At 40.5% G+C, this 119,360-nt stretch overlaps 5 protein-coding genes across 6 annotated transcripts in view; 4 read left to right on the top strand and 1 right to left on the bottom strand.

The window, feature by feature from the left end:
- The first annotated feature begins 2,269 nt into the window (after positions 1-2,269).
- LOC142159946 (uncharacterized) lies at positions 2,270-15,787 on the top strand. Its single transcript, XM_075214847.1, has 6 exons — positions 2,270-2,400; positions 8,127-8,283; positions 8,483-8,874; positions 10,349-10,443; positions 13,388-13,508; positions 14,182-15,787. Exons 3-6 carry the CDS (start codon positions 8,790-8,792, stop codon positions 15,069-15,071), a joined length of 1,191 nt encoding a protein of 396 aa, XP_075070948.1. The 5' UTR covers positions 2,270-2,400; positions 8,127-8,283; positions 8,483-8,789; the 3' UTR covers positions 15,072-15,787.
- Positions 15,788-25,988: 10,201 nt separating this feature from the next.
- LOC142160610 (uncharacterized) lies at positions 25,989-74,408 on the top strand. Its single transcript, XM_075215474.1, has 12 exons — positions 25,989-26,076; positions 29,746-29,864; positions 33,781-33,855; positions 33,987-34,071; positions 38,266-38,363; positions 39,341-39,449; positions 49,926-51,286; positions 61,691-61,732; positions 62,657-62,747; positions 66,457-66,554; positions 71,448-71,553; positions 73,003-74,408. The coding sequence occupies exons 3-12, from the start codon at positions 33,820-33,822 to the stop codon at positions 74,061-74,063; spliced, it is 3,087 nt and encodes a 1,028-aa protein (XP_075071575.1). The 5' UTR covers positions 25,989-26,076; positions 29,746-29,864; positions 33,781-33,819; the 3' UTR covers positions 74,064-74,408.
- Positions 74,409-77,599: 3,191 nt separating this feature from the next.
- Positions 77,600-78,994, bottom strand: LOC142159966 (uncharacterized). The gene has a single exon (XM_075214877.1). It carries the CDS (start codon positions 78,712-78,714, stop codon positions 77,947-77,949), a length of 768 nt encoding a protein of 255 aa, XP_075070978.1. The 5' UTR covers positions 78,715-78,994; the 3' UTR covers positions 77,600-77,946.
- A 20,961-nt stretch (positions 78,995-99,955) lies between these two features.
- Positions 99,956-101,738, top strand: LOC142159961 (uncharacterized). The gene has a single exon (XM_075214871.1). The coding sequence runs from the start codon at positions 100,087-100,089 to the stop codon at positions 101,020-101,022; it is 936 nt and encodes a 311-aa protein (XP_075070972.1). The 5' UTR covers positions 99,956-100,086; the 3' UTR covers positions 101,023-101,738.
- Positions 101,739-110,128: 8,390 nt separating this feature from the next.
- Positions 110,129-119,360, top strand: part of LOC142159817 (uncharacterized) — a 17,632-nt gene continuing 8,400 nt past the window's right edge. Inside the window, exons 1-7 of one of the 2 annotated variants that reach the window (XM_075214589.1) lie at positions 110,129-110,163; positions 110,864-110,981; positions 114,404-114,539; positions 115,326-115,469; positions 115,549-115,672; positions 116,238-116,323; positions 116,426-116,534. In XM_075214589.1, coding sequence (XP_075070690.1) covers positions 114,459-114,539; positions 115,326-115,469; positions 115,549-115,672; positions 116,238-116,323; positions 116,426-116,534 — 544 coding nt within the window. In that variant the 5' untranslated portion in view covers positions 110,129-110,163; positions 110,864-110,981; positions 114,404-114,458. Of the gene's footprint in view, positions 110,164-110,863; positions 110,982-114,403; positions 114,540-115,325; positions 115,470-115,548; positions 115,673-116,237; positions 116,333-116,425; positions 116,535-119,360 lie in introns of both variants that reach the window. The other variant, XM_075214588.1, reaches the window with a different exon arrangement.

The raw sequence follows: 119,360 nt of genomic DNA, 5'->3' as shown, positions 1-119,360 counted from the left end.
AAAATGTACATGATATGGCAAATGACCATTCAGATGTCTCCATTTAGCCAAACGTCCCAGTATATGGTCAATAACCCCACAAATGATTTTTTTCATGGGACTGCTGCTTTAACATTAATGGAGATAGATAGACTCCTGTACCCTCCTTCCCAACACCATGAACACCAGTAAGCCTAGGGTGCTTTCTAACATCAACAAGCTCCACCACCCTCATGATTCCTAGAAAGTGGGAGAACACCTGTCAAAGACCTTCATATTCCTTATTACAGTTCATGGTACCATAAAGTGGCTATAAGGGGTCACTGAATACATTTTGCCAACAAACACAGGTAATCTCAAATCCTAGACAAATGAAAAAGGCAAGCAGGCACTGACTTCAGGTTTCTTTACCCAAGCCTCTTAGAGCTATTTTATTTTATAGCCATTGAAAGTGCATACTTTTTAAGAGTAGCACCGACCATTTGTCCAGGAAATATTATCAGTGCATGACCAGTATTTTCACCTTGCAATCTTAAATTGCTTTTGGGTGCCAAAATAAGAAAAAAACAATTCTCTTCCTGAAGGCATCACATAGTACCAAAACTAAAATGTACTGCATATAAAACAAAGGGTTATAACCTAAATACATTAACACATACATGAATAAAAACCACCCCCTTCCAATATTGCTGAGCAATAGGTTCATGTTATACCCATTATATTGTTATTTCCCATCATATTTTATGTCAGTTATACTATATCCATTCTGGCTTGCATGCTACTCATTGGCATATCGTGACAAATGAAGTGGCAAATTAATAAACCATTATTAATATAATACTTATTTTAAACTTCTTTTGTTTCTGTTATTGACACTACAATTTGCTACATTTTGCTCAATATCCTTGAATAGATTTACACAAGTGAATTAATAACCAGTGTCAACAACAAAGAATTAGGCAAATTATTCTCTTTATATAACCATATAATTAACTTTAATTCTTCATTTGTAACATCCATGTGATTTTACAGCTTTATGTTGTTTATTTTCTTCATTGGACAATTAATGACCATTTACTCATCTGCCAATGGACCTTTGTTGTTTTGGTTTCTGCAAAATACAATCAATATATAAAATGACAAACATATCTTTATTATTGCATGCTTATTTAAGTCTCTCCTCTTGTTGTGGGCCTTTCATGTGTGCCATTTAGTGCAATGTATGTGTTACAATTTGCAAAAAAAACTGTAATATAAATTTTCAATACTTTTGCTTAATAAAACAGTATTTATTTTACATTGGTTATTTATCCAAGTGTGTCTTAGTACCCACGAAACAGTACCCCAGATTTTTCTGGAAGAAATATATGGGGGTAAATGTATCATACTGCGGGTTGTACAAGTCGCCGGAAATCGTCGAGATGACAGCTTAAATTTAAAGCGGCGCTGCCTTGTAAAGGAAAGTTTCCCTTTACAAGGCAGCACCGCTTTAAATTTAAGCTGTCATCTCGCCGATTTCCGGCGACTTGTACAACCCGCACAATGATACATTTACCCCATGGTGTTTCCTATAGGGAGTTCTCATTATGCAAATGGAAACAATTATATATTGGGGATATGATATTCATAGTTGCCAACCATCCCTCATTTCTTCTCCTTAAAATGTCTTTATTTTTTACTGTTGACCAAATTAACCAATTCCTCTTATTCTGTATAGAAGATGCAAATCTCACCATCTCTATTATCAATTTCTTATTATATTATATATTTCTTCATTATATTCCTAATATTTACTAATATCTTTTAAATGCAAAAGCATGGTATAATAACCATATTTAGTAGATAATGATGATTAGAGTGCACCAATAGATAATACCCAGTGTGATGTACTAGATGCTCAATACCTTTAAATGCTGTGAAGTACGCTATAATCTTGTTTCAGCAAAAAATAGATTGAATTTAGTGTGATATTGGCTAATGAGTGGATTAATCATTTGAGTTGAGGGAAGGAAATAATTAATTTTATTGGGATTTAAATATCATATGAATAAAAAGGAGCCCAATCATTAAAACCACTATCCCTCTCTATAAAAATTGCAGATTTACATTTACTAGAGGCCAAACCATCCATTAGTTTCTGTCTCTATTACAAGAGAAAGCAAAGCCGCCTCTAACAGTCATGGTCTTTGACAAAATGGCCGCCGCAATTCAATCTTAGTTATATGAAATTGGAGACACATTTTAAACTACTCTGGAACAGATAAAGTGCGGTTGTATTGATTTACCTTTAACTCGCTGTACTACATTTCCCAGGACCCTCTGGTCGGGCAATTATAGATGACGTCATCATCGAGGCGACTTTGGGACTACAAAGAGAGAAAAGAAGCTTTGGACGTGAATCCTATAGCTTGAGAGAGGAGGGTGAGGAGTCCCCAGTGGTTTATTATAATTACTACATTTACAGTGTCATTATATATGAATTCTCCCAACCATGTTATATGTTATAATATAATGCTCGCTGTAATTATATGTTGCTGAGATGTGATCTCCACCCACATATTACTGAATACTCATATTAACTACAATAGGCTCATCCAGTTGAGTTATCAGGCCATATGATGTGCATAGGAAAATGCATACTCCGTGATTGAAACATGTTATCAAATATCTTTAGTTCTAACTAGATCTTCTATATATGGCAACTTGCAACATGGAACCAGGTCCATGGTTCCTGTGGGGAAGAGACTGATCTGTTAGTCCAATTAATTACTGTATATAGGTGCTTTTATAATGAAATGGTGCAAAAGGACTGTGTCGTAACCCACAGTGACCAAGCTCACCGGCTTTTAGAAGCCAGTGTAGTCATGTAGTCTGACTATGGGAATCTGGCAAGTAGTTAGTTATTGTAGGTTACAGTACATCATTTTTCTTCTGCGTTATTAAGTAAGCCCCAAAATGTTTAAACTGAATAATGCGGAAGTGCTGCCCTTCTTCATTGTTAAAGAGAAATCTAGTGACACCACCGTACATATTACCATCATCATCAGCTATTTATATAGCGCCACTAATTCCACAGCACTGTACAGAGAACTCGCTCACATCAGTCCCTGCCCCATTGGAGCTTACAGTCTAAATTCCCTAACATACACAGACGAAGGTCAATTTAATAGCAACAAAATAACCTACTTGTACATTTTTGTTGGAGTGTGGGAGGAACCCAAAGCACCTGGAGAAAACCCACACAAACGCGGGGTGAACATACAAACTCCACACAGATAAGGCAGAATTGATAACCACTAAGCCACTGTGCTGCCCATATTATCATTCACGGTTTACAGCAGCATTGTACAGTAAGAAAATAAACCATATATTGATAACAATATTGAAAATTACTTTAGGTAAAAGGTTAGACAGCCCTTCTCATTAGAGCGAATATTTAAATATTAAGCAAGGACTAATAAAATTCTCATGATAGGATTTTGATAGAGCTACTCAGTTGGCTTGCAGAACTCACTATTTAGTACAGTTCCGTTGCTTGCTTTTTTTTTCTCATAATTCCAGAGTTCTCCTGTCAGTCTAATTGAAGGTTGATAATCCTCTCACAATAGCTTACGCCAGTGGAATCCAAACCTTTTCAGTTCAAGGCACCCCTAAACCAAGATAATTACCAAGTAGTCCCCCGTCTTGCTTACCACTGGCCCTGGACGAGGCACCCCAGTGAGATCTCCAAGGCATGCCAGGGAACCTAGGAGCACAGTTTGGGAACTACTGGCTTAGGCTGTGGTCTGTTGAGAAGGGATATTTGTGACATCATTGGAGGGCTTAACATACTTTGTCACCAATGGCGACTAGAATATACACCTTGGTGACCAGTTTACAGGTGGCGTGCACATGTTTCTGTACTCCTGTATCTCTTCTATCATTGCATTCCTTGGCAAGGTCTCTCACTAAAGGGATAGAGGCACCGGCAAGACACTCGCTGGCAGAATTAATTGTCTTGTTGTTTTGTCTGTGGCTCTGAACTCTTGGAGAAATTTGTCAAGCTCTGTGGTATAATGTCATGGTGGACGTGACCAAGTTCAGAAAGGTCCGAATATAGGACAGAAAGCAGAAAAGAGGTAGCAGATACAACTCCTTGATTAGCAGATGACTTGTAGCCTGTGTAGAAGTATAACACACAACTATATCCATTCCTTTGATTACCCACAATAGTGCACATTCCGCAGAGATCTATTTAACTATGAATAATTATACAACCTGTTTCCACAGAAAGGAATTATCAATTTAGAAGCTTCTGTGAGTTTTCAGTGCTAATAAGGAAAAATGATGAGTACATGTATTAGTATTTTAGAAGTGTCTTTATTAAAGTAAGTCAATTTAAACAAAATTTAGATCCACACTCAGCGCTGGAATACTAATTGCAGCAGATAACGGCTCCTAATACAGCTGCACACAAGCTGTAGGTTAGTTAAATAGATACTGATATTAAGGGAGTCGTTGCAGCGCTACTGGGTTTTCTATAAATCCAAAATACAGAGAGAGAGAGATTTTAAACTGTTATCCTACAGACAATAATCTATTCCATTCATATAAAGAACAATAAGGAATCAAAGATAATGCAGGAGACTTGACTGAGCATTTAAGCAATCACTGACTTTCAAACGGTAGTCGTATTCTTCACACTCTAATTGAAACTTTTCAAGTTGCAGACTATAAGAAATGAACTTGCAGTCAAGTAGTAAACGATGTTCACGTAGCAGTTACTTGTATCAGGTGATATACTGCAGTTTTTCCTGCTGCCCAGGCATAGACTCTTGAGTCCCTACCCTTCTTCGGGGAGGGTTTGTATGGTACTGAGTTGGACAAAATCATCTTAGTGGCTACAGGGGGAAAAGTTTTCTCTCTTCCCCCGAGGCCCTCGTTTTCACTCATTTTACCATCTGGGCAAGGCAAGGGGCCAGGCTTCCCACCCGGGTTCCCCTTTCCTGCATTTCTTGAGTAGGTGGTTCAATTCCATCTACTCAAATCTCTTCTTGGTACAGAAGCCAGACGGGTCCTTCAGGTCCATCTCTAACTTGAGCGTCCAAATCAAGATGGACAAATTCAAGATGGAATCTGTCGTCAACAGCATGGAATGTAAGGAATTTATGGACATCATGGATGCCTACCTACATGTTCCAATCTGAAAGGGGATCCGTGCCTCCTACGGTTTGCTGTACATTTCCAACACTTCCAATTTAGAGCCCTGTCCTTACGGCGATCTAGGGGGTTGACTATCGTCCCCTATTTTTATGACCTCATGATCAAAGTGGCTTCTTCGACTTTGCTTCAGGTCCATGTGCAGGAGACTCACTGTTGAATATTTAATCTCAAGAAATCTAACCTGATTCCTACACAGCAGATAGTCTTCTTGGGATGTTGTTTGACACTCGTCTTTAGAGAGTTCTACTGCCAGAGGACAAGATTCTCTCCTTGCAGGGACTGGTAAAGTTCCTCCTGACCGGTAGACGAGGGTCGGTACATTCCTATATAACACCCTCATTAGGCAAAATGGTCTCCATCTTTGAGGCGGTTCAGTTAGCAAGGTTCCACTGCAGTGAAATTAAATAATTTCGAATGATTCTCACTTGCAACTGAGAAGTCAATGCATTAGGCTGTCTATCTGGGTGTGCCAGTCCCTTCTTTTGTGGTTGAAGACCAATCACCTCAACAGGGGTCACCCATTTACTATATGAGATTGGACTCTGGTAAACATGGATGCCAGCCTCAGGGTCTGGAGCTTCTATTAAATGTACTTGAAGTCAGGACAATTTTCAGCACCCTGGTAAGAGCTTAGCCCATCCTACGAGGAAGGGCGGTGAAAGTCCAGTCCAACAACGCCATGCCAGTGGCCTATCTGAATAGCCAGGGCAGCACCACCAGTGCCTAGGCCATGAAGGAGACCATGAATCATGCATTGGGTGGAAAGACATGTTCCGGCCATCGCGACAGTATTCATTCCAGAGGTAGATAACTGGGAAGCCGATCTTCTCATTCAGTACGTCCTTCATCTGGGAGAGTGGTGTCGACATCCAGACGTCTTCCAGCTTTTGGTGGATAGCTGAGGTCCACCAGACGTCGAGATGATGGCGTCCTGGTTGAACCACAAGGTGGAGACCTATTGCAGCATGACAGGCGACCCTCAGGTATTTTTAACTGTGGCCATGTTGGTTCACTTTGTCTTCCCCTCATTTGCCTATTCCATCCAATAACCCTGCTACCCAGGCTCCTCAAGAAGGTAAAGAGGAAGGGTGCATGAGTGACCTGGTGGCTCCAGACTGGCCAAGGACACTCGGGTACTCTCACCGTCTCGCCATAACAGAGGCTTTTTCCATGGAGACTCCCTTGAAGACCAGACCTTCTAAGCCAAGGTTCGCGACTGGCTTTAATGGCGTGGATGTTGATGCTATGATCCTTATAGCCAAGGGATTTTTGGATGGTGTGGTGCAGAACATAATGAGGACTTACAAATCAATATTGGCCAGGAACTATAATAGGGTTTGGAAGACCTACATTCCCTGGTGCAAGTACAAAGGGTATCTTGCGTTTTCCTTCATGTTCCTTCATGTTACTAGGTTTCCCTGTATGAGGGGTGGATGGGGGCTTGAGACTTAGCTCCTTGATGGTTCAGGTTTTGGCCTTTCAATGGAAGCTAGCTCTTCTTCCAGAGGTGCAGACCTCCCTGCAGGAAGTGCTGCATGTGCTCCCTTAATCCTGGTGCTCAATGTCTTATAACATCCTCACTTTAAACTGTTGGATTCAGTTCTTGATGTGGTAGATTGTTTTTCTCCTGACTGTCTCTACAGCTACGTGGGTTTCTATGTTGGAGGCTTTGTCCTCTAAGTCTCCCTTCCTCTTTTTCCATGAGGACAGAACTGTTCATAGCACTAAGCCTTCTTTTCAACCCAAGGTTGTTTCAAGGTTCCACCTGAACCAGTAGATAGTGGTCCGGGCTTTGAAAAGTTATGTGAACAGAACCAAGGAGGTGCGCAGGACAAAGAACCAGAAGGTCCTCTACAACGCCCAGGAGATGGGCTAGCCGGCCACCAAGCAAACTATTGCCAGGTTAATTGCTTCAGTTATACTCCAAGCTTACAAAGGGGCAAGTAAACCAGTTCCTGAGAATGTGAGGACTCATTCTAGTTGGTCTCTAGGTGCCTTATGGGTTGCGCAGCATCGTGCTTCAGCTAAGCAGCTGTGCAGGGTGACCACCTGGTCTTCAGTGCACACGTTTACAGGATTCTATCTGTTTTACACTTCTGCACCCATAGATGCTAGTTTTAGACGCAAGGTGCTGCGCACTGCATCACAGCATACCCTCCTATAGGGACAGCTTTGGAGTGCCGACAGTGTCCCCCTGAAATGAAGGAGAAATTAAGATTTTTGTTCTGAGTCCATGGGAGACGCCCTCCCTTTACGCTCTTGTTCTATTTTTTCCCTGTTATGTTTCTTATTGTAGTTAGGCAATGGTTGTGTTACCTCCTTTCCCTCTTATTCTTTACTCCTTTGGGGCTTTGTAAGTAAAAACAACTGAGTTACTAACAGCCAATGGGGGTATAGCGGCGGAGGAGCGTGAGCTTGTGCCTCGTTAATTTAAGTTGAATCTGGAAAAAAAAAAATTCTTTACTCAAATATAGCAGATAAACAATTAGCACATTGCTTTAGGATGCATATTGAAATTACACAGAAAATCAACTGAAGTTCTTTTTTTGCTGATGTGTTCAAAACTTCTGGGTGATGGCGGTAATATGTCAATATTCAAGACTACAATATCCCCCCCCCCCCAGGTCTATATTTTGTTTTCATCAAAAAAATAAAGTGCCCAAGCTCCATTTCACCACACTCTAAATACCCCAGTTTCTCCAGTGGATTCAGTATAAAAATCTCTATATTTCCTACAGTGATTTTTTTTTTTAAATAACTTAAACTTGTTAAATGCCAAAAACATTTGAAATAGATAACATTTTAAAATATATAACATATCAGTGGACATCACTAAGAGGTTCTATGATAATGCTCTTTTCATTTATTCCTATTCGAAGTTTCCATTTTCTCTCTACAGCATTGTTGTAAATAATGTAATGTATACATCTTTTCTATTCTATTAGGTCCAAGGAACAGGATAGTAAGTGTCTCTAACAGAGCTCATGTGAAAGTGTCCTGTTTAGATTATCTGACTCAATGAAGATGGACAAGAACAAGAGTCACATGACGGAGAGGATATTAAATCTCACTCTGGAGATCCTCTACCTGCTGACTGGAGAGGTGAGGGATTCTGGGAGTGTTACAGTGACATCACTGTATCTCTATTAATAAAATTGGGACGTGACTAGAGAGGTGAGGGACTATGGAAATGTCAGAAATACATAATTTTTTTTTCCATAATGGCTTTGGATTTCAGATTGAGATATGAAGATTTGACTGTGTACAGCAATATGTACTTATGTGTCTTATCAACACACAGGATTACACAGCACTGAAGAAATCTAGTGACAGTTTGGCATCCAGCAGTCGTCCCCGTGTATCAGGAGGATGGAGCAGGACCCAGAGTCCCATCATGGAACCTTCACCTCACTCACTGATACATGAAAGAAACAATGACCAGAGGATTCTAGAACTCACCAACAAGATCATTCAGCTGCTGACTGGAGAGGTGACTGCTGGGAATGGGACATTATACAGTAACACCAGGGGATGTGTCTGGGTGATGACTGTATCATTGTCTGTGTCAGGTTCCTATAAGGTGTCAGGATGTCACTGTCTATTTCTCCATGGAGGAGTGGGAGTATTTAGAAGGACACAAGGACCTGTACAAGGACGTCATGATGGAGAATCACTGGACCCTCACATCAATGGGTAAGAGAACTAACTAGATATACACTCACTTGCCACTTTAATAGGTACACCTGCTTGTTAATGCAAATATCTAATCAGACCAAACACAAGAATGGGGAAGAAATGTTATCTAAGTAACTTTGACCATGGAATTATTGTTGGTGCCAGACAGGGTGGTTTGAGTGTCTCAGAAACTAGTGATCTCCTGGGATTTTCACGTAGAAAATCCCAGGAGATCCCTGCCCTCTGTCTCCTGTCGCTTCTCTCCGCTCCCCTCAGTGACTCTCAACCTGTCATCCGTGCCCACCCTCTTGGGCCATAGTTACCTGCTTGTACTCACTTTTCCCCTCCCTCCCTCTCTTTCATGCTGTGCCTGAGCCCCCAGAGTTATAGTGCTTACTGTTACTTGTACTGTGCTGTTTCACCTTGTACTGTGCCATTGTTTGTCCTTGTACGGGGCTACGGATACTTTGTGGCGCCCTATAAATAAAAATTAATAATAATAATAATAATAGAACAGTCTCTAGTTTACAGAGAATAGGACACAAACCAAAAAACATCCAGTGAGCATCAGTTCTGTGGGCAAAAATGCCTTGTTAATGAGAGAGGTCAGAGAAGAGTGACCAGACTGGTAAGCGACAGTAACTCAAATAAACATGCGTTACAACAGTGGTATGCTGAAGAGCATCTCTAAAGGTACAGCAGGTCGAACCTTGAAGTGGATGGGCTACAGCAGCAGAAGACTACACCCGGTTCCACTCCTGTCATCTAGAACAGGAAACAGAGGCTACAGTGGGCAAGAGATAACAAAAACTGTACAATTGAACATTGTAGAAATCTTGATTTCTGCTACAACATGAAAATGGTAGGGTTATAATTTGGCATAAACAACATGAATCCATGGTTCCATCCTCCCTTGAGTCAACAGTGCAGGCTGGTGTTGCTGTAATGGTGGGGGGAATAGTTCCTTTGCACATATTAGGCCCCTTAATACTAATTGAGCATTGTTTTAATGCCCCAGCCTACCTGAGTATTGTTGCTGACCATGTGCTTCCCTTTATGGCCACAGACTACCCATCTTCTAATGGCATCTTGCAGCAGGTAACACGCCATGTCACAAAGCACACGTCATCTGAAGCTGATTCCATATACATGAGTTCATTGTAATATCCAATATCCTCCACAGTTATCAGATCTCAATCCAATAGAGTCCCTTTGGGATGTGGATGAATGATTTACAGTATGACTGTGCAGCTGACAGATCTGCAGTAACTGGGTGATGCTGTCATGTCAACATGGACCAGGATTTCTAAGGGATGTTTCCAGAACCTTGTTGAATCCATACCATGAAGAATTCAGGCTGTTCTAGATGCAAATATGGGTCCTACCCAATACTAGAAAGGTGTACCTAATAAAGTGCCCACTGAGTGTACACGTCTTCTGATAAATCTTATATAAACAAAGTATTCAGTCACTGTGTGTGTTTTTCCTACAGATAGATCTAGTAACAGAAATACACCAGAGAGATCTCCCAGTCCTCTTTATTCACAAGGTTTCAAGAAAGAAGATAATACTTTACATGATTCTCCGGTAAGAAATGAATGGCTTTTTAGGGTAGAAAGGGTTCTTTATGGTAAGAGCAACAGGGTTGTATTTGTATGTTCATCAGAGGGCTTCAAAATCAGTCAATGGTGGGGCTAGATGAGTAGATAGTTATTCAGTTTACTGTCTGAAGAGGGAAAATGAATGGTAAATTAATTTTTTGATAAATAATCGTTATTGTTAAATTTACGAAATTTGCATATAATTTTTCAGCACTAACAGCTCACCAGAGCTTTGAGAGCTACTTTAGAATTACCAATCATATTGTAGCTCTTTTACTGTGCCAACTGGTAAGAAGTGCCCGAAGACAACCTCATACTCCAGTCCATGTGCACTGGTAACCCTATTGGGTACGAGATCAGGTGGGCATGTATGCTGGTATAAAGTTAATATACTTTATTGTAAATGTAAAACACACTGACAGACTATAGCACTTAAAAGACAATATGCCAGTGGGTTGATAGTACAGTACCGTAAATATGCCAACCCATAACGGGAGAGCTACAGTTGTGGCCAAAAATATTGGCACCCTTGCAAAAATATTTGGTCTCTGCAATGCTTTCTCTGTTACTATTGCAGAAACTTTGTTTTTGTTTCTGGATTTAATACGGCATACACTTTTAAATCAGAAAATTAAAAAAAATGGAGCTGCCCCCGCTAACGCCAGGTGTAACAGCTGAATGTGAATGCCGCATTGATTTAGAGAAGGGGGTGGCTCATTGGTTCAGAAGTACAGGATACGCCTGGGGGGACGTGGCATGCCCTCATTTAATGAGAACATGCCTCCTTGTAACATGGCCGGGTCCCCTTCCTGGCATGCTAACGCGAGCGCGATTTCAAAGACCACAAAGTTGGAAGGTATATTTTAGTTAAATAGCTCCTGTCATATTATCACACATTTTACAATTATTAATAATGTAACATTAATATCCCGAGCTGGAGGTGTTTTTTCTGAACATGGAATCATGTTGGGGTGCTTCTTGTACTGTAATTATGCTTAAGGATCAAATAGGGTTTGAGATTGGCATAGGTTAAAATATGAGCAGACTAGATGGATCAATTGTCATGGTCTCTGTCATCCTTGTGCAGTTGTTTGCTAAGAGATGGAGGTCCATTTCAGTCTAAGGGCTAGATTTACTAAACTGAGGGTTTGAAAAAGTGGAGATGTTGCCTATAGCAACCAATCAGATTCTAGCTGTCATTTTGTAGAATGTACTAAATAAATAAAAGCTAGAATCCGATTGGTTGCTGTGGGCAACACCTCTACTTTTTCGAACACACAGTTTAGTAAATATATCCCTAAGTCTGATTGTGGGTGTCAGACTTTCAGGCTTGCTCTGCTGAAGTGTAGATTGGTAGAATTGTATAAGGGCAGAAGAATTGAGATGATCTAAGACAAAATTTTAGGAGTCTGTAATGGAATGGCAGGACTTACACTTCTCTTTTTAACAGAGCTACAGTAAAATTTCAGATTATTACTGAACAAAAAATGTATTACTTCTGTTACGAGCCGCGGCGGTACTCACAGCCGCCGTGGCTCGCTTCCTGTGTGCCCAGGCGTCCCGGCCGTCACCATGACGACCAGGACGTCACTTCCTCCTAAACCCTCTTTACAAAGCAGCGCCGCGTCCCGGAAACAAGGGGACAGCCGGGCGCGTACGCACAGGTCTGTAATAGCCTGATGGCTATTAGCTGTTCAATGTTCAATTTACAGGCATTAGCCTGCAGTTGTTTTCCTCATAGCCCTGATTGGTCTGTTGGTATGGTAGGCAATTAGTCTGCAGCTATGTATCTCCCAGGGGCAAACTCTGATTGGCTGTTGTCTGTATTTAAGGCAATGAGGTCTGCTGCCTCATTGCCGGTTATAGCTTCTGTTTGCCAGTCTGCTGACCTGCTCTTTGCCTTGTTCCTGTTTGCTGGAAATTCTACTGACTACCCGTGTATGACCTTTTGCTTGGATTTTGACCCTGCCTGTGTTTCTCATGACCTTGACCTCTGGCTTGAATACCGACCTCCCTGTCTGCTTGTGACCCCTGACCTTGGCTTGTTTATCGGATCTGCTACCTGCTGCCGGCCCTAGACCTCCGCTTGGACCTTACCCCGCTTGCCTGGGTTCTCCCCAGCCGGTACACACTTCACGACCCTCTGTCAGTCTGCAGCCCAGTCTGTCCCATCAGGGGCTCCAGTGAACACCTGATTGGCAGAGTAGACTCCGGGTTGTGCTGTGCCGGCTGGAGGGGTTCCTAACAACTTCATGGTTCAACTCTGCAATTATCAGTGTTGGGGATTAGTTATCTTGTAATTTTGTGAGGTGTCATTGTGTCAGTATCCAAAGCACCGGTCAGAGCAGGCAGCGGTCCAGCTATGGTCAGTATCCAAAGCACCGGTCAGGGCAGGCAGCGGTCCAGCTGTGGTCAGTATCCAAAGCACTAGTCAGGGCAGGCAGCGGTCCAGTTGTGGTCAGTATCCAAAGCAACGGTCAGGGCAGAAAGCGGTCCAGTTGTGGTCAGTATCCAAAGCACCGGTCAGGGCAGGCAGCAGTCCAGTTGTGGTCAGTATCCAAAGCACCGGTCAGGGCAGGCTGCGGTCCAGCTGTGGTCAGTATCCAAAGCACCGGTCAGGGCAGGCAGCGGTCCAGCTGTGGTCAGTATCCAAAGCACCGGTCAGGGCAGGCAGCGGTCCAGCTGTGGTCAGTATCCAAAGCACCGGTCAGGGCAGGCAGCGGTCCAGCTGTGGTCAGTATCCAAAGCACCGGTCAGGGCAGGCAGCGGTCCAGCTGTGGTCAGTATCCAAAGCAACGGTCAGGGCAGGCAGCATGCAGGCAAGTAAGTATATGTTCAAATCTGTTGAATGTATTTATATTTGTTTTATTAAAAATAACAACTTGATTAAATAGGCTTTTATATTTGCATCTTTTATTTTTTCTGATTAGGAGGATAATTTGAATATTATAGTTGTTGATATTGTGCCAAAAATGGAAGAAGATGATGAGACATATGTGAGAGATGACGTGAGGATTAAAGAGGAAGAAATTCCTATAGATATTGGCACCGGTGAGTAATAAGTACTCAGTACAGAGAATGTGGTAAACTGGATTTTCATGGTTCCTTCAGTGGAAAAGTGCTCTCGTTGTATCCCAGTTGTCAATTCTCCATGCTTAGATTAGTGCTATGTGTTTCCTGTGGAAACAGTGGTATTAGTGCTGCCAAATCTGCACTTTCACATTTTCTAGCTCACAAAAGGCCTCTGTGAAATCTGGATACGTTTTTGTGGGCTGAATCATTAAAATGCAGCCTATTAATTTGCTAGGATCCAGTGGTTTATGAATGTTTGGTCATGATGCACCAAAGTGATGTGACTTGTTCCCATTTTTGTGGAGGCTATTGGTGTATTTTACAACATGTCCTTGTAATAATAATTAAAACAAATGAATCCACATAATTAGACCAAATATCCAATACCTTATTCTTATCTAATATTGCTTAACATTGTTGAATATATTATTACATATGTTGTTGTACTTACTACAAGTATAAATCATGGTTGTGTTCACAATTTTATCTCTGCCTTTCTCCCTCTTATTTTCTCCCCTCCCCCTCTTCTCTCTCCACCTAACCCCCTCAACCTCTCCAACTCTCCGCGTGTGCCACTCTCTCCATCTCATTATCCCTCTGTCTCCCTACACGCCATGTATCAAGTATTCATGTTTTAACTTTCTCTTTCTAGATGATATAACAATGTGTGAAAGCAAAGCTCAAAGTTCTCAAGACAGCTTGAATGATCAAAACTTAAACCAAGTTGATCCTCTAGAGACCTCATCTGGTAATTCAGATTCGGATGCACAGAGCTTGAAACAATACATTTGTCCTCACTGCGGGAAATATTTTTCTCGCCTCTCACATCTTGTCATCCATCGGCGAATTCACACCGGAGAGAAGCCATTTGTGTGCTCTGAATGTGGGAAGAGTTTTTCCTGTAACTCTTATCTCGTTAAACACCAGCGGAGTCACACAGGAGAGAAGCCGTTTGCCTGCTCCGAATGTGGGAAATGTTTCAATCAGAGTTCCAACCTCTTCAAACATCAGAAAACTCACACTGGGGATAAACCGTTTGTATGCTCGCTGTGTGGCAAATGCTTCACACAGAAATCGCATCTCGTTATACATCAAATCATTCATACTGGGGAAAAACGATTCCACTGTTCAGAGTGTGGGAAGTGTTTCAGCAATAATGCTCGGCTGGTCGCGCATGTAAGGGTTCACACCGGAGAGAAGCCATTTGGTTGCTCATTGTGTGACAAACGTTTTACACAGAAATCTCATTTAGCCAAACATCAAATAGTCCACACAGGGGAGAAACCGTTTGTGTGCTCTGAATGTGGGAAATGTTTTATTAGTAACTCACATCTTGTTATACACCAGAGGATTCACACAGGAGAAAAACCGTTTTCGTGTTCGGAGTGTGGAAAGAGGTTCACCCAGAAGTCGGATCTTGTTCGACATGAAAAAATCCATGTGGGAGAGAAACCATTTGTTTGTTCAACGTGCGGAAAACAGTTCCTTTGTAAGGCATATCTTGCCCAACATCAAAGGGTCCACTTAGACAAGGGCACTTAAGGCTTGGATTTTTAGGATACTGCTATCATTTTCCTTTTTTACGAATATTAAACTGATCAGGATTTTTTTTCATTGCAAAAAGAAAAGACGGCAATATAAAATGTGAACATTTTTGCATAGGTCATATTATCTAAATGCGATTTAATATTTATTTATTTTGTGTAATATAAATCCCAAAATGTTTCTCTTTTGATTTTCGCTTCTATTTATTATGTTCCTTCTCCATATGCAATGGAGCACAATACCATTTTCTAACCTATAGATAGGAATTTATGTGTGTGCGTATATATGCAGCAAAAAAGTGATATCAATATACCATGCAAGGGGTGCAAATGCCATTTTTTTAAAAAAACTTTTGCATGTAGGGAAAATACTGTGGAGCTTAAATTTTTAGACTGTGATTTAGAGTTGAGCTAGGATGTGCCCCCCTCCCAGAATTAATTATGTCTGGATATTTTAAATGACCCTTCCTACGCCCCTACAGAGCAACATGCTTTTGCCAAGTTCAAGTTGGATTTACGCATCTATCAGACCTAATATTTAAAATTGCTGAGTTCTGATCATTCACTAATCATTAGGGAAACCTGTGTATTGTAAGAAATAATGGTGCTTTTGTAAAAGTGACATGACTGAGTGGGCCTAATAGACTGTAATTTACAGTAATGAGTCCATTATTCCTTATAGTATACACATTTCACATTGACACAGCAAGTCGTTACTATCCAAATATGCCTACTGTATATTTACTGTTCTAATATAAGGATAAATTACTATGTTTCTTGGGTTCAACGCGAATTGTCTTATAATGTATGAATGATGCATAACACAACACTGGTTTGGACAGGACTACAACATATACAAAAACTACAACATACTTACTTTCCCAAATAATAAGGAAGCACATCGGTATGCATTTTTCTTTGCACCGCTTTTGCATTTTGCTGTATAGATTTTTATGCATCACTGCCGTTCCCTTTTATATCAATTTGGTCAAGTATGCAAAGAAAGTAGGTTTCTGAATAATAATGTACACCCACATGTCTTACTATAATAGAACTAGAAAGTAACATCAACTTAAAGGGGCTACAATCTCAAAAAAGGTATTTGCCTAATTGAGCCTAGAAGAATGTGTATGATAGAATTGGTTCTGTGATCTCTCTCTCTGTAGGCTATGAGTAAACTTAGGGAGTTGTCTGCTACCTCTTTGCTGCTCTTTTCCCAGACCTGGCCACACCCCGATTATGTCATACCCAACTCCCAACGATGTCACGCATATCTCTTGCAACAAGATCACACCCCAAGCTATTGTATTGTGACAGAGTTATCACACGTTAACAAGACTGCAAGGAGAGGTCTTATAATGTATTATGTGGAAGAGAAAACAAACAATGTCACCTGTACTGAATGGTGAGCTCCGCAGGCAGACACCATCATAAAGAGATAGTTCTATAACTAGAATATTTTTATACGTTGTTCCCTTGTTATTTAAATTACATAGATACAAATAAAAAATAAAGGGTTAGGGTTGCTTTAAAAAGGTATATTTACACTTTAAAAAGGAACGCTTATATCACAAAATAACTTAAGTGAAGAGTGTGTAAACAAAATGAGATTTATAAACAGTCAGCTAGTGTATTAACTCAGTAAGTCAGGCATCCTGAAGTTCGGAAATGAGGTGACATTTCTGTCTTGACAACCAAGGTGAATCTGGAAATGTCATAATATGATTATTAATTTTTTTTATTAAAAAAAAACAAAACACCACACAGAAATTGTTGACATGTTGTATAGGGTTGTGCTGCACGGTTTTACCTTTCCTTGAATGTCAGAAGAGATCTGAAAGTAATTGATTAGTTCTAGGCAAAATGCTACCATATTACTGTGAAAGTTCATGCAACATTCCAAGTCACTGACTTGGATCATAAACTTTTTTTTAACACCTACAACAGACTTTAAAAAAAATCTATCTCACCTGTTTACATAGCATGCTTTACAAATACACAATTTGATCCTATTATGTACATTAACATTTTCTTTGACGTCAGTACATAAGAACTTCAAGAACTCAGTCAATGAAATAACAATTACTCTCTTTCATATCTATGTACAAAGGTGTCTTTTATATGAACCAGTATAATTTGGTGTATGAAATGTAAATGACTAGACAATCTACCAGCGCCCCAGAGGAGGGGGATGAGGGGCAATGCATTTACTTGTCATCTAAAATAATAAGAACGTATATTTGCTTGTCTTCTCCAGCTGTAATGAAAAACAGAAGGACTGGTATATTTCTGTTAACAAGTAGTTATAAGCATACTATGGTATGAAAAGAAAAAGCTGGATGAAAATTTAAAGAGAGTTATTTGTATTAGATGGCAAGCAAAAGCTGAGATTCAAAAAGTTTAAGAAGGAAACAGTGGAAACAGTATTAGATAAGGACGCCAGGAGAATATAGCGACTCCCATCGTAGCTCCTACTTTGGTCCAGTTTGTACTATTGCTAAGAATTGCACTTTTTTTTTAATACTTTTTTCATTTCAATATATACTTTTGATTCTTATGCTGCATGTTTTATCAATGGTTATTTTCTTTTTAAGTTTTTATGTATTTTGACGAACTCAGAATGTTGTCTTTGCTTTTAAGTTTAGTTAACTTGTTTATTTAACGTTCAATATTTTTTTTTTTTTTTTTTTAATTAAATGTATTCCCGATTTGCAATATATTTTACCCAATGAATATTATTTATATTTACTATAATGTGGATAATAAACTATTATATTTTCATTAGTTTTTTGCTCTTGTTGTCTGTCTGTGGTCACTGTAAGAGTCTACTTATCACATCTCATTGTTTTGTTTCTGGTTAACTGCGGCCAATAAACTTGTGTATTACAAATATAATATATGTAAAAATAATCTGTTCCATGTCACCCATGTGCATATGAAATGGCTGTGGGACACATACCGACCTCATTATTTTCTATTTACTTTATTTTGTATACATAACTTATTCTATTGGTTATTATGCTGTATTGAAAAATGAAAAAAACATTAAAGAGAGAATGATTCAAAGAATCAAAATTCTAAGACCGATATGAAGGTGCAACTGTTAAAGGAAGTTTCCACTTTTGGACAACTTCCTCCTCCTTATATTCTTCGGTGGGATGCCAACCACTACCCATTTGGAATTACAACTGCTCCCTATATTTGGTCCAACCATTCTGGGGAGAGTGGCGTCAGTGTTGTGTTGTTGGTGTGTACTGTGTGAGTCAGCTGATTGGATTGGCCATGGCTCCTCTCCAATCAAATGTCACTTACCATGCCCGCCCACCTCATCATTATTTGAATAGAGCAGGTTAAGTCAAATATAATATTTAATTGGGGAGAAGGGATGGTAAATGGGCTTAACCTTTATTCTCAATAACTCGGCACCCAGCTCTCGCTAAATATTTAGTAACCCAAATGGTATAACAAAAAGGAGTTGATGCACAGAGTGAGACTAGAGGGTCGATGAAGAGGTGAAGGCAAACCCCATTGTTTATTAACCTACTGGGCTTAGCTGATAGAGTAAAGTTTAATAAAACACAGACTTTCCAAGTTAGAAAAATTAAAATGTGTGTACAGGTTTTTGAGAAGCTCCCATAGCATCTTGCCTCAGGTGTCCTTGAAGGATGATGCTTCTGGGAGAGGAATTGTGGTTCTCTAAGACAGTCCACTATTGGGACAGTATCTCATAATTTCAGGTTACTATAGGAGAAGAGATTGAGGGCCCCGAAACGTCACAAAGCAAGAAAACATTTGTCTGGATCACCCCATTCCCAGACATCAACTCATTAAAGAGGCAGTCAGGGAGGATGCACTTGTTTTCTAAAAAGGGAATATGTAGGCTGGTTCTGATCCTTAGGATCCTATATGTTCAAAACTGTCTCTGGGCTTAGACGGTTGAAGAGACTTGTCGGACCATGACCATATTATGCCGAATTATATTCAGCTCCATCATCCAAGTACTTCAATTTCCTCAGGATTTAGGATTGTAGTTCCCACCCCTAGTCCTATACCGCCATCTAGGCCTCCATCTCCACCAGTTTCACAACCCCAAATACTCTCCTAAATTAGCACACTTCTGATTCATGAAGGCAACAAATAGTTGACACGCACTTGTTATTCGCTAGAATTGTGTTATATGTATATAATAGAGCATCTGTAGATCTATAGGTTGTCCAAGCCTAAAACTTCCACATATAAACAAAATAGAAGATCCAGCACTAGAAAGAGGAAAATCAATAAAATAGATAAAATAAAATGATGATGATATAGGAGGTTCAGAGGTATTGACCAAGCCATCAAATGAGCACTGTCCCTATGTAGACAGAATATCTGCAGTTGTACCTAAATGCATAGATCCGTATATATAAATATTAATGAATCTGAGATGTATGTCTATATCAAATGGGATCTTCTTGTTCTATATTGTCACATATATATATATATATATATATATATATATATATATACCTACATAATAATTAAATTGCTATCACATTCAATATATGCGTAAATAGTGGATGACTCAGCCCTAATTGTGTATATCGAATTGAATGGATTATGACATGAAATTAGTTTATAAATTTTAAAAAAATTCTGAACTTTTTATGCAAAACATATCATGAAATACACAAAAAAACAACACACATGGTCAAATAACAATAAAAACCTGGCCAAACCATGTTACAATGCAAGGGGTGCAAATCAGTTTATTATTTTGCACATAAGTTAAATACTGGCTTTTTGTCATGCAACACACAAATCCTTGATAGCTTTACTTTTGCACTGAACTTTAAAGTTGATCTAGGACATGCTCTATTCCAATTATAAATCTGTCCCTACATTTTAAATTTACCTCCCCCCTCCAAAACATGGTTTTGTCAAGGTGCAAAGTTACTCCTTTTTTTGCTTTCCTTTCCTTAATGAATCTGCTCCACTGTCTTCAGTTCTTGAATAATTTTACTTACAACTCCCACTAACATTTGACCTGCTCTCCCCCTCCTTCCAAAACTTCCTTCCCCTTTCCTCACCCTAGCAGCTACTTTGACTCCACCAGCTCCTACCATTACACACTTTCCTTCCATTGCTCACGTTCAATCCTCTTCCTCCTATTTAGATTCTTGTGCCCCCAGTACTCGCCATCAACACAACACAACACTGCCCAAAAATATGTCGATTTTACAGAACAAAATGGAAACACCTACAGAGCTACAAGATTATTGAACTGCGATGGCAGTTTGGACTGAATGAAAAATAGCATGGCTGTATAACGTTAAATGAACTTTTGAAACAGAACATAGCATTTATTTCTTATCTGACCTTGTTTCTGCATTATGCCAGCACATTCCAAATGAAGTTGTTTAGTTAGAAGGCCGTGTTAAACTGTGTGAAATGTCAAAAAACACAGAATGTTGTAGAGACCATGCCTTATCATCATCATCACCATTTATTTATAAAGCGCCATTAATTCCACAGCGCTGTACAGAGAACTCATTCACATCAGTTCCTGCCCCATTGGGGCTTACAGTCTAAATTTCCTAACACACACACACACTAGGGTCAATTTGTTAGCAGTCGGAGGAAACCCACGCAAACACGGGGAGAACATACGAACTCTCCACAGATAAGACCATGGTCGGGAATTGAACTCATGACCCCAGTGCTATGAGGCAGAAGTGCTAACCACTGAGCCACAGTGCTGACCCCTTAGGTCATAAGGCACGCATTACCTGTTTTTTTTATGTAACACCCCCCTAGTGGTGTTCTAGTAAAACCCTGCACTTCAGTGAATACAGGAGGGGTCACCTAGAGGGTAAGCTAGAAGTTTATAAAAAGTTACATAAACTGGTTACCATGGTGATAACCCAGCCTGTGAGACTGAGTGAGAGTAAGGAGGGGCTGTCATTAAGGGGGGATAGGAATAGAGAGGGAGAGAGACAGAGACTGGAAGGGACAGAGGAGAGGAGAGATGTAGCTGGGGACCTGGGGTGGAAGCTCCCAGGCTCCCCCAGCATTGCCTGGAAGTCTGAGCGTGGTGACTGCACCAGGGCAAGGAATGTGTGCCCTGGATGAGGGGGGAGAACTCCATGCCACTATAGAGAACCCAAGGAAGAGGGGGACACTTCACATGGAAGAGACTCTGGAGTGAGGGCTGCTACAAGAGGCATGGTAGCTGTAGTGTCAGATCCTGAGGCTGAGAGTACACAGAGTGACGTGTCAGAGCACAGGAGACATCATCCCCGCAGAGGAGGGATGAGCTGCAGTTGAGAGGTACACAGAGTGTGTCAGAGCTGCATGGAGGAGAAGCTGCCTGCCTATTACCATCCATGTGAGTGCCCTTGCAGAGGAGGGTGATCTGCAGTGAGTATGGAGTGCAAAAGACATGTAAATTATGTTATTTAACATCTAGATAACATTAAGAACTGTGCTGGAGAGAGTAAGGAGATGTATATATTTTTCTTTATTGCTGCAACCATTATGATTATCGTGCTGGAGGAAGAGGAGTGTAAATAAAGAGTTCAGTTTATCATAGAGATGGTCTGGCGCCCAAATGATTGTGACTTTTATTACACTGCATCACAAAGTGACATTACCTGTGTCCCACTAACTACAGAGACCCCCTGATCATCTACACCCATGCCCATCAGCTAGCCAGGGTTTGAGAAGGAGGTGCACTGTGTACCCTTTGCACCCCACAATACACACAGTGACAGGGGGTTACATTTAAATACTGTTTATTAACAACATCGCTTATAAATGTACAGAGAAATTCAACAGGAATCCAGCAACCATAAGGCATAGATAGGTATAAGACATAGATCATTTTCGAACTGCGACATATGAAGCCAACAATGACCATATCCCAATGGCGCCCTTACATTGTGAAGTCTGCTGTGTGCTGGATATAATCCACATTGATATTCAGCAATAACATTTCTTACAATAAGTGGAGGGGGCTATAAAAGGGGAAATAGGGAGAGTGAGGGGCAGTAGAGGATGGTGCAGTGGGGGGAGGAAGGAGACAGGGGGTAATAAGAGAGAGGTGAAGGAAAAGATTCACACGATTGGATAATATCAACTTTAAATTTCAGTGTACAAATAAGCTAACAAGTATTTGTGTGCTACATGAAAAAACAGTCAGTATTTAACTTATGTGCAAAACAGAAAACTAATTTCCACCCCTTGCATTGTAACATGGTTTTGTCCAGACTTAAATAAGAAGTTTCTTAAGTTAACATCCTTAATGAATCAGGCCCCTGGTCCTTTCGGTGAAGGGAATCCTAACTTTAGTAAAAGCTGGTTAGTTCCCCTTTGCGGAAAATACCTCTTTGCCCCCTATTGGTCATGTCCTGCATATGAAGAGGATCTAGCTAACTTCAGGAAGGGGATCTAGCTAACGTTAGTAAGATCAGGCTAGTTCCCCTTCGCCATTAGGACCTTTTTGAACCTATAGGATATTAACATGTAATAAGCAGCACAATGGCAAAGTCAATGTAGTACAATTATGGTAAAATTAATAGTGGTAAATAAGGAAGGTTTCAAATTTTGTTTGTATTTTTAATAGTATGGAAGTACAGAGCGGTAAAGGGTTGTAAATTCTGAATATCATTGACCATAGATAAGACTGTTGCTTATAACCTTGAGTGGCGTTGTGACGAAAGAAGGTGTTAATTTCACCTCAAGCTTCACATTTTTCACATAAATAGACTGCCATCAACATACTTTTTACTCCTATGGTTGGCTCCCTGGTTGTTGTGTTGCACCACAGACTATTATGGTGTACTCATTTATGATTGTTACCAGATATGCTAGCTTTTATTATTTTTAACCAAATGCTTTATTTGAATGCACTGTATGCTGAACCAAGGTTCTTTTACTTTCCAAAAAAAAGCTGCTGTGAAACTACGACACCAAGCGAGGAGCGAATTACATAAACAATGCTCTTGCCAAGTTAATAGTGATTTCACTATTCAGCAGGGGGGTCTCTTGTGCATGAACAATGGCCTGCTAATTGCATCTCCTGCAGTTGGCCTGGCCACAGCAAACTGTAAGGAGATTATCCAGTCTGGACGATGCCTTGCCTATGCCAATGGAACACATAGTTTTCAACAGGGAAAATGTGTTCTTACACATCTACTGTACGCAGGTGTTGCAGATAGAACATTTGTAATTATACTTTACTGGATGTACTGCATAGCATATGTGTTTACTGCTTATCCTACTTAAATATTTGCCTGCAGAAAGGGAGCCATGCTCTGTTGTACAACCACACCAAAGGCTAAACACTATACCTTTTCCATAATTAGCGGTGTGGCTGTATCATGTAGAAATAATTTATTGTAGAAATTTATTTCAATTAGTGGCACAGGCACCAATTTATATAATTTCAAATAGACTTATCTTTTTATACCGGTATCTGTTTTGTATGGAAATGTATTGATTTCTGAGACAGTATGTCATGTTTGGGTTTTGTAACTTTTCAAGAGGAAATCCCAAGTAGGCATATGTGTGGAAGGGATATGTTTTTTGCAACTGTCTAGAGACAGGTAATCTTATGTTAATTAGACCTTTTCATCGCTACGTGACCAACATGTCTGTTGAGTCTGAAAGAAAATGATAATTAGACTTGCTGGTAGAATTCCGATGTTTAAGACTCAGGATGTAAGTGATCACAGATTAATGTGAATTTTGCAATTTAAATTGTGTTAAAAGCAATATTAGAGAAAATGTTGTATCCTGATTGTAAACATTCAAGTAAAACTTCAGACATAGTGGTGCCGATAGCAGCAATGTAAAAAAGTGTTACTCCACTCCAGGCTGATTTATGTACAGCCTGCATGAAGCACCTGGATTGGTTCGAGGGGCAGGAGGCTGGATTACCTACTGCCAGGATATCTATGTAAATCTGTATAAAAAGCACACTGTTTTGACCATGTAATGTAGTATCATTGTTCCATCTGTAACTCTTGAAGGATCACTTGTACCACAAACTGGCATGTTACTGTCCTTATAAGGGCTACTTGAACTAATAAGTGTATCACTGCTTCAAGATCCTGCTTTGACGCCTATTTACCTGCAGCACATCCTGTGACCTACAGATTCGACCAATCTAAGTCAGCATTTACTAACATGCCCCTGCTAGACAGCTTGTACCTAACATGCCTCTTCTACATATGACTAACTTTTTCAAAATATGTTTTCTGAAAAAATGTGCATGGCTCTTAACAATTTGCAAGATCTGATGTTAATTTAATTTTTTTTTTTAAAATTAGATCGAATTCGAGTTGTATAAATTCGAATAATATGAAGTCACAAAAATCATTGTCAGGAATGGTGAATCTGCCAAACCTTACTTCCAGGTGTACACATACAAAAGATCCCAGCGCACCTATATCGTGCCGAGCCATGCCCTCAACACTGTTTCCAGCAGTGCCCACACACTTATTGTACCCGCATACTCACCATACCTAGCAGTGCCTTCATATATACTGGGTGTAACTTTCATGCGATGTGCAGTGTACAATCAGGTTTGAACCCACTGTGCACCTTGATTTGAGCGGGTGACCTAGATTTCCACCAAAAAGGATAGGTTTGCAGAGTAAAATGTTTGCATTTTTAAAGGAGCAAAGGTTATACAGCCAAAGGAATAAGTTGGCCAGAATTAGTGCATTATGGTTTAAGCTACCATAGAACAACATAGTGATCATTTACTAATATGGTGCAAATATGCAGTCTAAACCCACAATTAATTAGCAGCTGGTATTTTATTATATTAATATTGAACTAAGAATTGTTTTTTATGATAGATTAAAAAAAAGTAAATTATTGCTAGCTAAACATAACAGCAAATTTACATTAGATTATTATTGCCAATGGATCTCTAATACAAGACATCATATGAAATACATAGGTGCTGGCTAGCTAATTGGGATTATGTAAAATGATCACTTCAGGTCGAAAGCATTATGTGAATAGCTCAGATAAAACAACAATGGCTTGTTCAAAATTGCATTTTAGATATTTACGCCAGCGTTCTCCTCACGTGCCCCCCTTGCACGCCAGTAGTACCCTCACGTGCCACGCCAGCGTTACCCTCGCGTGCCCCCCCTGCACGCCAGTGTTACCCTCGCGTGCCCCCCCTGCACGCCAGCGTTACCCTCGTGTGCACACCGTGCAAGCCAGCGTTACCCTTGCATGCCCCCCTGCATGCCAGCATTACCCTCACATTTCCCCAGCACACCAGGGTTCCCCTCATGTGCCCCCCCTGCACATGCCCCTCCCCTAGTTTACCAACATCCCCCTCACGTGCCCCCCCCCCTGCACACCAGCGTTCCCCTCACGTGCCCCTCCTGCACACCAGCATTCCTGCACATGCACCCCCCAGTTTACCAGCGTTCCCCTCACATGTTCCCCCAGCACACCAGTGTTCCCCTCACGTGCCCCCCTGCACACCAGCGTTCCCCTCACGTGCCCCTCCTGCACACCAGCATTCCTGCACATGCACCCCCCCAGTTTACCAGCGTTCCCCTCACATGTTCCCCCAGGACACCAGTGTTCCCCTCACGTGCCCCCCTGCACACCAGCGTTCCCCTCACGTGCCCCTCCTGCACACCAGCATTCCTGCACATGCACCCCCCAGTTTACCAGCGTTCCCCTCACATGTTCCCCCAGGACACCAGCATTCCCCTCACGTGCCCCCCTTGCACACCAGTGTTCCCATCACATACCCCCAACGCTCCCCGCACATTCCCCCAGCTAACCAGCGCTCCCATTAGTTAATGTACACTTGATGTCAGCAGCTGCCCAGGACGGATCACACCGCTGCTGCTGCTGCTGCCGCCTCTCTGTGCACCATGTGACCGCGGCAGTCACGTGACCCGCTGACGTCAGAGGGGATCCAGCCTCTGCCATAAAGACAACTTCCTCTCCGATATACAGAGCACAAGGGCGTAGGAGCTTCTCCAGTAAGTGCTGATATTGTGTCCTTAATGTACCCTAAGTCCATACTGTGGGGAGTAGAGGTTATTTCATATCCATTATTCACATTAAATGTTATTTTATCTCTGTCATTCATATAATGGACATGATACATATTATACTGAGTAGAGATGATCTTATTCCTCTCATTCACATTTAAATACTCCCAATGACAAATATTTTAAAAGGGTTGGAAGCACATATTAAAATTCTTTTTTGTGTGCAGTTACCATTTAAGTATTTATAGTAGAATAGTTATTTTGTACTAATCCATGCTCTGTATCCCTGAACTTGGGAGATCTCACACTTTCATTATTGTGGTACATTTCTGGGTTTGCATGTTTCACATAAATTTAAATATGGAGCAACTCTTTGAGAAATTGCTTTTATTGCTTTTTTCCTGTAATTAAAATGAACCCTACACCGATATGCACCTGCAATACTCAATGGCGTGGGCACACAGTGTGGCGCACACTTGCACACTGGACCACACAGACTGTGCAGAGCAAAATCATCATCATCATTTATTTATATAGCGCCACTAATTCCGCAGCGCTGTACAGAGAACTCATTCACATCAGTCCCTGTCCACATTGGAGCTTACAGTCTAAATTCCCCTAACATACAGACACACACACACACACACACACACACACACACACACACACACACACACACACACCAATTTGTTAGCAGCCAATTAACCTACTAGTATGTTTTTGGAATGTGGGAGGAAACCCACGCAAACACAGGGAGAACATACAAACTCCACACAGATAAGATCATGGTCGGGAATCAAACTCATGATCCCAGTGCTGAGAGGCAGAGGCAGAAGTGCTAACCACTAAGCCACCGTGCTGCCAAAATACCATGGTTTTACAGTCATGCACCTTAGATGTTCCTCCACGTTGGTCAAGTGTGTGCATGTGTGTATATATATATATATATATATATATATATATAATTTGGGCAGGCGAAAATGAGAGGCAAGAGAGCCTCTTGTTCAAGACTCAAGTTAATATTTGAACATATTTTTGACATCCTGTAGTGTTTTTGGATGTGAAAAAGGAAATAAACAGGCAACAGAGTGTTTAAAACCCCCTCACCCATGGAGAAATCTTATGTTGGAGAAGAAACTGATGGTATAAGGATGTGTAGATGATTCTCCTTGGCAAACCAAGGAAATGAGTTTCTGTAGGTCTATTGTCATGTTGGAATGTATTGTCTTTAGTCCAGTTTGGTGGCAGTGAATGAGTTGTCATATCCAGTTATAACATAAATGTCACGTAATGTGCTATCTCTTGAATTAGTTGTTCTGAGCAGGAGTCACAACTTTTGTTCTCTGGTATCAGGAGGCTGCAGCATCGGCCCGTCTCTGCCCATTGAGAAAACTTTAATATTGACCTTGTATCACATTCAGAAACAATCTTGCTTAATTATGAGGTTTCTATGTCTCCAGTTGTCAGAGGAATGTTAAGCAGATAAATCACTGGACGTTCCACTGTCAATGAATCAAATGAAGCTGAACGTATACAAGACAGACAAATCTTGGGTGCCATGTAAAATCTGTGCAAGTGACCAAACTTTAGGGGTAGATCGGGCAATTAATTTAAATTAGGAGACACTTCATGAGAGATTACAGGCAGTCCTTCAAGCTCTTCAGCAGTGTGCTGTAATTGCTGCTCTGTGGATTAGTGACTACACGTCGGGTCCACAGTAATGTGTCATTCCGCTCTTCTTCATGAGTGGCTGTGGGTAACCCAATTACATAACTTATTTACTGTACTACTGTGAAGATACCGGATTTTCTGGCCCAATTCTACCCACTTCACGCTGGCTGGCCACCCACGGGTGCCTCACTATTCCAGGGAAGTCTACCCAGTACCTTCTAGGTTTCATATAGTCACTCAGTCAAATGCAGTTAGAAAGTAAAGCAATACATTTATTGTAATATAAACAATCGCTAGATTATTATGTACACACAGTAAATAAATGGCAGGCAGGTTCACCACATCATCTGTCCCTTACACCACTAGCTTAAGGAGTTACAGTCATCTGGCTGTCTTGATGACCCATGGATCTCTCTCAGTTGCATATGTAGACTCTGGTAGAGAACGACAACTCACAACCAGAGCTTGCACCTTCCATGAATGAAATTCCAGAATGAACACCACCATTCCCACCTGGAGTGGCTCCTTATATCTATGGTCAAATTTGCACAGTGCTTTCCCCTCCCTCGGCAAAACCCTGGGTCTTTCTCTCTTTAAACATTGGTAGGTCCTGGATCAGTGGGTTTGAGGGGGGGGGGGGGTGGAGAGGAGATGTTCTTTCACAGATGCCTCGTGCTAGGGTGCAGACAAAATGTCTGGACTAGTACTATGGAGAGCAATGGATACTAATTGGCTTGCCCCACCTCCAAAGATAGGGTAGCAGTCAGCCCCTCCTTAAATTAACCCCTTACACTACTTTGTGATGTCACAGGGTCCTCAGCTGTTCCATGCTTCCTGTAGAGGAAGGAGGTGGGAGAATGAATGCAGCTCCAGCCCACTGACCTGTATCCTGGGCACCACTTGATCTTTACCCATAACCCACCCGGCTTCACTTTAAGAACAATGAATAACAACCTCACTGCCACATCATTAATATACAATACACAATATACATATTTACAATGAGCTACAATGTCCCTTTATCAACATGTAATTAGACACTGCAGTGGTATTCTGATGAGCTGGGGAATATAAGTAAGGGCTATAAAAAGTACTTGCTATAATCCACATTTTGTGAGTAATGAGGAACAGGCTGGTTATGGTATTATCAAACTCGTTTCGTCACAAGTACTGAACGGACTCTGGTTGCTACCCTTCCTGCCTAGAATAGTCACAACCCATACCAGAGACTCGGGTACAAGAGTCCTATGGCAGGACTGATTAATTGGCTTTTACTGACAAAGTGTCGTTCCCAAAGCACAATAAGCTACCACACTAATTCAAACCCATACGGAAATGAACCAATAAGTGTTTGAGAGAGCAACACTCTTGTCGACAAAATGTCTAATCGTATACATTGATCTTTAATGCACCGTGGGTTATACACTCTTAATATATACAGTATGCAGACTAACAACAACTGCAGAAGTTATCTTACATTCATTTCTTATCTTCTGCCTTATGTAAGCACCCAAATAGCTCCCCATTTCTTTTATTAATAACTAAATTTAAGTATACGGTGTTGGACACTGCTGTGTATAATATACTTGTCATTAGGGCTGGATAACATACATGGCAATTACATGCTGGCCATAGTCTGCTATGTTTGGTTGCTATGTAATGTATAAATTAATATTTACATAAACAAAATAGACAACTCCATTCAGGCCACTAATTTGCTATTTTGCATATATTTACATTATGCCCAACTATCTGCATTTAGATACATATATATCACTATTTAATGCACAAATGTAATTTAAAAATAAAATGGGCAAATTTAAATGTTACATATACTTGGGTATATTTGTCACAGAAGTGTTGTAATATGTTGAAAAAATATATTGTTTGATTGCGTCTTACTGCATTATATTACTGCTCTAGGAATAAGAACTGTTTTATGTTTGAAAATGGCAACATTTAGTTTTGTACATGTTGTGTTGTCAGAGAAGAGAAGAAACGGCACCAATGAGGCCCAAACAATGAATCTGTTGGTGGTTTCGGAGGACTGTCTGAAGTCGTGTGAGGAAACGCTGTAAATGTGACATAACGCTCTGTAAGAATAGGTAAGAACATTTGTCTGACACAAACTGAACTACGACAGCTCCATAAATGTGCTGTAGATTATCCACAGTGAAGACTGCTTCATATTCGGCTGTACAGCTGTGCTGACTCAGTTGACAGTGTCATTTTCATGCTTCTACTCCAGCCGATAGACTAGATAGGGAGATGGTGGCGTAGGCCGGCATTGCGAAACTGTTAGTTTCGTCTGATGCTTTCCCTCATGATAACGCTGCAAAGGTCTTTCCTACCTATTGTCCCATATCTGTCGACTGTCCGACTCCCTCGTACGTCCTGTCTTGTCTTTTGCTGCTCTCTGTGTGAGCCCCCATAGCATTACTCAAACTCATCTGTGCTACTTATGAGTATTTCCTCATCTGTTTGTTACTTGCTTCTGTATCCAGCGCTACGGAATCTGTGGCACCTTAAAAATGATAATAATTATTGTAAATAATTATAATAATAATAATAAGACTCCATCAGAGGCATTCATTGGGCAGCCGTCCTGTGACTGTCTTAAACATTTGATTGACTGATCAAACTGCACAGAGTACATGGGAAAACAATTATTGCGACTATGTTGCTGAGAACAAATCATCAAATATATCAAGATGGGTCATTCCATATCAACTGATCGAATTTTCATTACTTTTGAATTACTTTGTTTTATCTCATGTAAGTTTTGTTTAAATTGTTGTAGAAATCCACATTTTTTTGGCTGCAAGGATCTGCATAAAACAGTTTTGTCTGGCTAGGGTTGTGACTTCAATGAAAAAAAATAAACTGATTTCAGAATTTTACAGACTTCAATTTGACATGCCACATAACTAGATTTGCGGAAGGTAACATTTCAAGGCGATGGCTTGTAAAGGCAAACTTGCCTTTACAAGCCATCGCCTCTTTAAATTTGCCAATTTCCAGCAACTTGCAGAAATCAGCACTTAATACAGTTACCCCTAGGAATGCTCAGGAATTACGATATGACTGGAGCCAAATGGACAGAAGAGCTTGCATCTGTTCTGACATGGAAGATCTGGCACCCATTTACAGACACAGGCGCTTTAAATAGTTCAAAGGGAAGGGTCAGAGGCTGCCTGCACTAAATGAATATTTGAAAGAGGTTTTAAATAGCGGTCATGTGCATTTGTCAGGTGATTATCGTGGAGCCAGGTTGGGAGAACAAGAGAAGATGACACCGAAGCAAGACTTGTCCAAAGATAGGGTTACCAGACAAGGAGGGAACACACCGGACCCCAGGAAGAGCTTTAGATGGACTTCATGGCAATGTTTTCTTTCACTGTAGGGCAGGATGGTACATGTGGGATATATTAAAATGGAACACAGTTTGATCACAAGCAGACATCTCTGAATCATGACATTGCCCTGTCAGAAGCCACGTAGAAGTCTGTGGTGGTGAAGCCTAAAGTTAAAGACGAGTGTCACTTTTAGAGGTGTGACTCTAAATTCAATCCAACTGAAGCAAATATTTCACAGGTCCTTGACTTCTTTTAGGACGGTCTCAGCAAACTTCTTACTTTATCTACACTCAAAGTACTAGTGTCTGCTTCGAGTGTGTTCTTGGATACAGACTCAGAAGAACGGATCCTCTGAACCTTTGTGACGTGGAATCTCAGTTTAGTTCTCAACACTGATGCCTGACTCTTTTGAACCTCTGCAAGAAATTTCTATGAGCTAGATGACACTAAATAAGGTGTTCTTAGTAAGGTAATTTGCATTGGGATCACTTAACATGGAATGACCCTGATATATAAAATTGCAATGAGAATAAGGGCTTAATATAGTCCACAAATTGCTTTACTTTACAGATGATTAGTGCTAGGGGACACGCTTCTACCAGAAGATTACTGGCATAGATTGGCATGACTTAAATGCATTCTCTGTCAATAGTTGCAGTGCCCTGGGATGTGTGCAGCCAATGCATAGTGAAAAGATTCTAGAAGGATTAGCTCCATCTCTATTACAAATGTGCCATAGATCACATAGCTCAAATCCAGAAAGAAATCTCTGCCAACTTTTCCTGCCTGTGGTGTAGATTGCAGTGTATTGTACCAGGGCTCAGGAACCTGCGTAAGAAGCGGCTATTGGCAAGTTCTATGGACGTTCAGTAGTATGGTGAATTAGGTGGAACACAGTTATTTATTACATGGCAGTGCCACAAATATTGTTTAAATCAGTGGTTCCTAAATGTGTTGTGGTGGTTTCTGCCCGACGGAAGGTTCAGGTGTTCCGACCCTGCAGAACAAGGTCTGTTGGAGGTTTCTGTGGCCCAGTTTCCACTGCACTTTTTTACCAAAATGGTAAAAATGCATTAAAACATGTGATTTAAATTAGTTTTCCATGCACTCTCCATTCACTGCGCTTTTGCCAATATACTCTGTTGCACTGGTAGCACACATTTAACTTATTAAAAGCAGGGCATGCTGCATTCTAAAATTTTAACCATGTTTAGAATGGTGGGAATGACTTCTTAAGAAAACAAATCATTCTATTGAGAAAGCGATTTTCAGGTTGTTACCGCCATAAAAAAACCATTACCAGCAGATAGGGTGGACAACGTTAATTGTTGACACTTGGCAAGCACTGAACAGTCTTTAAAACACCAAAATAAACCCTCTCCAAATCACGTCTTACTTCTCGACATCTCACAACAATTGAAACATTGTGTCTGCGCCAGGCATCGACGTCAGGTCTTATTATTAATATCTACTCTGAACTAATTGCGACCTCTACTCCTCCTCGAGACCCTCATGAGATGTCATGGGAACATGACCTGGGCTCTCCTCTTGATGATGAGGAGTGGTCGGAAATTCGGGACAATGCCGCCTCCAGCTCAATCTGCGTCCGAATAAAGGAAAATGTTTACAAACTTCTCTACCGGTGGTACTATGTTCCTACTCGACTATAAAAGATACTGCCTGACTCCTCTGACAGATGTTGGCGTCTATGCTCTGGCGCGGGCTCTTTCTTACATATATGGTAGGACTGCCGAAACTGATTCCCTTCTGGCACGAAATTAAAGCTTTGATAGAAATGCTAATTCAAACCCCCTTACCCTTCGACCCCAAATTTTTCATTCTACCCCTCGGGTTCCCCTCGGCCACTAGACACCAAAATAAACTTGCTCGTCACATTATTTCAGCGGCCACATGTCAAATCGCCTTAGATTGGAAGCAGGCTGCCCCCCCTTCATTCTCCGCTGTAACTAATAGGATCTGGCATATGTATAAGATGGAATACATGACTAGCATTATACGAAATACGGCCAAATCTTTTAACAAGGTCTAGGACCCCTGGATGTCTCACTTCCAATACCGCTCCCCCTTTACATAATCATACCCCCTACACTTACGTAACCCTTTCCCCTCCCATCACATTGCCCCCGGCTCAAGAGGGCTTTCCCTCGCTCCTCCCCCTCTCCTCCTCCACCTCTCATCTTCTCTTTTATCTTCCTCTTTTTCTTCCTTGTCCTTTACTTTTCTTTCTTCTCTTCTAAAAATATAAAAATGCCGGTCCTTATTTCATAGATTCTGTGCTATTTTATCTCTGAAGCACGGAGACTTCTACTTCACCATCCAATGTTCTGAATATATTTTGTCTGATATAACATGTATCCTTTTGCATTGTTAATTCTTTTTTGACCGTTAATAAACACTTATTTTAAAAAAAACCAAAAAACACCAAAATAAAAGAATCACTATATTGGAGAATTGACGTAACGATCCCATTCCACATTTTCCTCTAGTAAAAGCTTCACTTTGTCACCCATATAGTCTGTAATACATCCAGCCTTATAGTGTCACACACATGTGTACTGGGACACTGGCTGAAAGTCATTAGTGTACTTAAAACATGTATATATCAATAGATTTTAATGTCGAATTTTCTTATTTGTAATTCTAGCCCTGGGATTCCACAGTCTTGGTTTTACCCTGACGCCAAATGGAAGGTCAGGATATCTCCCCACACGATCTTGAGGTAAATGGAATTAATTTATTCTAATATAAGATTTAATATTTATTAAAAAAAAATGTATTTTATTATTATTAAACTATCATGTTAGTGATAGTTTATTATGATTATTTAATTTCATTATGTTTTGTATTTAGGATGAGACAGATGTGAAAGTTGAGGAGGAAGAAATGATATGTGTGAAAATTAAGGAGGAGGACTTTCCTACAGATATCGATGCATGTGAGTAATCATTAAATACAGAAAGATTCACATATTCTCTTTGTTCTGTCCCTACAACAGTGTCTTATTTTACACCCTCCTCTGTCACTAAGACTAATGAGGAAATGTCTGCCAAGTAGGGGGAGAGTCGGGGACCATCAGCCCCTATTAGTCACTGTGTGTTACCAGACAAGAGATCTGACCAGTCTCCTCCCACACACTCTGTGGTGTATCTCATACATCAGGAGACATCAGCCCCTATTAGACCCCTGTTCTCCTCCTCACATCATATCACTGTGTGTTACCAGACAAGAGATCTGACCAGTCTCCTCCACACACTCTGGTGTTTCTCATACATCAGGAGACATCACCCCTATTAGACTCCTGTTCTCCTCCTCACATCATGTCACTGTGTGTTACCAGACAAGAGATCTGACCAGTCTCCTCCACACACTCTCTGGTGTTTCTCATACATCAGGAGACATCAGCCCCTATTAGACCCCTGTTCTCCTCCTCACATCATGTCACTGTGTGTTACCAGACAAGAGATCTGACCAGTCTCCTCCACACACTCTGGTGTTTCTCATACATCAGGAGACATCACCCCTATTAGACTCCTGTTCTCCTCCTCACATCATGTCACTACGTGTTACCAGACAAGAGATCTGACCAGTCTCCTCCACACACTCTCTGGTGTTTCTCATACATAAGGAGACATCAGCCCCTATTAGACCCCTGTTCTCCTCCTCACATCATGTCACTGTGTGTTACCAGACAAGAGATCTGACCAGTCTCCTCCACACACTCTCTGGTGTATCTCATACATCAGGAGCCATCAGCCCCTATTAGACCCCTGTTCTCCTCCTCACATCATATCACTGTGTGTTACCAGACAAGAGATCTGACCAGTCTCCTCCACACTCTCTGGTGTTTCTCATACATCAGGAGACATCACCCCTATTAGACTCCTGTTCTCCTCCTCACATCATGTCACTGTGTTACCAGACAAGAGATCTGACCAGTCTCCTCCACACACTCTCTGGTGTTTCTCATACATCAGGAGACATCACCCCTATTAGACTCCTGTTCTCCTCCTCACATCATGTCACTGTGTTACCAGACAAGAGATCTGACCAGTCTCCTCCACACACTCTCTGGTGTTTCTCATACATCAGGAGACATCAGCCCCTATTAGACCCCTGTTCTCCTCCTCACATCATATCACTGTGTGTTACCAGACAAGAGATCTGACCAGTCTCCTCCACACTCTCTGGTGTTTCTCATACATCAGGAGACATCACCCCTATTAGACTCCTGTTCTCCTCCTCACATCATGTCACTGTGTTACCAGACAAGAGATCTGACCAGTCTCCTCCACACACTCTCTGGTGTTTCTCATACATCAGGAGACATCACCCCTATTAGACTCCTGTTCTCCTCCTCACATCATGTCACTGTGTGTTACCAGACAAGAGATCTGACCAGTCTCCTCCACACACTCTCTGGTGTTTCTCATACATCAGGAGCCATCAGCCCCTATTAGACTCCTGTTCTCCTCCTCACATCATGTCACTGTGTGTTACCAGACAAGAGATCTGACCAGTCTCCTCCACACACTCTGTGGTGTTTCTCATACATCAGGAGACATCACCCCTATTAGACTCATGTTCTCCTCCTCACATCATGTCACTGTGTTACCAGACAAGAGATCTGACCAGTCTCCTCCCACACACACTCTGGTGTATCTCATACATCAGGAGACATCAGCCCCTATTAGACTCCTGTTCTCCTCCTCACATCATGTCACTGTGTTACCAGACAAGAGATCTGACCAGTCTCCTCCCACACTCTGGTGTTTCTCATACATCAGTAGCCATCAGCCCCTATTAGACTCCTGTTCTCCTCCTCACATCATGTCACTGTGTGTTACCAGACAAGAGATGTGTCCAGTCTCCTCCACACACTCTCTGGTGTTTCTCATACATCAGGAGACATCAGCCCCTATTAGACTCCTGTTCTCCTCCTCACATCATGTCACTGTGTGTTACCAGACAAGAGATCTGACCAGTCTCCTCCACACACTCTCTGGTGTTTCTCATACATCAGGAGACATCAGCCCCTATTAGACCCCTGTTCTCCTCCTCACATCATGTCACTGTGTGTTACCAGACAAGAGATCTGACCAGTCTCCTCCCACACTCTGGTGTTTCTCATACATCAGTAGCCATCAGCCCCTATTAGACTCCTGTTCTCCTCCTCACATCATGTCACTGTGTTACCAGACAAGAGATCTGACCAGTCTCCTCCACACACTCTGGTGTTTCTCATACATCAGGAGACATCAGCCCCTATTAGACTCCTGTTCTCCTCCTCACATCATGTCACTGTGTGTTACCAGACAAGAGATCTGACCAGTCTCCTCCACACACTCTCTGGTGTTTCTCATACATCAGGAGACATCAGCCCCTATTAGACTCCTGTTCTCCTCCTCACATCATGTCACTGTGTGTTACCAGACAAGAGATCTGACCAGTCTCCTCCCACACTCTGGTGTTTCTCATACATCAGTAGCCATCAGCCCCTATTAGACCCCTGTTCTCCTCCTCCTCACATCATGTCACTGTGTGTTACCAGACAAGAGATCTGACCAGTCTCCTCCACACACTCTGGTGTATCTCATACATCAGGAGACATCAGCCCCTATTAGACTCCTGTTCTCCTCCTCACATCATATCACTGTGTGTTACCAGACAAGAGATCTGACCAGTCTCCTCCACACACTCTCTGGTGTTTCTCATACATCAGGAGACATCAGCCCCTATTAGACCCCTGTTCTCCTCCTCACATCATATCACTGTGTTACCAGACAAGAGATCTGACCAGTCTCCTCCACAGACTCTGGTGTTTCTCATACATCAGGAGCCATCAGCCCCTATTAGACTCCTGGGGGTAAATGTATCAAGCTGAGAGTTTTCCAGCGGGTTTGAAAAGTGGAGATGTTGCCTATAGCAACCAATCAGATTCTAGCTATCATTTATTTAGCACATTCTACAAAATGACAGCTAGAATCTGATTGGTTGCTATAGGCAACATCTCCACTTTTCAAACCCGCTGGAAAACTCTCAGCTTGATTCATTTACCCCCTGTTCTCCTCCTCACATCATAGTGTTCACCTCTGCTCTGTTCATTTCCTGCTTCTCTTCCTTATCATTCTCATTTTTTCTCTCTTGTCTTTTTAATCCCTTCCTCAAAATTTTAGGGCCTGATTCATTAAGGATCCTAACTTAAGAAACTTCTTATTTAAGTCTCCTGGACAAAACCATGTTACAATGCAAGGGGTGCAAATTAGATTTCTGTTTTGCACATAAGTTAAATACTGACTGTTTTTTCATGTAGCACACAAATACTTGATAACTTATTTGTACACTGAAATTTAAAGTTGATATGTGTGTGCTACATGAAAAAACAGTCAGTATTTAACTAATGCGCAAAACAGAATACTAATTTGCACCCCTTGCATTGTAACATGGTTTTGTCCAGGAGACTTAAATAAGAAGTCTCTTAAATTAAGATCCTTAATGAATCAGGCCCTTAATCCCTGCTCTCTCCCATTTGGCCTCTGTTCTCTCTACTAATCTCTTCCCTTATTCCACTCTGTCTTCTATTATCTTCCCTGCATCTTCTAACCCTCATTTCTAACATTCTCTTGCACACACATCACTACTGTCTTTATTTCTCACCTTTTGATATAAGTAGAAGCCAGATAAGGGATGCTAATATTAAAGCTCCAGCTGGCTGGTAGGTCCAGGCATACTTTCCTTCCCAGTTTGTTACAATGTTAGCAGAAGTGTGTGAGTGTGTAATGTACCCTATTATCATAATTTAGATCCAGGTTTCAAACTATCCTGCTGTATTGTAATCTTGCGCCGGATCCACATAAATACAGCTCATTGTGTCATTTCTGCTTTTCAATATCTGCCTGTGGATGGAGGAATGAGCCTAAGTAAGACATATAATATAATGTGCCATATGTGATACTGGATTCCACTATCCTTTATATGAACATGTACTTACTAACATTACAAGTGCTCACAAATGGATTGGGCATTTGTCTTCATTGTCTAACTTGCACTGGACTGATTAAAGCTTATTGCTAGTTAATACCTCTGTGCATTGTTCATCAGTAACTCTTACCTGTTTGTGTGTTACCTACAGATGGATCCAGTAACAGAAATACACCAGAGAGATGTTCCAGCCCTCTATATTCACATGATTTTTCAGAGGATGATATCAAACCAGATAAAGAAATTAAGGTATCGGCAGCTCATGAGGAATATATCTCTTCTATAACCTTGCCTTCTTTTCCCCGCATCTCATTAGTTTGCTGAGATGGGACATTATTGACAATAGCATTGAGTTTGGTCCTTTTTAATTTTGTATGAAAATACCAGTGATATGCTCAGTAATTTCTAAAGGAAAAGTTACCCCTTGTCCAAATGAAATAGTTTGTGTATTAAATTGTTGTGACATTCTTTGTTTTAATCAGTGGAAAAAGAAACTTTCAGACTCCCCGAATTATGACTTTATTGTTTTAGTGGAAAAACTAACTTTCCAACCATATTAATAGTTTAAGCAGAACAAAGAAATTCTAAGTTATAGTATGAATTAGATATATTGCTTTGTCTTTTGTTGCCCAAACTGATGTTTTTCCATGATATACCAAATTACTATCTATTTCCAGCTGGTAGCTGATATAACAGTAAGAAAGGCTCCTTCTGCTCAGGAATTAAGACACTGTAGAAGGCTAGAGCTTCATTTAAAGTTTAAATATGTTTAAAGCAAGTATTCCGTTGCCATGGAAACGGCTTTACTCTCCGTTTAATGTGCTGTGCTATTCTGAATAATCAAGTGGTCTGTCACAAATTGATTTATACTCTGATGGAGGTTCACCTACAATACAAGAGCAATACTATAGACACAGTACCTAAAGGCTTACAGAAGTGATCCGGCTGCTCAACCCGAGAGGGGAACAGTCAAATTTAATTTAATTTGGCTACTCAACTTTTCTTTTCCTTTCTTTTAAAAATGTTTTTCCTCAAAAATGGGACAACAGGAAATGGACTGAATATCCCTTTATTGGTTTTTGAGGGTCACCTTCACAATTAAAATCAGTTGTATTATTGCACCATAGTTTCCCTTGCTGCATAATTATTACAATCATTGTTTGTAAAATTAAACTTTAGTCAGGTTAGTTTGGTTTATTCATTGTATTATTTTGTGAAATATTTAGGAAGAAAATTTGAATATTGTGGTAGTTGATATTGGTGCAGAGATTGATAGAGAAGAGGATGCAGATCTGAATATTGAAGAGGTGGTAATTCCTACAGATATCAACACAGGTGAGTAATAATGTCTAAATACAGAATATATTCACATATTTTTCTAGTTGAGTCACTACGACAGTCTCTTATTCTATACCCTCCTGTCACTAGAAAACTCAGGAGCCATCGACCTCTATTAGACCCCTGTTCTCCGCCTCACATCATGTCACTGTGTGTTACCAGACAAGAGATCTGACCAGTCTCCTCCACACTCTGTGGTGTATCTCATACATCAGGAGACATCAGCTCCTATTAGACCCCTGTTCTCCTCCTCACATCATGTCACTGTGTGTTACCAGACAAGAGATCTGACCAGTCTCCTCCACACACTCTCTGGTGTTTCTCATACATCAGGAGACATCAGCCCCTATTAGACTCCTGTTCTCCTCCTCACATCATGTCACTGTGTGTTACCAGACAAGAGATGTGTCCAGTGGAGGTGTAGGAAGTCATCAGTCCCTAGTGGACTCCAGCTGTCCTCCTCTCCTCCTCTGTGTTCTGTGCCTTTGGTATTTTGATATTTCTACTGGGAGCACGTTTGATGCAGAATAATCATCTTCTGGAGCCAAAAATGCTACATTCACCACATCTCCTTATAGGAATTTGACTTTGAATAACCTTGACCACTTTGATTACTCTTTACTATATCTATTTATTTGATATGGCATGACTTGTTTTACATTGGACTTATTTAGAGATATTTAGGTAGCAGTGGTCTAAGGTTGGCTCTACTCCCCAAAAATGTTTTTTCTATGCTTATATTTTAAGAGACATGGGCAAAGTTTGGTTATAGCCACTCACCCAGATAACAACACTATGCCTGAGCCCCCTTCCCCCCAATTGCAGGAATTCCAGAGCATTTCTCATGCTACTATTAGCTGTGTTCCCTTATAGGAAGGTCTTAATTATTGTGAAGAATACATTTCATGACTTATCCGGGCAGCTGTATCAGGTCACAGTCAAGATGAATCTTAACACCTTGGTATCCGCCTATTGTAGGTCTACATCCTATTGTGCTGGGCATTAGCGCCACAGGGCATCAATCTACGTCCTGTACACACGGCGGGTGATTTCATTTCCCCCCTCACTAAACCGGAGCTGTGTTGTCACAGACAGCGTCCAGTTTTAGTATTTGGCTGTTTGCTGTTCAATTCATCCCGCAGAGGGATATGGTTTGTATGAAGTGGAGATTTTACATTGGGGTTGCTGCATAAACCACCAAGTACTGTCTCACTAAGTACTGTCTCCATGAAAGAGGTGACCCGATGTAGATTACCCAGCAAATAAGCCATCACCTGTACTAGTCCTCTAATGCTAGCTAGTATGTCAGATTTCATTAGAGCATGATCACTCACTCATGAGTGATCTTACATAGAAATATCTGCAGCTCTATCCATTTCACTCCCCAACACCAAAACACTATGTCACCCACTTGGATATTAACACTGAATGGGTATTGCCAAAACTGATTTAGAAAAAAAAAAGGACTCAGACTAAAATTTTGTGCCTCCACAGTCATCCCTGTCTTACCTCTCACCAATAAAGACGTTTGTATTCATGTGTGATCACAGTATATTTAATGTTTAAAATAATACAGAGTTTTGTTTTATCTAAATGCATGAACAAGACCATTTCATATTGGTAAATTTCTAGGCTTGCTTTAATTACATAAAAATAATTTATTATGGGGAGTATCCGCTATTTCAGAATTTTTGGGGGTGATATTACAGTTCTTTTCATTGTACATATTTCTGCAGTAGATTAGCATTCAGGGACAATGTAGGAGAGAGAATGACTGGATATTAAACTTGCTTTTGGAGAATGGAGGCATTTCCTGGTGTGGGTTATTTGTTCATTTTCTGTTAGTTAAATCATGATATTCTTCAATCAGATACAGCCCTTATGTGACTAAATATCTTTGCTGGTATCTCCAGTTGCATATCTTATTAGAGCCTGTGTCTCCACTGGTAATCCTTAAATCCACTATAAGCACATACCCCAATAAAGGGTTTTTTATCCTTCATCTACTAAGTCCAGCAGACATAACCTGGGGTCTGTATTAATGGGTATAGACATCAAGGCCGATCAAGACAATTCCACTTGTAGCTAAAATTGAGTTTTATGTGGATAGGACCAAGAATATATCACAAATAAGCTTATGTTTGAGAGCACTTAGAGTATGATGATGAAATTAAACTGCCCTGTAAAGATTTAGTGGAGTAATATATGCTTGATGTACAATTTTAGGTTATGTCTCTGCTGCAGATAATGAAAGAACAATCTGGGCCACTTCAAGCTGGCACTGTAATTGAGTAAAGGATTTGAGAACATTATATTTACTCAGTTCTGTAACTCAATGTATAGACCATTATTCTGCACCAGACAAATGTAATGTATGATCTACCAAGATATTTTGCCGTGGTGGAAGCTGAGCTGGATGTCTGACCATCTACAATGGCTTTTAACTGCCTTCAGGTAGCCAACACCAGTCTATGTAGTCTAGAGAGTAACATAGTTCGTTTTTATAATATTTTTTCCTCCCAAATAGGCTAATAAAGGATTGTACTTCAGTTGATGTGTCAGACAAGCCTGAGAGGTTGGTCTGTTAGACTTGGTAACACATATTCATACGTACATAAAGATGGCCAAACTTCAGGTCCCTGAAGTGCAGTTTATCGTAATTTGACTCTTGCCAATTGCATCCAATGAGATAATGGCATTATTGACTGCAGTTGCAAGATACTAGCAGATGGACCAATGCCATTCATATATTTGTTGAGGTAGATTGCCTTGGGACGAAGTTGGTTTGATCCCACATCAATCTAAATATCTTGGACTATAGAATCCACCCTTCACCAGTGTTCATAAAGCTTTCATTTTACGTCTAGCACAGGTAACAATTGTAGCACATTACTAGTGATATTGGTGCCTCAGTGCGGTTTTGTTGACTGGACAAAATTAGCTGTGTGGTTTTCAATCTAGACTGTGCATTCTCAGTGAAGCGTTTTGTGATCTTTCTTTCTTTTTAGGAAAAGCAGTTTATATATTGCAACGGGAATGATAGGAGATCTACATATGTCATATAAACGTCAACCTACAGGCCTTCTGGACCTGATACTATATGTAGAACAAGATCTATGATAACCTCCTCCTGATCTGTTCTGGTGGGAGAAGGAAAGGTTATATCAGCCAACATATATAGTTAGGGAACAAAGTGGGTCTAACTGTTTATTGGATTGATTGCCAAACTCAGCACTAGGCATTTTCCTGTAATAGTGTATATGTTATCTTTGAATTGTTTCTATTTGTTGTAGCTGCTTATGCTTTAGTGCATAAGGATATGAGTTGATCCTCAGTTTCCCAAGTAAACAGTTTAATACTTTTTCTTGCCATTGTATATGAATGATGTGGACCCTTTGGAATTACCTGTATTTCTGCATAAACTGGTCATAATATGTGATCTGCTCTTCATCTAAGTCACAAAAATAGACAAACACAACCTGCTCAACCTAATAACACATAGATTACAGTACTTTACTGGTACATATTGAATACATATTTATTTTTATTTTATTTTTTTTAAAGTTCATTTATAATTTTTGGTATGTTATACACAAATATATCGCATGAACGTTACAACGAAAGGTAAATAAGGAAATTACACCATTGGAAGGAGCAAATGCATATTGTACCAAGGTGAATGTATGATACCAGCCGAGAGCAGATAAGCAACTTGAATAAGGCATACAATACTATATAGGTGTAGGCAATAGTTAAGGGTGGGAGGGGCAGATGGATGATGAGGCCAAACCTGGAAGCCCTGGTGACCTGCGGCCAGCTAGACCGTTGAATCATTTATTATCCTATCTAATAATGATAAAAATAATAGAACAATAGAATAGAATTTGGTCTACCCAACCCTGTTCATAGGAAGAGAGCTGAAATATTCTGAGCTTGGGCACGCAGTGGGGCTGGGCCATTGAATACATATGTTTAAGATTTAAAGTATAGGTTGGAAAAAGTATGTAAACCCCTAGTTCTTTTGCCTCCGGAGTTTACTAACCTGGAGTCCAATCAACGAGAGAAGATTTTAGGTGTTGGTTAGAGTTGCCCTGTGTTAGGGCTAACAGCTACCAAAATAAACTTTTAGAACAGATGGTAAGAGGTCTTCACCTTTAGCAGGCGCCCCTCCCATAGATCTTTATGTGCTCTCAGGTACTTAAATGTCCTCAGGTCTTAAGCTCTTGCATAGTAAACGTTTACCTATGGCGGCCGTAGCATAGCTGGATTAGGAGGCGGTAGCCAAGACTGCAGTGGGTAGTCAGAAGTAAGCCAGAGTCAGGGGCCCGAAGCAGGCAGAGTAGTCGGGGACAGGCCAAAGGGTCAGGGCTGGCAGACAGCAGGGATTACCAATAACAAAGGCAAAAGTCAGAGAAAACAGAGAGCAAGCAGAGTCTGGAAACAAAGCCAAGGGTCACAATGGAGAATCAGGTTAAGTAGCAAAATCTGCACAGGAACAGAGCAGGTCAGGAAAATGTGCAGCACACAGGACGCTATAAACGGCAGCTATTTAAGAACTCCCTACCTTAGATAGAACTAGTGAACAATCCTAAAACAGGGCTGATCCCAGCACTAATAATCCCCAGGAGGCTGTTAATTAATGTTGTGCACGTGCCCGGCTGTGCTTTCATGCCGAGACTAGACGTTGAGTGAAAGGAGCGTCCCAGATGTTGCCCTGGTTACAGTTGGGACGTGGGGCACCAACAAGCAACGAGCCGCTGCATCTCGCCCTGCCCTATAAAAACCACTCACAAGTTTGGAGTTTGCTATTCACAGGAAGCATTGCCTGATGTGAATCATGCCTTGAACAAATTCTTAATTTTAAGTCAGAAGACTGGAGGTTAAGAATTGTTGACTTGCATAAAGCTGGAAAGGGTTTCAAAAACATCTCTAAAAGCTTTCATGTTTATCTGTCCACAGTAAGACTGCAAAAGCACAGCGCAGAATCCTCAAAGTGGTTAAGAACAATTCTAGAGTGTCAGATAGATTTACATAAATATCTGCAAACATATCTAGTCTGGTATGCGTAAAACACTGAACAGGACTGATGTTCTTGGGAGGACACCATGGAAGATGTTACTTCTGTCCCCAAAAAAAACCCCACAATCAAAACCCTGGCCAAAAATCACTAAAGAGCGTCTGGATATTCCAGAACACTACCGGCAAAATGTTCTGTGGACAGATTAAATAAAAGTTGAATTGTTTTGAAGGAACACACAACACTGTGTGGAGGAAAAGGCACAGCACACCAGCATCAAAATCTCATCCCAAGTGAGAAGTTTGATGGAGGGAGCATCATGGTTTGGGACTGCCTCAGTGAACCTCTTCCTCTCATTGACATACAAATGAATTCAAAAGTTTATCACTGTGCGTTCAATAAAGACATTAAAAGATTTAATTTGTGTGTTACTAGTTTGTCTAGTCTTGTGACTAAAGCTGAGTACACACTACAGTTTTTTCACCCGATTATCGTGCCGTTTACACAATGAACGACTGTTAGGTCTAATATCGCACAAGTGTGTGTATGCTCGCATGATCATGTTTAATCGTACCAAAGCACCTCGTATTGTTTGATTCTATAAACTTACTAAAAATCACTACGAAAGATGGAACGATGTTGGCCAAGTTCTGAAGTGTGTGTGCAAGGCCAGCAGTGTAGGCAGATCTCCATAGAGTTTACAGGGTCATGATCTTTTCAGCAGAGGGTTATGACAGATGAAGAGCACAGATCTGACGGTAAATCTTGTAAGTGTGTACTCCTGAATCAGCATGCTGATCGGGACTTTCAGTTGTTGTTAAAATCGTTAAAGATCTTGCATCGGGAGAAATTTTCTGTAGTGTGTACAGGTGAAGGTCAGATCGTATTTTATGACCAATTTATGCAGAAATCCAGGTTCACAGGGTTCACAAACTTTTTCTTGACCCCATATATGACCAGAAACATAATTTAAGGAATTATTTAGGTGCATCCTAGGTTGAGCCCTTGTCACCCTCATTATGTTGTTGCTGACAAAAGACTTTAATGGTCATTTAAGCATAGTCATGTCAACCAAAAGGGGTTTAATGTTTACCAGTGGAGCCAATTTGACTTCTTTTTTTTTTCTGATGTTATAGTAAGCAATAGGGGAGGAAGATCGGAAATTGCCAGTAAGAGGTATGCAATTTGTGAGTCAGACCTTATAAGAAATATGGAATGAAGACTGGATAGGGCTTATCTGGCTAGTGTTTTAAAGACTACTGTTGTTGTCTTAAGATACCAACAGACCACTACCATTCTATTTTGGTTGTAAGCTCAGGAAGCAAGGTAGGTCTAGAGATTAAGATGCCACCCCTAGGAATATGGAACTTATTTAGACTGGCGCCCATTAACATTACAATCTCCATGGCATATCATGTTACTGGTGAAAATCCAGAGAGTACATACATTGAGGAAGGTGGTGGATTATACACCTTAAGAATGACTATGGTATAGTATTACTATAGACTGCCATAAATTTTCATCTACACTTTTCTTCAGATTCTATGCAATGTATGTCCTGATGGCTAAACCTCCAGTCTATTATTGATATGCCACTAGAGTTGGCAGAATGGTGAGTCAATTGAGCCCATGTTGTTTTTAAGAGTAGACCTCCATGCAGATATTTAGTGTGAGGAAGCTGTGTCATTGTAAAACTCCACTAAGAGACCAAGTCCAATGTCATCCTACTTTTTGTAAGTGCACAAAGTGGAAAAATCCGCAGAGATTTCAATTCTATTACCAGTCCAATGGGTTCCATAACCCCTAATCAGTACTGTACTAGAAGACTCTTGTCGGAAAGGCAATGTCCTACTTTTATTTCCTGTCTGGTTCCCCGCCTTTAGAAGGTATTTTAGGGAAGCTATTAGTGCCTAAAGAACCCACCTGACAACATTCGAAGGACAGTGAAACCCTGTACATAAAATGGTGAACATTACTGATGAGAGGGGATACTGAGTGGTCTTAACCTTTATTTTCAAATAGCCCGGCACCCCGCTTTTCCCATATTGTGTCTCTTACAAGCAAAGTATGAATGGCTGGTAGTGTTTTATACAGAAGAATACCAGTGAGTCTTTTTGTGAGGAATTCCTGCCCCGTACATCCCTAATAATACATTTTACATTGTTAGCCATTGTCACATAAATATACAGTTGTCACAGTGGCACTTCTAGTGTAATGTATTCTACAGAGTAGTGATGAATAGACAACAACCATTCACAAGTACTAAACACATATAATTATATACTATGCCACCCCAATTTTACAAAAATACCCCTCTCCCTCCCTGCCAAACTATAAACATAGGTTTGACTTAAACCCAAATTTATAACCACACGCAACTAGCCTTCTAATCTAAATAGAAAGTAAGTAGTGATTTTCAGCTTTCACCTGCACTACACATGGATAGTATGGACCTTTGTATAGTAAACATCATAGAACTACTAAATAGTTACTAATTATCACATCTTATTATTCACTGAAGACTAAGATTATAGCTGATATGCGTCCATGTCTGCAATTAGGCTTGTAAAAATCTCAACATGTATAGAAGCGTAGGACTCAATAACATTTACAAAGCAATCTAAAAGTCTGTACATATCAGTTGCAGTGTATTATCGGCACCATTCAACTGATTCAAAGTCTTATGGTCACCTGTGACTGGACCCTCAGCTTTTCAGTCATTTTCTTGGCAAAAGAAAGAAATATCTTATCGTCGTCCTTTATTTAGATATACAAGGTTTGTCATAGAATATAGAAAACCCTGATTTTTAAGTAGTCCCTTGACATCAGTAGACATGGCCCCTTTGTTTCTGTACTTTGGCTGAGAAGTCAGGAATGATGCACACAACCTTATTATCAAATTGGATATATTCTTTTTGTCAAGCTAGCCAGAAAACCATGTCCCCCCTCTTTAGAATTAGGGAGGCGAGTCTGTAAAAGACACTTCTGTGCTCCATGAGAAGGAGGCTTGGCACAGTTTATTACGCTAGGGGCGGGTTTCAATATTTTACACTTTTGCAGCCAGTCAATGTCTTTCTCTGAATGGTTGTAGACACTGGCATGTATAGTCTTCCAGCTGAGATACTCTGGCTTTCACAGAAGGGCAACATCCAATTACAGCTTCTCTATCTTTCCCATCAGTGTGGGCTTTCATGCTGTCTTAGTACATAGTCCTTGATCACGTAAAAAATATTCTGATCCAAATGAAATCTAGACCAGCTTGAACTACACCACATGTTACCGTTTATTTTCTAAGCTATATATTTGGGACACGTGCATAAAAATGATGCCATTTTCATAAACTGGGTCAGAGCACCCTCTTGCAAGCTACATTTGCGTGGATGTACCTGTATGCCTAATGCAGGAAAAGGTGGAATGAATGCACTGCAATTTCTAAATCTATTTTTTATATCACCCCCGGTAATCAAACTGTTCTTCAATCAAGTACAACAACAGTCACTTTGTGACATTTCACCTAATTGTTAGAGTAAGTCTAGCTCCTGAAAGAAATTATTCTATACTAAAAACACCTGGAAATCACTCTTTGGTTGGCCGAATGCTAGTTACATAATATGAGTGGGTCCTAGATACAGGACACGTTAATAGCACTGCACAAAAATATAGGATACATCAGGATGTAACCCAATTGAGAACCAGCCAAGCAGGGTGCCAGATAATGCAAAAATGATTGTTCAGACAAGCTACAGGTTAAAAAGACAAAGCAGGAATAAGTAATCATGAACAGCGACAAGTTCAGAAACCAAATTTAGGGTTATATTATAACGCTTTCGTCGGTTATCCAAAGGTGCGCGCCCGCTTGTCTGCCTTTAACGCATCCTGTAGCGAGCTGCACTTATCCTGATGCACCCACATGCCAACGTGCACATCCCAGCTTTCTGGCATGACATGAACCATAATTAGCCGCTTATATAACTTTGGACTGGCCAATGCTTAGACACAAGGTCTAGGTTTTGTTAAGTCTGGCTGCTCAATTTTCATTGAACTGACCGTTGATTTTCTGACCACTGATTGCTTGCTGCCTGACCTTGACAATTGCTAGTTACCTCGTCTACACTTCCATTTACTGATTTAGCACCAGGTAATTGACTCTGGCCTGTTGGACAATGAAGTTGGCAAAACGTAGTCAGTTATCAGTTTGTACCGTACTGGTTATCAACTACAGCTACTTGTACAAGACTTTGGGACAATGAAGCACATTTACCTCTATGTGAAAAGGGACTGCTTGAGGTGACTAGCTTGCCAACTGTTGCACACCAACTGATTTAAAATAACACATAGTGATTAATAATGGTAAAGAGGAATTCAGTGACTAATATACTGCACTTAGATGACCCACAAATCAAGAATTTCATTTGGCTTACACTTTGGGGTTTGTATCTGAATTAGGATGGTTAGGGGCTTGGTGGCATTCTAAGGCAACAACAGCGGCTTACACCTGTTACACCGTAGTCAAACAAGCCCTGTCTTTTCTTTATTACATATTTGTTACAAGGTACTTGTTATTCTCTGTCTCACAAGTTGCTTACCTCTCACTGAGGATTTCAGATTTATTTCTTACTATAATATCAGAAAAAGTTGATCTCCTCTCCGCTGGTGATTAAACCCCTTTTCGTTGATGGTGCTATGCCCCTCTGACCATTGAAGTCTTTAGTCAGCATCTCCTGCTTATGTCACTAGTTTTGAAATTGGCAAGGAAATGGCCTGTTGCCAGTCAGATTGTTCACAGCAGAACAGATAACTTCAGCAGATTAGTTAAAGCTAGTTAGTAGACGGAACAGGCATACAACATATTAATTTACACATATTGTCCCCCATTTAAAAATGAAACTATTTTTCTGAATGCAGTATATTTATTAAAGTTGGAGTATACCACACTTCCTATTAGGTAATGCCAATGTTGTGATGTTCTTATATCTTATCTGGTATTACAGATGGGTGTCTCATTCTTTGATTAAATGTATTGTTTTAACTTATTACTGAGATTAAGGGCAACCCTTTTGAAGGTTAGAGGGCCACCCATGCAACCCCTGTAGTGTAACACTATCACTTGTATAGGCCATCTACCAACCATTATATATGTCGTAGCTAGATGTAAATGTTTAATTAGCCTTCTCTTAAGAACATGCCAGGGTCTCTGATGTTGGAAACATTATTATGTATTTAACATAAAGTAGTCACATTGGAGGTTCATCAAAAGTGTATTTCGCTGGACCCTCTTAACGTCTCAGTAACAATCATTTCTCTGTTGTGAAAATATCTTCAACATGACCCATTGTTTGTCGGAGGTAAAGTTATATAAGGTATTTATTTTTAGGGAATAAGTTCCCTTTTAAAATTTGCACAATTGTATTTTTTCTCAGTTTATTTCACCAGCTTTGTTTCTTTTTGCTCTCCAGAATTCGAAGTAAATGGTCATCAAGCTCCCCAACGAAGGATTCGTAATGCAGATTCATCATCTAATCCTAGGGCATATCAACAAATGTACACCGGATATAAAGAGTATATTTGTTCTGAATGTGGGAAATGTTTAACTGGCAGTGCACAATTTATTGCACATCAAAGAGTCCATAAAGGGGAGAAACCATTTTCATGTTCTGAATGTGGGAAATGTTTTGGTAAGAAATTGCACTTAGTTGGACATCAGAGAATTCACACTGGTGAGAAACCCTTTTCATGTCCAGAATGTGGGAAATGTTTTAGACTCAAATCACAGTTTGTAATGCACCGCAGAATCCACACAGGAGAGAGAGAATTTTCATGTGCTGCATGTGGGAAATGTTTCACTAGTAATGCAAAACTTGTGACACATCAGAAAATTCATACAGGGGAATTTTCATGTTCTGAATGTGGAAAATGTTTTACTAGCAATGGGTGTCTTGTTAGACATCAGAGAATTCACACAGGAGTGAAGCCATTTTCATGTTCTCAGTGTGGGAAATGTTTTACTACAAATTCTCATCTTGTTGCACATCAGAGAATTCACACAGGCTTAAAACCATATTCATGTTCTGAATGTGGAAAATGTTTTACTACTAAAACAAATCTTGTTGCCCATAAGAGAATTCACACAGGAGAGAAACCATTTTCATGTTCTGAATGTGGGAAATGTTTTAGGAGGAAGTTACATCTTGTTGGACATCAGAGAATTCACACGGGAGAAAAACCATTTTCTTGTTCTGATTGTGGGAAATGTTTTATCACTAATGTTCATCTTGTTCAACATCAGAAAATTCACACAGCAGAGAAAACATTTTCCTGTTCTGACTGTGGAGAATGTTTTAGGGTGAAATTACATTTTGTTCAACATCAGAAAGTCCACACAGGAGATAAACCTTTTTCATGTTCTGAATGTGGAAAATGTTTTAGAGTGAAATCACAGTTTCTTCTGCACCACAGAATCCACACAGGTGATAAACCTTTTTCATGTCCTGAATGTGGAAGATGTTTTAGATTGAAATCGCAGTTTGCTTTACACCGTAAAATCCACACAGGTGAGAGAGACTTTGCTTGTGCTGAATGTGGGAAATGTTTTACAACAAATGCAAATCTAATGCAACATCAAAAAATTCACACAGGCGAGTTTTCTTGCTCAGATTGTGGAAAATGTTTTACAACAAATTATTGTCTTGTTAGACATCAAAAAATTCATACAGGAGAGAAACCATTTTCATGTTCTGATTGTGGGAAATGTTTTAGGGAGAAAATACATCTTGCTGGACATCAGCGAATCCACATAGGAGAGAAGGCGGATATGTTATGAAGTTGGAAAAAGGTTTACTAATGTCACACTCCTTTTGTCTTGCATGAGATTCATGAGATTCACACAGGACACAAACTATTTTCATGTCTGTTGGAAATGCTTTAAAACTAAGCTATATAAAGGAGGCTTCCATTGGCTTCGGTACCAAACACTTGGGAGTGGTTATCTCTGGGCTTGGCTCCTGTTGCCCTGGTCTCTCTGTGTCATGTTAGTTGAAGATGTAAATATAGTAATTCCATCCCTTGTTTCATTCCATTTCCCCATTATTTTATGAGAAAGGGAAGAACATGTATTCAGAAGTGACATGTACCATGGGAGCATCAGTATTAAGACACCCCCACAGTATTTGTTGACATTTTGAGTGCAGTCAGCACAGCAACTGATATGATGCAGTTCCAATAGGTGTAAGCCTGAACTTACCACTGTAGCTTGTTGACAAGAAGTCAGGAAACAGCATCCTGAGAATAGTCCTTCAAGTCACCCGCCATAGTGTGCAGTCCCTACAGGGATGACAAGTAAAGGCTGTCTCTCATGAACAGTATCTCTAAATTGTGGAATCTATCCTTACATCATCGAAGGACCGCCAAGTATAAAAATTCTGTTTACCATGGTGTCTCAAAAGGGTATCCTTTACTGTGACTGTGGGTATCTCATTGCTACTATTGTTTGAATCAAACCACTCAACATTGCGCACTCTGTTGTGTTTATAAAGATGTGGACATTGATTTAGACTGTTATGTCCTGGCTGGGATAAAGCAAACTTACAGGTTTTGCTAAATAAATTAATTCAACAAAATGGAATGTTGGTGTGGACAATCCTTTTTTTGCTCTTTGTGTTCTTATTTTGTGTTGTTACTTTATATTATGCCACACGTTACGCAATACAAAATTGAAGTAAGAAGTGCAAAAGCTAAAAAAAAATAATTAAATAAATTTTGGACCGTTCAAAGAGTTTGCAGTCTCAATAGGTAATAATAGATGAGAAATGGAATAAGGCCTGAAGTTTGGTACACAAGTGTTCTTGGTTTAAGTTAGTCCCGGTTAGAAGTGCCACAAGCATAAGCAGAGATTGTAGTCTACTTTGTAGATTGTAGAGACTGTAGCTACTCATTTAAGAGGTAAGGATTCAACTGAATTAGAAGAGGCGTGGTTTCAAATGTCATAGTAGCGGTATAGTGTTCCAGAGGCTAGGGAGAAGCCCTTATAACATGAGTTGACCGTGGTAGAGAATGGTGTAGAAAGGAGACGACTTTAATAGAAATGAAGAATCCGACCAGCAATGCCCATGACAGGATCTGTGACCAAAGCACATACTGGTAGTGGACAATAGGAATGGATCTGCCAATATAAAGTCAATTAGTAGGGTGTTGGGTCACCAGATGCGGTCTGTATGCACCATAGCATTGAGCCTACAAATGTGTGGAATTGTGCAGAAGGGATGCAGACATTCTTCTGGAATTATGCAGACAGGATGTAGCCACAATCTTCTTTAAGAAAGTCATTCTTCTGACACCTGGATCATGGTTGTGGAAAACACTGTCTCAGGCATCCTTACAGAATATCCTGTACATGCTCAGTTGGATTCAGATCTGTTGACTGACATACAGATAACATCCATATTATGCTCCTCAAACCATTGGGCGACTCGCATGCTCTGTGGATGGGGGTGTTGTCACCTGGAAAAACACCACTCTCAACGTTAAATAGTGATTGACAACCCAGGAAAATGTGCCCCACAACATTACGAAATCACCAGAACTATTCATAATTCGTGCGAGCATATTATCTTCCACTGCTTGGTGATTCATTGCCTGTGCTTACCACTGAACCTGCAAACATGTATCGCCAGGTGTTATGAGTGGTTTATGCACTTCAATTCAACTATGATATCCTGCTCTGTGGAGTTCTTGTCAGACTTTTTGATTAAACTGACTGTTTGCACCACAGGTTGAAGGTTGACATTTGTTGTTGAATGGTTGTCCGCCTATTTTGCCTTGCATTTACAATTAATGCATGGATACCACCGGTCTGGAATATGCACTTCCAACCACTGTTCCCCTTGGCTGATGTTTTTCCTTTGGAGCTCCAAACGAACATGACCTTAGATACTGTTGCTCACAAAGTGTTACCATGTTGAGCTGTCTTGGTTCCCGAAGCTCCTTACAAATGTGCCCAAATAATAACTTGTCTTTTTAGTCATGTTGGTCATAATTAAAGGCAGCAAGGGCAGTTCAATATATATTTATTTTTAGCAATATTATTTATTGTGTGGTCAACAAAGTGCAAAACAGTTATCAAACTAATCAGTCAGTGAAACAGCAAAAATACATTTGAGATATACAGCACATCTTGTCGACCAAATTTTTATATTAGAGTAGTTATCGGTGTGTGTGGGGGAGGGGTTACAGGGTCTGGACCAGTAGCGGAGAGGGGACATATTGAGGAACTAGCACTGGTATATGGGGAGAATGTCATCCAAGAGGACTCTATAGAAAACAGCTAACAATGTATGTGGATATGGCAAAACTCCTGCAAAGGGTGGTCTCACACTAAAGAGAGTGGCCAAAGGTTTCCATATTTTTACAGCAAGAATTGGATGAGCTATTGATGATACTGCTCATGTATCTATCATCTATTTTATACGTGCACCAGAGCCTGTTAAGTGCTGCTTGGCAAGTGGGAGCCAAAGGGGACTTCCAGTGGTTGTCTAGTATTTCTATATATGACATTGACCATGTTGTGGTGTTATTCGCTAAAGTAACACAAGAGCTACTCCATTGTGGAAGTCCTTATCTCAATATGGATGGTGTCCATCATTTAACCAGGTGTTTTGTTTTGTTTTCTTGCTTTTTTTTTTTTTATATTTGTTCTCTAACTGTAGAACCCCATGTGTAAGAGAATTAACAAGTGGGAGGATAAAGTAATTTGCTGAGTGTGAGAAATTGTGTTTACAGTAATTGGTTGGTATTATTATTAATATTAATTTTGATTTATAGGGCGCAACAAAGTGTGTGTAGCACCATCCAGGAACAAACAATAGGACAATACAAGGTAAAACAGCACGGTACAATAAACACTATAACTCAGGAAGCCCAAAGCGCAGCTAAAGAGAAAGGGTGAGGGATATTCAGCACAAGCTGCAAACCTGTGTCCAAAAGGTGGTCGTGGCTGAAAGGTTAATAGCCACTGAAAGGTGCAGAAAAAAGCGAGGAGTCAAAGGGCAGAAGGCCCAAGCAGCAGGTGGGTTGGGTAGCTGGAGAGCAAAGTTAAAACTAGTGGTAACAGTAAGAGAGAGGACCCTGCTCAAAAGAGTTTACACTCTAAAGGGAGAGGCAGACATACTGAAGAGACAAGGGTGATATGGGGAGTCACACGGAAGGGGGAAGATGAGAGGTAGCCAACAAGGTGGGTAGTTAAGCAGATGACTGCAAGACTTTTAAGAACAGGTGGGGTTTTAATGCCTGTTTGAAACTGCACAGATTGGGGATGTTCTGATGGAGCGAGGAAGATCGTTCCAATGGAGGGGGGCAGCACAGGAGAAGTCTTGAATGCGTGTGTGAGAAGCGGTAATCAAAGAGAGATGTAGAGATAGCAATAAATGTAGCTCATATTACAGATTTCAAATAGTTTTTCCCCTCTGGTTAATATTATTTTTTGTCATTCCTTATGGTTATCTACTTCCGGGGGTAATTGTATTTAAGCAGGGATTTGTCAAATCATAGTTTTTTGGCACTATTGACAGCCATATTTAAAACAGCAATTTTATTAAAGTCAAAACTCACCAGATATAGTGACAGGCCATTGAGACTAAAGCTCAGAGTGACAGGACAAAGTGCAGTAAAGTGACAGGCTACTAAGAGTAAAGCTAGCCCTAGATGTACAGGTCTGAACATCCAGACTTTTTTGTTTGTTTTTTTTAAATCGAATTACTTGCATATTGTTTGTGGGTAACAGAAGACCAGTAACAATCAAATACAACCTACAAAAATCGTTATGAAATGATAAGACCAGTAAAGTTTAAAATTGTTAATTTTACAAATAATCTACTACTAACAAGATAGAGTAAACCGCTGCACTAAGGGGTATGGAAATGCAGGGTTTGCTAAGGCAGTAATAACTGGTGTGTGTGCAATATAGGCAGCATAAGTGTGAGTAAAATATTTATTGCACACAGTTGTTCAGAACAGTACTAATACAAACAGTAGCTATACTGGTGCAGTTTAAGACAATCTGTGAGATATAATTTCTGCATTCTCCTCCCCTGATTTGGCAGTACCTAATTTTCACCAAACCCTAGAAACGGCCCTTGATCAAAAAGCTCCAGCGAATATTCATATTACACGTCAACTTCGATGTCAGCTGTGGCACACTAACGCAAAATCTTCAGTTTCCTGTAAAGCAGAACGTCACTGGCGTAAATCTCGTTCCTCTAATGATTTCTTCACATATACTATTTACCACTCCTATCGAAATGCTCTGGACACTGCAAAACAAACATACTACCAATCTCTCATCTATGCTCAGGCTTCTAACCACAAACGCTTGTTTAACACATTTACATCTCTTGTCAATCCTCCCACCCCAAAACCTCCAGCTACTATCAGTGCTACAATCTGTAATCTCTCTCTCTCTACTGGTATCTTCCCGTCATTATACAAGCATGCAGTGATTACTCCTATTCTGAAAAACTAAATTCTGACCCAAACTCTCAAATTACCGCCCCATTTCTCAGCTCCCATGCCCCTACACGCTTCTAGAAAGACTTGCCTACACTCGCCTCACACGCTTCCTTTCCGCAAACAACCTATTGTATCTTCTTCAGTCAGGCTCTCTACAACTCAAGCTCAATCTTTCAAAAACAGAGTTAATAATATTCCCACCCTCCAACAGAGTTACCTACCTGACATGTCTATTTCTGTTGACAACATGACCATAAATCCCACCCCGCAAGTTTGCTGCCTAGGTGTAATCCTTGACTAGGAACTATCTTTTGTTCCTCACATTGACTCTATATTTAAATCATGCTGTATACATCTAAAACACATTTCCAGAATACGCATATATCTCACACAAGACACTGCTATAACTCTAATTCATGCATTCACCCGCATTGACTATTGCAATTCCCTCCTTACTGGTCTTCCCCACTCTCAGTCTCTACATTGGTTGAGTGTTTTTTTTTACCTAATCCAAAATAAAATACTTCTGCTAACCTACAAAGCCATCAACAAAACTGCACCAACATACATCTCATCACTTGTCTCAAAATATCTCCCAACTCGACACCTCCGTTCTGCACAAGATCAGCATCTCTCATCCACTCTTATCACATCCTCCCATTCTCGGTTACAGGACTTTTTTTGAGCTGCACCCACTCTATGGAATTCCATCCCTCACACAATAAGACTTTCTTCTGGTCTACAAGCTATCTCTGAAAACCCATCTCTTCAGGTAAGCTTATAATATTCCTCAACCACCATCTTAACCTCACTAGGGGCCTGATTCATTAACTTAAGAAACTTCTTATTTCAGTATCCTGGACAAAACCATGTTACAATGCAAGGGGTGCAAATTAGTATTCTGTTTTGCACATAAGTTAAATACTGACTGTTTTTTCATGTAGCATACAAATACTTGATAGCTTATTTGTACACTGAAATTTAAAGTTGATATTTGTGTGCTACATGAAAAAAACAGATAAGGCCATGGTCGGGAATTGAGCTCATGACCCCAGTGCCATGAGGCAGAAGTGCTAACCACTGAGCCACCGTGCTGCCCGACAATTATGACATGTATTACTTTACTGTGACTAATGTAAGCTCTCACAGGCAGGGTCCTCTCTACCCTTTGTCTCTTGGCTGTCAGTCCTGTCTGTATGTCCCTGTTGCATTGTACGCTGTTTGTGTTATGCTGTATTGTGCTGTTTATTGTGTTAACTACGTGTATGGCTGTATTTGATTTTTGCTAATTGTATTTATGTATTAGTATATGTATGTATTTGTTTTGTATTGATGCACCGTTGCTGGACAGTGCTGCGGAATCTGTGGTACCATTTATATAAACGATGATGATCATGTGATTAATTCCAATTAACTGTCATAATTTGTAATTATTTGGTACACTGCAACATTTAAGTATGTTGTAACACCACGTATTCATTCATAATATATGACTGCTGTGGTCTGAACTGTGGAAGTTGGTGTACTTAATAAGTTAAATATTTTGTGCATTTATAATGGGAGATTTGGCACTAAATCAAATGGCATCTCTGACTGGTATATAATCTTATTGGTACTGTTTGATAGCATGTAAACATATTGGCAACTTTAACTGGTATATAATTTGTGGGTCCTATGTTGACTGGTGCATCTACATGAGGATCCATCTGTGTGATGAAAGAAATGTACTGGGCATTGTTAAATAAGGATTAAGCTGGGCCAAGGACCAACGGAATCTGTGGCGCCTTATAAATAAATAATAACAATGATAATAATAATGGTTCTTAAATGCTCATGTGGTTAATTAATAACTGTATTAATGATGCTGTCCAGATTCAAAATCTGAAATTGTTGTACTTGTGCAGGTGAGAGCAGAGTGCCGGAGTCACGATTTAATGCAAAAAAAAATCACAGCTAAGGAGCCCAGAATTTGGTGACATACACAATATTTATTGCAGATACGTTTCCAGAAAATGCAGTAAGGTACAAACCAGATGGTGTAGATATAGCACAGGGATTGCAAGGAGTTGCAGGTAACGGGAACATGGCTGATGCGGGTGAACAGGTACCATCCCATCTGAGGCAGGAGAGTTATGTAAGACCTGTCTTGCTGAAGCCACACCATCTTGAGAACTAAGCAGGGCATAAAAGAACAGCATCACCCCACCAACAGTTCTGAATAGGGGTTACAGCTCCTGCTGGGCTGTCAAAAGCTGGGTGACATTGGATTGGGTCCCTACTAAGATGGTATCGGGGAAGTCAGGCTGACACATAACGCTGCTCTTGGGAAAATCAGTCAGCTGGAAAGAAAAAGAGCTACTCTTACCCATAGCCGGATTAAGGGGGGGGCACAGGGGGCATGTGCCCCGGGCCCCCCTCTCTCCGAGGGCCCCCCGCCGTCGCACGCATAACCTCTGATGATTTTTTTTTTCTTCCTCTTTTTTTATTTTTTTTAATGGCGGCGTCGGCGGCGGGTGGGGAGGGGGGGGGGTTGCGGGCGGCCAGGTTCAGGGCTCCCTTCGTTGGTGGGGGGAGCAGGGAAGCAAAAAAAAGAAAAAAAAAAAAAAGATATACTCACCTGATCGCTGCGCCGGCGTCCCTCCTCCTCCCTCCTCTCTGCACTGTTAACACTGAATGACAGGCGTGACGTCATCAAGTCAAGCCTACCATTCTGTGAGGAGCAGCGCGGAGAGGACCAAGAAGACAGAAGAGAAGAAAGAAGCTAAAAGAAAGGTAAGTAAAAAAAAGAAAAGGGAATAACGCAGAAAGGCACAATATGGAGGAAAAAGGGGTAGAAGAGAGGCACACTACTGAGGATAAAAGGGGGAGAAGAGAGGCACAGTAAGGAAAAAGGGGTAGAAGAGAGGCACACTATGGAGGAAAAAGGGGTAGAAGAGAGGCACACTATGGAGGAAAAAGGGGTAGAAGAAAGGCACACTACTGAGGAAAAAGGGGGAGAAGAGAGGCACAGTAAGGAAAAAGGGGGAGAAGAGAGGCACACTATGGAGGAAAAAGGGGTAGAAGAAAGGCACACTATGGAGGAAAAAGGGGGAGAAGAAAGGCACACAATGGAGGAAAAAGGGGGAGAAGAGAGGCACAGTAAGGAAAAAGGGGGAGAAGAGAGGCACACTATGGAGGAAAAAGAGGGAGAAGAAAAGCACACCATGTAGGAAAAAGGGGGAGAAGAGAGGCACAGTAAGGAAAAAGGGGGAGAAGAGAGGCACAGTAAGGAAAAAGGGGGAGAAGATGCACAGTAAGGAAAAAAGGGGGAGAAGAGGCACAGTAAGGAAAAAAGGGGGAGAAGAGAGGCACAGTAAGAAAAAAGGGGGAGAAGGGAGGCACAGTAAGGAAAAAGGGTGAGAGGCACAGCATGAGAAAAAAGGGGAGAGAAAGGCACAGTATAAGAAAAAAGGGTGAGAGACACAGCATGAGGAAAAGGGGGGGGGGAGAGGCACAATAGTGGGGACAATTAATTAATTTAAGATGGGGTGGCTTGGGCGCTACTGAATGTGGTGGTGAGTTTGGGGAGAATGAGGTCCCTTTATTAAATGTGCCTATGAATTATTTAATGGCAGTGACGGTTGCGGGAAATAGGTATATTTCTGAAATGTAAATACTATTAATTTATTGCTGGGGCTGTTTGTAGGGAGGGAAATAGGTTTATTTATTAAATGTGAATGCTATTATTTTAATGTTGGGGCTGGAGGAAGGCCTAATTATTAATCATGGGTGGTACTGATTTAACGCCGGGGTGGCTGTCATTTTCTAAATGTACCCATTTTTTTTTCCAAATAGGGCCCCTAACATTCCAGGATCTAGATAAGCCACTAAAGAAACCTGCAGCACAGGTGGTGAAAGTGAGAAGAACAGGTAGGAGAGAGCAGCAACGTCTGTGAAATGTTGTGATTCTAGTGGGACAATCCCAATTTTTGGTGACCGTTCAATGGTGTACACAACAATGCAGGTTTTTTTTGTCTGTAGGAGGGTGGCCTGGCCATGCCCAATGATGCATTATCAATGGTATTTTAATTTGCGGTATCATTGCTAGTTTTAATGTGCATTATAAATTTTATTTTTAAAGTGCGGTATCATTGCTAGTTTTAATGTGCATTATAAATTTTATTTTAAAAGTGCGGTATCATTGCTAGTTTTAGCGTGCGGTATCATTGCTAGTTTTAGTGTACGTTATCAATGGTATTTTTAATGTGTGATATCATTGCTAGTTTTAATGTGTGGTGTCAATACCCATTTTAATGTGGTGTTTTGGTGATTGTTTTAATGTACAGTATTTTAGTTTGTGGAAGCAATGATTTTTCTTATGCAGACAACCTAAGCGAGCCCTCTGGGAGAGCTGTAAGTGTCATACTGTGGGCAGGGCCGGATTAACCCGAGGTCTAACTGGGCTATAGCCCAGGGGCCTCGGGCATCCAGGGGGCCCTTCAAACTCCTCAGCAGCATTATTGATCGGTCGGGGGCGGGGGCGCCCCCGGCCCGATCGATGCTGCTGAGTACTGTCAGTGCAGTCCTCCGTCCCGGCGCGCTGTAAGCTCCTTACTGAGGAGATCTCGCGAGAGTTCATGAACTCTCGCGAGATCTCCTCAGTAAGGAGCTTACAGCGCGCCGGGACGGAGGACTGCACTGACAGGTAAGTGCTTGGGGGGGTCCTCGCGGGGGGTGGGGGGCGGCGGACGGCTCACATTGGGGGCCTCGCGGGGAATGGAGGGCCCCTTAGCCCAGGGGCCTCCATTCCCTTAATCCGGCCCTGACTGTGGGCTGTAGGTGATGTAATGCAGGATGTGTCCCTATGCCCTCAATTTTAGATTTTAGGGGCCCCCCTGTCTTAAGTGCCCCGGGCCCCCCGAAGCCTTAATCCAGCTCTGCTCTTACCCCCAGTATATTCACAGCACCCAGTTTTAGATCAAAGGAACCAGCTACTAATAGCTGAAGGAGACTTCCAGTGCTCAAAAAAGTCTGCGTATTATGTTTTTATTTTGAACATGTAATGTGGTGAAGTTTGGTGTTTTTCACAATAAAATGTTATGTTTATACAGATTACTTGCCTAGGTTTAAATTCATATCCACCATGAAGAGTACTCTTCCATAGTCACTGGGCACCCTTTTCACCAGAAGATATTGGGATAGACCCTAATTTAATGGGTACTGGGACACTCTGCCAGGTTGGAGTATAATCATATTTTAATCTTAACTGTCTGGTATACAATCCAATGGGTTACTCTGCTGGCTAGTTTATACAATGATAGGGTTACACTGCTGGCTGGTATATAATTATATGGGCACACTGCTGTCTGATATATCTAATCAAGTGTCACTTCAGCTGACCGGTGTCATATAATCATGTATGCACTTTTATAACTTTAATTGAAATAAGATATTAGTGCAAACTGGGAACCGTCTGCTTCCCATGGAACCCCAATCGACTGTAGCCAATATATGCTTAAAGAGCGCTGGCAGAATCACTGTAGCCTGGAATGAACTGTCGAACACAGAATCTGAATGTCCGATGGAACACAGAACCAGGAACACTGGTGGAACGCACGGCTCGGAAGTTTGTTGGAACGCACATCCCGGAAGTTTGTTAGAACGCACATCCTCCAAAGACGTGGAACGCACATCCTCCAAAGACGTGGAACGCACATCTCGGAAGTAAGTAACTGGAAAAAAGACTCTTTCCGGAAACAAGGAGAACGAGAAGAATCTTCTCTCTGTAAGTGTAGACATAATTTCTAAAATTTACATCAAATCGAGTTCTTATTATTTTATTCTCCTGGTTCCTATTACACTCATATAATAATTATTACCTACATGCCAATCTGACTCCTCTTCACAGTGAGATATTACTCTTCTTCTGCTTTTCACACTTGTTTATTTCCTAACAAGAAGTAGCAAATTGAGTCCAGGTTATTGCAACTGGAAGATAAGTGTGGAAAGCAGAAGCTGTGAAAAGATGCTGCCACCCTCACTTTTTTTCTATCACAAATAGGTTCCATTCTCTGTTATTAGAAATCACCCCTCTTTTTGACCCCCCTCTCTCATTTACCAAATACAGGGGGTCCTGCCATTACCTGGGATCCCGTCTGTGCTTTTCATGTGATGCTGCAGCTCATGGTGCATTGGTGGATTAATATGTTCAATATGTCAGAGCAGAAAAATTTGATAGATTAAGTCCACTAGCTCTGAAGTGGCTGTTTTCACATAAACTGGAGTCAGGTAATGCCAGTCACCACTATTTCCTAAATAAAGCATGGCAAGACGTAAAGGTGGGGTTGTCCAAAAGTGGACAGCTCAGTTATATTATACATCATCCCCAGTGAATGTTATCTTCTTTTAAGACCTGTCCTCCTTACATCTTCTCCGAACTTGTGACACTTCCAAATTGGATTTGTGCCCCATTTCAATGGCTGATTTTCCTTGTTATTCCAGCCCAGTGTTCTAATATATACATTTGATGGATGACTTTCAGTGTAAACAGGAAGGTCATACTCTCCCCCCAAAGGATCTTCAGGTAGATTGAATTTAAGTATTCTAATAATGTATTATATTTTCTTATTTTTTTCCTATCATATGTTCACTGATAATTAATTCACACAATGCTATTTATTAACTGTATTACATAATTTAAAATACTTAGGGTGGCGTTCAGAGAGATGTGAAAGTTGAGGAGGATGAAGTAATGTGTGTGAAGATTAAGGAGGAGGAAATCCCTACAGATATCAGCACAGGTAAGTAATAAACACTAAATACAGAAAATAAACACATATTCTCCTTGTCCAGACACTACAACAGTTTATTATTTTACACTCTCATCTGTCGCTACTAACTAATGAGGAAAAAGTATTTGCCCAGTGGTGGAATTAGGAGACATCAGCCTCTATTAGACCCCTGTTCTCCTCCTCACATCATGTCACTGTGTGTTACCAGACAAGAGATCTGACCAGTCTCCTCCACACACACTCTGGTGTTTCTCATACATCAGGAGCCATCAGCCCCTATTAGACTCCTATTCTCCTCCTCACATCATGTCACTGTGTGTTACCAGACAAGAGATCTGACCAGTCTCCTCCACACACTCTCTGGTGTTTCCCATACATCAGGAGCCATCAGACCCTATTAGACTCATATTCTCCTCCTCACATCATGTCACTGTGTGTTACCAGACAAGAGATCTGACTAGTCTCCTCCACACACTCTCTGGTGTTTCTCATACATCAGGAGACATCAGCCCCTATTAGACTCCTGTTCTCCTCCTCACATCATGTCACTGTGTTACCAGACAAGAGATCTGACCAGTCTCCTCCACACACTCTCTGGTGTTTCTTATACATCAGGAGACAAAAGCCCCTATTAGACTCCTGTTCTCCTCCTCACATAATGTCCCTGTGTGTTACCAGACAAGAGATCTGACCAGTCTCCTCCACACACTCTCTAGTGTTTCTTATACATCAGGAGACATCAGCCCCTATTAGACTCCTGTTCTCCTCCTCACATCATGTCACTGTGTGTTACCAGACAAGAGATCTGACCAGTCTCCTCCACACACTCTCTGGTGTTTCTCATACATCAGGAGCCATCAGCCCCTATTAGACTCCTATTCTCCTCCTCACATCATGTCACTGTGTGTTACCAGACAAGAGATCTGACCAGTCTCCTCCACACACTCTCTAGTGTTTCTTATACATCAGGAGACATCAGCCCCTATTAGACTCCTGTTCTCCTCCTCACATCATGTCACTGTGTGTTACCAGACAAGAGATCTGACCAGTCTCCTCCACACACTCTCTGGTGTTTCTTATACATCAGGAGACATCAGCCCCTATTAGATTCCTGTTCTCCTCCTCACATCATGTCACTGTGTGTTACCAGACAAGAGATCTGACCAGTCTCCCCCACACACTCTCTGGTGTATCTCATACATCAGGAGACATCAGCCCCTATTAGACTCCTGTTCTCCTCCTCACATCATATCACTGTGTGTTACCAGACAAGAGATCTGACCAGTCTCCTCCACACACTCTCTGGTGTTTCTCATACATCAGGAGACATCAGCCCCTATTAGACTCCTGTTCTCCTCCTCACATCATATCACTGTGTGTTACCAGACAAGAGATCTGACCAGTCTCCTCCACACACTCTCTGGTGTTTCTCATACATCAGGAGCCATCAGCCCCTATTAGACTTCTGTTCTCCTCCTCACATCATATCACTGTGTGTTACCAGACAGGAGATCTGACCAGTCTCCTCCACACACTCTCTGGTGTTTCTCATACATCAGGAGACATCAGCCCCTATTAGACTCCTGTTCTCCTCCTCACATCATATCACTGTGTGTTACCAGACAAGAGATCTGACCAGTCTCCTCCACACACTCTCTGGTGTTTCTCATACATCAGGAGCCATCAGCCCCTATTAGACTCCTGTTCTCCTCCTCACATCATGTCACTGTGTGTTACCAGACAAGAGATCTGACCAGTCTCCTCCACACACTCTCTGGTGTTTCTCATACATCAGGAGACATCAGCCCCTATTAGACTCATGTTCTCCTCCTCACATCATGTCACTGTGTGTTACCAGACAAGAGATCTGACCAGTCTCCTCCACACACTCTCTGGTGTATCTCATACATCAGGAGACATCAGCCCCTATTAGACTCCTGTTCTCCTCCTCACATCATATCACTGTGTGTTACCAGACAAGAGATCTGACCAGTCTCCTCCACACACTCTGGTGTTTCTCATACATCAGGAGACATCAGCCCCTATTAGACTCCTGTTCTCCTCCTCACATCATATCACTGTGTGTTACCAGACAACAGATCTGACCAGTCTCCCCCCACACACTCTCTGGTGTTTCTCATACATCAGGAGACATCAGCCCCTATTAGACTCCTGTTCTCCTCCTCACATCATGTCACTGTGTGTTACCAGACAAGAGATCTGACCAGTCTCCTCCACACACTCTCTGGTGTATCTCATACATCAGGAGACATCAGCCCCTATTAGACCCCTGTTCTCCTCCTCACATCATGTCACTGTGTGTTACCAGACAAGAGATCTGACCAGTCTTCCCCCACACTCCCTGGTGTTTCTAATACATCAAGAGGATGGATCAGTCCCATTTTGCCTAAGATCAAGTTTATCTGTTCTATTCCAGAGGGAGGAGTGACAAACCCTCTGATGGGCTACCTTGATTAGAGGCCAGGAGGTGCTTGTGCTCCCAATTTCTCTCAGGACAGAGTAACATGTACATGGTTGGAGGATACCAAGAGCACTGTTGTGAGATTTTCAAAATCACTAAAACATCAAACAGCGAATGACCTCCAAGCAGAGGTTCCAGTAAGATGAAGCTACTCACTGCTTTGTGCTCTGTTGTCAAAGAATTAGCATCCAATATGTAAAGAAGGAGCCATAACTTTTGCATACACCCTTATCATCCTTTACCACTTTACCACTAGTCACACATTTACACCTCGTGACTGCCAGTTAAAGAGCAGATATATGTGCAGGTGTCAGGCAAAGCTAACTACTGTAACCTGCTTGTGTCAGGGAGAACAGCTGTAAGTTAGTGATTGGTCATTCAATGAGCCATGAAAAATTACATGAGATTCTGCCATGTTCAGTGGGTTGAAACCTTAGGATAGTTCGGTTTAATTACTTTGGGTTTCATTTTGGTGTAATGGATTATCAACCAGGAACCAAGCCATGACCCCTTTTCCCCGTGATGTTGCAGGCTTTTTGTTTTTACACATCAGCTACAGGATGCAGTAAATTTAAAGGCAACTTCTCGCCCTATTAAGTCTCTAAGCGATCAGGACAGGGCTCATGTTGTGTAAAGTGTATGTTACCTGGTGAGGAGGTGGGAGAGATTGTAGGGTTACCATTCTCTAAAAGTAGACAGATTGTAACGTGCAAAGCTTTCGTTTTTTTAGGCTGCGCCTCTTTTGGCCATGCCACACCCCCGATAGTGTTTACAATGTCCAATATATAGAATGCTTCCCAGTGCAATTAAACTGAATGCAAATAAATATACAGTAAGCAATCCCTATTATGTAGTATGTCCCAAAAAAATGCTAATTCAGCTTAGAACCAGCGTATGGGGGACAATGAGCCAAGTAGGATGGAGAAAGATGCCTGCATCATTGCTGGAATCTGCTTCTTATTGGTTACTTTAACAGTAGCCATGAACTGATCATTGTCACATGTGGTTCCTGTCCTCCTTCACTCCTCTCCCTAATGATCTACGTGTCTGGGCCAGATGGAGTGCAAGAGGAACAGATAGAATAATCCCAGACCACACGGAAATTCCACACAAGTTGTCTTTGAAAGAGAGGACAAATCAGGGGATTAGTGGATGAGCAGCAATCATAAGGGGGTCTCTTAAAGAGAGACGTGCCTATATAAACATTGCATGCAGTCACTGCGTGTGTCCTTGCAGATGGATCCAGTAACTGGAGTACACCAGAGAGAAGTCCCAGTCCTCATTATTCACAGGATTGTGCAGAGGAAGATCTGAACCTGATCACACATATGAAGGTATCAGCAGTATATAACTTTATTTCATTTTCTATTTATTTGTTTCTTTTGGTCAAATATGGACAGGATGTATATTATTATATATAATTATTTAGATTGAGAGGTCAAAGGAGTGCAGCTATAGTGATCTATTAGTACCACTACACGACTATTATGATAACAATAAAAAATTAAGAACACTAAACCAGCGCCTATAATATAGTGCAATGATAATGATTTATGTACTCTCAGCTGAAGGTGTTAAAGCACATTCAGCCAATTAGAGGCTGCTAGATAGTCATCATCATCATCATCATCATCATCATTTATTTATATAGCATCAACATATTCCGTAGCGCTTTACAATTGGGGACAAACGTAATAAACTAATAAACAAACTGGGTAAAACAGACAAAGAGGTGAGAAGGCCCTGCTCGCAAGCTTACAATCTATGGGACAATGGGAGATTGACACATGAGGTTAAGTATACATTTTGCATCTTGGCCCTGCCAGACTGCAAAGGTAGGGTGACTCATAAGCTTAATGATCCTGTCACACAACAATGTTGGTCCGGGGGTAGTTGTCTTGTGTGAAATTGTGTAACAGGCTAAAGGTAGTGAGGTTAAGATGGTGGTTGAGGAATATTATAAGCTTGTCTGAATAGGTAGGTTTTCAGAGAACGCTTGAAAGTTTGTAGACCAGAGGAGAGTCTTATTGTGCGAGGGAGAGAATTCCATAGAGTGGGTGCAGCCCGAAAAAAGTCCTGTAACCGGGAATGGGAGGATGTAATGAGGGTGGATGAGAGACGCAGATCTTTTGCAGAACGGAGTTGCCGAGTTGGGAGATATTTTGAGACAAGAGAGGAGATGTATGTTGGTGCAGCTTTGTTGATGGCCTTGTAGGTTAGTAAAAGTATTTTATATTGGATTCGGTAGAAGACAGGCAGCCAGTGTAGAGACATACAGAGTGATTCAACAGAGGAATAGCTATTTGCAAGGAAAATCAGTCTTGCCGAAGCATGCAAAATAGATTTTAGGGGTTTGAGTCTGTTTTTGGGAAGACCAGTAAGGAGGGAATTGCAATAGTCAATGCGGGAGATGATTAGTGCATGAATTAAGGTTTTAGCAGTGTCTTGTGTGAGATATGTGCGGATTCTGGAAATGTTCTTTAGATGTATGTAACATGATTTAGATATAGAGTCAATGTGGGGAACAAAGGATAGGCGTGAATCAAGGATTACACCTAGGCAGCGAGCTTGTGGGGTGGGATTTATGGTCATGTTATCAACAGAGATAGAAATGTCAGGTATGCTCTTGTTGGCGGGTGGGAATATTATTAACTCTGTTTTAGAAAGATTAAGTTTGAGTTGACGAGAGGACATCCAAGATGAAATGGCAGAAAGACAGTCAGTTACACGGGACAACACAGATGTCGAGCTATCAGGAGAGGATAGATAGATTTGGGTATTATCCGCATAGAGATGATACTGAAAGCCAAAGGAACTTATTAGATTTCCAAGAGAAGCGGTATAGATAGAGAACAGCAGGGGACCTAGCACCGAGCCTTGTGGTACTCCAACTGATAGGGGAAGCGGAGCAGAGGTGGCTCCAGAGAAATTAACAGTGAAAGAGCGATTAGAGAGGTAAGATGAGAACCAGGATAGAACTGTGTCTTGAAGACCTAGGGATTGCAGCGTTTGTATGAGAAGAGAGTGGTCAACGGTGTCAAATGCAGCCGAGAGATCAAGGAGAATTAGGAGAGAGTAATGGCGTTCAGTCTTAGCAGTGATCAGATCATTAACAACCTTGGTCAGCGCAGTCTCTGTGGAGTGTTGAGAACGAAAGCCAGACTGAAGAGGATCCAACAGGTTGTTTGCGGAAAGAAAGCGTGCGAGGCGAGTGTAGGCAAGTCTCTCTAGAAGCTTGGAGGGGCAAGGGAGCTGAGAGATGGGACGGTAATTTGAGAGAGAGTTTGGGTCGGAGTTTTGTTTTTTTAGAATAGGAGTAATCACTGCATGCTTGTATAGTGATGGAAAGATGCCAGTAGAGAGTGAGAGATTACAGATTTGAGTTAGAGGTGAAATGAGCACAGAAGACAGGGATCTACCAATTTGCGAGGGAATAGGATCAAGAGGACAGGAGGTAGAGTAGGAAGATAAGAAGAGCGTAGAAATTTCCTCTTCATTTGTGGGGTCAAATGAAGAAAGGGTGTCAGAGGGTAGAGGGAAGGAAATGAGCTGATGGCTTGTTGAGGAAGAGGATACCATTTCTAGTCTGATCTTGTCAATCTTGTCCTTGAAGTAGGAAGCAAGATCCTGCATATTTTACACCAACTCTTCAGTACCTGTAAGAGATACAACTCCTAACAGGAGTGTCTGATAATGGCCTGTATGAAAACATGTGCTTCTGTGGACTTCAGTCTGGATGCTTTTGATTTATTGCAAGAGCAACCAGAATTGGCTCCAATTAGTGACAACAAAAATGTATGTACAGTTATACACACCTGATGGACACTGGTCCATCAGAGTGGATGCAGCATTAACAATGACCTGAGCTGGAGAGTGACTCGGAGAGATGGGAGGTCTGGAACCCAGTGATTGTTATTTACGCCTCTGGTGACCAATAAGGTTCCTGATGTATGGAAATATTTAATTCCTTAATTAGATATGTATAGGCCAGTGGTTCCCAAACTGGGTGCCGTGGCTCCCTGGGGTGCCATGGTGATCTCCCTGGGGTACCGTGGCCAGGGCTGGTGGTAAGCAAGGCGGGTGATTACTTGGCAATTATTTTGGCTTAGGGGTGCCTTGAAAAAATTATGGAGACCCTAAGGGTGCCTTGAACTAAGAAAGTTTGGGATCCACTGGTATAGGTGGTGGACAAAAAAAATGGAAACAGCAATATTAAGCCACTTAAAACGTTGTTGAGCCACTATATGTGGACAGTACAACCTGTATATGATGTATGAACATTAACCAATGTCTGGAATTGTGGAGAAGGATGCAACTCTAACTCCACAGCCCTGAGTTCTTGTTTCCAGCAATGAAGGCTTCTGGTCACTTTGTAAGGCTTTGGGACGAATTCCCATGACTAAGGCTATACGGCCAAACATACGTCAGATCACACGTCACGTATGATGTCACGGACCCGGAAGTGAGAAGCCGGCAAGCGGCGGGGAGCCGCGTCTGCTCCAAATGAATGACATATCCAAACTTGTTTACATTCCGTCCCCCTTGTATTGAGTTATCAGGCATAATAGGGGAGGATTTGAATAAAGTGGAGGGTAAAAACAACAAGTGGAACATGTACCACTTAGTGAAAAATATGTGAAATACAATCAAATTCATATGATTCTTAGACAGCGCTAAGTCACTCTTTTTAGGGTGTATTGGCAAACAGAAAAACTACTTATCCTTACATCACCGTAGAAATGGTTTAATAGGGAGATTGCAACTGTACCTTTTGTTATTATCATAAAAACGGATGATTCATAAAAGTAAAATATAAATCTCATAGTGGAAACGAATGAGAATAGCATTATAAAAAGAGAACACTATATATAAAGACCTTCTTTCTAAATAGAAATATTAATATATTTTGTTTGTTGTTCCTTATTTGACAAATACAATGTCCAATATCTATTAACAATTGGCGTTTCAGATATCCCCACTAGTATTATTTTCCTTGACCAATAACTCTAAGGCAAATAAATATTAGAATGTTCCCCATGGTATAAGGGTCCCCCTCCTTAGTACCAATGATACACTAAAGCAACAGTGCTACAAGGTTACTTTGACAACTAGGACTGGGATGATGTGTAATAATAAGTAAAAGGATATGATTCTTTAATGTCCGTGGAGTTACTGTTTGGAGAGTGTAATTGTAATAAAAGAGAATATACTATATTATGTAGACACGAGATTCAAACATCCTTATTATAATAAACAATCCTCATGTCAACATTCATAGACACCTGGATAATAATATTTGTACACCATCCCAGACCGCCTCACTGATTGTTTTGCAAGTTGTGAAATATTAGTTCAAAGTTACCTTGCTATTACATAATATCCACAAGCCAGACCATAAGGCGCAATTTCCTTTAGCAGTGATGTCATTCCAGATAATATTATTGATATAGTAGCGTTTACTTAAACAGGAAACTGTAATATGACATCCAGTTTACCAGCATTAGAAAGTATCCTATGGTGAAATAATAACTTTTTTTAAAGCAGAAAACCTGGATACCCCTTTTGGCAGACCTCTAGGTTATCCAGTTAAAACCAAGTGACATATTTTCTCTTTCAGGAAGAGAAAACCAGGATCTGAGTGAGCGCTTTATTATACCTATATTATTATATGATGATGCATGCCCTACTGTAAATTATATGGATATTAGAAGTTCCCAAGGAAATTTGTGACCATATAAGGCTGGAGGCAGAATGCTTTTATACTGATAACAGAAATCTGAGGTTACATTTAATATATGTAATAATTAACAGTAGGTGGCGCATTACTCCTTATAATATACACCTATTAGTTATTATTAATGAACACTGACGTAATGATATCAGACCTCACTGATTGATGTTGACCAACTTTTATGTATAATGGCGTATTTGTTTTTTGAGATGACATATTAAATAAATAAGAAGTCTTTTTTGAACAATTAAGTACTTCTGAACTTGACTTATATGTTTTTTTAATAGATTATTTTTATGCTTCCATTATTCTATATTAGAGAAAGAGAGATAGGCACCTAGTTTTTGGGAGCGGTATATATATATACACACACACATATATATATATAATTTTTTCTCATTAATGTTTATTTTAGATTGTACAGATTAATATGTGAGCGTTGGTGTTTCATCTTGTTTTTTTTTTTATTTATTAACCTATGTTGTTTGTTATATAGGAGGAACACCTAAATATTGTGGTAGTTGATATTGACCCTGCAACTGAGGGAGATAATGTGTGTGTGAAGGTTAAGGAGGAGGAAACTCCCATAGATATAAGTACAGGTGAGTAGTAAATATTAAATACAGAAAATATTCACATATCCAGTCACTATAACAATCTCTTATTCTATCCCCTCCTCACTACAGACTAATGAGGAAAACTTTCTATCCTCAAATACATGGATTTGTGGTACTTACACTGGGAGTACGGCTGGTAATGTAGCCAATAAAGAGATTTTTTTTACATCCCTTGACCTATAGATATATATACCTGTAGATACCTCATCTTGCTATATTGAGGAAGACATAAAGAGGAAGAGATTGCATTATTCAACAGGATTTCCTGTTTTTCACACACTATCTGGTTGAACCAACACACATGTATAATAGTATTTTAAAATTGTGTTTTTTTTTATTATTTAATTGTGTTTAATCAAACGTATTGGGGCATATTTATTAGCTAGCACATTTATGACACAATCATTTTTATTCCTTATCGCAATTATAAGGAATTAAAGATGAGCATTTATTAAAAGTGTTCTGCCGGGACAGCAGTCACGATAGACTGCTGTCCCTGAGAACACACAAGAGTACCTATATTCTATCTTCTCTATGGTCACTTCTCTATGGTCACTTCTCTATGGTAACTTCTCTATGGTCACTATGGTTAGCCATCGGGCGCAAGTTCCGAAAATCTCTGCTTTTCAAATTTTGTTAAATCATGAAAAATAGCAGTACCCATAGAAACCTATATCCCATATCTCTGATATCGGCTGCGATCCCCAGTTATTAATAGAGGGGATATTTAAAACTGCTGTTTTCGAGGGATTAGGAGCTTGTTAAATAGGCCCCATTGTTTTAAAATACTTTTTTCATGTTCAATATAGATAGGATTACTTAGCATTAGATAAATATTAAACATGAATGGTTAACAGTAGGCAGAATATTAACTAGCCTGTATGAAAACACTAATTAATGTTTTTTGCCTACAGACAACTGTACATTAACTTATAAGAAATGTTATCTGAACAGCCATATAAACAGTTTACATTTATAGCTGTATAGTTTATTATATTTTCACCTTTATTTATGTCTGCATGAAGTCAGCTATCTTCTGGGCATCTGTGATTTTTCATACGTTTGAATGAAAGTGTGAATAACACATGTACTGACTGGAGAAAGCTCACTTTACATAGTCTTTCTGTGAGGAAATTAAACCAGCCTTCCTGTTGGTTCCAATATCCATATTTAGCCTAACTTTACTACAACTAATGGACCGTCAATTCTCCAAACCCCAAATCAGGAATCAAGAGAGGGTTGTGTCTTGTTATCCTTCATAGACAATTCATTTTACCAAGAATAGTGTGTACCAGGGAATATTTTCATGCATACATAAAATGTGTATGGTAACATAGTTTATGTATCCTGTTTGAATGCTTATTGCTGCATATTTTTGTATGATGTACACTAGTAATTTATCTGACAAAGCTCAATGTTTTACTTTCTATTCAGGCTCTGAAGAAAATGATATTCGAAATAGGCTTCAAGCAACCACCAGCATTGTTCCAAATGTCAAAGATCATAATGCAGATACATTGTCTGACTCTAGGACAAATGGACAAGTTTACACTATAGAGAAACAGTATATATGTTCTGACTGTGGGAAATGTTTTACCAGCAACACACGTTTCATTGCACATCAAAGAATCCACACTACTGAAAAACTATTTTTATGTCCTGAATGTGGGAAAAAATTTTCATGCAAGAAAAATCTTCACAAGCATAAGAAAATTCACACAGTAGATAAACTGTATTCCTGTCCTGAATGTGGGAAATGTTTTGCTTGTAAGTCATATGTTCAGGACCATCAGAAAACTCACATTGGAGAGAAGCCATTTTCATGTTCTGAATGTGGTAAATGTTTTAGAAATAAATCTGATTTTGATATACACCAGAGAATTCACACAGGAGAGAAGCCATTTTCATGTCCTGAATGTGGGAAATGTTTTAAATCAAAGTCAGAGTTTGTTCTGCATCGTAGAGTCCACACAGGAGAGAAACCTTTTTCATGCTCTGAATGTGGGAAATGTTTTACTCAAAGAGCAAGTCTTGTTAGACATCAAAGGATTCACACAGGCGAGAAACCATATTCATGCTCTGAATGCGGGAAATGTTTTTATATTAATGCTCATCTTATTAGACATCAGAAAATTCACACAGGCGAAAAACCACTGGAGTGTATGCAATGTGGGAAATGCTTTAGACAAAAATCTGAATTTTATATACATCAGAGAATTCACACAGGAGAGAAGCCTTTTTTGTGTTCTGAATGTGGCAAATGTTTTAGGGTGAAAGCACATCTTGTGAAACACCAGAAAACTCACACTGGAGATAAACCATTTTTGTGTTCTGATTGTGGAGAATGTTTTAGAGTGAACTTACACCTTGTTAGACATCAGAGACTTCACATAGGAGCAAAACCATTTTCATGTTCTGATTGTGAAAAATGTTTTACTACCAATACCTATCTTGTTAGACATCAGAAAGTTAACCATGCAAAGGACATTTTTTGATGACTTGAAAGTGAGAAATGTTTAACTGACATTAAAAAATGTTTTAAACATGGGGGGCCCAATTTCAGATGCAACTTGCACGCCACTTGCGTTTTAAAAAAGAGCACAGAACTGGGGCATAGTTCTGACTGTATTCAAATCCAAACAATCTAAAGTTGCGTTTCTATTTGAATCTGGATGGAAGTACACTCTGCCTAAACTTTGTATGTAGACAGACAAAACAGACTGCAAAATACACATAAGCGCCACATCAGAAGACATTAGAAAAAGAAAAATAATTATAAAAAAAAAAAGAACATTAACAATATAATCAATAATAAAAATATGGATTTGAATTATATATATATATATTACATTAAATACATAAATAATGATATTTTTATGTGTAATCTACAAACAATAGATTTATAAAGTATACACGTTTTCGTTCCTACCTTTTTTGTTTTTTTAATACAAAGACTATGCCATGACAATCATCACTATCAGTCGGCACATACACCTGCCCTGTAGGTTATACGTATTTTACAGAAACACAGGACTTGAATCCGACACAGGCATCCGCATGCCGTTACTGTACATTGTCGACATTCATCCGCTCACTCCCTCCCCTGTTCCGACCTTTAAGTCATTGGTAATCATAAGTGCATAAGTGTAATTTGTGAATTGCATGCAATTGCCTTTATTGTCGAACGTTCCGTTACTGAGTATGCATAGAGCTATTTCAAGATACGACATGCAATAGGACTTACGTCCAAGCATGAATCAGGCCCGGGATTTCACACTGATAAGAAATACTTTATTTCATAGCAAAAGAGGCAATCTGAATGCATTGTTATTGCTTTCATCATAGGGTAACAACTTTTTTTTTTTTAATTTTGTAAGAGAAAAACAAGAAAAGATGCAGGAAAAACTGCCCATGAGCCCCACCAGACAGTTCATACCACATTTGTAGGAGGTAATATATTTTTTTTAAAAAAGGAACTAAACTGATGCACAGTGTATTTTAGTGTTCTTATGTTTGGATGTACCGTAAAAATGTCTAAATAAAGTATGAAGCGTGCTTACCTCCTACAAGAGTTTATGTGTTAGATCTTTTTGTAGACTACAAGTAAGATACATTTAATTTTTTTGCTGCTATTGTGATACTAATATTTAATCTATAGCTATGCGGCGCTGCGGAAACCTTGTGGCGCCCTACAAATAAACAATAATAATAATAATAGACTCATAGTGAGGGTAATGATCACATAAAAGCACATTACTTTGCACTCACTCTAAATATCATTGTGCCCTTTATCAATTTATTAGTGATAAGAAAAAACAAAAAGGAAAAAGCCCTATAACTTTTATAGATCACTTACACAGTAATGTAAAATAATCCAGCGGTGTCAGAATGTTGCGGTTTTGTATTAACACTGCAGTACACCTGTTTTACCAGAGGTGCTGCTCTTGTGTACCTTTGGACTATTTTCAGCTCACCTGCAGGAGTTAACCTCCTTCCCTGGATTGATCACCTACACCTTCCGCACTGACTTTATATACCAGCTCCAAAGGTTGCACCCTGCTGGTGATTGATTGTTGTTTCCTTGGAACTGTGCTTTGTTTTGTTGGACATCCTGCTATTAGTGTTCTAGTCATCCTAATCCTATATTCCAGTGATTTGACAATCTGCTTATCCGTGTTTTGTTCCTGTGTTTCCTTGGGCCTGTCTGTTACTATTATTCAGCTCACATTTTGTCTACTTATTCCCTAGATTTTCCTGGTATTTATTATTTATACACTTGCATAGCGTTATTGTTTTGTATCCTGTTATCGTGGACAAGACTCTGTTTATTTATTTTTTGATGTGCCACTATCGTCAGTTCTAAACCTGTTATTTTTCACCTACTCCTCACAGAAAATGATAAAAAATAGTAAATAACAAGTGATTAATACAATGGATATATCGGCAGATTCAATTCCCTGCCCCATAGTGTTCACTTACATCTTGAAAAACATGTAACCAATTGAAAAACTTTTTTTTAAACGTAAGTAAAACTTATTAAGAAAGATCCATGATTTGCTCTAAGGAAGAATGCCATCACATATGAAACACGTAGCATTTGAAACAGTAAACCAATTACTCAAATAAATAAAACTAAATCAAGCAAATCTGCAAGGAACTTTAGAAAAGGAAATTTTTGAAAGAAACTCTAAAATATACAATGTGATTAAGTTTTTTTTTTTATGTAAAAATTACATTCTGGCCACTATAAATTATCACAGAAAATAAGTAATCTGGCACTAGAAGTACCAGCAGGCTCTGGCAGCCATGTGTATGCTGGCACTTAAAGTTCTACAACCTCAGCATACCCTAGCAGTGTATGGCTACTAGTGCTTGCTGAGACCAGCGCAAGCTCAGAACCAGGAGATATGCTGAAGGAGCGAAAGGACCGAAACCTGGGATGTTTAGGTTTGGTCTGGGAAACTGGAAAAAAGGAGCTTTTTTTCCCCTGTAGTCTGTGATAGGAGCTGGTCCAATTGTGCTCCAAAAAGGGAAATGCCATCAAATAATACGGCTTCAAGAATGCGCCTGGAATACACATCCGCGGACCGAAGACACAAAGATTATAAAAAGGCATTTAATCCTTAGCCATTGTTTACTGCCCATTGCAATAATCTCTGGGCCTTCATCAAAGGACCTAATATACATTTCAAAGACATCCATTACTCCCATTGATCATGTGTAAAAATGTCCCTCACAAGAAGAAACAAATTTTCATGATATGAAAATGTCTTAGGTTACTTTGCAGTTGTTGGCAGGTTATACATGATACATGTTAGATTCCCTCTCCTTCCCAAAATGTGTGTCCAAGTTAGTTAGATGGTATTCCAATTGGAAAATATACTCAATTTGAAATCAAGGAATGGCTTTCCATGAAAAAATATTAGCACTGTGCTCATGGATTTCCGCCCTCGTTATCATAGGGGTGTCCACAAAAATGTGTTAAGTGCAATCAATATACAGAGAAACCAGGTATAAGTAATGCAGGAACGACGTATATACATGAACTATAAAACCACTGTACACTTTGGACCTAACACTCCATCTGGAAAAGTAAAAGGCAACATACTGAAATAAACTTAGATTATAAAAGAAAGGAGTGGGACTTAATTTCAGTGTTATTCATGTGTTAGTTTATTCCAATGAGAAAGGGTTCTGTTTGGATCAGAAATGTCAAAATAAACCAATCGTTGCAAACCAAGGAAATAATGAAGCTCCAAGAGGGCATGCATATAATATATAACACACACAAACACAATTCAATGGAACTGCGAAAACATAGAAATAGAAACTTATTCCTGGTGAAACCAATGATGCATCATATGAAATATCATGAGTGCTAAGCTGTTATTTACATGGGTTGTGCTATGTTATTTCCTGAGACATGACAATTTTTTTTCTTATTTTGCAACTTTTATTAAACATTGCAAGACTTAAAATAGAATACATAGTTGACAAGATTAATTCAGTGACTGACAAAGGGGTGAAGAATTAACTTATGTTTCACTAAATTTGTTCATTAGATTAAATAGTTTCCATTTACAAATAATTCAAACGTGTTTCACCTGCATAAATGTGTATAATCCTCTGATGTTTAACAAGACTATGTTTGTGTGCAAAAGAATTTCCACAATACGAACATGTAAATGCTTTTTCACCTGTGTGACTTCTATGATGATATATGAGAGCTGATTTCTGGGTAAAACATTTACCACATTCAGAGCATGAAAATGGCTTCTCGCCAGTGTGAATTCTCTGATGTTTAACTAGAGTAGATTTTAGTGTAAATGATGTTGCACATTCAGAGCATGAAAATGGCTTTTCACCTGTATGAATCTTCTAATGTTTGAGAAAACTTGATTTATCTGTAAAACATTTACCACATTCAGAGCATGAAAATGGCTTCTCGCCAGTGTGAATTCTCTGATGTTGAACTAGAGCTAATTTTTGTGTAAATGATGTCCCACATTCAGAGCAAGAAAATGGCTTTTCACCCGTATGAATCTTCTGATGTTTGAGAAAACCTGATTTATCTGTAAAACATTTCCCACATTCAGTGCATGAAAATGGTTTCTCACCAGTGTGAATTCTCATGTGTTTAACAATGTATGATTTCTGCATGAAGCATTTTGCGCACTCCGAGCATGAAAATGACTTTTTACCTGCGTGAATGTATTTATGTTCAATAAGACTTGATTTATTTGCAAAACATTTCCCACAATTAGAACATGGAAATGGTTTTTCTCCAGTGTGAATTCTCCTATGTTTAACAAGATTGGATTTTGTTGTAAAACATTTGCTACATTCTGAACATGAAAATGGCCTTTCATTTGTGTGGATTCTTTGATGTTCAATAAGAGATGAATTCTGTGTAAAACATTTCCCACATTCTGAACATGAAAATGGCTTTTCACCTGTATGAATCCTCTGATGTTTGACAAGACTTGATTTATCCAGAAAACATTTCTCACATTCAGTGCATGAAAATTGTTTCTCACCAGTGTGAATTCTCAGATGATTCATAAGTTTTGCATTTCGGGTAAAACATTTCCCACATTCTGAACATGAAAATGGCTTTTCACTGGTGTGAATTCTCAGGTGATTCATAAGTTTTGCATTTTGGGTAAAACATTTTCCACATTCAGAACAAACAAGACTTTCTTCACCTATATTAACTGTTTTATATGTAACAATATCTAAGTTATCAGGCAAATGTCCATTGGGTTTAGAGGAATCAGATGATATATCTGCACTGGGAAGCACTGGTTGTATATTTTGGGTAATGATGTCTTCTCTTCGAGAATCAGTTCTGATGTCATTATCTTCAATTTCACATTCTGGAGATAAAAAATGTTGACACCTTGAGGTATTTCTGCTGTTGTGTCCATATCCTGGAAATAACATATATGTGTAAATATGAATGTTTGTAGTAGACAAGTTATTTTTACAACAGATACTTGCAATGTAAAAACATATTATTTTACTACCATGTCTACTGTACGTCTCCTTCTGCTTTAAGTTACAACATCCCTCACATACTAAGGTTAAGTTACTAGCTACAGAATACGTAGCGCATTTAATTTTTGTCCAAATGCACCAGTTTGTCTTTTTATACATAGATACTCTCACTTCCTGGTTTGGGAATCACTCCCCAGCAAATGCACCGTGCAACCATTAGCGGGACTACACTGCCCGATGCATGATGGAAAAAGTACAGATGTTACTTCAAATTCCAAACCCTGGTTTATTACAACTGATAAATGAAACTCAAACAAGCAAACAAGCAGTATTTTAGGATAAATTGGGACTCTCTTAAGCGTTTCTCAATTTTTTGGTGTTTCAATGTTCTGATCACATTGTGATTTGTATGCATAAAAACACACTTTGCCATATAACAGCGAGTCTGGTTGCTGTAAAAGGCATCTCTTTAAAAGTATAGACAAATATCTGCCAAAGATGTGTAAAAATTGAGTACTGCTGCAAGAAAAGGGGCCTAAATGAGTATTTTTTACCCCTTCAAGAATATGTTAATATAGTGTCCTGTAACGGGAAATCTAATTTTTGTATGTGGGAGTAATACAAGGTACATGTGTGTCTAAACTGCATGCAGAAAAGAACACTCTGAACATCTTGGGGTAACTGGGCGTTTCACTTTTGTAAATCCTGATGAAGCTGCCATAACGTGCTAATTGATGCGTTTCTCATATTAAAAGGTGCATTTGCTCAAAAAACAAACACAGAATTTGACAGCAGATAGGAACCACTGGGCCCATCTAGTCTGCCCAAATATGATGAGATTCCATGGCTGTAAAGCGATATTTCTACAGCTTCGTAAATGATCCTTAGAGGCTGCAGGACAAAGAGCATGATGACTAGTATATGTATACCGGGGAGTGGGGATGGGACACTGAAAGACTCCCACAGGGCATAATAAGGAGGAACACCCCTGCAGGGACTTTGACAGTAACCAATAATTATTATTTAAACATTTGTTCCTCCTGTGGCCACTCTAACTCTCTATAATAAACACAGACATAGCGTCTGTGCTTGATCAAGGATTCCATTTTCTGTTGAGCTGCTGATCAATTTAAGTGAGATTATAAACTCTACTGATCGCCCTTTTGGTATCTGACCTGGCTATATTCCTGAATGCGCCTCTCAGCTTTCTTTCTTAACCTTGAATCATTCCTTGTGCTTGAGTCAGTCACACCTCTCTCACTACGAACTTGCCAGTTCATCATCATCATTTATTTATATAGTGCCAACATATTCCATAGCGCTTTACAATTGGGACAAACATAATAAACAAACCGGGTAAAACAGACAAAGAGGTGAGAAGGCCCTGCTCGCAAGCTTACAATCTATGGGACAATGGGAGATTGACACATGAGGTTAAGTATACATTTTGCATCTTGGCCCAGCCAGACTGCAAAGGTAAAAGTGACTCATAAGCTAAATGATCCTGTCACACAACAATGTTGGTCAGGGGGTAGTTGTCTTGTGTGAAATTGTGTAACAGGTGGTAACAGGCTAAAGGTAGTGAGGTTAAGAGGGTGGTTGAGGAATATTATAAGCTTGTCTGAATAGTTAGGTTTTCAGAGAACGCTTGAAAGTTTGTAGACCAGAGGAGAGTCTTATTGTGCGAGGGAGAGTTCCATAGAGTGGGTGCAGCCCAAAAAAAGTCCTGTAACCGGGAATGGGAGGATGTAATGAGGGTGGATGAGAGACACAGATCTTTTGCAGAACGGAGTTGCCGAGTTGGGAGATATTTTGAGACAAGAGAGGAGATGTATGTTGGTGCAGCTTTGTTGATGGCCTTGTAGGTTAGTAAAAGTATTTTATATTTGATTCGGTAGAAGACAGGCAGCCAGTGTAGAGACATACAGGAGTGATTCAACAGAGGAATAGCGATTTGCAAGGAAAATCAGTTTTGCCGCAGCATGCAAAATAGATTGTAGGGGTTTGAGTCTGTTTTTGGAAAGACCAGTAAGGAGGGAATTGCAATAGTCAATGCGGGAGATAAGTGCATGAATTAAGGTTTTAGCAGTGTCTTGCGTGAGATGTTCCATGTTTGCTCTTTGCCTTTTATAGCAGACCCACGTTCTGCTATGAATTTAATCATAAAAATCATTCATTAAACGAGCTTGAATAGTGAAAACGACTCATTCTCATGTTTTGTGCACTGTGTGTACTGCAATGAGCATGGAGAAAGAAAGCCAGAGAATTGTCTGAGACAAGAGATTATAGTCAAGCATAGACCATCGCTACAAGGATACAGATCAATCTCCAGAAACATTGATGTTCTCGATTGCACTGTATGTAATGTTATTAGTACGTTTAAAGGCCCATGGCAGTATAGCCAACCTCCCTGGAAACAGAGGTATCTCCTTGATCGACGATTGCAGAGAAGGATTGTTCAAATGGTGGAGAAATCACCTCGATCAACTGCCAAACCGTACAAAGCTGGACTACAGGATTAAATTCAGAATAATAAAAAACAAAGGTCTGGAATATTAATAGAAGAAAAATTGTTGAGACCAAATACTTGTTAATTTCACCTAATGCTTAGAGAGAATTGTGAGTTATATGAAAAAAAAGATGAAGGGTTCCAATAATTTAGGCCACGACTATTGCACTGGGAAACATGTGGGTCATAAGAGAGAAGTATTGACAGTTAGAACATTCACACACTACTGCTAAGTCACATTTTTTTAGTATGAGAAATCAGCCTCTTGCTTGCTGAGTACAATGTCGGTTCAACCCCAAGTATACAACTAAGCTTGAGAAAAATCACTGCACATGAGTCAGATCTCTTGTCTGGTAACACACAGTGACATGATGGGAGGAGGAGAACAGGAGTCTAATAGGGGCTGATGTCTCCTGATGTATGAGAAACACCAGAGAGTGTGTGGAGGAGACTGGTCAGATCTCTTGTCTGGTAACACACAGTGACATGATGTGTGGAGGAGACTGGTCAGATCTCTTGTCTGGTAACACACAGTGACATGATGTGAGGAGGAGAACAGGAGTCTAATAGGGGCTGATGTCTCCTGATGTATGAGAAACACCAGAGAGTGTGTGGAGGAGACTGGTCAGATCTCTTGTCTGGTAACACACAGTGACATGATGTGAGGAGGAGAACAGGAGTCTAATAGGGGCTGATGGCTCCTGATGTATGAGAAACACCAGAGAGTGTGTGAGGAGACTGGTCAGATCTCTTGTCTGGTAACACACAGTGACATGATGTGAGGAGGAGAACAGGAGTCTAATAGGGGCTGATGGCTCCTGACTCCACCTTGGGTCAGATCTCTTGTCTGGTAATACACAAGGACAGGATGTGACGACAGAAACAGAATATGTGAATCTTTTCTGTAACTAGTAACTATTACTCACCTGTACTAATACCTGTAGGATTGTCTTCCTCCATAATGGACGCACTCTCCTTCAATCTCTGTATCAATATCAACTACCACAGTGTGTATACTTTCCTCCTAAATGACACACAAAATACAGCCAATCACTTCCCGTAATGTTTGGTAATTAATAGAAACTTACAAAGATGTTAGATGAAGGTGATCATGGTCAAATAATTGCAATTGTTATGGATGACCTCAGAAGCATTAAATGAGGTGTTTTATTTCATTAGAAGAGGACAAGTTAAAGACCATCTCCTCAGTTACAGAAAAGCAGCTTCTGACTTACAGGCCCCTTTAGCTTTTGAGATTGAACACACTTTGCCCAGGGGAAAAGGTTGCAGCTATTTGGGAATAATATTGATACAATTCTATAAACTAGAACATTTTGGATGGTTGATATAGTTCTTAGGTTATTTTATTTATTACTCTTTAGATATAAAATAAAGGCTATATTATGTTAACTTATTTATATGGTTTACAGTATTTACATAGTATTTTGCTTTACATTGTAAATACATCTAAAATTAAAATAAAAACAAATCGGATGTAGGGTTTTATTTTAATACAGAAGTCCGTTTGACACCACAATCTTCCTGCACCGATTTCACCAGAGCCTCATATCACTACTCTGTGGCCTCCCTTCCCCCCTCACATCATGATACTCCCTTATCCTCCTACAAGATCAGCACTCTCCTCTTCCGAAATATTGTGCTGTCGTAAACATTCTAATGATCCGACCATCTGCAGGTGTAATCTATCCCCACCCACTTTATTCAGATAAGCAGGAGATGAATATTGAATATAATACGGTAATCAGACTCTCGACAAACTAAAAAGAAAGTTCCTGGCTACACTGGGTCAGTTAAGCTCCAATTCATTCAGCAGTAATATTGGATTCAAGCCCTATACAATGAGAGCTGCGCTGTTTCTATGTCAACAGGACGCTTCTGGTCAGATACTTAAATATTTACTAAAGTATTTGTGTTCTTAAATGTATTAAAGGGTTTGTTCACCTGTAGAAAGCCCTGCTGTTCAAAGACAACTGCTCTGTGGGAGTTGCAGTTGCATTCTAGTATCGGTGGGGGTACAAGGGTCCCGCTGAAGGGGTAGGTGGCCTTAAATAACAAGGGCTGCCCCCTTTTTACTCCTGGGGGATGATGGTATCAATGTGCGATTTTCTTAGGCGCGTTTAAAGTCACTGATTTATTAAACAGCGTTTTGATGTAAAATCGCCTAAGATGTGTTTCTTTCAAAATCACCATTCTCAAAAACGCTACAAATCGCAGTCCGTATTTTCTCCCACTCTAGCTATACAAATCGCAAAATGTATGACGCTACGATTTTGCAAACTCGCTCGAGATTGAATTAAAAAGCTCCAGATAAAACACGTTGCTTTCTATAGGAGAGATGGCAAACACATCACTGTTACACTCTAGGCCAATGTTAATATAACAGGAAGAGGCACAATGAAAGTTTCAATAAACTATCTTTTGGTTGTAGAGGAGCAAAAATGATTATGAATTTTCTTACTGGGAACAACTTATTTTAAGAATAAATTAGTGGTCCAAATATAATTATAGCATAAATGTAATTATTTTTAATGGTTTTTTTTACAGTGCCTTACTATCAGCAGTGGGGCCATATGTATATTTTTATGATATGTCAACACTTTACTTTTAATGGTGTCCCCATCAGGAAATGTTCAGACTTGTGACACTACAAGTGCTCATGTGCATGCTGACAGTTGTAAGGCACTGGGGAAAAACAAAATAAAAACACTTACATTTAATCTATAATTACATTTCCAATGAGAGAGAGAGAGCAAATAATATATCACTACAGTATAATATTACACTAAGGTGTGTTATAAATACAATTAGCTATATTCCTTTATTATAATATGCCTGTTCCAGACACAACAAATATATATATATATATATATATATATATATATATATATATATATATATATATATATATATATGTGGGATAATGTACTTTATATTGTAAATTAGAGTTTTTAGTTTATTCTTATCTATAGTTAAAAGCTGTATGTTTCTTGTACTGTGCAAAATTCTGACACCCAGTGTTGTGGAGATGACCTGCAGGTAATCATCCTGATCATCCTTTTCTGTGATCATCCTTTTAGTACATCCCACATATGTAATATTTCCGGGCATGGAGGCGCCCTCCAGATTCAAGGCCTGGAAAGCCAAAATTTCTGCCAAATGTTCTATTCGGGCATTCTTCTTTAGTGTGTCATAATGGTAGTAAGATTTGAGGAAATAAGGCTGGCCCAGATGGAAGAGAAATACTATTTACGACCATGGCCTTATCTGTGAGGAGTTTGTATGTCCTCCCTGTGTTTGTGTGGGTTTCCTCCGGGTGCTCCGGTTTACTCTCACACTCCAAAAACATACTGGTAGGTTAATTGGCTGCTATCAAAATTGACCCTCATCTCTCTATCTCTCTGTCTGTGTGTGTGTGTATGCTAGGGAACTTAGATTGTAAGCTCCTATGGGGCAGGGACTGATGAGTTTTCTGTACAGCGCTGCGGAATCGGTGGCGCTCTATAAATAAATGGTGATGATGATTTACCTACCAATGGAAAAGTTCAAAAGGAGATGCATAACCCTTTTATACGATCAGGGTCTTCAGGCAAACCCAAAACTTCCACCTGCCAATAAATGTTCAGAAGATATTTTTGAACAGCAGCTCACAGGACAGTGAGCAGCAATAATGCATCAGGAAAGCCCACGCCATTATCAAGTTGGTAAAAACCCCCAAAACAATTAGGTGCACGATCAGCTGCCAATCATGGTTTACGGAAAACAGTGTAAACTCAATATCCTCCTGCGCATGACCCCTGCCTTCTGAGGTACTTCGCCATAAAGGTGGCAGCATGGTGGCTCAGTGGTTAGCACTTCTGGCTCACAGCACTGGGGTCATGAGTTTAATTCCCGACCATGGCCTCATCTGTGTGGAGTTTGTATGTTGTCCCCATGTTTGTGTGTGTTCCCTGAGGGTGCTCCGGTTTCCTCCCACAGTCCAAAAACATACTGGTAGGTTAATTGGCTGCTATCAAACTGACCCTAGTCTCTCTCTCTATGCCTGTGTGTGTATGTTAGGGAAATTAGACTGTAAGCTCCAATGGGGCAGAGACTGATGTGAATGAGAAAGAAAACTTCTTCCTTCTTCAGCCCAACAACCTTGATTATGATATTTCCCACCAGATTCACTTACACTCCGGCGCCTCTTCTTCATAAGCCAAACTGCCAGCACATAGTTCTACAGACATCCTCCTTGTTCCCCTTCGCCTTAAGGACCTTATGACGCACGTACAGGGCGGGGACAAGGGACGGGCAAACTGCTGCCAACGGCGGCTTCTTTACCTTCATTACCCCGTGTAACACAAATCGGGCTGTATTACATTCGGGTTTCGTGTTCCATTTCTCTTTTTATGTTCTCCGCATTACTGTCGGCCTGTGAGTCCCAATGGTGTCCCAGGTTCTCCAGCGCTGACAATGTGATGGAATGCAGAACTCTCATTTGTAACGCAGAACCCGGCTATGGAACGCTGAACTCGGCTGTGGAACGCTGAACTCGGCTGTGGAACACAGAACCCGGCTGTGGAACGCTGAACTCGGCTGTGGAACACAGAACCCGGCTGTGGAACGCTGAACTCGGCTGTGAAACGCAGAACTCGGCTGTGGAACGCAGAACCCCGCTGTGGAACGCTGAACTCGGCTGTGGAACACAGAACCCGGCTGTGGAACGCTGAACTCGGCTGTGAAACGCAGAACTCGGCTGTGGAACGCAGAACCCCGCTGTGGAACGCTGAACTCGGCTGTGGAACGCAGAACCCGGCTGTGGAACGCTGAACTCGGCTGTGAAACGCAGAACTCGGCTGTGGAACGCTGAACTCGGCTGTGGAACGCTGAACCCGGCTGTGGAACGCAGAACCCGGCTGTGGAACGCTGAACTCGGCTGTGGAACACAGAACCCGGCTGTGGAACGCTGAACTCGGCTGTGAAACGCAGAACTCGGCTGTGGAACGCAGAACCCGGCTGTGGAACGCTGAACTCGGCTGTGGAACACAGAACCCGGCTGTGGAACGCTGAACTCGGCTGTGGAACGCTGAACTCGGCTGTGGAACGCAGAACCCGGCTGTGGAACGCAGAACCCGGCTGTGGAACGCTGAACTCGGCTGTGGAACGCTGAACTCGGCTGTGGAACGCAGAACCCGGCTGTGGAACGCTGAACTCGGCTGTGGAACGCAGAACCCGGCTGTGGAACGCTGAACTCGGCTGTGGAACACAGAACCCGGCTGTGGAACGCTGAACTCGGCTGTGAAACGCAGAACTCGGCTGTGGAACGCAGAACCCGGCTGTGGAACGCTGAACTCGGCTGTGGAACACAGAACCCGGCTGTGGAACGCTGAACTCGGCTGTGGAACGCTGAACCCGGCTGTGGAACGCAGAACCCGGCTGTGGAACGCTGAACTCGGCTGTGGAACTCAGAACCCGGCTGTGGAACGCTGAACTCGGCTGTGAAACGCAGAACTCGGCTGTGGAACGCAGAACCCGGCTGTGGAACGCATGACCTGGAACTTGACAGTAAAGGCAACTTCCTGTTCCAGAGTATTAAGGAAAAGGGGAGTGAAAAGCCGTTTCCGGTAAGTGCTGATATTATGTCTCTACATCTACATCATCATCTACCATTCTTCACAGATTTAAATTTTTTCTTTTATGACTAAATGTCGACCAAGAAAATACTTTTACAGATGAAGAGTAAAGGTCTCCTGACAAAATTAAATGGTCCAAACATGATTACCTGTCCATATAAATAATAATAATAATAATAATAATAATAATAATAATTATATAATAATAATTAATTAATATAATATAATAAGGGCAGTACTAACCAAGCAAAATAATAATGCACAAATCCATTTAACACTTATAATGTAGAAATTACAACAGTGCTTGCCCTCAGAAGCATAACATACATTTATTAATCAGTCAACATCAAATAGAAGAACAAGAATCCAATCCACATATTAGAACAGTGGTGTCACATAATGATAATACAAATCCCCATAACGTGTCTTGTTTAATAGATGGTTGGAATTGGTTTATATTAGAAATAGAATTATGCTCTTTTTTTTTTTTTAAAATCCAGTATTTTTATTGAAATTTTTTAAGATATAAACATACTAAGCAACAAAAAGAAAAGAAAAACAATCGCATACATATCGGAATTAAATGACGGAATTTACAAAATTACATTAAAGCAGAATAATAATAAATGTGCTATATTCATTCAGGATCATACATCGTAAATGCTTATACATAAGTATGTTACACATGCAGGGTTTATTACATGGACTCAGATACTTATTATAAGAACTGCGGTAGCCATACATTTAAGTAGATAGAGCATCTGTACTAGATGACATAGGATAGAATGGAGACTCTAACCATCTGTACCATATATTCTCAAATTCCTTCAGAGCCTGTCTGCTAGTATAAACAAATCTCTCGTGCCTTATGGTGGTATTGACCAGTGCCTTCCAATTTTTAACCGTGGGACTCGTCGGGGCCAACCACAGCCTCGCTATGCAGACCTTAGCCAACATCAATAACTGTGAAATGTACATTTTTGTCAGTTTATTAACTGTCCCCTTCAATCGGAGCCCAAAGAGACAAGTGGCCGGTGAACTAAGAGACACTTCAATTCCAGTAACCTGAATACATCTCCTGATCCTTCGCCAGAAGATTTGTATACATGAACACCCCCATAGAAGGTGCCAAAAGTTAGCATTGATCGAATTGCATTTCGGACAGTTAGGGGTAGCATCTGGGCGAAATTTTGCCAATCTAATAGGGGTAAAGTAGGCCCTCTGTAAGATAAACACCTGTATTTGTTGAAATTTTAATGATGAAGTATAACCTTTAGTACTGTCTGTAACCATTTCCCACTCCTTGTCTGATAAAGGGCCAATATCTATTTCCCACTGATTCCTCAAACCATCCAAATCATCTGCAGTGGATTCATACAGAAGACATGAATACATTCGAGAGATCAGACCCCTATAACCCAAGGCCTGTAATTGTTTCCTCAGTGGATCCACCCCAAACACCAAAGTCTCCCCTTTAAATTGTGTGTTTAGGGCGTGTCGTAACTGAAGGTAAGAATAAAACATTGTTCTGGGTACAGAGAATTCCCCAACCAACTGTTCGAAGGATTTAAGTACATTTGTATCATAAAGCTGACCTACCGACACCACACCCAACCGAGACCACTCCCTGGCCCTCTTCACTGTATTCAACTTCTCAAATTTCTTTGCCCCCCAGATAGGAGTATATGGATCAATGTCAGTTTGTTTCATTAATTTATTACAGATTGTCCAAATCTTAACTGCCTGAATCAGGAGCGGAGGAGCCCGCATACCAAGCCGCCCCGCCAGCAGTGACTGTAAGGGAGTGTGATTAGAATTAAATTGGTGTACCAACACCCAATGTAGCTCATGGTAATCGGGGTCCGAAACCCATGCCTTAAGGTGGACCAATTGAGAGGCAAAATAATATAATTTCAAGTTAGGAAGTGCAAATCCACCAGAAGATCTGGATCTATACAGCGAGCTGAGCTTGACCTTAGCCCTTCCCCCTCCCCAAACCAATGAAATCAAATAGCTATCAATGCATCGGAAAATGGAGGGTGGAATATATACAGGTGACTGCTGGAGTATATATAAAAACTTTGGCTGCACCATCATCTTAATTAAATTTATCCTACCGGAGACAGAAAGTGGGAGCTTCTTCCATACATGAGTTTTTTCTTTAATGTATTTGATCTGGGGCCGCAAATTAAGTTCTACATATTCAGCGGGGGTATTAGAGATCCATATTCCCAAGTATTTGAATTTCGATGCCCATTTTTACTGTAAGCCTTCTGGCATTGTCACGGGACACTCCCATCCCAGAGGGAACACGTTAGATTTATCCCAAATAATTTTTAGGCCGGAAAAAAACCCAAATCCATCAACCACCCGCAGCAAATGTTTTAGGGAAGTGTCGTGATCTGAAAGGAACAACAGCATATCATCTGCATATAATGCCACCTTATCCTCTCTGTGCTCTGATCTAAGTCCCACAATTTCTCTATCATGCCGGATCTTACAGGCCAGCGGCTCTATTGCTAATGCAAACAGGGCCGGAGACAACGGGCATCCCTGTCTAGTACCCCGCTCTAATTGAAATTGTTGAGAAAGATGCCCATTGACACAGACCCGCGCCACTGGATGTGAATACAAAAGTTTAACCCATTTTATAAATTCCGGGCCCACTCCAAATCGGGACAATACCTCCCACAGGTATGGCCACTCCACCGAGTCAAACACCTTGGCTGCGTCCAAGGACACCACAACTTCGCTCTCAGAAGAGGGTGACCGCACCTGCAGGAGAGTATACAGCCTTCTAAGATTGATAGACGTGGACTTGCCCGGCATAAATCCCATCTGATCCGGATGAATTAATTCCAGCACCACTCTACTTAACCTCAAAGCCAGTAATTTTGCTAGAATCTTAACATCATTTGACAAAAGTGAAATCGGGCGGTAGGACTCGGGGTACAACAAATCTTTCCCTGACTTAGGCAGCACCACAACTATTGCCTCTGCCATTGAAGGGGAAAGAGCGCCAATCTCACCCAGCTCGCTGAATGTATCCAACAACCTAGACACAAAAAAGGGCCGGTGTTTTTTATATAATTCAATTGGGATTCCATCTACTCCAGGGGCTTTACCATTAGGGAATGACATAATAGCTATATCAATCTCTTCAAGAGTAAAGGGTGAGTCCAAAAACTCCCTACTATCATCGGAGAGGACAGGAAGGGAGATACCATTCAAATACTGCTGTAACGTATCCATGTCATATCTGACCTGTGACTTATATGTATTCGTGTAATATTTATGAAATACCTCAACAATATCAGGCATCAGATACTTCTTAGCCCCACTGTCATCACAGATAACCGGTACTGCCGCATCCGCCCTCTCCGCCCTTGTCAGATAAGCCAGGAAGCTACCATTTCTATCGTCCTCTGCATATCGTACATGCTTAGAAAACAGAAATTTATGTTTGGATTTCTCAAATACATACTCTACCCACTCTCTCTGGGCCAACTGCCATGTTCCCCTTGCAACCTCAGTTTTGTCCGCAATGTATTGTGCTTCTAAGGATTTACACTTTTTCTCTAATATCTGTTCTTTTTGTCTGGACGACTTTTTAATTTCAGCTATGCCAGCAATTAATGTCCCCCTTAGGAAAGCCTTAAAAGCGTCCCAAACTATAGGTGGCCTTGCTGTTACCAGATTATCTACAAAGAATCCTTCCCACTGTGTCACCAAGGTCGCTCCTGTACCCATCAAGGAGAGCCAGAAGGGATTTAATTTCCAAAAGGACTGGCCTCTATCAATTGCAAAATCAATAGATAGGCAGAGGGGCGAGTGGTCAGAGATTCCCCTAGCCCTATATTCCACGCTCCTCACCAGCGGTACCAGAGAGTGTGACAGCAGAGCCAGATCAATTCTTGAAAATGCATTATGTGATGTAGAAAAGCAGGAGAATTGGACATCTTCTGAGTGCCTCAAACGCCATACATCTACTAACCCCATTTCCTCAACCAGAGCAGAAAAAGCCGACTTAGAGTTGCCAACTACAGCTTTTTTCTCTCGCCATCTGTCCACCTCTCCATTTATCACATTATTAAAATCCCCTATACAAATGACTGGAACATCTGGGAACAATGCCATGAATTCTCCACATTTCCTTAACACCTCACCATTATACGGTGGGGGTATATATACAGCTAACAGAATCACCGGAACCCAATTCATCAGTACAAACCTTCCCCCTGCATCCACTTGAATTTTTTCCAAGGCCCTATGTCCCAGCAGTCATCAACTGCCACAGACTGCCTGTAGTATTCCTCTACCCAGATGCTCAACTCTTTCTCTCCCAGTCTCGGGTAAAATGGCAAGAGCACTATCAAAACAGGTACACTATGTACAGCAACTATTCGGATGCACAGTTTTGGGTACAAAAGTTTCTTTATTCCACTATAACGGAGATCAACAGGATATCTGGGATGGAGAGCTCGTAACTGTGCTTGCTACTCCATGCTCGTCCAGGCCACGCCCCAGAATTATGCTCTTTTAGTTTTGATCTTATGTAGTTTGTTCTCCTAAAGTATCTAGATCTCATAATTATTCTAGAGATCCCTCTCCTGTCACAGACCGTAATATGCATGCCACTTGAAAGCACATCAATGGGTGGGATTATGACGGCACTTTCTTTCACTGCTACCTCCAGAATACAGCATGTAAATTTTCTATAGTGATTACTTCAGTAAAAATAGCCGTAGATATCTAATATACCGTGTGTGTGTGTGTATATATATATATATATATATATATATATATATATATATATATATATATATATAATTATTTGGTATATGAGGCACTTCCCCCTGTCTCCCTTTTATGCTATCCCCGACAAAAGTTGTACACTAATGAAACGTTGAAATTATTGGAATAAGAAAGGACTTTTGATGCTTCTTCATTGCAACAAATCCATAGTGCCTCTTATACTGGATCTATATGCAGCACTATGATTTTTCTGAAGGCGACCACTGCGGTCAGTTTATTTCATAAGCTTGAGTGCCAAGTACAGGACACTTTTATATTCTTAGGTGAATTCAGTACCACAGTGAAGGAAACTCACCTGCTTGAAATCTAATTATTTCTTACTACTTTTAAAAGGTCTCAATTTTGTCCGGGCAATTTAAAGATTTCTGTGTGGGAAAAACTACTACTTTATCTTTTATGTTTTATTCCACTGGGTGAAAGTGACAAGCGGGGGTGGGGGGGATTCAATTGCCGGCGTTGTGGTGCCTGGATATCGTGCCGTGCACATTACCGGCAATTACGGTAGAAATCTCCGCTCATTTTTTCTCCATCTCCAAGGAGGTGCAAGGAAAGATGAGGGGAGATTTTGACAGAAGTGTCACCGTAACGTCTTGAGAAACTTCACGACGAATTGAATCCCCCCTGTAGTCTTGCGGCAACAACTGTGAAACAGAGGCCAGTCAGGGTTCAGTTGGTAGAGGGAGGTAGTGCATGGGGTGTGTAAGAGAGACATTTCCAGAGCTGGTAGGTTGGAGTCAGTTAGAAGAACAATGAGGTTGTTGGAGTCTAGTGATATGAGAGGATTCCTGTGAAACATTGTGAGCTGAAAACTGAGGAAGAGACAGACAGGAGACAAGTAAAGTACATTATCGTCTAGAAAGATAAAAGTTAAAAAAAAAAATATAAAACACAGTAAAAGAATAAAATTTGGGAGTGATGTAAGAGATAACCAGAGATTAATCATTCAGAGAGAGAGTGGGGAAGTTATGGTGGCAAATAAATATAGGACCTAAATAATGAAGAATTTTTTGTTTCATGAATGAAATAGAAAATTACAATTTCATTAATTCAGAGTTTGTGGTCACAGATGACCTTTGAGAAATTTGTGTTAAAATGTGAATTTATGACCACAGGAAAGATGGGTAATTATTCTAAAGTTTAATAAGAATGAGAAAGTGATAATCATTGACTGGAAACTGACAAATAATACACATGCATTCTTCGGGGGCTGGGCAGAAAGCTGGAAAACACTGTTTAATATTTTTGTGTCTTTTTTTAGTTAGTAGCATTTGAAAAAGTGACCTGTTTCATCTCTGTTTGCAACAATACAGACAAATCTGTTATGGAATACATTATTAATGATCATAACATAAATATATATCAGTAGTTGTTTATTCAACCATAGGAGAGCATGATACATATTTAGAAACATACTTAGTCACCCATCTCACTCACTATTCCTAGACTCTTTCCTACTTTCATATCTACTACATTTACTATAGTTCAACACATTACTTAATGTATTATATCTGTATCTGCAAAAGGTCACCTCAAGGTCAGCCCCTCCTTCTAAGACCAGAGCCCATTCTCGGAGTCTTCATGATGGACAAGGACAGGAGTCACATGACCGAGAAGATATTAAATCTCACCCTGGAGATCATCTACCTGCTGATTGGAGAGGTGAGGATTATGGGAATGTCACATTGACATCCCTACTGTCTCATTCACAACAACAGGGACCTGCTGAGAATTAATATGAGATAATAAACCCCAAATCAAACCATGAAGGTAAAATGCATTACCCAATGTTTACCTGAGGATTCCACTGTAACACTGTTAAAAAGTACAGTATTATTTTCCTACTCCATTACATACAGCCGCAGCTCATCCTACATCCTTTGGACAGTGTACTGATGGGATCTGATAGAGGTCAAAAAGCTGGTGCTGAATCTCCAATTGCTTGCCCTGGCCTTGTGCATGAACAAGCTAATCCATAGTGTATTTCTGCAGTGCAAGTCTGCCATACTGCCAGTCACTCTTCGCCTCTTTAATTAGAGAAGCACCTTACTCCTAACATAGCAACCTGCTGCAGAGGAGTGAAATAGAGCTTGATGGACACAGTTAGTCATGTTTATGCATTACAGTTATTTTACATATAATATTCAGCTAAGTAATAATCATCTCTTAATATGTATTACTAGTTGAAGTCCTCGGCGTTGCCTGGGTTTAAATCTTCCATTTATTAAGTTATCAATGAGTTGGATGTAACCGTCAACATTTTAAAATTAATTATCAGCTAAGCAGCTCTTCCAACACACCCATGAGGTGGCTGCCCAGTGTCGTTTTTGTTTTTATATTAAATGTCATCCAAATCCATCCAGTGGAAGGCTCAGAACAGGCTCCCCGGGTCAAAGTTCTGTCCAGCGTACACCAACTGGAGGTCCGACTGGGAACCTAACCACCCTAAAACCTGTCCAGGATCCAGGAATTGGTCACCCCACGTTGGTTTCATGCCAATCTGGTTGCTTTGTCGCATTGTCGTTATGTTGTGTTGTTGAGAGGTTTCCTTCCAGCAGTCAAAAAACTGTTTCCAACTAAAAAATGATGTCTTCAATATTTGTTACATTGCTGATTACTTACTTTTTCGATACTAAATAATCATGTAAGACTTGGCAGCTTTACCTCGACAACTATGGAAGATATTCGCCAACAAGCAAGAAAACAAATTATATATATATATATATATATATATATATATATATATATATATATATATATATATATGGTGTGAATGAGTTCTTTTTATATGTGGAGCATAAGTCTCATGATAACTTGATATAACTACTAGGCTGACATTTTGCAGAAGGGATGGTTGCTCATTGATGTTTTCAATAAGTCCTGTTATATGTAGAAATACCCAACAGTGGAGAACAAGTGTAGTGAACTTGTGAGCCCCATCATGGAACCTCCACCTCACTCACTGATACATAAGAGAAACAATGACCAGAGGATTCTAGAACTCACCAACAAGATCATTCAGCTGCTGACTGGAGAGGTGACTGCTGGGAATGGGACATTATACAGTAACACCAGGGGATGTGTCTGGGTGATGACTGTATCATTGTGTGTGTCAGGTTCCTATAAGGTGTCAGGATGTCACTTGCTATTTCTCCATGGAGGAGTGGGAGTATTTAAAGGGACACAAGGAGCTGTACACTGACGTCATGATGGAGAAGCATCAACCACACTTTTTACCAGGTAAATTACTTTCTATCACCATAGTCTTGCACCATCAATATATTAAAATTATTTTGCTATTAGATAAAATAGTCCGATACGTTTTTTCCCATAAAATCTATATAACCTGATATATAAAAATAGAGTTTAGGAACTGAGTATTAGTGATGAAGAGTCTGATTAATTAAGGATAATAAGACAAATAAGAATGAGTAAGTTTTCTCCTGGGCCAAACCATGTTACAATGCAAGGGGTGCATATTAGTTTATTATTTTGCATATAAGTTAAATACTGGCTGTTTTTTCATGTAATACTTGATAATTTTATTTTCACACTGAAATTTAAAGTTGATCTAGGACATGTCCGCCTATCCCAGCTATAAATCTGACCCCACATTTAAAATTTACATCCCCCTTCAAAGCAATATGGTGTTGTCAAGGTGCAAAGTTACTCATTTAGTTTTGCTTTCCTTTCCTTAATGAATCCGGCCCGAAGAGTCTAATCAGATATCTGTGTAGGTCACTACATCCTCTGATTAGTCCTCTATGAATAATGTACCCAGTCTCTGTGTGACCCTCATACAGATGGATCCAGTAAGAGAAATACACCAGAAAGATGTCCCAGTCCTCTTTATTCACAGTATTGTACAGAGGAGGATCACAATATCCCACAAGTTTACCAGGTAGATGAAAGTGTTAGAACTTAAACATATGTATACTCTACAATTTTGTTAGTAAATAAATCAGAACTCTTTATTATATTGTATAATATTTAGAATGAATATTTAAGTGATAAGAAGCTATCACAGATTGAAAATGGAGAAAAGACCGTAAAGAAGGATGATCAGAGTAACAAGGAGGTAGTTCCTGAAGATGTAATCACAGGTGAGAGACAAATGGTAAATTGAGTGTAAATCCTGTGATCATTTTGAAGATTGAGAATGTGATTACGCAATTTAAGCGTTCAATATGTGAATGTTACATACATGGGTAGATGGTAGTAGCGCTAGATAGTAAAGGTTATTCTAATGTTTGTTTCATTCAAGGACACAGACCTCTTTGAAAATATTTTGCTCCAATCACATACAGAGGATAATCATATATTGTCTTGAAATAGGTAAAGTATGGTTGTTTGGATTTAGTAAGAGACTGAATTTGTAGGACTATATACTTTGTAAGTTATATGCTGCTAGAGGGCTATAGAGAAGAAGGAAAGGCATTATTTCACTTCAGGCCCCATTTTGTAATTCCACATGGCTTGTAGTCATTTTTCATCGTGTCAGAAGGAGCTCCATTTTGTAAATCCAACTTGATTTTAGTCTTCTTTTGTTTGGGTCAGAAAGACGCCGAATTTGTAATTCCATCCATAACATGCTTGATGACGCCCACTTTGCTTGTATCTAATACAAGCAACCTGTTGCAAATGAAATAAACAGAGCCCCAAGCTATATTTATAGTCTAAGGGTAATTCCCACGCCGTGCTGGGAAAGGTACAGGAGTAGCGGCTAATGACGGGCTTTGGGTAGTAGTCTGGCTGGTAGCTGGTGAAGATATTGCCATTGGTAGACGTGACAGTATTTGCCCATAAATAGAAGTGAAATTTCCAGACATTTCCCGGACTGCCCCGGTTAGATTATTTATTCCCGTGCTGATGTGAACCAACAAAGTGTCTATCCGCTCCATAGTGGTACATAAGCGATTTTGCTGGGTCTTGATATGATGCAAATCTCTAAAGCCTTTGGTAAGTTACTTTTGAATACCCCACAGTGAGTCCTGATAAAATTGGACCAAATTGGCCTGCACGTCTCTAAACTGCCAGATGGACTGTGCCAAAGTGGGCATCTCCTTGCCTCTGTGGGGGATTCTCTGGAGTGGCTGGTGGTCCGGATTCTCTGTGTCTCCAAAAGTGACACTGGAGTCGTGTGCATCTGATGTTCCTTTGGAAAAAAAATTAAAAAGAAAATTATAACCATTCTGTAGCAGTTACAGGTGATTTACTTTACAGGCAAATAATAGCATGTTTTTTCCAACACTACAACATAGGTGGATTTACCTTCTGGGGAGTCTTCCTCCTCATGGGTTTGGACTGCTGGTGCTGGTGTTGTCTTCTTTTGGTCATAGCCTGTGTGGACGCACATGTGAAATTTTTGCTATTAAGATTTGTTTGATGGAAAGATTACATTCACCATGGCAAATAAAAAAAAACATTTTTAAAAGCATTCTGATTGGCAAGGTGCAGAAAAATCCAACATTTACATACTGCAGGATAACTGCTCAAACATAAAGCTAAAGATTCTAAACATTTGCACCATTATACAGCACTCACCAGCCATTTGTAGAGACACAGGTCTGTCAGTGTCCAGCACATTAATTCCCTTGAGGAGCTCTATAGGGATGAGCTGCTTGAACTTCTCCTCGTAGGTTGTATAGGTCATGACAAGAGCAGGCCCACCTCCAGTCCTGGCAGCTGCTCGCTTCTCCTGGGCCATCTTGTCCTTGACTCGGGGCTTGATGTCGCTTATGCATTTTCTTCAACTCTCAGTGGTGTGCTTTATGGGGCCCACTGCATTAACTTACACATAATTGGGACACCAGCTGCTTCTTCTGTGCAAATGTGGTCTTTGCAGCGAGGCCCCCCAAAATCCTCTCATACACTGGTATTAAATTGCTTATGAGGGCACAATTTTCTTCAGAACTAAAGCTCCTCCTCACTTCTTACCTCCTCTCTCTCCTCCTCCCCACTCTCCCTAGGCTCCTCACCTCCCATTCCTCTCACCATTCTGACAAAGACACAGAGGAAATATAAACCAAAAAACAAATAGACTGATAAATAAAACACAGGGGAAATACAAAACAACAAACACTATACACTCACAAGCAAGGACAGGGAACAAACAGTAAACAAAAAAAAAAAAACCCACCAGAAAATTAAATATTAATAAACACACACACACACACATTAAGACACACAAGGGCAACTAAACAAAATTGGTATGAAATAGACAAACCGCACTTTTCTTACTCCTGAACATACACTAATCTCTCTCCTACAGTCTGCATAATATGGGTGGGTCCTAGATACAGGACACGTTAATAGCACTGCACAAAATTATAGGATCATCAGGATCTAACACAATTGAAAATCAGCCAATCGGGGTGCCAGATAACGCAAAAATGATTGTTCAGACAAGCTACAGGTTAAAATGGCAAAGCAGTAATAAGTAATCACAAACAGCGACAGCGTCAGAAACCAAATTTAGGATTATATTGTAACGCTCTCATCGGACATTCAAAGGTACACGCCCGTTTTTCTGCCTTTTGTAGCGAGCTGCATTTATCCAGATGTACCCACATGCTGACATGCACATCCCAGCTATCTGGCATGAAATGAACCTTAATTAGCCGCTTATATAACTTTGGGCTGTCCAACGCTTAGACACAAGGTTTAGGTTTTGTCAATTCTGTCTGCTCAATTTTCATTGGATTGATCCTTGATTTTCTGACCACTGATTGCTTGCTGCCTGACCTTGACAATTGCTAGTTACCTGGTCTACACTTCCATTTACTGATTTAGCACCAGGGTATTGACTCTGGCCTGTTGGACAATGAAGTTGGCAAAACTCAGTCTATCAGTTTGTTCCGTACTGGTGAGTAACTACAGCTACGTGTACAAGACTTTGGGACAATGAAGCACATTTACCTCTATGTGAAAAAGGACTGCTTGAGGTGACTAGCTTGCCAACTGTTGCACACCAAATGATTTAAAATAACACATAGTGATTAATAATGGTAAAGAGGAATTCAGTGACTAATATACTGCACTTAGATGACCCACAAATCAAGAATTTCATTTGGCTTACACTTTGGGGTTTGTATCTGAATTAGGATGGTTAGGGGCTTGGTGGCATTACACCTGTTACACCTTAGTCAGACAAGCCCTGTCCTTTCTTTATTACATTTTTGTTACAATGTATTTGTTATTCTCTATCTCACAAATTGCTTACCTCTTACTGGGAATTTCAGATTTATTGATTATTACTATAATATCAGAAAAAGTTGATCTCCCATCCACTGATGATTAAACCCCTTTTACAACTGAAGTCTTTAGTCAGAATCTACTGCTTATCAAGCACCTCTCTATATGAAACAAGCTTGATACAAACATATTAATTTGCATATTGTCCCCCATTTTTAAAATGAAACTATTTTCTGAAAGCAATATATTTATTAAAGTTGAAGTATACCACACATTCCTATTAGGTAATGCCAATGTTGTGATTTTCTGATATCTAATCTGGTATTACAGATAGGTGTCTCTTTCTTTGATTAAATGTATTGTTTTAACTTATTACTTATACTATTATTATTATTGATATTAAGTGCGACCCTTTGAAGGTTAGAGGGCCACCCATGCAGCCCCTGAAGTGTAACACTACACTACCAACCATTATAAGTAGTAGCTAGATGTAGCTGTTTAATTATCCTTCTCTCAAGAACATGCCATGGTCTCTGATATTGGAAATATTATTATGTAGTCACATTGAAGGCTCATCAAAAGTGTATTTTGCCTGACCCTCTTTACTTCTCCCAATAACAAACATTTCTCTGTTGTGAAAATATCTTCAACATGAAACATTGTTTGTCGAAGGTAAAGTTATATAAGGTATTTATTTTTAGGGAATAAGCTCCCTTTTAAAAGTTGCACATTTGTATTTTTTCTCAGATTGTTTATCTGACCAGTTTTGTTTCTTTTTGCTCTCCAGAATTTGAGGTAAATGGTCATCAAGCTCCCCAACCAAAGATTCATAATACAGATTCTTCATCATCTAATCCTAGGGCATATCCACAAATGTACACTGGATGTAAAGAGTATATTTGTTCTGAATGTGGGAAATGTTTAACTGACAGTGCACAATTTATTGCACATCAAAGAGTCCATAAAGGGGAGAAACCATTTTCATGTCCAGAATGTGGGAAATGTTTTAGACTCAAATCACAGTTTGTAATGCACTGTAGAATCCACACAGAAGAGAGAGAGTTTTCCTGTGCTGCATGTGGGAAATGTTTCACTAGTAATGCAAAACTTGTGAAACATCAGAAAATTCATACAGGGGAATTTTCATGTTCTGAATGTGGAAAATGTTTTACCAGGAATTGGTGTCTTGTTAGACATCAGAGAATTCACACAGGAGTGAAGCCATTTTCATGTTCTCAGTGTGGGAAATGTTTTACTACAAATTCTCATCTTGTTGCACATCAGAGAATTCACACAAGCTTAAAACCATATTCATGTTCTGAATGTGGAAAATGTTTTACTACTAAAGCTATTCTTACTGACCATAAGAGAATTCACACAGGAGACAAACCATTTTCATGTTCTGAATGTGGGAAATGTGTTATCACTAATGTTCATCTTGTTCAACATCAGAAAATTCACACAGCAGAGAAAACATTTTCCTGTTCTGATTGTGGAAAATGTTTTAGGGAGAAATTACATTTTGTTCAACATCAGAAAGTCCACACAGGCGAGCGAGACTTTGAATGTGGGAAATGTTTTACTGCAAATGCAAATCTAATGCAACATCAAAAAATTCACACAGGAGAGTTTTCTTGCTCTGATTGTGGAAAATATTTCACAACAAATTATTGTCTTATTAGACATAAAAAAATTCACACAGGAGAGAAACCATTTTCATGTTCTGATTGTGGGAAATGTTTTAGGGAGAAAACAAATTTTGCTACACATCAGAGAATCCACATAGGAAAAAAAGCGGATATGTTATGAAGTTGGAAAAAGGTTTACTAATGTCACACTCTTTTTGTCTTGCATGAGATAATTCACACAGGACACAAACTATGTTCATGTCTGTTGGAAATGCAATAAAACAAAACTATATAAAGGAGGCTTCCATTGGCTTCGGTACCAAACTCTTGGGAGTGGTTACCTCTAGGCTTGGCTCCTGTTGCCCTGGTCTCTCTGTGTCATGTTAGTTGTAGATGTAAATATAGTAATTCCATCCCTTGTTTCATTCCATTTCCCCATTATTTTATGAGTGAGGGAAGAACATGTATTCAGAAGTGACATGTACCATGGGAGCATCAGTATTAAAACACCCCCACGATATTTCTTTACATTTTGAGTGCAGTCAGCACAGCAACTGGTATGATAGAGTTCCAATAAGTGTAATCCTGAACTTTCCACTGTAGCTTGTTGACAAGAAGTAAGGAAACAGCATCCTGAGAATAGTGCTTCAAGTCAACCGCCATAGTGTGTAGTCCCTACAGGGATGACAAGTGAAGGCTGCTTGGCATGGGCTACATCTCTAAATTGTGGAATCTATCCTTACATCATCGAAGGACCGCCAAGTATAAAAATTCTATTTACCATGGTGTCTCAAAAGGGTATCCTTTACTGTGACTGTGGGTATCTCATTGCTACTATTGTTTGAACATCGCGCATTCTGTTGTGTTTATAAAGTTGTGGACATTGATTTAGACTGTTATCTCATGGCTGGGATAAAGCAAACTTACAGGTTTTGCTAAATAAATTAATTAAACAAATGGAAGATTGGTGTGGACAATCCTTTTTTTGCTTCCCTATTGTGTTCTTATTTTGTGTTGTTACTTTATATTATGCCACATGTTACGACATGCAAACATGAAGTAAGAAGTGCAAAAGCTAAAAAAAACAACAACATTTGGACTGTTCAAAGAGGTTGCAGTCTCAATAGGTAATAATAGATGAGAAATGGAATAACGCCTGAAGTTTGGTACACAAGTGGTCTTGGTTTAAGTTGGTCCCGTTAGAAGTGCCACAAGCATAAGCAGAGATTGTACTCTTGCTACTCATTTAAGAGGTAAGGCTTCAAATGTGAATTAGAAGAGGGATGGTTTTAAGTGCCATAGTAGCGGTATAGTGTTCCAGAGGCTAGGGAGAAAACCTTATAACATGAGTTGCCAGTGGTAGAGAATGGCGTAGAAAGGAGACGGCTTTAAGGGGAATGAAGAATCAGACCAGCAATGCCCATGACAGGATCTGTGACCAAAGCACATACTGGTAGTGGACAATAGGAATAGATCTGCCAATATAAAGTCATTTAGTAGGGTGTTGGGTCATCACATATGGCCTGTATGCACCATAGCATTGAGCCTACAAAAGTCTGGAATTATGCAGAAAGGATGCAGCTACATTCTTCCTCAAGAAAGTCACTCTTCTGACACCTGGTTCATGGTTGTGGAAAACGCTGTTTCAGGCATCCTTACAGAATATCTGTTGACTGAGAAGTCAATGACATACGGATAACATCCGTATTATGCTCCTCAAACCATTGGGTGACTCACATGCTCTTTGGATGGGGGTGTTGTCACCTGGTAAAACACCACTCTCAATTTTAAATAGTGATTGACCACCCAGGAAAATGTGCCCCACAACATTACAAAATCATCAGAACTATTTATGATTCATGTGAGCATATTATCTTCCACTACTTGGTTATTCGTTGCCTGTTCTTGTCCGGCCACTTCCGGTTTGCAGCTGTGTGACCTGGACCCCTGAGCTGCACACATCGGGAGCTGCTGCTCTCCCTCCAGGCTTGATTTAGCCTAGCACGAGTCTCTCCAGCCCTCCAGACAGATATGGGCAGAGTGTAAGAGGACACCTGTTTGGACAGGAACCTCCCCAAATAGAGGGGCGTGGCTTGGATGCCATTTCGAGAGGTCTCATAAGGTACCTACTATAATACTCATCTATTTGCCTGCTTACATCCTCCTCATTTGAATATTGTTGTTTGACTTGGAGGAGCGCGGTGTTGCCATCTCTTGCTGCAGACCCCTGCAGAAAACTGTAATTATCCCCTGTCTTTATTGGCACCATATTACCAGCTTCTGTGCTGCTGCTGTAGGATATTGCTGCCATCTAGTTTCTACTTTGCCACATTAAATCTTGTACTTATTCAGTCTTCACAGATGATTACAGTGCAAAATTAACTGTATCCTGACAAGTCAAGTGAAATGTAAACTACTCCATCCATGCCTATCTATGGGGCATATTCAATTACGATTCCTGACCGCGATTACGAGCGGCCGCACGGGTCCCGGTACAGCAACATCGTGGATTTCTGGGGTGCGCACGGACGTCAATGATGTTGCCATACTATAATGACGCTTAGTATGCGCAGCCCTGAATCGTAATTGAATATCCTCCTATATTTCTTCAGCTGTCCTCTGGTTGCATGTTACCACAGCTTCGCTGACCTGAAGATGTCTGCCTGATTACTCTTCTACTGGGCCATACGCTAACCTAAATGCCATAACATCTAATACCATATCATCTATCGAGGATATCTTTAAGATAGGAGGCGTCAGTACTATACAGTTTGTGTAATACAAACTACCTAGGCATCATGGATCCTCCTAAGAAAGTGAAACCTGACAAACCTATCCCTCCAGTGAACTTCTTCTGCACTGGCTCTTTGTCCAACGCTGCTGCGTCACGACAAGTGCATCAAACGCCCCAGGCTTCTCAACCAGAACTATCCGATGTTCGGCTGACACATTGGCCTTGGAAATTGACGGCCCTTTTACAGGCACTTAAAACAGACATCACCTCTGAACCCAGGGCATCGATCAAAGAAATCAAAGCTGATGTAACCCATTTGAGAGCCAGAACAGATCAAGTTGAGCACAAGTTGTAGGAACTTGTGGCCTCTCATAATAATTTGATATCTGCTCATGATCTTTTACAAGAAGAAATTGCTGGGTATAAGGACAAAATAGTGGATTTTGAGGACAGGTCACGTCGCAACAACATCAAAATTCGGGGCATCCAGGACTCTGTTGCTAACTCCGAACCTTATGAATATGCTACGGACCTCTTCCAGAAATTATTGCCAACGGCCTTGACCAATGACCTCCTCATAGATCGTATACACTGTCTGCCCAAATCAGGGAACGCCCCGGACTCTGCACCCAAAGATACTTTGCTACAGGTGCAATTTTACAGTATTAAAGAACAGATTCTGCAAGCTTCCTTGCCATCTTCTCCTACTCGAGCAGAGTTGGGGATTTACAATTATATCCGGATATATCTGCCGCTACTGTGGCCAAGCGCAGGTTGTTTCACCAAATTACAGCAGCCTTACGAGCGGCAAAACATTCAATATCGCTGGGGCTTCCCGACAAAACTGCTGGTCCACAGGAGTGGTAGATTTGTGGCCATCTGTAACAGGCCTATCAAAATGGCCACTGAGCTCTATTTTTGTTGTATTCATATTATGCCAGGGCGGTGTCTCAGATGCTTCTGCACATGAGTGAGAATATATTATTTCTTATCAGTAATGTACGAATAGCGAGTCTGAAAATATGTTTATACCCATATATGTACTTTGATTTCAAGACCTTTTTTTCTCGGAGTATAAAACTGGAATGCAGCCAGAGAGACCCTTGCCTCATGATTGGACCTTAATGAAGAAAGGTGCCTATTGTTTTTCCAGTTTTCGTGTGAAAGAGGGGTCCTGGAAATTGTCTGTTACTTGAACATATTAGAAGCTAAATATTTGATTTACATTTTCTTTTATGGTTTATTGTAAAATAAAGGTAAACTCCACAATAAATTTTGCATTCACGAGTCATTAACTCTTTGAAACTGAAAGAACCTTATTCAACCTGGAACACCATCTCATCTCCAGACAAGGCCATGGTGATCCTGAAAGATTGGAATGACCAGATACTAGACCCAACCCCCATTCCTAAAGCAAGCCGAATCACCATGGAATGGTCTACAATCAACATGTAAGACTTGCCGCCCACTTTCCTTGTTGCAGCTGATATGTCTTACACTGACTCATGTTAATACGGCTACAAACTCTGTATCCCTTAAATATGTATTCCTCCCACGGTACATCAGCTGGAGTTCCTCCATATCACGCTCGTGAACACTCTCCTGTTGTCACCACGGAGGCACTCCATGCTCCAACCTCTTATTCAATTGTTATGGTATTTTATAGATTGTTTCTTGTTTACTGTTGTCAGGGGTTGAATTGTTAGGTTATTATTATTACATATCATACTCGTGTTTCGCTATTAGATTTCGTGTCACACTTCACAAATGGTACAGAATGAATACATGAGGAGCATGTATATTTATTTGTATATTTAATGGCTTTGTTAATATATTTTGTTTAGCCTACATTAGGTTAGAGTGCCCATGGCCCGGGCACACGCAACCACAGACATACTTCTTTTCTGCCACTTCCTTTCCTCCATTCAGTGGCATAAGTATCCGTTCCCTCATGGGTACTATTTCAGATTTTTGTTGTCTTCCTCCCCCCATATTTTCTCTCCTGTCCTTCACTTCTTTCCATAATTTGTTGGAGACGTCGACCCCCCCAGGCTACTTTATGGGTTTGCGGTCTTAATAACAGTTATGATCAAGGATAATGGTTAAACACAGACATTGTAGCTATCAAGGAGATCCATTTCTCCTTACATTCCCCGCCTTAATTCCACAATCTTAAATATCCAACCTGCTATTCAGCTTCTGGCCCATTTAAGCGGAATGGAGTAGCCATTTTGATTGGTGCTAATTGCCCTTTCAAAGTAGAGAAACAAGTCACCGATAAAAATGGCAGAAACCTGATACTGGTGGGAAAGTTGGACGTCAGGTTTTCACACTAGTCTCTCTTTACGCCCCGAACTCCCGTCTTTAATATAGCTCCAGACTACAAATTAGATCACTCCTCTAACCCCTCCAAACAGTCCATGGCTTCCTTTGCTTCTATCTCCTCTGCCTTCTCGCAACTCCTAGTGGAGTATGATTTGTATGATGTGTGACGAGCTTATCATTCAGGAGAGAAGAATTACACATATTTCTCCCATGTACACAATCCATTTTCACGTATTGACCTTGTGTTGTCTGATAAATGGTCCCTTCAACGTATCCCAAATGTTAAGATTTTACCCATAACCTGGTCCGATTATGCCCCTATTATCTGGCAGTTGGAAATCATTGCTGGAGACCACACTTTTTAGACCCTGGATTATATATTAGCTGATGTTGGTGGGAAACAGATCACGCAGGATATCCTTGATTCCTATTTAGAGACCAATAAACCCGAGGACACCTCGGTTTACACCCACTGGTGCGCCTTTAAGGAGAGGGAAAGCAATTCAAGCAGCGGCTGCAATTAAAGAAAACGCAGTCTGAAGTGCAGGCTTCGTATGAGAACTTATAGAATTGGAGGCCTTGCATAAACCTACTCCCTCAAATCACAAGTTCAAAGCAGTGCTAAATACGTTACGCAGGAAAATGTATGAAGTCTCTGTCTTACAGATTAACAATGCCATAGCTAGACTCAGCGTTTTGACACCTTAGGTGCAAAATAGATCGTTGAGGTGAGAGTCTGTTTTGGGGAAGACCAGTAAGGAGAGGAATTGCAACAGTCAATGCGGGAGACGATGAGTGTATGAATTAAGAGTTTTTGCAGTGTCTTGTGTAAGATATGCGCGTATTGTGGAAATGTTTTTTTAGATATATGTTGCATGATTTAAATACAGAGTCAATGTGGGGGACAAAGGATAGTTCTGAGTCAAGGATCATACCTAGGCAGTAAACTTGCGGGGTGGGATTTATGGTCATGTCAACAGAAATAGAAATGTCAGGCAGATAACGTCTGTTGGTGGGTTGGAATATTATTAACTCTGGTTTTGAAAGATTGAGTTGGCGAGAGGACATCCAAGATGAAATGGCAGAAAGACAGTCAGTAATGCGGGACACCACAGAGAAGAATATATAAATTTGGGCATCATCCGCATAGAGATGATACTGAAATCCAAATGAGCTAATTTATTAGTTTTCCAAGAGAAGTGGTATAGATAGAGAACAGTAAATTACCTAGCACTGAGCCTTGCGGTACTCTAGCTGATAAAGAAAGCGGAGCAGAGGTGGATCCAGAAAAATTAATAGTGAAAGAGCAATTAGAAAGGAAGGATGAGAACCAGGACAGGGCAGTGTCTTGAAGACCTAAAGATTGTAGCGTTTGTATGCGAAGAGAGTGGTCAGCAGTGTCAAATGCAGATAAAAGGGTATAGAGGGCACAAGCTTAGGGGCATTTATTGCTGAGCGAAAGGCTGTAAGACCAGTTTTTTTGAAGTTTGCTAGAGAAGCATATTTGCAGGTGCACTTCAAGAAATGTAATATGTAAAAGTGTGAAAAGAAAATTGGGGCATGATCACACCACACTGAGAGTGTGTCACATCCCAGGGGACAAACCTGGCACTTTTATAGCGTAAAAAGACCCGCTACCTCTTAACTATCCCTGTAATAGGGCTTATATCTGCCAGGACATTCTCATAAACTTGGCACTGGGACAGTTGGGATGTACGTGTATATTGGTTCAGCCCACACAATGGATGTCTCCGGGTCATTTACGAGAGTGAAATATCCAATGCCTAGATTTCCGCCATGGAGCATCGGTATGTGGGGTAAAATGATGGTGTTTGTACGGGTAGTGCGGAGGAGTTGACAGCGAGAGGGTGTTTCCTGCAAACAGGGTGTTTCCTGACTATTAAACTATAGTGAGGGGTGGCTGCCTATCTATACTATACTATAGGGAGGGGTGGCTGCCTATCTATACTCAAATATAGGGGGGGCTTACTATCTATACTAAACTATAGTGAGGGGTGGCTGCCTATCTATACTATACTATAGTGAGGGGTGGCTGCCTATCTATACTCAAATATAGGGGGGGGCTTACTATCTATACTAAACTATAGGGAAGGGTGGCTGCCTATCTATACTAAACTCTAGGAGGGGGTGTCTGCCTATCTATACTAAACTATAGGGAGGGAAGATGCCTATGCTAAACTATAGTGAGGGGGGGGGGCTGCTATAAGGGAATGGGGGAGCTGTCTTTATAGTACATAGGTGGAAGGTAGGCTATTAATATAATGGTGGAGTTTATGTGGGGGCTAATTATTTAATGGATGCTATTTTATTTGTGGGGTGGTAGTGGGGCAATTTAACTTATTGGTGGGGCCTATTAAATTAAGATGGGGGTGACGGGACCTTTAATTCAATGCTGAGGTGGTTTGGGTCTATAATTGAATGGGGGGCTGAGTGTGTGGAGGATTGAAAACTAACTTTCATATTTTGTGATGTGTCTTAAATATGCCTCAAATCCAGCTCCATATCGTTGGATCCACCACACAAGTCCTGAAATAAAGATCTGCTACACTTTTCATTGTTCTCCACTTCTCTATACATTATCTTGTTATCTGACTGGCTCTGCTCAATGTTAGAGGAGCCAGTCTGCTAGTCGTTGCTCTCAGGATACTCAACAATGACGGCTTTGGGGAGGTTTCTTCACCGCTTGTTCCTGCAAAACAGGTAACATTCTCCCCATTACCCAGACACAGCTTCTTCAAGTTTCTCTGCTTTTGCCACAGTTTATTCAGCTCTCCTGCCTCAGAGCAGCGGTTGCAGATACAGCCTCGTATTCAGTTGTCCTCTGGGCATACACAGCCATCTCCCGATGTTCATTCCTAACATTTGGGAACCCTCCAGCAACATGACCCTCTTCTCCACATATGCTGTATTTCCGGGCCTGAGTGGCGCCCTCCAGATTTAAGTCCTGGAATGCCAAAATTTCTGCCAAATCTCCTATTAGGCCATTCTTTTTTAGGTGTGCTCATAATGGTGGCAAGACCTGAGGAAACAAGGATGGCCTGAATAGAAGAGAAACTCTATATACCTACCAATGGTAGTTCAAAGGGAGGTGCATAACCCTCTTATACCATCAGGGTCTTCAGGCAAACCCAAAAATGACACCTGCTGATAAATGTTCAGAAGATATCTTACAACTGCATTCAAGGACATTGAACAGAAATAACACATCAGGAAAACCCTCGCCATTATCAAGTCGGTGAAAGGGCCGCTTAGGTACACGATCAGTTGTCGTTCATGGTTTAGGAAAAGCAGTGAAATATCCTCCTGCGCAGGATCCCCTGAATTCCGCCATACCTCTCCATAAAGGTTCAGCATTCAACCTCAGTAAAGAAATTCACGAAAAATATCCCAGATAATAGAAACTATTGAATGCAGAAAACTTCTTCCTTCTTCAGCCCAACAAGCTAGATTATGATCTTTCTCACCAGATGCACCAACACTCCGGCGCCTCTTCTTTATAAGCCAAACTGCCAGCACATGGTGTTGCAGACACCAGACATCTTGGCAGCTGAAGACCTGACCACAATAACCTCCCAGGACCGACGCAAGCCCTGGGACCCCTCACACTCCTAGCGAAACACTGACTTCACATGTAAGAAGCTGCTGACTATTTCTCCTTCATATCAGTGGCTGGTGCTTTATGTCATACATTCAGTGTTTTAGGTGCCCCCTAACCATTGCACCCTAGGCAACCGCCTAGCGCTGGCCCTGTACCCTACTCGTAACCCTAAAGACCCCGCGTATCTTCTGGCCAAGACCAAATGTATTGCTACACTGGATCTCAGCAACATACATAGATCACAATGTGGTTGCAGAGTGAATATAATATCAGCTGCTACCGACGGTGGCTTCTTTACCTTTACCCCGTCTAACAGAAATCGGGTTGTATTTCTTCCGGGTGTTGTGTTCTATTTCACTTAGTAAGTTCTCCGCTTTACTGTCGGCCTGTGAGTCTAAATAGTGTCCCGGGTTGTCCAGCGCTGGCAGTGGGATGGAGCGCAAAGAGACGAAAGCGAGATAGAACGCAGAACTAGCAAGTGGAACGCAGAACCCGGCTGTGGAACGCAGAACTCGGCTGTGGAGCGCAGAACTCGGCTGTGGAACGCAGAACTCGGCTGTGGAACGCATGACCAGGACATTGACAGTAAAGGCAACTTCCTGTTTCAGTGTATTAGGGAAAAGGGGGGCGAGAAGCTGTTTCCGGTAAGTGCTGATATTATCTCTCTACACATAATCTACCATTCTTCACAGATCTTTTCTTTTATGACTAAATGTTGACCAAGAAAATACTTCTATAGATGTAGAGTAAAGGTCTCCTGACATAATAAATGGTAGAAACATGTTTACCTGTCCATACCTGCTTACTAATTAAAGGCAGTACAAACCAAGCAAAATAATAATGCACAAATCCATTTAACACGTATAATGTAGAAATTACTACAGTGCTTGCACTCAGAAGCATAGCATACATTTATTAATCAGTCAACATCAATTAGAATAACAAGAATCCAATCCACATATTAGAAAAGGGGATGTACTTAGGATGATCACAGAAAGAGATAATCAGGATGATTACCTGCAGTTCACCTCCAGAACACTGGGTGTCAGAATTTTGCACACTACAAGAAACATACAGCTTTTAACTATAAATCAGAATAAATAAACAAAAAATTCAGTGAATTACAGTATGAAGTACATTATCCCATATATATATATATATATATATATATATATATATATATATATATACACACATACACACATACACACACACACACACACACACAGGGGTTTTTTTTGTCAACGCTCAGACGGAGTTCCGGCACCTTTTTTCCATGGATTTTCAAAATTTTATTAACTTTTTTAAATTTTTTCTCTTTTTTTCTCTGCGGTGCTTCTACAGTGCAGCATCACATCTTAGTGTGTGTCCTGTTTCTGGCTCCTGCAGCGTTGTGGCATCACGACTCTGCCAGTGAGAGGAGCCTCGATCAAGCAGAGAAGCGAGAAAAGAAGCATAAAAGGTAAGGGCAGACTACAGAAAGCGGGGGAGGGGGCGCAGAAAGAGAGGGCTCAGAAAGCGGGGGAGCGGGCGCAGAAAGAGAGGGCTCAGAAAGCAGGGGAGGGGGCGCAGAAAGAGAGGGCTCAGAAAGCGGGGGAGGGGGCGCAGAAAGAGAGGGCTCAGAAAGCGGGGGAGGGGGCGCAGAAAGAGAGGGCTCAGAAAAAGGAGGGATGGCAGAAAGAGAGGGCTACAGAAAAACGAGGGGGGCAGAAAGAGGGCTACAGAAAAAGGAGGGATGGCAGAAAGAGAGGGCTACAGAAAAACGAGGGAGGCAGAAAGAGGGCTACAGAAAAAGGAGGGATGTCAGAAAGAGAGGGCTACACAAAAATGAGGGGGCAGAAAGAGGTGAGCTCCGGCACCTTTTTCTTACAAAAAAAGCACTATATATATATATATATATATATATTATTTTTTTGAGGCATATTATATGTATTTGTAACAATCCTTTGTGTGTAATATTATACTATAGTGATATATTATTTGTAAATTGTATAAAAAAAAAAGCTTTTAAATTTACGTAGGATGATCACATTTTAAGCATAGATATGCCCACTGTGGAGTGTTTTCTATGTGGTTCCAAGGGGTAGATGGCTATATCCTTTTTATTTATGTTGGATGATCACGTTTTATGCATAGATATAACAACTGTGAATTGGAATTCATACTTGCATACCGCCGCGGATGCTTCTTTGACAGCGCCGCGGCTGCTATATAGTACAGTGCCGCTATGAAGGGCACTTCTTTAACGGAGTGGTGGGGTTTCTGGAGACCCAGAAACCCCCTCTGCATGTGCCACTGTTAATGGAGGCAGATATATGTTACTTAACTTTGATTACACAAGAGCATATAATAGGTAAGGGCAGGAAATCCCAATAGCAAATGTTGCACCCAGCATTGAGGACACCAGTCACTAGTAGAAGAGATACCAGGGCATCTGTTTCTGCAAATGTTAAACAAAAAAAGCTCTTGAGTACTGATATAGAAAGGTACTTAAAAAATAGGATAACAAACTGTGTCACATCCAATCTTAGGGGTGTCAATCCCTAGAGAACAATAAATACTGGAAAAAGTAGAAAGGTGCGCCAACAATATGACTAACAAAAATATGCAAGGAATATGGCAGAAAACATATATAAAATTTAATGCATTATTATATAATGCATTAAATACAAATAAAATCTCAAATGCATATGCAAATGTAATGATGTTGCATGTAGAACAAATAAAAAGACAGCATGCACTGGAAAAAATGGTGGGATATGCTAAAGAGTGACTGAAAAAGTGATCAAACTTCCACACTGTTATTATGCTTCCTGGCTGCTAATATAGCGCAAAATGACAATAGATAAAACTCAGAGTGGGTGGCCAGTCCACCCACTAGTCCAAATCCACAAAAAGCTATATAGCATGTAAGAACCTGTATTCGGTATTGAAGATGTTAAAAATAATTTACATATATAGAGTTAAAAGAATATAGTATGGTACAAACTCCTCCGGTGAAGTGTGGTGGCTGTTAGGTAGAAGGCGCTCCCCTTCCTGTTGTTTGTTCAGATGAAGATAGTATCCACGATCCGGCTGGTAGCAATTGGTGCTTTTTTTTTTTTATTATTATTGTTTAAAATGTTGATTACCTGTCATATTATAATGGGTTAACTGCACTAGTGTATTGCTTTTTCTTACAAGGATGCAACATAATTAATTTGGATTATATATCCGTAATATAATTGGTTTACCATCTGAACCCAATTCCTTTATAAAGAGGGCTATGAAGAAATGAGAACATTGCTTTAAGAAAGTCCATCAGCAACGGACGAAACGCGTCAGGCTGTGGTGGTTTGATGTCCTAGTGGGATCAGAGAGATCCCCTATCCATTGTCAGTCACCGACATAGAATGTAGTGGTAGGAACCAAAAATACACAGCTGTCCGGGTGGTACACAGATTTGTTTCTGCCTGAAAATCTGAAGGGTGCGCAGCCACCTTTGTGTGATCACTATATGCCGGAGAGGGAAGGGATACCGCTTAATTTAGAGATTGTGAGGTTTTTCTAAAAAGACTACTCATAAGATTTACTAAACTGCGGGTTTGAAAAGTGGAGATGTTGCCTATAGCAACCAATCAGATTCTAGTTATTTATTTATTACATTCTACAAAATTAAAGCTAAAACCTGATTTTGTTGCTATAGGCAACATCCCCACTTTTTCAAACTCGCAGTTTAGTAAATATACCCCTGTGTGTTTTTTTATCATAAATACTTTTAAAGCGGTGATCTATTTCCTCCCTGTTCCTTGGACTGCTTACTGATTGGGACATTTCTCCCTAAAGGATTTGTTTCCGTTGCAGCTATACTCTACAAGGGTCTGAATCCTTATTGTGATTTATCAACAGATTGATTTATATGTTATATTCTATTGGCAATGGTCTACGTGTCTTAATGAGCAGTGTTGCTCTATATCCAGGATTTTTTGCCCATTATTGATATCAATTATGTGAATAATGATCTATCAAGCCTGGTTTAATCTGGTGATGTTAGATGGTTTTATCCATTTTGATTAATTATTTTTATTTAACCATTTGTATGGTTTTATAGTTTGTGTTTATTTTTGTTTATATTTTACACATCTTGATGCAATAAACATTTGTTTATTTTTACTTACTACCACAATTTTGTTCCTTATTTGATTAATATTTGGACACTCTATTTCACCTGTTTTGCGCTGTCATCTCTCCTGGTTTGCAATTTTTGTGGGATTGGCACTTTCCCTTGACAGCTGCAGTAAGGTTTGATGTCAGTGTACCTCTCATAATTTACATATTAGTTTTTAGCGCCTGATTTTTCTTTGTTTTAGGCAAATAAATATAGTAACTAAATAATGAAGATTTTTTTTTGTTTCATAAATGAAATAGAAAATTGCAATTTCCTTCATTCAGAGTTTGGGGACACAGATGACCTTTGAGACATTTGTGGTAAAATGTGAATTTATGACCACAGGAAAGATGGGTTAATTATTCTAAACTTTAATAGAGAAAGTGATAAATATTGACCGGAAACTGACAAATAATCCACATGCATTCTTCAGAGACTGGGCAAAAAGCTGGAAAACATTGTTTAATATTTAGCATTTGAAAAAGTGACCTGTTTCATCTCTGTTTGGAACAATACAGACAAATCTGTTATGGAATACATTATTAATTTATTAATGAGCGTTACATAAATACACATCAGTGGTTGTTTATTCAACCATAGGAGAGCAGGAAACATTTAGACATATACTTAGTCACCCGTCTCACTCACTGTTCCTAGACTCTTCCCTACTTTCATATCTACTACATTTACTATAGTTCCACACATTACTCAATGTATTATATCTGTATCTACAAAAGGTCACCTCAAGGTCAGCCCCTCCTTCTACGACCAGAGCCCATTCTCGGAGTCTTCATGATGGACAAGGACAGGAGTCACATGACCGAGAGGATATTAAATCTCACCCTGGAGATCATCCACCTGCTGACTGGAGAGGTGAGGGGTTCTGGGATTGTCACACTGACATCACTACTATCTCATTCACAACAACAGGGGCCTGCTGAGAATTAATATGAGACACTAAACCCCAAATTTCAATTTTTCACATATGAATCATAAAAGTAAAATGCATTACCCAATGTTTACCTGACATTCCACTGTAACACTGTTAAAAAGTACAGGATTATTTTCCTACTCCATTACAGACAGCTGCAACTTATCCTACTTTCTTTGGACAGTGTACTGATGGGATCTGAAAGAGGTCAAAAAGCTAATGTTTGAATCTCCAGTCACCTGTGCTGTCCCTTTGTATGAATAAGTTATTCCATACAGTGTATATATGCAGTGCAAGTCTGTCAAACTGCCAGTCACTCTTTTCCTCTTTAGTTAGAGAAGCACCTTACTCCTAACATAGCAACCTGCTGCAGAGGAGTGAATGGACACAGTCAGTCACGTTTATATATTCCGGTTATTTTACGTATAATATTCAGCTAAGTAATACTCATCTCTTAATATTTATTGGTAGCTGAAGTCCCCGCCGTTGCCTGGGTTTATATCTTCAAGTTATTAAGTTATAAATGACACTACTGAGGAGTCAGATATTTTGCTATTTGAGATATTGGATAATATGTTTGCATGTATTCATAGCCCACAAATGGTGTGAATGAGTTCTTTTTATATGTGGAGCATAGGTCTCATGATAACTTGACATTACAACTAGGCTGACATTTTGCAGAAAGCATGGTTGCTCAATGATGTTTCAATAAGTCCTCTTATATATAGAAATACCCAACAGTGGAGGACAAGTGTAGTGAACTTGTGAGCCCCATCATGGAACCTCCACCTCACTCACTGATACATGAGAGAAACAATGACCAGAAGATTCTAGAACTTACCAACAAGATCATTCAGCTGCTGACTGGAGAGGTGACTGCTGGGAATGGGACATTATACAGTAACACCAGGGGATGTGTCTGGGTGATGACTGTATCATTGTGTGTGTCAGGTTCCTATAAGGTGTCAGGATGTCACTGTCTATTTCTCCATGGAGGAGTGGGAGTATTTAGAGGGACACAAGGATCTGTACAAGGAAGTCATGATAGAGAAGCATCAATCACACCTTTTACCAGGTAAATTACTTTTTATCACTATAGTCTTGCACCATCAATATATTAAAATTATTTTGCTATTAGAATAATTAGTCTGATACGTCTTTTTCCATAAAATCTATATAACATGATATATAAATATAGAGTTTAGGAACTGAGTTTTAGTGATGAAGGGTCTGATTCATTAAGGATAATAAGACAAATAAAAATAAGTAAGTTTTCTCCTGGGCAAACCCATGTTACAATGCAAGGGGTGCATATTAGTTTATTATTTTGAATATAAGTTAAATACTGGCTGTTTATTCATGTAGCACACAAATACTTGATAACTTTACTTTTACACTGAAATTTAAAGTTGATCTAGGACATGTCCTTATCCAACTATATATGTGATATCCCATTTTAAATGATCTCCCCCTCCAAAGTAACATGGTTTTGCCAAGGTGCAAAGTTACTCATTTTTTTGCTTTATTTTCCTTAAAGAATAAGGACCGAAGAGTGTAATCAGATATCTGTGTAGGTCACTACATCCTCTGATTAGTCCTCTATGAATAATGTACCCAGTCTCCGTGTGTCCCTCATCCAGATGGATCCTATATGAGAAATACAGAAAGATGTCCCAGTCCTCTTTATTCACAGTATTGTACAGAGGAGGATTACAATATCCAACAGGTTCGCCAGGTAAATGAAATTGTTTGTACTTAAGCATATGTTTACTATACAATTGTATTAGTAAATAAATCAGACCTCTTTATTATATTGTATGACATTTAGGATCAATATTTAAGTGATAAGAAGCTATCGCAGATTGAGAATGGAGAAGAGATCTTTGAGAAGGATGATCAGTGTAACGAGGAGGTAGTTCCTGAAGATGTAAGCACAGGTGAGTGACAAATGCTAAATTGAGTGTAAATCCTGTGATCAGTTTAGTAAATATACCCTAGGAGTGATTACTGCCCCCCCCTCCCACAAGTTGGAAAGATGAGGTGGGCCCCTGAAGTGATAGAATGTCTTTCTTTCTCCTCTATAGCCCTCCAGCAGCCCAGATCTTCAGATTTTCCATGCCCTTGTGTTTGGTCTTTGGTTTTTCTTTGTACATTATGCTACATTGACTATTCTGTTAGTTTTCCCAGACAACTGAAACATTTAATGAGGTAACTGTGGTTGTCCCCTTTTGCTGTCTGTCTCCACCGCAGGATGCCTTCATCCTCACATCTATCCTGGACTTCAGCTGTGAGGCCAGATAGTCTGGCCATCAAGATTTGTTATTATGCCAGATCTGTGCCCATCTAGTGTTCCTGGTCTTTTCAATAACTTGAGCAAGGGAATGCCAAAAAAGGGCGAGCTGCTTGAACGACTGACAAACAAAAGAAAAAAAAATGCAATTCTGGCTTCTCTTGAGAAAGCATCTTAGCTGTGTGCTGGACAAGAGTGTACTTACATGTGGAGCTTAACAAGAGGACAGTCTCCAACTGTTTGCACAAGGGAGCCTATAACAATCTGTGGCATTGTAGCCTCTAGAGACTTTTCATGGAGATGTAAGGTGCAAGACCTGTGAGGGTGTCATGTGGTATCTGACACCAAGACATTAGCAGTAGCACCTTTATGTCCTGTAAGTTGCGAGGTGGGGCCTCCACAGCTCAGACTTGTTTTTCTAGCACATCACAGCTCGATGGGATTGATATCTGAGGAATTCGAAGGCCAGGTTAACACCTTGAATTCTTTGTCATGTTCCTCATACTATTTCGGAACAATTTTTGCAGCATGGCAAGTCGCATTATCCAGCTGAAAGATTCCACTGCCATCAGTGAATACCGCTACCATGATGGGTGTTCTTAGTTTGCAGCAATGTTTTGGTAGGTGGTACGTATCAAAATTACATTCACATGAATACCAGGACCCAAGGTTTTTCCAGCAGAGCATCTCCCAGATCATTACACTGCCTCAGTCAGGTTGCCTTCTTCCCATAGTGCATCCTGGTGCCATCTCTTCCCCAGGTGAACAGCACACATATACCCAGTCTTCACATGAATATAAATGTAAAAGAAAATGTGATTCATCAGTCCAGACTACCTTCTAGCATTGCTCCATGGTCTAGTTCTAGCACTCACATGCCCATTGTAGGGGTCAGCATGGGTGCTCTGCGATGCACTCTGTGTTCTGACACCTTTCTTTCATAGCCATCATTTACTTTTTCAGCAATTTGTGCTACAGTAGCTCTTCTGTGGGATTGGAGAAGACGGGCTAGCCTTCGCTCTCCACACGCATTAATGAGCCTTGGGCGTCTACTTTTGGTAGGTACTAACCACTGCACCCCACAAGAGCTGTTGTTTTGTAGATGTTCTGACCTTGTCGTCTATCCATCACAATTTTGTTCCTGTCAAAGTCGCTCAGATCCTTATGCTTGCTCATTTTTTCTGCTTCCAACACATCAACTTCAAGAACCGACTGTTCACTTGCTGCCTAATATATCCCACCCTTTGACAGGCGCCATTGTAATAAAATATTCAAGTTTGTTCACTTCTCTTGACAGTGGTTTTAATGTTGTGGCTGATCGGTGTATATGTTCGTGTTGCCTATAAACCTGGTTTCTTGAGCATCTATTGGCATATACTGGGTATCGGCACAGTGCTGGAAGAGGGGCTGTAAAGATCACGGTGGCCCTAGGTCTGGATGCTTCCTCTGTTAGATTGGAAGTTTCTTTTTCCTTCTTGGGGCTGGGTCAGGTCGAGGTTACTCTGATATAAGCCCCCCACTAGGCATTGGATTGGTGGAGGGGGCTGACATTTTGGACGGCTGCTAATCCAGTTCTGGGCCGTGGGAGGGTCTCTGGGTTGGTATTCTGAGTGGTTAACTCTCAGTTTCACTAGACCCTGGGGATGTATTGCAGACTCACTCTTTTTTTCTGATTATGTGCTGCTTCGTCTTGTGTGTGTTTTTCTACTGCTCTATGTCTATTGTGTCGGATAGGGGGAGTTCATTAAGGACATCTATAATGAAGTTTACCTGTGGCGGCTGCAACTCAAAATTGCCTTCTGGACAGTCTGGTATGGACTTTTGGTGCGCACCCTGCCAGTGTGAGGATCCTGTGCTGTTTGTGCCTGGAGGCTCTGGTTCCGACATGACGGAGTTTGTCTGGACTAGATCTCTAGCCAATTATATAGCTGAGTTTGCTCAGCTGGTCTGTACTCGAGTAGGAAGGTCCTTCTCCGATTACTTCCAGCTCTTCTGGGAGTTTAGCAGCTCCAGTGACTGAAGCATCAGTCCAAAGTCCTGTGGAACTGGCTTGGACCAGAAGTCTAGCAACTTCAGTTGAGGGCCTCGTTAGGGTTTCCTTCTCTTTTGAGATGATTTTGGAATCCGCCACGCAGCCCATCTCTCGTAATCGCAGGAGTGTGGTGTCACCCCAACCTGGTTATGAGTCAGATTCTGACTTCCTCCCAGGAGAAGGGAGAAATGCTTGTAGGTTCGGATGCTGAGGACTCCTTATTTTGGAGGAGGTCCCTTCTGACCATCAGGAGGTGGATGAACTGATGTGGGCTGTACGCCAGGTATTAGACATCACAGATACGGCCTGAGAGTGCAGAAACGTCTTTTAAATGGAAGGCAAAAAAACGCCTTCTTTTTCTTCTTCCTCACAGCTGGATGATGTGGTAGGCAAAGCGTGGAACTGGCCACACCGGAAGTTATAGGTGTCCTGTAGGTTGTA

This window comes from Mixophyes fleayi, chromosome 6, assembly GCF_038048845.1.
Source record: "Mixophyes fleayi isolate aMixFle1 chromosome 6, aMixFle1.hap1, whole genome shotgun sequence".
Taxonomy (NCBI): Eukaryota; Metazoa; Chordata; class Amphibia; order Anura; family Limnodynastidae; genus Mixophyes; species Mixophyes fleayi.
Note: the sequence above shows the minus strand (reverse complement) of the source record. Positions and strands in the feature narration are given on the sequence as shown.

What these genes read in the sequence shown, in the direction of transcription:
- LOC142159946 (XM_075214847.1), top strand. Translation starts at nt 8,790, where the DNA reads ATGGAGGAGTGGGAGTATTTAGAAGGACACAAGGACCTGTACAAGGAC. An exon ending in CTGGACCCTCACATCAATGG is followed by an intron (nt 8,875 to 10,348) that starts GTAAGAGAACTA and finishes TTTTTCCTACAG; the next exon opens with ATAGATCTAGTAACAGAAAT. An exon ending in TCCTATAGATATTGGCACCG is followed by an intron (nt 13,509 to 14,181) that starts GTGAGTAATAAG and finishes TTCTCTTTCTAG; the next exon opens with ATGATATAACAATGTGTGAA.
- LOC142160610 (XM_075215474.1), top strand. Translation starts at nt 33,820, where the DNA reads ATGGAAGGTCAGGATATCTCCCCACACGATCTTGAG. An exon ending in ACCTGATCACACATATGAAG is followed by an intron (nt 66,555 to 71,447) that starts GTATCAGCAGTA and finishes TTTGTTATATAG; the next exon opens with GAGGAACACCTAAATATTGT. An exon ending in TCCCATAGATATAAGTACAG is followed by an intron (nt 71,554 to 73,002) that starts GTGAGTAGTAAA and finishes CTTTCTATTCAG; the next exon opens with GCTCTGAAGAAAATGATATT.
- LOC142159966 (XM_075214877.1), bottom strand. Translation starts at nt 78,714, where the DNA reads ATGAATCACCTGAGAATTCACACCAGTGAAAAGCCATTTTCATGTTCA.
- LOC142159961 (XM_075214871.1), top strand. Translation starts at nt 100,087, where the DNA reads ATGTACACTGGATGTAAAGAGTATATTTGTTCTGAATGTGGGAAATGT.